At 34.4% G+C, this 139222-nt stretch overlaps 3 protein-coding genes and 1 long non-coding RNA gene across 13 annotated transcripts; 1 reads left to right on the top strand and 3 right to left on the bottom strand.

The window, feature by feature from the left end:
* Positions 1 to 4956: 4956 nt before the first annotated feature.
* LOC141557387 (uncharacterized) lies at positions 4957 to 7840 on the bottom strand. The gene is made up of 3 exons (XR_012486777.1): positions 7706 to 7840; positions 5965 to 6131; positions 4957 to 5080 (listed from the first exon to the last, which is right to left on the bottom strand). It is a non-coding gene; the product is annotated as an uncharacterized LOC141557387 (long non-coding RNA).
* A 20649-nt stretch (positions 7841 to 28489) lies between these two features.
* LOC141552904 (uncharacterized) lies at positions 28490 to 30672 on the bottom strand. Its single transcript, XM_074284820.1, has 2 exons — positions 29615 to 30672; positions 28490 to 29029 (listed from the first exon to the last, which is right to left on the bottom strand). Exon 1 carries the CDS (start codon positions 30670 to 30672, stop codon positions 29959 to 29961), a length of 714 nt encoding a protein of 237 aa, XP_074140921.1. The 3' UTR covers positions 28490 to 29029; positions 29615 to 29958.
* RAB14 (RAB14, member RAS oncogene family) lies at positions 30022 to 55737 on the top strand. 3 transcript variants are annotated; one of them, XM_074292945.1, is made up of 8 exons: positions 30022 to 30305; positions 41979 to 42037; positions 43218 to 43271; positions 45150 to 45327; positions 50459 to 50525; positions 51915 to 52002; positions 52412 to 52442; positions 53412 to 55737. In XM_074292945.1, exons 2-8 carry the CDS (start codon positions 41986 to 41988, stop codon positions 53587 to 53589), a joined length of 648 nt encoding a protein of 215 aa, XP_074149046.1. In that variant the 5' UTR covers positions 30022 to 30305; positions 41979 to 41985; the 3' UTR covers positions 53590 to 55737. The 3 variants fall into 3 exon arrangements, with proteins under 3 accessions (XP_074149046.1, XP_074149047.1, XP_074149048.1); XM_074292946.1 differs by lacking the exon at positions 52412 to 52442 and having other exon boundaries at positions 30057 to 30305; positions 51915 to 52034; XM_074292947.1 differs by lacking the exon at positions 43218 to 43271 and having other exon boundaries at positions 30167 to 30305; positions 41979 to 42066; positions 45112 to 45327.
* A 1996-nt stretch (positions 55738 to 57733) lies between these two features.
* On the bottom strand, positions 57734 to 138747 carry CNTRL (centriolin). Of its 8 annotated transcripts, none has more exons than XM_074292932.1 (43): positions 138586 to 138747; positions 131355 to 131596; positions 128151 to 128278; positions 126994 to 127124; positions 125606 to 125747; positions 123528 to 123714; positions 122228 to 122421; positions 120807 to 120863; positions 117602 to 117721; positions 116806 to 117028; positions 114906 to 115015; positions 113413 to 113607; positions 108667 to 108820; positions 106392 to 106612; positions 104427 to 104603; positions 103705 to 103839; positions 100539 to 100684; positions 99624 to 99834; positions 98675 to 98854; positions 97802 to 97981; positions 95213 to 95329; positions 94082 to 94226; positions 92653 to 92801; positions 91278 to 91458; positions 88740 to 89053; positions 85554 to 85753; positions 82529 to 82721; positions 78826 to 78956; positions 78433 to 78573; positions 78105 to 78228; positions 76939 to 77103; positions 74244 to 74403; positions 73819 to 73934; positions 73511 to 73728; positions 72161 to 72318; positions 68431 to 68504; positions 67239 to 67427; positions 66044 to 66269; positions 64138 to 64343; positions 62169 to 62309; positions 61222 to 61497; positions 60585 to 60647; positions 57734 to 59339 (listed from the first exon to the last, which is right to left on the bottom strand). In XM_074292932.1, exons 2-43 carry the CDS (start codon positions 131563 to 131565, stop codon positions 59085 to 59087), a joined length of 7044 nt encoding a protein of 2347 aa, XP_074149033.1. In that variant the 5' UTR covers positions 131566 to 131596; positions 138586 to 138747; the 3' UTR covers positions 57734 to 59084. The 8 variants fall into 8 exon arrangements, with proteins under 8 accessions (XP_074149033.1, XP_074149034.1, XP_074149037.1 ...); XM_074292933.1 differs by having other exon boundaries at positions 99624 to 99831; XM_074292936.1 differs by lacking the exon at positions 60585 to 60647.
* Positions 138748 to 139222: the final 475 nt, after the last annotated feature.

Here is a 139222-nt window from a genome sequence, read left to right as displayed (position 1 = left end):
AATGAAGTAATGAGGAGAAAGCTCAAGGTAAGAATAGAAGATAGCCTGGGATAAATTCTCTTGAAATTCTTAAGAATTAAAGAAGGAAACCTGTATGGAATACTATTGTTCTGTAAGAAACGACCAGCTGGATGATTTCAGAGAGGCCTGGAGAGACCTACATGAACTGATGGATGCTGAGTGAAATTGGAGAAGGGACCCCAAAACTCTAAAAATCCTTGAAGGAGAAATTCTCCTTGGACTCTGCCTTAATGAGGGACCCTGCCAAAGGGAAACAAGATAAACAGCTTCATTCTGTTATCTAAGTGGGGTTGGTTCAGTCCTGAGCTAAAAGAATTCCAACCCTATTCAATTAAAGAAACTCATTCAATTCTACTCAAATTCCAGCTCAAGCTGAAACCTAGTTTGTAGATAGAGCCAACTTGAAACTCCAACTACTAGCCCCCTGGTAGCCAAAGCTCCTATTATAAAAGAGCTAATCTAAAATCCTCTCTTTGCAGAGGTTCTAAACATGTCATACTGTGCCAAAGAGGCCTCTACCCACTGGAATAATATTCTTTTCCAGTGCTACCCTCTCTTTACCCTCACCCATTTCCCTAATGAGACTTTATGCCTCTCTGTCAGGATTTCTAATCTTATTTCCCAATCCCTATAATAAACCTTTTATCAATCTAGGTTTTCAGGTTTGTAAATTCCCTTACAGAGAATCCCTACACCACTAGAAGGGGGTTCCCCAAACTCCCTACCCTTGCACTGAATCCCAAGGGGTTGCAGGGGAGCCAAACCTCTCCATTTGATTCCCTGAACCGTGAACCTGCTACTAGACCTTATCATTTAACTCCCTGACCACCGGAAACCCTAATCTCATTTTGGTTCCCTAAATCTAGACCTTATCATTTGGTTCCCTACAAAGGGGAACCCCAAAACCTAAACCTCATCAAAATGAGCAGAACCAGGAGATCATTGTATACAACAACAAGAAGATCATACAATGATCAATTCTGATGGACGTGGCTCTTTTCAACAATGAAGACGATTCAGACCAATTTCAATGATCTTGTGATGATGAGAGCCATCTATATCCGGAGAGGACTATAGGAACTTAGTGTGGATCAAAACATAGCATTTTTGCTCTTTTTGTTGTTGTTAACTTGCATTTTGTTTTCTTACTCATTTACTTTCTTTTTTTTTTTTTTAAATCTGATTTCTCTAGTGCAGGAAGAGAATTGTATAAATATGTTTATATATACTGGATTTAACATATATTTTAACATGCTTAACATATATTGAATTGCTTGCTATCTAGGGGAGGGGTGGAGGAAAAGGAGGAGAAAATCTGAAACACAAGGCTATGAAAGGGTCAATGTTGTTAAATTATCCATGCATATGTTTTAAAAATAAAAAGCTTTATTAAAAAAAAACAAAAAGAAACATATATGCATCACTGCAATCCAACAATCCAGTCAAACAAGAAATCACTTTATAGAGACAGAACATCAGATTAAATAGTCCCTAACACAAAAATCCCTCCTACCACTGATTCTTACCCTCGTTGGCTGAAGGTCTTACATTCTAAAAGAGTGAACTACTCCAGGAAATTGAGCTTTGGACAGTAAGAGTAATGATGCCCATATTTGGTTTAGGTTGAGGTAGTAAGCGAATGATATCATGGAAGAATAGCAGGAAAGGGAGGTAGATGTCCTAATAGGTGTTGGTTCAGGCCTACACCAACTTTAGGGTTGGTGAAGCTTTATTCAATTTTTTCAACTGTCTGAGAGATCTCACTCCATTTTGTTCAATAAGAAGTGACAGTGATGAGTGGTTAAACAACTTGATAAGATCCAGCTAGCTAATGTGTGTTAGCTATAGGACTTAAATTTGGGTGTTTTTTTTTTTTTTTTTTTTTAACTCCAAGATAGGCTATTTATGCATTACAAGAAGTTCCTTTCTGTTATGGACCAGAACTCTTGTACTTGAAACTAGGAGTTTTACAAGGTGCTAACTAAGTGGAATTGATGAGACAATGGTTATCTAGTTTAGCATGGTGATTAATAGTTCTCTAGTTCAGTATCTAAATCAGTATGATAATCTTACAACAAATAATAGATCCCTCAAGATATAATGATTGGTTTATACTCAGTATGATGAATGGATTAAACTGTAATAGGGTATATAAACTGGGACAAACTCAGCCAAATTCATTCCATTGTTCACCTTTGTGGTGGCTGGAGGCTGAAGCACAAGCCCTCAGACTCAGAGAGATTCATTCCATCTTCATCAGTTTCATGGTGGCTGACCTGTCCTCCTGCTCCCCCCACTGAGACCAAGGCCTATCTGAAGGGCCTCAAGAAAGCTAACCTGGCCCCAGGCAAGGAAACAATATAGATTTTGGATTTTGGACTTTAACACCTGGCTATTCTTGTGGTGATTATTAAAAAGAAGGCTGCTCCAGAGACCTCCAGAAAACCAACAGGAATACTACATTTTGTCACCCCAAACTTGGACTTGACACGATCCTGAGTTCAGTGCAAAGATATCTGTGACCCAGAAATTAGGGTGAGTACAAAAATAGACAATAAGGAAACTTTGTTAAAGGCTAAAGTAGTGTTTCAGCTGAAATGGGACAAATGTTTAGAAAGGAGCCTTTTTTTCCACCTCAAGGAAAATATGTCAAAGCTTGGTTAAACTGATAAAAAAACCAAGGTGTGATTGTTGTTGCTGCAGATTATTGGACTTCTAGAAATATTACCATACTCATCTCCTTGGTTCTCTAAGGAAAAAGAATTAGATCTAGCCCAGTGAAAATTAATAGGAGAGCAACTATGTAAATATTACAATGATAATGGTACTAATTCAATTCCTAAAGAAACACTATACATATAACATAATACAATTGGCTTTAGGGAATTATATAAGTATTAGAATAAGGAAAAAGAAGACAGTGCAGGAGGGGAGAATACTGACAAACTAGGTGAAAAGAATGAAGAATTAGACAAGAAAGGAGTTAAGTACAATTCTGATGAAATTAAGGAGTGTGGTACTTTACAGCAGGAGCCATTAGGGCATTCCCTATCTCATGACCCTCCCCCCTCAATTAACCCTTCATGGGTGGAGGGAGAAGGAGGGGGGGAGGAACAGTGACACAATCAGCACCACCCATGAAGAAGCCTGTGACAAGATTACAAAAGGCACTAGTTAAAGCTAAAAAAGGACAGGATATATCTGATTTGATAAATGCATATCCTGTCATTTAAGAGTTTGACTCTTCAGGTCAAGAAAAGAGAAGATACACTCCTTTTGATCTGGAAAAAATCAAGGATTTAAAAAAGGGCTACACTCTTTATGGAACTACATTGTCTTACATTAAGATGATATTAGAGAATTTGGCTTATGAAATTTTAACCCCGAGTGATTGGAAATCTATAGCAAGGACATGTTTAGAGCCTGGACAAAACTTGTTGTGGCTTTCAGGATATCATGAATTATGTAGGATTCAAGCCCAATGCAATAAGCAAACTGGAGTTACTATACAAATCACCTTTGACCAACTAACAGGTAAAGGTCAGCATGCAGATACTTCAGTACAGTTTAATTACCCCATTAGCAACATATGAGAAAATTGCTGCTGCTGCTATAAAAGCATGGGTCTCCCTCCCAGGAAAAGATGGAGGGGAAGTCTTCACGAAATAGAGCAAGGTCTAAATGAACTCTTCGCTGATTTTGTGGGACATTTGCAAACAGCTGTCATACAAACCATTGGTGAAAATTCAGCAACAGGAATAATGATCAAACAATTTGCTAGAGAAAATGCTAAAGAAGTTTGTAGGGGGCAGATAGGTGGCACAGTGGATAGAGCACTAGCCCTGAATTCAGGACGACCTGAGTTCAAATCTGGTCTCAGACACTTAACACTTCCTAGCTGTGTGACCCTGGACAAGTCACTTAACCCCAGCCTCAGGGGGAAAAAAATGAAGTTTGTAGAAGAATCATTCTAGGACTTCACTAAAGGACTGCTCCTTTAGAGAAGATCATAAGATGCTATGCCACAGTGGGAACAAATTCCTTTTATAGCAGACTATAATACAGAACATGGAAAGACATGGTCCCTCACGGCAAGGGACTTCTAGAGAGACTTGTTGATACTTTCAGTGTGGTAAAGTAGGGCATCAGAAAGCTCAATGTAGGCATGGAGATAGAGTGAGAAAACAGGATGGGAGAACAAGACCCAAAACCCCATGTCCAAAATGCAACAAGGACTTCCACTGAGCCTCAGAATGTAGATTGATCCAGGGAAATGAGAGGTGAGGCCCAGGTCCAAGACTTCAAACAAAAAACAGTTGCGGCATGATGGCAGCTGAGATTACACCCAGAGAGTCTTTAGAAGTTCAGGACTCTGATATGATCAATCAGCAGAAAAGCAATCAGGGGAGAATAGAGGTTTTTTAACCTGACAGAAGGGCAATGTCCAGTGCAAGCAGCTTCAATGTAATTGCCAGGTGATGAGGAAAGATCCAGAAAGTGGTGAATGGAAGGAACTATATAAGTTAACTGCTTAGAGGAAAGGGTCTGCTTGTTTCTCTACAGATGGAGAAGGAATCAGATGGGTGTCAACAAGCCAAATTTGCCTTGTCTATTGGAGAGAGACAGAAAAAGAGAAAAACCTCAAAACAAAGGAGGAAACCTAAGAAACATCTGACACTGAAAGGGCATGACTGATAACGAGACTGTTGGAGGACTTAAAACCTACAAGAATCATTGATACTCTGAGAGGAAAAACTGTTGATAAGACTGTTGCAGAACTTCAAAATCTACAGGAATCATTGGATTCCCTAACACAAGATGACACTATTGTAGGACTTCACAACTTGCAGGAATTATTGGATTCTCTGACACATGAAGTAATGGACAATAGAATTGCTTTTGGACTCTCTAGGACTTATGGAAACCCACCAATCTGGTTTGATTCCCCATTTCCTTTGGTGTTTTCATCTCCCTTCCTGAGACATCAGAGAGGGCATGATCATCTTTTTTTGGATTCTCACTTCCCTGAGGAATTTGGGAGGGCATGACCACCTATGTTCTAAAACAAAAGAAAGAGGGAGATGTTATAAGCCAGAACTCTTGTACTTGAAACAAGGATTCTTAAACCTTTTATTATTACTATTAAATCTAAATAGAATCGATTGGCAAATTTGTTATGAGAAAAAGATTATTATCTCAGATTGAATGGCTAAACAGAAAAGTTACCATCTTTTAATATATTTACCTGTTTCTGGAACTTTTAAAATGACTTTTGAAAAATGATTCAGGATGTGATTTAGCATCCAACAAATGTGTACTACTCTATAGATATATCAGAAAGTAGTTCTGAAAAATATGAATAATGCCTCTTGGTTTCCCAAATGGAAATAAAATGAATTTAGAACTATGGGAAGACCATTAGATCTCTAAGAAGTGTTGATCTAAATAGAAAGTACATCACCATCTCTTGAAAAAGAATAAAAATATGATAAATCACCATCAACCAATGTGATCTTGGAAAGAGAGATATACTTATAAGCTACAAGGAGAATGGTTCCTCTGGCCCTAGATTTTTTTTTTTTTTGGTATGTGTGTCCTGAGGCACAAAAAGAGTCATTAGGAATTTAGGGACAGAAAATTTTGCTAGGACAAAAATCACTATGCTAAATGAACAATATACAATAGCACCAAAAATTTGCTTATGGAAGTAGATATCAGAAGGATGAAGTGATATAGTTTTCTGAGCTCTCTGATTATTTTTTTCTTTTAGCTTTTACATGAAAATATTTGCTTCCAACAGTATAAACAGAAATATGCAAACTTATTCTTGCCTAACATTGGGAGACATAATCCTTCTCTCCTCACTTCCTCTGCTACTTGTATCATCTCAGTCCTTGGAAGGAAGGGCATTAAATTCACAGCTTCCTATAGAGTACACAGTACCTGTTCCAATGCTAAAACTCCTCTGGGACCCAAGTTCCAGGCATTCTGGTTTCTCAGGGTTTCCTTGCTGGGTTGGTTGCATCATCCCACCTGTAACTCTGGCTTCAAGGTTGTCATGGTTTCAACTCCTAGGTTCTATGCATGAGAATCATCTCTAGAACCTGAAACTTAGGAAGACAATATAGAATAAAAATGCTACCCCCACCCCCAAAACCATTGCTTAGAGCTGGGGAACAAGGAGAGGGAAAAGAGGAGAGAGGGAATAAAGAAGAAAACTCTTCTCCTATTATTGCTTTAGTTTATAGCATCTATGCTGTGGTTGAAATGGGATCTTCATCTTCTGAGGAGCACAGGAAAGACAGCAGCCAAAAGAATCTCTCTTACTGTTTCTTGCAGGAAAAAATCATGCAGAAACAAAATATGCATTATGCTCAAAATGATCCATAATACATTGGATCAAATTTGTGTTTCCAAAACATGTATTATAGCAGAATTGACTATAGTCTGGAATAAACACACTTTAATGAGGTAGAAGCTTGGGATTGTGATCTTCCCTTACTGACTCTAGTAGAATCTGTTCCCCTGGGAATGGGAACATTTGCCATCTGCTAATCCTCTAGTCCATGGAAAACCTCTTGTGAACAAGGACTAGGGCCGGAGACAGAGCAAAAAAGAGATATGAAAGAGACTTGTGAAGTGGAATGACCATCTGCTGGGAACTCAAGAAAGTTGCCTGGAGCTAAAGAAGCAGTATGAAGCAGAATTATTGGAAGGAATTATTTAAGGAAATTGCAACCTGTGATAATCTATGTAGAGCATTTGCAAACAAGAGCAGTAAGCAAAAGTAACATATGTAAGGAAGTATGAAAAGAATCACTGTTGTAGAGAAGCACCTCCAAAATACTCTCCCCCCCCAACCCACACACAGACATACATACACATACACACAAACCTTAGGACACAGTAATATAAATCACTAAGTTTCTGGAAAGAGTCCTGTTTATGATTGAATATTGTTTTATTTTCTATGGGCTCTAATAAGACTTCTACTGATTTCCCATAAGCCTTAAATCATTCTGCTCACACTCTGATCTGTGAACCTCAGTGTTCTTGATAGAAGTTGGTGACTACATCAGGATATAGAGGAAGAGTATCAGATAACAAAATTCCCAGAGCTTTTGAGAGATAGAGGAGCAACTAGTCAGAAAAATAGTTTTCCAAAGTGCCTCAGGCCCTACAGGATCATTCCTTATAGAGGGAAGGGGTGGAAGGGGAAGAGAGCAAGCAAAGCTTTGAATTAGTTGTAGAGATATGCATTCCTCTTTGCCACAATTGAGGTCTGTGACCAGATAAAATCATTTCCCCTCTCTGGATTTTTATTTTTTCATCTAACAAGTGATCACCTCCAGGGCCCTTTGAGCTCTAATTTTGTTCTTGTTAACCTTGAAGAGAAGAACTGGGTTTCATTCATCTCTACATCTCCCACAATTTCCTAGCAAAGTGCTGGACTTAGAATTAGAATCAGGGTTCATATTCAGGCTCTAACTCTGACATTGGATAAGTTACATCCTATGTATGAGCTTCAGTTTCTTTCATTAAAATTTGCAATACCTCCTTTTCAGGGTTGTTATGACAAAATCCCTTTAGAAACATTAAAGTGCCATGGAATTGCTAGTTTTTAATATTACCATTGTTGTCATTGTAACCTGTGGTTTGAAGCTTGTACACATATATGACTTACCTCATTAGAAGAGAAAATGATTATTTCATGCTGTATTCCTCTGCGAGGGGTAGAGTCTGGGAAAGAAGAGACCCACTTTCTTCTAGCTTCAAGAGAGAACACAGTTTTATGTTCTCTAGATGGAGAGACTCTTGGAGATATAAAAAAGACTTTGAATAGCAATAAATATGTAGAAGATCCAGCACCTCAACATTCCTCTGATTCCTAGCTTACCTCCCTAGAGACTTTAAGGAATTCCCCCTTGGGTGAGATCAGAGACTCTTATAGCTGAGCTAAGATTTCTCACTCTCAGGGAGAATTCTTCAGTCTGTGTTTTATCTGTTATTCTGCATCTGTATAACCATTCTGATTTCTGTTTTCTATCTATATATTGTATATAGATTTTTCTATCTATATAATTTTTTTTCTTTTTGGTTAGCTAACATTTGAGATGGTCTTTTGTGTAATTGATATTTGGTAGGAAGGGATTTTATATATAAATTTGAGCTACTCCATTTCCTGTAAGGGATAGCAGCCAGGAAAATGGCTTGAACTTGAGAATGAAATAATTTCTCCTTGATTAGCAGTAATTGGGAATATAGATAGATATAATTCTGATGTGTTCTTTTTCCTGGGAAGAACAGAAAGGCTCAATTGTGTCTTCAGTTTCTTGTTCTTTTTGGACATAAGTAGATAAGATTTCAGTAATATGTCAAAGACTTCCTTTGAATTAGATTTAGACAACCCATGTGCACATATATCTTACCTATACAAGCAATATATACCTTATATTAATCATAACTATTAAATATACCATAAGATCTCCATTTATAAAATTTTATGAAATGTATATATACACATATGTGTATATATACACACATATACACATGATGAGGTTATGGGTCACTAGGTGAGATTGACAAAGAAAGCCTTATGTATTGATAAGATTACTCTTTTGAGGCAAGCAGGGTAGGACACTGATGAAGATTAGTTCAACCTTATAACCCTACCCACTGTGGAAATCTTGGGTAACCCCCCTCCTTTATTGTATCCAATCAGAAAGCCAAGTTATGATAGCAAACCCCTGAGTTTAAATTTCTCCTATAAATCTGTCTATGGCCTATGCCATTGTTACTAAATCACTTTTGGATTAGCTTGCCACAGTTTCTTGGTATCTTTCTACCCAACCTTTCCCCCCTATCTCATGGTGTCTTTCTTCTTCTTTTACATAATTAACTTTTTTAGGATGCTAAACTCCTCTGTGGATTTTCCCTGCCAATCAATGGTATAGTACCATCCGACTGTATATTCTATTTCTCCTGGTTAATTGTGAATTTCACCAGGAAACTTGTTTTTTCCATTGTTAATTGTTAAAAAAAAAAAAAAAATCCCTTTCCTTGCTAACTATATGCCCTCCCCATTTATTTTTTTTACCACTCCTGGTGTTTTGTCTGTAACCTCTTCTCAGAAATAAATGTACCTTCTGACGAGGAGAAATGCCATTGGGAATTTGTCATATGACAGAACCCCAACATTTGGTAGCAATTGCCACCTCAATCTCATTACACACAAATACATATATTGTATGTATATATATGTGTGTGTGTGTGTGTGTGTGTGTGTGTGTGTGTGTGTATGTGTACACAAAATTTTAAAATACAAACGTTACTCCTTTTATCAAGGTGTTAGAAAAATGCCTCCCTCCTTACTTTACTTAAGTTTACTTTAGGAGATACTAAAGAACTTATAATATGCAATCAGATCAGTGGAAATACCTATAAGTTCAATAAGCTTTTTGCTAGAACTCTTCTCAGATATGACCTAATATCTTATATTTCACTTGATCTTAATACCCTAAAATACCATTAGCTGTTTTAATACTCCAGCTGAATCATCAGGGGAAATATAAAATCTGTACCTAGCCTTTAATTAGCCTTTTGATTTGTGGTTTAATAATAAACCTCCCTTTCTTCATCTCCTTTATTGCTTCTCCCTTTTTCTCTTTCTGTTTTCCTTTCTTTCCCTCTCTACTTCTCTATCTCTTCCCCTTTCATCTTCCCTTTCTTTCTCTATTCACTATTTTACTGTAAACTATCTCTTTTATTTGCTCAGTCATTTTTACACACATACACTAGACACACACTAGAAATTTCCCTCCAACCCCTATTATATTCAATTCAACAAACATTTACTGATCATAATTTTTTTAATGTTTAATGGTTTATGTTAATCAATAAACATTTGTTGTAAATGATATTTTTCAGGCATTGTGATAAATTTTAGGAAAACAAAGACAAAATTGAAACAGTTCCCTCTATTAAAGAGCTTTCTTGCTTTCTGCCAGGGGAAAATTCAAATACAGATATACATGAATTGGTATGCTAATAAATGTTCAATAATTGGCTCTCAAAAAAAGTATTGCTGAAAAAAAAAAAGTATTGCTGACATGTTTTAAAGCTTAATCTGCATTATTAATATTTCCCCATCATTTTCTTAAGTCTAGATAATCAACAAATAATTAAAAAAAACCTTGATTTGTATCTTTTGCTGATTTCCAATGCTCACACTAAAAATATAACAATTGACTTTCCTATATGAGATACATCGTAACTACAATAAGTAATATCAAGTATAACAAGATGAATACAAAGTTATATTAGTGGCACTAGTAGCTGGGGAGATTGAAGAAAGATTTCATTACATGAAACATGAAGTTATTTTGAGGGAAACTAGGATTTTAAGGGGCAGAAGTAATAAGGAAGTGTTTTCATATAAAGGACACAGTTTATGCAAAAAACACAGATTGAAGAGATAATGTTATGTACAAGAACTAGTCAGGGGCAGGCTTGGCTGGAATATAGACTGTATGAAGGGGAATAAGTATAGTAAGCCTGTAAAGATAGAATATGAAGGGCTTTAGATATCAATCATAGAATTTATATTTTATTCTAAAAGTAAGAGGGAGTCACTGGAACCTCTTGATTAGAGGAGGTGAAAAGAAGGGAAGGGAATAAACATTTACATAGCACCTACCATATGCCAGGCTTTTATGCAAAGCATTTTACAAATATTATCAAACTTGAGCAGAGGAGTGACACGCTTAGATCTTTGCTTTAGGGATCTTACTTATAGCAGCCATATAGAGAATGAATTGAAAAGGGAAATGACTAGACATAGACCAACTGGGAAGCTACTGCTAGTCTAGGTCAGAGAGGAACCTTACATGTATTCAAATCATCAAAGTTTATTAGGTGCCTATTGGGTATAAGGCTTTATGCTATATGTAGGGCATGTAAATTCAAGAATGAAGCAATTCCTAAACTCTGGGAGTTTACATTCTACTCTGGGATACAACTGATAAACTGATAAGCAAATAGAGGTAAAGGATGGAAAGATTGTTAACAGGTATAACTTGATGGAGGAAGTGGCACCTGAAACAAAATAATACTCTTTGTACAAAATCATTCATACTTTTTGTAAAATATATATACATAAATTGAAGTATTTTTAATAAATGTCAAGATATTAAGGGGCATCTAGGTGGTGCAGTGGATAGAGCACCAGCCTTGAATTCAGGAGGACCTGAGTTCAAATTTGATCTCAGACACTTAACCCTTCCTAGCTGTGTGACCCTGGCCAAGTCACTTAACCCCAGCCTCAGGAAAAAAAATATATATATATATTAAGAGAGTACATTCTGTTTTTCCAGAGCTAAGTCCCAGCAAACAGGTTGTGCCCTGAGCTGAGCATAACAACAATCCTTCTTGCTTACCCTCTGGATGATCTTATCCTTTGGCAAAATGAATTACTTTGACCAGCACCAAGTGTTCTTTGAGGGATTTGTGATTTTCATATTAATGCATAACTATTTAGATTTGTTGGAACATCTCTATCTCCCAGGGCCTAAAAGTCAGAAGCAGCCAATGTGATGCAGCAGAAAACATCAATCAACTCTCCTAACACTGAACAATCTCCATACTTAAAACTGCTAAGTGAATTGAACCAGATACTACATTCCTGCTACCACTATACTAGCTCTAGTTCTACACTCCACTGAAAAATCACAAGAGTCAAGCTTAATCATAAGACTTGAGACGACAAACTAGGGACTGTTCTTGTAGGACCCAAGAATGCCTGTATTGTCCCAAAAATGTTTGCATACATGTTCTTGCTGTGAAAAGTGTTTACTCAAGACTTAAGAAAGACTACGTTGGGTCCTACCTTTTTGTAATTTTCCTATATAAAAACCTACCCCTTCATAAGCCCTCTTCCTCAGGGTTCTTTGGTTTACAAACTTGTTTTCATCAGTCTGGAATTCATTAAACAACTATGCAACTCTTGACTCACCTGCCTTTGTCCTGCTTTGTTCAGTTCTGGCTATTTACAGATTAGAGACAGATTGGAGTCTATAAATAAAATAAACACACAGAAACACATATGAAATTCTTTACCTCTGATCTACCACTCTTTGCCAAGATGTTTATTATATGTAAGATAAAATAAACAGAGGTAAGAGATTTATATTATGTGATACATATGTGCATTATATATACATGTATGATACATTTGCATTCTATATTTATTCTACACATATACTTTTAGATATGGTCAATGGACAAATCTGTTTTGCTTGAGTAAAGTTACTTGTTAGAAGCAGAAGTATAGTATAATGGATAAACCCACCTTCAAATTTTGCCTCTGCCACATGCTGGCTGTGTGATCCAGAGCAAGTCACTTAATTTCTTAGTGCTATAGACAACTGTCTAAGACTATAAATTGTAGAGAAAGTATTGGCCTACATTAGTAGAGGGAACTTCTTCATCAGGGAATTTCTCATCCCAATAAAATCACAGATTTAATCTTTATTTTCTACTTACTTGTTATTGGTCAGAGGAGGGAAAGAAAGAAAGAAAGAGAGAAAGGAAGGAAGGAAGGAAGGAAGGAAGGAAGGAAGGAAGGAAGGAAGGAAGAGAGAGAGAAAGAAAGAAAGAAAGAAAGAAAAGAAAGAAAGAAAGAAAGAAAGAAAGAAAGAAAGAAAGAAAGAAAGAAAGAAAGAAAGAAAGAAAGAAAGAAAGAAAGAAAGAGAAGAAGAAAGGAAGGAAGGAAGGAAGGAAGGAAGGAAGGAAGGAAGGAAGGAAGGAAGGAAGGAAGGAAGGAAGGAAGGAAGGAAGGAAGGAAGGAAGGAAGGAAGGAAGGAAGGAAGGAAGGAAAGAAGGAAAGAAGGAAGGAAGGAAGGAAGTGAATGAGATGAGGTGAGATCTTTCAAGACAGTTGTGAAAATCGAGTAAGGCTTCATCTACTTCAGAGTTCGAGTAGGCCTGAAGGACTCTGAAGTTCGATCAAAGGGCATTGCCTTCCCCTCCTATGATATCATCTCCCTATTTCATCCAAATATGGGCAACTATGTACTTATTGGTCAAGTTCAATTTCATGGGTAGATCTTGCATTTAGAATGTAAGACTCTCAGCCAATGAGGATGAGGGTCATTGGTGGGAAGGGGCGTTTTGCGTTAGGGATTAAAGGTGCTGTCCTGCCCACAGGAGGTGCTTCCTCTCTTCGATGTCTACTCGAAGAGTGGGACGCCCTTCTCACAAGAATGTACAATAAACTTTGCTTTTCTCTAGAGCTCTCTCCATCTTTTTTATTAAATGGTGACCCCTCACCATTTCCGTACCACACAGAAGGAAGGAAGGAAGGAAGGAAGGAAGGAAGGAAGGAAGGAAGGAAGGAAGGAAGGAAGGAAGGAAGGAAGGAAGGAAGGAAGGAAGGAAGGAAGGAAGGAAGGAAGGAAGGAAGGAAGGAAGGAAGAAAGAAAGAAAGGAAGGAAGGAAGGAAAAAATGTATTAATGACAAAAGGAACATTCTTAAAAGCAGAAATGAATGATAGATAAGAGTCCTTTTGAAGCATAATTTTGAGGAATGAAAGTTAAAGTTACATAAGAAGTTCAGAAAGCAAGGAAGTAGTTCAGTTTGGTTGAAATGTTGCATATGTCAAGGGAAGCACTGTGAAGTCCTACTTAAAGGAAAGAGAATTAATGATGAAGCAGCAAGAAAGATGAGGAGGGGAACCAGGAAAGAGTAGATTTGTTTCAGAAGTGAAGGTAGAAGAGAATGTTCAGGAAGAGGGTATTATTGAGAGAGTCAAAAGCTGTAAGAGGTCAAATAGGATGAAACCTGAGAAAGGGTATTAGATTTGGCAATAAAGAGTTACTGTTGGCCTTGGAGAGAGTGGAAAAGGTTGAAAGGGATTGAGGGGTAGGTGGGTATGAGAAAGTGGAGTTAGAAAGTGTGACTAGTTTTTTTCTGGTGTTTTCCAAATTTAGGGAGTAGATGATAGCCTGGGGGAATCAGGAGGGTTCCTTAGCAGAAAGAAGATCTAAGAATGTTCTGAGTCAGTATAGATAAGAAAAGTAGATAAGGAAAGACTAAAAATGGAGACGGAGAGGTAATGATCCATAAGATAAATTCCAGGAAGAAACTAGGAATGGTATCAATGGCCAAGGGAGAGGGACTTATCCACATTTATAAACTTATTTAATCCTTGAAACTATCATATGAAAAAAAGCAGTACAGATGTTATTTTCCCCATTTTACAGATTAGGGAACTGTGGTTCATAGAGATTAAATTGTTCAAAGTCACAACAGGGAGCAAATTCCAGAGCTGGGATTCACACACAGTTCTGCTAAGAGTCTCACCATTCACTTTCCACTACAACTAAGAATAAAGAAGGTCCCATTACTTGCCTGGGCCAGCTAGATGGCACAGTAGAGAGCCAGTCCTGGAGTCAAGAAGACTCATTTTTGTGTGTTCAAATTTAGCTTCATGTGGGCCCCAGCAAGTCATTCTAGTATCTTTGCCAAGAAGACCCCAAATGGCATCACAAAGAGTGGAACATGACTAAAAAGACTGAATAAAACATTATATACCCAAAGACACCTAGGGTGTTAATAACAAAACTGAGACTAGAAAGCAGACTTTCTGATTAACAGGCCAGCTCTCTACACTGCATCAGAGACAATTTTTCACATAGGGTTTTTGGTTTTAGACAGAATTTCTTTAAGACAGTCAATCAGTCAATTAACTAGCATTTAATAAATATTTACTATGTGCAAGGCTGGGATTACACAGAAAGCTTGGTAGTCCCTGCTCTCAAAGACCTCACAGTGTAATGGGAATATCGAAACAATTATGTACATTAAGGCTTTCTTTTTGGTATTATTTGAAATGTAGTCTTGACTACATTTGTAAGTGAGATTATGACAAGATCTTCCTGACTCCAAGAAGAATACAAAACTACCTTTATGTGGCTTTCGTTTGTTTCTTATTACAGCTCAGTAGTGCAATGGATAGAGCATACAATAATAGTTTTCCCATGCATTATATATTAGAATAGAGGAAATTATCTTAACATGAATTATGAGGTTTCCCAACATCTGAATATCTATCATATTAATAAATTAAATGAACTTAGATTCAGTACATGAATACATGAACACATCAATTGTTCAATGGTAATATCATAATGTTTTCAGGTTGGAGGGTAAATAAACCCCACCAAGTTTGCCTTAGGCATTTTAATACCACTGTCATTTCCTATAGTTTCCTAGCCACAATCCCTCTCCCTGGCAATTCTCATCCCACCGGAAACTCGGACTCCACAGCTGGCTTTGCCTGTTTCTGATAGTGACTCTTTTGCTGTCATTGCTGGAAACCACTTCCACTTCCTCCAGGTTTCCCTGCCATGCCCCTTTCATTTCCAGTATCACTTTATATTATCTTCCTGCTTTGGAATGGAAGATGCTTGAGTACAAGAACTGTCATGTTTGCTTTTATTTGTGTCACCAGTACTTAGCAGTGTCTGGCAGATAGCAAACACTTAATAAGTGCTCTCTCCTTATCTTGAGACAGCTAGGTGATGTAATGGATAGAGTGTTGTCTCTAACTCAGGAAGACTCCTCTTCCTGAGTCCAAATCTGATCTTGTAATGCCGGAGAAACTGAGCAAAATAGAGATTAGAGAACAATTCAATAATTTATTAAAAGGGAGAGATTTACTGGGACCAAATGGATCCATGGTTTGGTTCCAGGGCTGAAGGAGACTACAGTCTCAAAGACACTGAATGTCTGATAAGATTCTTTTATAGGGTAACAAGAACAATGACATAATGTGGGAGGTACCTAGATGGGGATGACATAATGGATGCAGGCATAATGGAGGGAGGTACTGGAGAGGCTCCTAATATTCTAATGATGTCTAAAATGGATAAAGACCTTTATCCCATCAAACATTAAGAGGGAATAACTATAGCCTGAGGTCTAAGATATAAGACCTTTATCCTAACATTAAGAGGGAATGGTTATAAGCTGAGGCAGAGTAACTGAATAGGATAGCTAGAGAAACTGGGTCAGGACATTAATAGGGAACTATGGCACAACATTCCACAATCTCTCTCTTCTAAATATTTAAATCATTGAGTGACCTTCCTCTAGAAGGTCTCAGCACCATAATTTTGACCAACCCTATGTGAAGTAAATAAACCAAATAAAAACCAAAATAAAGCTAGAAAAATGCAAGGACTTATGGCAAGGACAAGTCTCTCCCTGATAACCCCAGAATTAATCAGCAATACACAAAGCTCCTCTCATGTCAGGTCCTCTGCAGTTGGGGAACATATGGACAGTTCCCTGTGAGTTATGTCTGTGGTCATTTATGCATTTAACTCAGCCTCTGCTTACAGACCAGCAGGGCTCAAGACACTTGTGCTGCCCATTCAGAGGGGCAACCCACTCCAGGGGAGAAGGGTGAGGTTTAGAGCACTTTCATTTGTTCCTGCCCAGAGGAATAGACAGAGCTACAGAAAGGATCAGATTTCTGAGTAAATTATACAGTTAGACCAAAGCCAGCAAACCCCAAACTTTGAGAGGCCTGATACCAAACTTCAAAGTCCTTTTAAGTATGCTGAAATACTAATTAAGGAACTGGGGTAACAGAAGTGGAGAAACATCAGAGAGACTGCCAGTCCCCGGACAGGTGTCCAATTTCTGGTTGTTTCTAAAAAATAACCCCCCAAAACTGAATCTGCCAGGGCAATTCCAACAGAATAAGGGATTTCAAAGTTAAAGCATAACCAGCAAATCAGTCCAGTAAATTTAAGCAAGGAGTAAAGGACTGTTTAAAAGATTTCCAATTAAATCTGAACTAGCAAAATAGAGGGTAGGGCAGAAGTGCCTAAGAAAATACACCAGTTTCCCCAATTTCTTATGTCTTCCTCCCTTTTTTTTCTTACAGAAATGAATTACCAAATAACCATCCCACATATGAATCATATGCATATACATATACATAACAGACTAAAAATCCCTCAAATATAACAGCAATAGTTACACAAGTTTAACAATTTCCATCCCAAGTCTTAAATACAGTAATAGTTTTAAAAATTCTTCCACTTTCCCACTCCCCCATATCAGTCCAAATTCCATCAGGAGCAGGGGAGATGGTTTTCTCAAAAACTGCTTTCTGCTGAAGATGGGTGGACATGCTCAGTCCAGGAAGGAGGATGGGTGTGGAGTGCAGACAATCAAAGCTGATCAAGGTCCCAGGAGCAAGTCAATATCTGTAATTTGACAAAATCTAGAAACCAAAACAAATCTAACAAAGAAAAGTTAGAATAGTCCGAGATAGAAAGACTGGTCCACAAGGACTGCTACAAGATGTGGCCTCTCATTAGTTATAAACCTTAAAAATACTTGAATATCCAGACACAATATCTAGTAACAAATAGATGACCAAACTAAATACTTATTTGCTCAAGTATTTAGGGTATAATGACTACAGATAACTAGGTATAACATATAACCAGATTGGAAACAGCAAGGTATGACACAATTGAATTGCATTAAGTTTCTAATTGACCATTGCTCCTATTATAGAAATCAGTTACAGGAAGAAACATGCAGGGACATATTAACTACAAGCCCAAGAAATTTTACTTCCAATAACAAATTCCATTAACCAAAGTTTTGGACAAATCCTAAACCAATATTTACCATAACCTTATATTTATACAAATCAGTTTGCTCTTTTTAGCCAAGAACCATGTGGTTACAACTTGTTAGAAAACAGCTGGAACACAGTTTAGAAGGAGGGGGGGAAGGAAAGGATTCCATGTGGCTGCCCTTCCCCCCCATTCCACCTCCAAAGAGGCAGGGGGGAGGGAAGGTGAACTAAACTTCACTCCAGACTAACTAGATGCTCCATACCTGAAGTAGCAGAGAGCAGTGCGCAAGGGGGGGAAGGGGGCAAGATTCCATAAAACCCACATGTCCAGCAGAGCTGGATTTACAGCATAACTTATAATATAGGTAACAAACTCTGAACCAAAATTTAGCTTTAAATTTCCAATATAAAACTGCTTTTCCTATCACATTTCAAATAATGAAACAGCATAGTTTTTCTTTCTCTCTCTCTGGCCCCACGTAGCCATTAATCCCAATGGACTTTCCGTAAGCTCCAACTTGGCCAGAGTTGAAGCCTTCAGAAAGTCAGATCTTTTTTGCTACCTAATTAGAGGCACAACCCCTTTTTAACAAGCTATTGTTCTTTTAAAATCTTAAACTTAAAGATAACTAAATCTAGCCTGCATAGGCAACAGTAAAATTATTTAAAACTGCCCAAAATATTCAGAACAAATCTGGTATTCAAAGGCAATAGTAAAATTATTTCCCTAATTTAGAATCATCTTAAAATTCCTAATTAAATGTTTTCTCCAGATGGAGTACAGTGGTAACATTAATCATTGTTCTTAAACTTAATAGAGCTCTTAAATGAACAAAACAGACAAATCGTACAGAACACACATAGACTTCGAAGTCAAAACATTTAACACAGACTTGGGGCTATCTGGAAAGAATAGCCCATGATCCCCCTCCCATAATCCAAAGGGAGATTTTTTTTTTTATTTTTTTTTTTTTTTAGCCAGATGTCTTTTAAAAAGACACCCAGATTTATACTCTGGAATGCCCAGAGTTGTGCTAACCGGCACACAGATGTGTCTTAGACACCCAGGTAAGGTTCCCTGCATCCAGAAGACCGTACTCCCAGAATTTATGCCCATCAGCATTTCGTAATTCTGGGAATCCAGATGCTAGCATTCAGAACAGAACAGGTCTTATACGGACAAAACAGAACAGGTCTGAAGACTTAACCAGATGGTACCCCAAAAGGTACCCAGACAGACTTACTCTCCTATGGCCAAAATGGGGGTGTCTACCATCAGGCTGTTGTAGCCAGAAACTGCTCTCTTTTCCAGACTTTATATGGGTATAACCTGAGGCAGAGTAACTGAATAGGACATTTAGGGAAACTAAGTCAGGACATTGAAAGAGAACTGTGGTACAACAATCTCAGATACTTCCTAGTTGTGCAACCCTAGGCAAGTCATTTAACCCTGTTTATTTTAATTTCCTCATCTGTAAAATTAGGTGGAAAAGGACATGGCAGGCCACTCCAGTATCTTTGCCAAGAAAACCCCAAGGGAGGTCATGAAGAGTCAGATGTGATTGAAAAACAGCTGAACAGCAATCTTTATCAAATGCTTTCTAGAATCATAAAATTAGAAGGAACTTTAGGCCACATGATGTTAGGGCAAAAAATATAGAGTATTTGAAATGGAAGAGATTTTAGAACATATTATGCCAGATCAGGGAAAAGACTTTAGGACAAGGAAAAAAGTATGATAGCGAGGAGGGGCTTCCAAACATGGAATGCAAAGTTTGGATCAGCATATTCAACTTCCTAATTTTACAGATGAGGAGATGGCTCCCAAAGAATGGTAGTTTAGTAGTTTACTCAAAGGTAAGCATTTTGTAAATGGAAGAATAGGGATCCCAATTGACTTTTCTGTGGACATATCTGTTCTTTTCTTATATTTACTTATATTATTTTTAATGGATATAGTAAGTCTTCCCCCCACCCCACCCCCCTGTTCTGATTTCTGCTCCTTCATTTACAAGTTTAATGAGCTCTCCTTGAAGAGGTGAAGACTTAGAAAATATGAGTTGTCATCTCAGCTGTGCTGGTCACTTGGCCTGTCTTTGCCTCCAATGATACTTGCCCTATCTAATCTCCCGTGGTTATAGGATTAAATGAGATAATGTAAGTAAAAATACTTTTAATATCATAAACAACCAACAAGCATTCATTAATAGCCTATTGGGTATCAGATGTTCTAGGTACTGGGGGACACAAAAGCAAAAATGAAACAGTTCCTTCATTCTGTCCCTAATACTAGATACTTCTCTGAAATACTTATCTAACCAAGACTCTTATGTACAGATAAAATAAACATGGGTCACTAAATATTCTAGTTTCCTTGTTGACACCAGTAGTCATAAGGAGCTAAGAATTTTGGCCAATGCTATCCATTTACCCATTATCTTCTAAAAGCACTCTTAGAATCACAGAATCTCAGTATGGAAAAGAACTTAGAGCTCATAAGATCTAGAACTAGAAAGGACTTACAGATATAATTTAGTCAAGACCCCTCTACAGATAAGGAAATAATGCCTAGTACATAGTAGAAGCTTAATAAATGTTGGTTGACTTTACTGTATTCCAGAGAAACTGAGAAATGTCCAAGTTTACATAGCTATGAGGTAGCAGAGCCAGATTAAATCCCATAATCAATGCTTTTCCCCGCTACATCTAGTCCAATTTCTATTAAATATAATGATCCCCTTTATGGTATCTTTGAGAGCTCCATCCAGTTTTAATCCAATTTTGATTAAATACCTTCATAACAGGGAACTCACCACATTCCAAGGAAGCCTGGGTATCCTTATGCCAATTTCCAAATGTTCTTTTCCACATGGGCTCAAACATCACGAATTAAATAGTCTAACATTTGAAGGATACAGAAGGATTTGTGACTATAGGCTTTGAAGTAAGGAGCTGGTGAGGAGATGCAGAAAGGGAATAGCAGAAAGATAATTAGACCTAGAATCAAAAAAATCTGGGTTGGCATCTTGGCTCTAGAACCTTCTCATATGCAATATGGCTATCCTTGTGGCTTTGGGTTGGTCAATCCCTCAACCTCCCAAAGTCTCAGATTTTTCATCTATAATGGAGATAATACTTGGAAATACCTTTTTCACAAGATATTTTTGAGAATTAAATGAGATAAGCTACATAAAGCACTTTGCAAACAGTAATACATGATGGGAATGCCAATTATTATTAGGGAAATTCATGGGCTAATATAAATGTAAGATATTTATGAATTATATAATATATGCATGTATACATACATTCATAGAGGGAGAGACAAAGTGTGTATTTGTGTATGTGTATATGTGTGTGTGTGTGTGTGTGTGTGTGTGTATGTGTGTGTGTGTGTGTGTGTGTGAGAGAGAGAGAGAGAGAGAGAGAAAGAGACAAAGAGAATTTTTTCCTTTTTTTATTATCCTAGGTAATTGAAAATTATGAGACTACTGATGGAATTACCCACTGGGCTAGCTGAGCCATAACTCTTTAATTCTAATCTATACACAAGTCACTTAGGTTCTTTTTGCCTTAGTTTCCTTATATGATAAAAAGATAATATTTGCAGTGCTCAACTCACAGAGTTGTTGTGAGGAAAGGTTTTTGTAAACTATAATGTTCTAAGTAAATGCAAGTTATTTGTGTTATAGGAAACAGCATGGGATAGTAGATAAAGTTTTAGGATTAACACCAGGAAATTCTGGTTCAAGCCTGACTTTGATGTTTATCAGCTATGTTTAAAAAAAGAAAAGCCATAATTTTATAGTATTACTCTCTTTTTCTGGTATTGCTTTTATTATCATAATTTAAGAGAAAAGAAACATCAGTTTTAGGTTATTTATTTAATTGCAGTGATCCTTATCTGCAAAGTAGGGATGATAACCATATGATATTGTTTGTGTGAATCAACTGATAGAATGTATGAAAAAATATAAATGTCAATGATTATTACTGTTATTTACAGTGGAGTCTAATAGTACATAGAAAAGAATGGAATTCTATCTTTTTTAGGGTAAGAGGAATAAGCAGATGAAGAAATAGCAGTTAGGCAGGAAAAAACCCCAATTTTTGCTATTAAACAACTTCTGAGTCCTGGCTCTGACATTTACAAGCTATTTGATCTTGAGCAAGTTATTTAGCTCTCTGAGCTTCAATTTATTTATCTGTTAAGTAAGGATAATATTTTTATTATGCACTTCACAGAATTATTTTGAGGTAAGTGCTACAAAAACGTGAGATGTTATCTAAGGAGAGAATTTGGTACTACATAGTAAGAATTTCCATAAGAAAAGCATTCAGGAAGTAACAGTCTCCAAAAAAAAGGACTTGTTTTTCTTGAAAGTCATTCATTTAGTGCAGGAAGCTTTGTTAGAAGTTAGTTTCATATGAGAACACATACAATTCTGCATTGAAATATGGATATATTAAAAATATAAGTCCTTGTGATTGGCAGGAAGCTGTAATATTTGACATTTGGGGCAGAGGTTGAATGGTCACTTGTCTGGGATTTGCTACTACTTATGTCCTCTAAATAAGCAGCACATGTGGGTAGCACTTTCCTTTGAACATACCTGGCAGAAGTCTTACATTTCTTTTAAAAATCTACTGCAAATTGAGACCAGGGGAATTTATTCAGAATTCCATGATACTATGCCCAAGAAGCTCACAACGAGGGTGACTTACTCAAACCTCAATAGACATGCTGGGGTTACTGAGCCTCACATGGAAGGCTCCTAGAATGGCTATACAACATTCTCGGTGCAATTCTATAATGCTGCCAGATACAACACAACATGTTTTATTCCATATATGTTGTTCAGAGAGTGCACTATGCTATCTGTGGCTATCTGAAAATTGCTAGGAGTTGCAGGAAGAGAAGCTGGAGGGAAGGTTTTACTGAAAAACCATAGGGCTGTCCAAACAGTGGATAATTACTAAAATAGTATCAGTGGATTGTCAAGGATTGTAAAAGAGGTATGTCTACTTACAAAGAACTTTTGGGATCTTTACTGGTAATATTCCTTAGACACTTACCAGCTAAGTTCTCTGTGCCTCAGCTTCCAAATTTGTAAAAGTTAGGAGACTGAAACTTGGTGTATCCTTGAAGGTCCTCTCATGCTCTGAATATATATTTTCCTTGAACCTGATACAGAGCTTGGAGTTGTATATCTTATTCAATTTTTTAGAAACTCCCCCTTGTGGACAATGATATACAATACTTGACTTAATTATTTTTTAACATTTAATATTAAGGCAGCATCTACCTGGAACTATGTTTCTTAATATATTTCTAGGAAATTATAAGATATAAATATGGAATGGGCCTTAGAAATAATCTAGTCCAATAGTGTCAAACAAGTAGAAATGGATCCCTTCCAGGTATATAGTGCCTTAGAAAATCATAAACATTATCTACACTGTATTATATTTTTATTATCTGGCTCAGGCCTCACTAAGGAGTTTTGCATGTCAGACCTATTTGACATGTCTGATTCTAGTCCAAATCCACTATTTGGGAATAGTGAAAGGGAATAGCTAGGGAAACTGAAGTCCAGAGAGTTTATGTGATTTGTCCAGTCATATAATCAGGAAGTCAAGCCAACATTTGAATCTAGGTCTTCTGACTCCAAATTCAATGCTCCATCTACTATATAGCAAGACTCTTGAATATAGGCCAAAAACGAAGAGAAACAAAATGAGTCGACTGACTAAAGGAAATTTGACCTAAAAATAGATGCACAAATCAGGTATACATAGTGACATCAAGGCACTTATCTGTGAAAAATGGTTTGGGGATGGTCTGAATGGAAGACTATTTGACTGATACCTAAATTCTGTCCTTGAAGTCAGGAAAATGACTGACCAAAAAAAGAGATCATTAAAGAGCTGAAGTGGTTTAAGAGACAATTGTTCAAGCTGAATTTTTTTTTCTCAAAACAAAACAAAACAATTATGCTTTATTTTAACATTCAATTAAAAAAATTTTGAGTTCTAAATTCTCTCCTATTGAGAAAGCAATATGAAATCATGCAAAATAAATTTCCAAATTAGCCATATTGAAAAAAAAAAGCAAAAGAAACAAAGTGAAAAGAGTATATTTCAAACTGTATTCAGAGTTCATCAGTTCTCTGGATACAAATATGTTTTCATTATGAATCATTTGGAATTGTCTTGGAATATTGTATTAATTAGAGTAGCTAAATTTTTCATAGTTGAACATCACTACAATATTGTCATTACTATGTACATATTCTCCTGATTTTGCTCACTTCAGTTTGTATCAGTTCACGTAAATCTTACCAGTTTTTCTGAAATCATTCCTCTCATCGTTTCTCATTGCACAGTAATATTCCATCACAATTATACAACTTTTTCAGCCATTCCCCAATTGATAGACATCTCTTCAACTTTCAATTCTTTGCTACCACAATAAGAGTTGTCATATTTTTGTACAAATGAGTTCTTTTAACTTTTCTTTGATTTCTTTGAGATATAGCCATATAAGTGGTATTATTAGTTCAAAGGGTGTTACGCTAAATTTTAAATAATCAAAATAACCAAATTATAGATTATTAGAGCTAGATGAAACCTTAGAACATAACATCAAGATTTAGAACATAGGATGTGAGAGTTGAAAAAGAAATTAAAGCAAAGAATTACACAACATGGAACATAGGAAATTAAAACTAGAATGGACCTCAGAAATCATTTAGTCTAGCCCCATTATCTTATTAATATGAAAACTGAGAGCCAAAACAGTAAAATGACTAATATATGACCATATAGCTAATGAGTTGGGACTAAAATTCAGATTTCTTAATTTACCAGATTATGTTCTTCTCCCTAGATTTTGAGATCTAACACATATCAATGAATATGTACACTTCAAAAATGAATTTTTCATAACAGTCTTCTTCAAAGTATTTGAGCTCTCTCAGATAGTTAATATTTTGTAAGATGAAGTTTTAGAACAATTATCTGTAAAAGAGTAATTTGTAACCTCAGGATTAAGTTACTGACATTTTACTAAAATTAACAATTATTGACAACAAAATTCTCCATGAGATAAAGTTTGCAAATGAAATGTACCGATTTCAAGTCCCAGACCACTTAAAATTCATCTTCAGTGTAATTCAAGGTCATGTAAAAGAGCCTAAGACTAGCTCTCTTCACAGATAAACCCAAATGGATGAAGACTGAATATTTCCAGATTTATGACAAGTAGGGACCATTTACTGTTCTAAAGCTCATACCATCTATACCACTGCCCTCACTTTCTTTCTCTTGTAGAAAATAAGTTGCTGATACTGAGAAGCGACAAAATCACTTCGGACTAGTTATCTCTACTTCCAAACTGGAATCACTGCATCTAGATAGCTATGGGTGGGAATACACATAACTGGATCCTACCTGCTCTTCATATTTTGAGTTAGTTAATTATAGAGGGAAAGTCCTACCCTAGGACTTCTCTAATCACCAGGATCTCTGCAGGCCACACCCTTCTTATTTCCAGTCATGCTTCCTCACTTGGTGAATGATTAACATTTCAAAAACCCTTCTCTCTCTGTCTCTCTGTCTCTCTGTCTGTCTGTCTGTCTCTCTCTATCTCTCTGTCTCTCTCTCCCACTCTATCTCTCTCTCTCTGTTTCTCCCTCTCTCTCACTGTGTCTGTCTCTGTCTGTCTGTCTGTCTCTCTTTCTCTCTCTCCCCCCCCCTCTCTCCCTCTCTATCTCTCTCTGTTTCTCCCTCTCTCTCACTGTGTCAGTCTCTGTCTGTCTCTGTCTCTGTCTCTCCCTCTCTATCTCTCTCTGTTTCTCCCTCTCTCTCACTGTGTGTCTGTCTCTGTCTGTCTGTCTCTCTCTCCCTCTCTATCTCTCTGTTTCTCCCTCTCTCTCACTGTGTGTCTCTGTCTCTCTGTTTCTCTTTCTCTCTCTTTTTCTCTGTCTGTCTCTCCCCTCCCTTTCTTTCTTCTCCCCCCACTATCTCACTCTGTCTTTGTCTCTGATTCTTCCCACTACCCTCTTTTTAAGCATTTTGTGATTCTGTAAGGTCTCCCTTAGATTTCTAATGAAGGAGACATTTATTTCCATCTTCCTCCTTTCTAGTAACATCAAAATAACACAGAGCAATGAGCACACTGAACAACTATGCTGAATAAGACGGTTCTAGCCTTGAACTCAGGAATTCAGGAATTGGATGCTGGCTATTCAGAAAGAAGAGCTTTCAGCAGCTACACTCAGGGGTGTGCTGGAGTTGAATCATATAAGCTTGAGAGAGCCAATTGTTAAATTTTCAGCAGGAGAATTTAAGCTGTAGAAACCAGCAAAGGCTTCAAAACAGGACTCAATTTATTTTGCTGATTATCTATACTTAAGTGGAGAAAATGTTAATAAGATTAAACTAAAAATATTTTACCAATAGGGTTTTTTTCCTCCTGAAAAACAGATTGTTAAACATTTACCAGTACCTCATTACATCTTCCTGCATCTCTAGGATGTGCCATGTAGTGCTAATTAGCCAGAAGATATTAATTTTGAATGAGTTCCTTTCACATAAAAACAGAAGTTGAAGGTGAAATTTATTTCAAACCTCCCCAAATCTTCTAAATTTGTTTACCATTCAAGAGAATATAATAAAGATGATGGGTTTCTATGAGTCCCTGGAATGCCTCACATGTTTTTTGCATCTGTTTATGACTATCTGTAAGTCTTTGTTTAATTACTGTTAATATTTTATTGTTTTAAGCATTTAAATGTTAACACCGCATTTTTTTGTTTTTGTTTTATCTTTTAAGCATTTCTTTTGCTGTGGAGTAAATAATTATTCCTGATATGCACATACTTTTCTTAAAGGGACTCTTTTAATCCCTTTTAGGATTATTCACCCTTGCATAAGGCATTCCAAAAATTGTTTGGGAGATTATTTCCCTGGTTTTACTCTGATTGGAAATTGTAATGGGACAGAGAAGCCAAGAAAAGCCTGATACTGTCTTTAGTGACAATCTTTCCTCAGAATATGAACCTGGTCTTCATGAGTCCAGAAATGAGGGTCCTTGGTGAGAAGAGGACAATCTCTCCCTGGACTGTGTCTCTGACACTTAAAATGTTATGGAAATGAGGTGTGACAATTGAGATTGGCAGTAGTAAATAGAGAGTTGCACCTGGAGTCAAGAAAGCTTGGATTCAATCCTGGCTTTGACAGGATTAACTAGTTGTGTAATGAAGGGAAAGTCACTTAACCTTTCTTTCTTTCTTTTTCTTTCTTTCTTTCTTTCTTTCTTTCTTTCTTTCTTTCTTTCTTTTTGCAGTAGTAAGAATCATAGGCATATGCCAAGATTCCTGGCCATAGTAGGCTCTTAATAAAAACCTACTGAATTATCAAAGTGATTTCCCAAGATTATTGGCTAGTTATGTCAATCTATATTAAAACTCATTGGCTATTACATTCAGAACTTGCACGGTGTGCTTACAGATTGATTTGAACTTTAGAGGCAGTTTTGACCTGATACTATTTCCAGGACTGCTGGCTCTACTAAAAGTTGTTTCCTAGGCTTATCTTTAGGGATAGAAATTCAGGTTATCTCCATTGGCTAAGGTTTACTTTTTTTTTTTCTTTGCTCTGCTACCTGTCTTGCTCCTGTGGGTCTTGTTCTGGTCCTTGGCTACCTGGATGAAGTACTTTCCTCAAAGTCCTGCTGGGATTTCTCTCCTGGCTTCATACTATTCCTGTACTAATATATATATTTTAAATTATTACAGCTTTTTATTTACCAGATATATGCATGAGTAATTTTACAGTATTGACCATTGCCAAGCCTTTTGTTCCAATTTTTCCCCTCCTTCTGCCCACCCTCCACATGGCAGGTTGAACAATACAGGTTAGATATGTTAAAGTATAAATTAACTACAATATATGTATACATGTCCAAACGGCTATTTTGCTGCCTGTACTAATATTTTGGTCTCTTTCTTCATGTTTCCTAGAGACCTAATGATCTTGAATACTTGGTAGTCTAACAATTTATGTTGCACTTTGAAGTTTATGAAATGCTTTTCTCACAACAATCCTGCGAGGTAACTAATGAAAGTATTTATCGTACCCTTTGAGTTTTGATTTTTGAGTGATTATAGAGCTCACTTAGGAGACTCTGCAACGTCACTAATGTGACATGTGCAAACAGGAGTATCTAAAAGACATCATCTATATTAGGGAATCCTTCCTGCTTTGGGGGCCCATGTTTTTGATTGGTGAATGTTTACTTTTATCAATCCCAAACAAGACCTATCATACCTATAATTGTGGAACAGTAATCAATCAACATTATTCCTAGAAAGGAAATGCTAATTATCCTATGACTCTCCTTGATCTTGTGACTTCCTTGACCAAAACAATCACCTAGGCTACTATCATCCTAAATATGCTATTTCACCCATTATCAACCAATTATACATAAAGCATTTTCTTTCCTTGAAGACAGAGTCTATTTCACTTTTTAATTTGCATTCCATCACTTCATGTATTGCTAATAAGCATATTCATTTTTTTTCATTCAATTGGAAAACTTCACTAGACATCCTCCATGATGATGGCAAACATTTTTGGGAAATGAGTTCCTTTTCTATGCCTGGTCTGAAGTAAATTGTCAGAAAATCGTCAGAGTTATCTCAGTTACATCTTTCAAGGAATTTTATATGGTTTGATATATTTAAAGAGACTTTACTGGAGGGCCTCAAAGAGATCATTTTAAATTACACACACACACACACTCACAGTGACACTATATATATTCTCTTATTCTCATCAAAATTCATTCCCTTCAATTGATATTTTGAAAAAAAAATTTTAACCTTTAATGAATTCTTTTGAATCCTGATTAAAAAAAAAAAGCTTATCTTAGTGAACTAAGCCTCTAGATTTACCCTTTTGAAATCTAGGTTAAACTGACAGAATGTTTTGATGGAAGGACCTCAAGGATCTTATTTTCCTGATGAAGAAACTGAGGCTCATAAAGGGGAAGGGGTTTATGTAAGGATAAAGATTGTAAATGGCAGAATCAGAACTTTAATCCATGTTTTCTTATTTTGGTCTTGTGATTTAGGCTATTATCTACACGGGAAATATCTGAAATTATCTAGTTCAGTCCTTTACAATGGATCATTTTATATTAATTTCTTGAACTTCAGCTGATCACCATTCACTAGCCCAGCGCAGCGAGAGCGTGGTCTGGCCGATCCAGCTGTCCGCTGCAGACATTGAGAATCTTCAGGGCTCTAGCGCGTCCCTTCTCTCTGATCCGTTCTCCTCTTCTGTAAAACAGTATGGGAGCATCAAAATGAGATGTATATACAGTGTTTTGCAAACTTAAAAAATATTTAAATGTAGTACAAATTTTATCTTATTTTAACTGAAACACGAGGCTTTGGGTTGAAGATTTTTTCCTCTAACTCCTGTGAGCCTATGACCCCCTCCTCCTAGACAAGCGGACGAGGGTGGCCAGAGGATTCGGACAATTCTGTCCCGCACCTATGGTCCCTCCCGGTGTCAGGATCATTTGTGTGATATGGCACTTTACATGATATGGTTGTTAAACCCTGCGGCCTGGCTTTGAGGAAAGTGCCCCCGAGGAGAGCTTGGTCCGAGGGGCGCGGGTCCCTCCTCACTCCCAGACCCCGGAGTCTGGCTGCAGCCCGAGTTTGCCCAGCTGGAAGGGATCCCACTAGCCCGCCCCATCCGCCACCTCCGCATTTTAAGGCAACCTCCCTCCTAAGGCCGGCTGGCGGAGGTTCACTCAGGGGCAAATGCCGAGGCGAACTTTGATTAGAACCCGGTCCTTGGACTGAACAGTTTTCCTACGGCGAGGGATATTTCTCCACGGTACTCTTCTAACTCACAAAGGCCATGTCAATTCCCACGGAACACGTTTCGTGTGTTTCCAATTGTTCCAGTCGGGCAGCGCAGCACACCACAAGACCCACCAGAAAGCAACGGCCAAAACCGCCCTAGTTGGAGATAGTAGTAGCGCAGCTGCCCATGCGCAAAAAACTTCCTGGGTGGCAGGAGAGGCGCGTGTACTCGCGGGGCAAGCGCTGGCGGAAGAAAGTGATGGAGTGAACGCGCCCGCCGCACGCGCGCACACGAAGGAACACCAGACCGGCTCGCGCTTCTGGGAGAAGGGCGTGGCGGAGGGAGGCGTGGCGAGAGAGCTGTCGTCATGGCTCCGCCTCTGTTGCTCCCCTCACTGGCAGCCCGGCAGACTGCGCGCGCATCTCCCCCTTCTTTTGTGGTCCGGCCCATTGCGAGGGTGACAGGAAACCCTGTGTAGGGTGCGCCGCCATCTTGGACGAGTCCGAAGAGGATCCTTTCCTGAGGGAAGCCGCAGGAGCTGCCGCCGGAGCCGCCGCCGCCCCGCGCCTCCTCTTCTTCTCCCGGCCTCCTCAGCCTGTCCGAGCTCGCATCCTCCGCCGCCCAGGGCACAGGCCCGTGACTGTCGCTTCACTTCCTTGGTGCTCAGGGGCCTTCTCTTCCCCTCTTGACGCTTCACGCCCCGTTCGGAAAGCTGCCCAGCCACCAGCCACCCCCCAGGTACTTGACCCCGGGCCGGTCCCCTTTGGGGAGCCCCCAGCCCTTTCTTAGCAAGAGCGCGCTTTTGGGGTGGGGAGAGGGAGGCAGGAAGGCCCTCCCTCGTAGCGCAGTCTCCTCGGGCCTGCGCCTGGGCTAGTGCCTCTGGGTCCGCGGGGGCGGGCTGCGTTCGGGAGGGGATTCCAGGGAGAGAGGCGGCTCCTGACAGTAGATGAGGTGAGGTGAGGCGGGGAGGGGGTCTGCGTCTGGCACTCCGCCGACTTCGTACCACCCTCCTCCTGGTCTGTCTTGGTGCGGGAATGTGGTGGGGGGGCGGGGCGGAGGGGAAGGCGGAAGGTGCTTTCCAACCCTTATTTCCCCTTCCCCCCATCCCCAGGGCTACCCCCTCCCGCTATCACTCTTATTCTTCGTTCTTCCCCCAGATCTTTGTTTTTACTCTCGCTGCCCTTAGAGATGCTAAAAGAAAAGGGCGTGTTTTCTTAATAACCTTTCCCACCTCTTCCACCACACACCCTTTCTAGAGGGGAGAAATGGCATCTCCTGATGAATTTTAAGAAACCGGACAAATCGTTTCCTGTGTGTTCTTTTTCTCTCTGCCTTGTAACAGAATTTGTATTTTATGCTTTCGCTTGTGCTCTTGCTCACTCCTCTGCCCCTGGGTTACAAACGTGGCATTTCCCCCGAGACAGCTACAATCTTGCCCTGAACACAAAAAGACTTCTTTTCAAAGTGCTTCCAATTCCCCTTTCTCAAGCAACTTGGTTTTACTGCAAAAACCCTTGTAGATTTTAGTAGAATGCTACTTCTCAAGCTTGGAAACGTGGATGTGTATCTAAGGGGCACTGTGTTTTTGGTGTAGGCTCCCGCGAACTGCAGTAGAACGGTGTCCAGATTCATTCTACTCAAGATGGCATCTAATAATTTAAAAAAAGCAAATCTATCTCAGGGATTCCCTGAAAGGGTTGTAGTTACCACTCAGGGTATTTGGAATGTGATTACTCTGGAACCCCTTACAGTGTTGGTGTGGGAGGCGAATAACCATGTTCCCATCAGGTTTCTGGGGACATGACTTAACCCTTAGCTAAATCTTACCACCTGATTCTCCAACCATGTCAGTTTTTCTAGGCTGGCTCAACACTTTTATAGAGTTTTTTTTCCAACTACTTATTTGAATTGTATGTAGCACTGCAATCGATACACCTTACAGTTTTAGCACCAAGATATGCAAATTGACTTTGTTGTTGTTGGTGGTCGTGTTTGCACTACCTAGTTGAAAATTTTTTGAGGTCCCGGGCCGCCTATGATCACACGTTTTAATTTTTTTCTGTCCACTGGGATTAGTGAATATTTAGCATGATGTGTGTGGGGAGGGTGGAGAGTGTTGAACTTGAAGTCGGGAAGAATTGAATTCATGTCCCGTCTCTCGTTTTATCTTTTTGAGCATGGCAAGACACAGCCTTTTAAAAACTCAAAGTTTCTTCTTTTTCAAAATAGAGAAGATAATAGTTCTTAAAATTAACAATTTAGGAAGTATTCAGAAAAGTGATATGAGCTGCCAGATTATTTGAGAAGTATTGACTTGTTATTTTCTGTTTCTGCTGATTTGAAGAATGGAGAAAGGGAGCTAATTTTTCCCTGTGAGAATTACCAAGTTTGTGAATTAACAAAATCAGAATTGGTAGGCTCTTGTGATTGGCCTTCATAGAACTAAAATACTATATAAATTATTTGTTGACTGAACAGAGTATAACATACAGCAGAGTATGTTAAAGTGAGGTTCTCCTTTAGATGCCCAAAATCCAATACTTTTCTTGTGTAATTTTTGGGCAATTATTAGGGCTTCTGAGGATCTGTAAGATTTGTTAACTAATCTCGTAATTTTACATAAAGACTAATATAATTCTGAATTAACCTAAGTTTTGCCAAGAAATTTTTATAAAATTAAAGGAAATATTGAAATGCACATTCATTATTAAATGTTTCCAAACTACTCTTAGGCATGCAAAACACATAGTTATTCACTAGGTTTTGATTTACATACATTTTAAGTCCAGAATTTAACTTTTTTTTTTTTTTTATAAACTGGCAAAATAGGAAGGGAATAAGACTGAATTTAAGAGAGATAATTTTATGAATATTTAGAATTATGAACTTTGGGGTCTATTTTGAAAGGTCCAAAAGTCAAGTGAGTTAGTGTTTGTAATTCAAAATTACATGTGCACCTGTCTTTATTAATCTTCATTCTTTGAAACAGTTTATATTTTAATAAAGCTAAATTAGTTTTTATTCTTAATGCTTGGCTCATTTAGGTTGCAAACAAGAAGTCATATTAGGCTACTTTGAATATTTCTACAAGTGTTTTTCTCTTTTGTTGAAATACAACCTTTGTGAGACATTGTACATGATAGATAAAATTGATTTGTTTTGAGGGCCAGTTAAACTATCAGACTGTTGAATTTGAATCAGCAAGAACTTGATATTTGATTTACACTTTTAAAAGTTTCTAATTCTTAGAAATTGAAAGCTAGGTATAATTTGGAAACAGTTGTCCTCAAGTCATAATTAGAAATGCACATTACAAGCATCTAAATTTATTTTACTATTAGTATTACTGGTCCTTTTAACTTTAGTCTTAGTAATAAGGATCTCTTTACTAACTTCAAAACAATTATTTCTTCCACTTTTCAATCCAGAGTGTTATCATGGGGAGCAAGTGAGGGAGTTGAACTTGACATTTTGGGGTTTGTGATCCATTTTATCTAATTTCTTTTTAAGTAATTGAAGTTATCCGGATTTTTTTTTTTTTTTTTAAGAAGTATGCCTTTCTCAAGTATGCTGAGGATTTTTATCTGTGGATCTTGGGAGTAAGAACTGTTTATAAATATAGCTTTGCAATTGAATGACCTTCATGAGGAAAGAAGTTTTAACTACTCAGATTGGCTGCTCAATTATTCCTGTCCACCTGATAGATCAAATGGTACTCTGCTTTAGTAGGCCTTTACATACACAAAAAAGCCCAATTCTTGATAACTAGGAACGAAATCCTTTCTTGGCTTAGGTGATATTCTGGTAGAATATTTTCTTGCAGAAAAATATTTTTTATGTTGTTTTCTATATAATTAAAGAAATTTTTATCTTATCTAAATGAACTATATGTTAAACGTAAGGATAATCAGACAGGAAAGATTATTGTTTAATTTAAATCAGTAAATTCAGTTCAGAATATTGCTTTATTAGCTTTTCATACCATAATTAGGATTACTATCTTAAAATATTTGGATTTCTACTTTTAACTTTTTATTAGTAGTGTGTTATGTAGTCTGAATTTGGATTTCTTCTTTTGAATTGTATTATCTATATTTCCAAATTTTGATATTTCAAAAGTTTGTCTCTGATTCAAAAGAGGAAGATCTTTAGATCCAGTGAATTGAAACCATGCTTTTGTTTCTTGCACATCCATTAAGTGCTTAATATTACTATATTCATGTTCTTGCTAATATGGCTTTTCATTCATACAAGTCACTAAGTGACTTGCCTAGCATCACACACTTCCTAGTGTCAAGTGTCTGAGTTTAGATTTGAACTCAGGTTCTCTTGACTTCAGGGCTGGTGCTCTATCCACTACACTAACTAGCTGCCCCTCTATTATAATTTTTGAAAACAAATAATAACTTGATACCAAAAAGTTAAAGGTAGTGAAGGGTCTTTTAAAATGTACTCAAAATTAGTCAAAGTAAGTGGAATGAAAAGGTGAAAGGTACAGATTTATCACTTATAATTATGAAACTATATATTTTTTGATAACTGGTTTTTGTTTCACCCACACTTCCCAATATATCACTTTCTCAGAGAGCCATCTGATTTTTTTGATGATTTTCTTTCCATTTACATGTCTTTCTATGCTTCTCATTTATTAAATATAATTTCAGGCATTATGGTTATTTTCAAATTATAGCATCCCATACTTATAAATTTACAGATAATTCATCTTGAAAATTGAGAAACTAAATCAGCTTTCTAAAACTAAATATTCTTGACCTAAAGTAGGATTTCTCCTCCCTACTTTGAAATTACATGTTTTTTAAAAAAAAACAAACAAAAAAACCCAACCCCTCCACCTCTACTTACTACTTTGAAATGATCAAGAATAGCCTTGAGATAACTCTTAATATTTTTTTTTATAGTATTTGTATTTAAGTTTTTAAAAATACAGTGCTAGTTTTACATGGGGGTTATAGCAGTAAAAATTGTAAGTTTGTAAGGATTATTAGTTGTCTTCCTTAGTTACAAAAGTGTCATGATCTACAATGCTATTGTGAATTCTGTTAATTGCATTCTTATTAGAACCCCAGAAACACACTTCTCTGCTATTTCTCCCCTTCCCTTCCACTACTGACCCTCCCCTTCCCTCACCTTCCCCCTTTCTTGAGTATTATTACTTTACTGTTAAGGTATGGGCTAGTAGTGGCATCACACCTGGAACAACCTTGCTTCTCAGCTAACACTTAAAAAAAAGTAGGAATAGAGATTAAGAAAGGGGGTTCTGATTGATAGATCTTCCCATAGCTATGGTTTCTCTTTGAGCCTTCCTGGCAGTTTCTTTGAAATCCTTCTAAGTTCTATAGACATAGGAGTAGTTGGAACCAATACCCACCAAGCTGTTGAGTGATTTCATTCATGCTGCTGTTTCCCCTTCTGTTTATTTCCTTGAAGGCTGAATAATTTACCTGGCCTCCTAAATTTTGGAACTGGGGTCTAGAAATAAAATAGATCTTCAGTTCAGCAATCTGTTTTTACAATGCACAGTGTATTTTTATTTGTTTATAATGTAGTTTTCTTGGTGTGCTTTTTCTGAATATTCTCCTAAGATAAATTTTACTATGATATTAATGTTGATTCATTGGAATCAAGAGTTAGTTGGAAGGGACCCTTGATCATCTAGTCCAAAGGCACTTATGGTTCTATGGATAGATTTCAAGATGTCTGTGAACTTGAATTGGGGGTGGGACGACGACATTTCCTTCGATTATGAAAAGTCCATAGGCTTCAGCAAATTGCTTTTTTAATCAAAAAAGGTTAAGAATCCCTGATCAACTATTAGAAACACCTTGGGAATGTATAGTGGGTTAAAAAAAAATCCTTGAAACTACTTACTTTAAAAACACCACTCAGAAACTTTTGTTTACAGCTAAAGAAAGTTCAAAGGTAGGTAAAATGGACTGTTCTCCTTAGTACCTATATTGTTTATCAGATAAGGAGAAAAAAGTCCTTCCTTAAAAAAAGATTAAGCACAAGATAGTATTTCTTAAACAAAGTGATCAATATAGATTGATCAGTATATATGTTTAACTTGTCATAAAGTCTGGAATAATACCTTACAGTTAAACTAAACTAACCTGCAGTTTTAATGGAAAGACTCAATGAAAAACAAAACAAAAACAATAAACAAAACTTGAAGAATAGAAATAGTTTGTCTTCAATAACAAAGATTGAATACAATTTTCCTTTAATTATCTACTTTTGAATTTTGAATATACTTTTTAAGGAACTCAGAAAATTTGGGAATAAGGTAGAGTTGGAAAGAAGTATTCTAGTTGAAAACTTTTCTTGACTTTCTAAATAGTCTATATTAATAATTGGAATACTATTTTTTAAACAGTCAATTGTTGGAGACATTTGAAGAAAAAAGGGAAGAGAAAGCTGTTTTCTTTGGGAGATATTAGAAAGCTGGTAAACTACTAAAATTAGAATTTTTGCTTTGTAGTTGTGATTGACTTTCAGTGACTTTTTAAAATATGGATTAAAATCCATAAAAATCCATTAAAATCCAGAGCTAAGTCTGTTAAAGTTGATCAATGCAGTGCTGCTCTTGTCTATCATGCTCTCCTGGTTTTTCTCCCTTCACTCAATATCAGTTCATTTAAATTTTTACAGGCTTTTTAAAAATCTGCTCATCATTTCTTATAGTACAATAATTGTATTCCATTATATTGCTTGTCCACTCTCCAATTATGATGGTTATCTCCTCAATTTTCAGTTCTTTGACACCATAATTTATGATTCTCACAAACACATTGTGATATAGATACTCCAGGTAGTATTCATTTTACATATGAAAAAACTGAAGGATATTACCACAAAATATTTTGTATATATTATGTTCTTTCCCCCTTTTTATGATCTTTTTTGAGATCAGACCTAGTAGTGGTATTGTTGGATCAAAGGGTATGCACAGTAAAACATTTTAAGTGACTAGCCTCATGGATCTTTAAACTAGGAAAAAGGAAGAAAAGAAACTGAAAGGAGAAAAAAAGTTGGGAAGAAGAACCAATTACTAACAATAAAGGTTACTATTTAACATAATAATGTTTTGAAGTTTTGCAAAATGGTCTATTCCCTTTTGATACTCACAATTATCCTGTGAGGCAGTTATCTCCATTTTACTGATAAAGAAATTGAGGCTGAGAGAAATTGTGACCTGAATCATTTGACCTGAAAAGTCACATGAGCTGAGGATTTGAACTCATATGTTAATGACTTCCAAGTTTGGCACAATCTACTTTGTCTCCTACCTTTTAATTTGGTTTTTAAAAGTCATTTATTAACATGTAGAAATCGTAGATCATCCTTCTCTAAAATTCATCTTGTGATGTAGGGTTTAATAACCAACAGGGACAATTTGGTATGTTTATTAATCTTCCATTTGGCAGAGAACATTATATATGATAGAATTAGACTTAAAAATCTGGAAAGACACCACCTCCACCCCCCTGCCTCCCATAAATAATAGCTTTGTAATCATGGGCAAGTTACTTAATCTTGCTCATTCTTTAGTTTTTTCATCTGTAAAAGGAGTATCACCTGGACTACATCAGAGTGAGGATCAAATAGGACAATATATCAAATATTTTACAAACTTTACAGTGTTACATATGTAAAAGGCATTAGTATTTTCTAACACCCTTAGCATTTAAAATTTTTTATATGTGTATGTGTATACACATATATACACCCACACTTTACACTTTATATATATAGCACTTTATAAACATTAAATGCACACTGAAGTCAATTGCTATTATTTATTACCTTTTTCTAAAGTAGAACCAAATAAATTATAGAATAAGTTCAGGTTTGAAGAACTCCTGTTGATTACTTGTAACTTTTGTGATCAAGATAGAAAATGGGGGGTTGGGTTTGGGGGCAGTATGAGAGTATCGATGAATGAGCCTCCTCAATTGGGAGCAGTTGTCTGCAATTCAGGTTTTCAAAATAAGCTATGGTAGTTTATGCAAATGCTTTGGTAGATTCTACTAATCAGTTAAGTATTTACAATGTGCCTGCCAGGCACTGTGATAAGTGGAGATGCAAATATAAAAGAGAAACAGTTCCTGCCTTCATGACGCTTCTAACATAACCAATACAAGATAACTGGGGAATGGAGCAAATGGGAAAAACCCAGTGATTCTAATTACATTTCAAGCATAGAAGGCAGAGCATCATGTCCTTGGAGGTGCATTATAAGAAGACTCTAAAGGTTGATATAGGCCAGGTTGTGAAGAATTTTACCAAAGAGAGGCATTCATATTTGAATCTGGTAGTTATAATAGAGCCTATCTGGTGTTTGGAGGTGAGGGAAAGTGGTGACCTTGACAGGTGCACATTAGGAAAATCACTTAGGCAACTTTTTCCACAAAGGATGGTTTGGAATAGGGAGAGGTTTGAGGGGGGGGAGATTATTGTAATTCTCCAAATAAGTGCTTATGAGAGGCTGAAAGAGAACTTTAGTAAGCTCAAAAAGCTTTTGAATATTCCCTGGAATCAGGTCAGCCTAGCAGAAGCACTAAGGTTAGTCTCAGAGTAATGAATTTGTTGGACCACGCTGAGTGATGTCAGTTTTGTAACATGTTTAAACTATATTGGATTGCTTGCTGCCTTGGGGAGAGGGAGAAAATTTTGGAACGGAAGGTTTTGCAAAGACGAATGTTGAAAACTACCTTTGCATGTATTTGGAAAAATAAAATGCTATTTTAAAAAATCTCCATTAGATGGAGAAAGTACCTCTATTGAGAAATCCTTGATCTAAGATCTAAAGTTTGTATGGTATTACAGGCATTCCCTTTACTTAGAGCTTACTAGACTGATGAAATTACAAGTCTTGATCAAATAAATTAGAGTAACATGTTCAGATATTATCTTCATTTTTGTGAAAAGTTGAGAGTGAATAATTCCCTGATCACACAAGTTGGTGTTATTGTGGTGTTTTGTTATTCAGCTCTGTTACTTTTATATTCAGAATTAATCAAAGATCTCCAAGTTAGAATTCAACATTTAACACCTACTGTGTGCCAGGAGTATAAATACAAAGAAAAAATTCCTTCTTTCAAGATCTTTTGTTTTAATGAAGAAAACAGCAAGTACTTTTACTTTTTTTATTCATTCATAATTTTATTTCCCCTTCTTTTTATTAAAGCATTTTATTTTCAAAACATGCTTAGATAATTTTCAACATTCACCCTTGCAAAACTGTGTGTCAATTTTTCCCCCCTCCATTCTCTTCATCTTCCTGCATGGCAGGCAATCCAATATATAACAATCACATTTAAAAAATACAGAATATAAAGAAAATTAATATAAATTTATATAGATAAAAGACACTTGCAAATGGGAAAGATTTCCTGTAGAGATAATGCTTGAGCTGCATCCTGAAGGAAAATGGTTTTCTGAGATGGTAATACATTCTAGTTAAGGGGAATGAATAGCCAGGGCAAAGGAACAGAGATGGTAGGTAGTGTCAGGTATGAGGGAGAAAGAGAAGACCTGTCTTAATGGATTGCAGAATTTGAGGAAGGGGGAAAGATATACAATTATTCTAGAATGATGAGTTGGGTCTAAGTTATGAAGGACTTTGAAAGCCAAATAAGACAATAGGTAAATTCTCTGATTGATTAAATGCAGAAGTCAAATTTGGGGATTAGGAAAATCATTGTGATAACTGTGGAGGATGATTTGGAGTAGAGAGAGACTTGTAGCAGAGAGACCAGTTAGGAGACTATTGCAGTAATCTGAGGGAGAGGTGATGAACACCTGGACTAAGGCAGTTGTTATGTGAGTAAAGGGGAGGCAGCTGATAAGAGAGATACTGTGTAGAAAGAAACAACAAAATTTGAAAACTGACTAAATTAGATATGTGGGGTAGGGGAGTGACACATTAAGCATGACACTAAAGTTGTAAACTGATTTTGTGTTTGTATGTGTATGTGTGTGACACCCAGACTATATCCTTAGTCGATGGGCACAGCATATGTGATGAATTTGAAGAATTTGAAAAATAGTGGTGAGATAATTGGCAAAAATAGGAGGAAAAGAGAAAGCATTGTCAAAAATATCTAAAAGATGAAAGAATATCCAGAAGGAAAAGGTGATTGGTAGTATTAAATGCTGGAGAGGTCAAGGAGTTAAAGAAGATTGAGAAGATGTAATCAAATTTGGAATTAAGAGATCATTATTAACAGAAAGCTGGTCCTAGAATCAGGAAGACTTCTTTTGTGAGTTCAAATCCAACTTCAGACACTTATTAACTGTGTGAGCAAATTACTTAACCCTGTTTTACTTCAGTGCCCTCATCTTTTAAAAATAAACTGCAGAAGAAAATGCAAAACCACTTCATTATCTTTGCCAAGAAAACTCAGTTAAATATGACCGAAACTACTCAACAACAATAAAGGGGAAAAGTGGAAACCTTCAAGAATAAATGACTTGTTCAGGGAATTTGGGAAAGGGTAATAGATAAAGGATAATAGCAGTTGGGAGTGTTGTAATCTTGTGAGGATTTTTTTTTAATGATGAGGGAAGACATATATTTGTAGGCAACCGGAAAAGAACCAATAGGGAGAATTTAAAGAGGGAAGTTACAATATGTGTTATATACTGGAACATATAAAAAAGGGGTAACAATAGCAGGAATGGTACTTAGAGAAAGTTTGGCTTTCTGAGAAACAAGGTCACCTCTTCAGAGATTTAATAAAGGAAAAGATTTTGGGGAGAAATTCACAAAGGTTTTGTGAAATGAGGGGAAAAGAATCTTAAAATGAATGACTTTTTTTTTTTTTTTTTTTTTTTTTACCTTGATGAAGTATAAGATGAAGTCATCTTGGGCATAATCATCAAAGAAAAAAATTGCATCAACTTTTGTGAAGAATATCAGGGAGGAATAAAAAAGACTGCCTTGCTTTGGATGAGGCTCAGTTGAGATTTGATAACATAAATTTGTAGTATAAATATTCATTATGGTCATGCCATGTGACTCATTCAACAGGAGTTGAGAGGAGGAGGAGGAAGGGAGATGGTGGTAGTAATCCAGAGCTGGGATTTGGTCAGGCATTGAGCATTGACAGAACAAGGGAATGTGTATTTAAGAGTAGAGGCTAGTATACTTAACAGTAAAGAAGAGAAAGAAAGAATGAAAAATGATGGATTTTGAGGTACTAGGAAATAGAAGAAGCAGCTTCTGGTGGAAGACCTGTATTTTTTCAATATATGAGTACCCCATTGAGAATTATAGGTTATATGAGACAGGAGGCCTGAAATAGCCAGTGGGAGAGTGTGATATTTTTCTTGGAAGATTTAAAACTATTGCTGTAGATTAAGTAAGGCACAACTAAAAGTAGATTACAATCATAAAAGCAATTTAAAAAATCAATCATTTTAATATCATTTTCCTCCCAAAATAGGGCGTAGGACAATGCCTTTTACAAACTGTAAAATTAAATATTTATTTTTTTGGTAATGCTTGTTTGGATAGAAATATTCAACAAAGAAATAAAAACAAAACCTGGTCTTATAGGCTCCATCATTTTTCCTTTTTTTTGGGGGGGGGGACATATTTTAAAAATTGATTTAGAGAAGGAGAAATCTTAGAATGTGAAAGGTAGTTTTACATGTCAAAAGAGAATAGAAGGATGAAACATACTTGAGCCACAATGTGAAGGTCTTAGTTTCATCTAAAAAAACCCTTCCTGACAATGAGGGTGGTCAGATACTCTCATGACTGTTTCTATATACTTTTGTAGTCTGTGCTATTATTTGTACTGTCTCCTTTTCTTGAAGTCTTTGAAAATGGGATCAAAAGTGTCCTGGGACCTATTAAGAGAGTGGATGGACAGTTGTAGATTTTACAATCACAGAAATAACTTAAGAAATTGATATTGTTTTAATATAATTTTTCAGTCCCTGAAAAAGATTTATAAAAATGATGGATGTAATTTTACAGTGCACTTTAAAGTTAGAATGTTGTTCTGTACAAATATCCTTTCAAAGTTAGCTATTTGTATGGGGGAAAGAAATATTTCTGAAAGGTTAATTGAAAATTTGTTTCCAAAGCTGATTTTGATTTTTATTATTTTTGTTTAATGCTTAAAGTTTTAAATTGCTGTTCTTGGTAAATAAGATTTCTCAGGTGCATAGTAACTTTAAAGTAAAACTTATTATTAAACCAGTTGACCTCAAGTGGATTTGCATGCATTTTTGATTCTTGATTGATTCTAGAAATCAATTTTACTGTAATCTCATAATTGCAAATGTTTAGTGATCAGTTTTATGTATTTTTATAGAGTATTTCAAATTTAAGTAAATTAACTTGTACGCTGTTAAAATAATAGTCTTTTTTATTTTTAGTGCCACAATGGCAACTGCACCTTACAACTACTCCTACATCTTTAAGTACATTATTATTGGTAAGTTACACATAATCATTTTATTTTGAGTTCAAAAATTGTAATAAACTGGGAAGTTTGCACACTGAAATTTGTGTGTGTGTATACACACACATATATTATAAAACTAACTTTCTTTTATAAGGTTTATTTTTTTATTTTTATGTTAACTGTTTGCATTTTGTTCTGAATATTTTTTAAATACAATACTGCATATGTGGCTTTATTAACCTGTTTTGTTAAATGATGGAAGTATATGAGAGCTCTAATTCTTAGTCAAAAAGCATAACGATGGTAATGATAATATAAATGTATCAGCATTGCTAGGAAGTGATTATAAAATAACCTAGAAGTGATCTTTCACTAAATTCCCAAAATTGGTATAGAATAATGTAGTTTGCTTAAAAGGTAATATTAACAAATCAGAAAAAAATTTATTTTTTCCTGCTGCCTGCCTGCTTTCATGATAATATTAATCCTACGATTTAAGGTTTCACTTTTCTCATTGATAAGAAATTTGGATTAGATGACCATCTCTAAAACCCCTTTCAGCTCTGAAATCTACGATTTTATGATTGTTGATCAGTGTCCTGAATTGGTTGTATTGTTACCATAAAGCATGTGTTAAAAAAAAAAATAATCCTATTCAGGAAATAAATTATTGTAGTCACAAATGTCATCTGTTTAGTTAGGCTTTTTTGTTAATAATGTTTTTCAGTGACAATCCACTTTGGATAGGATAAACTTGAGAAGGGGAAGTATATGACACATGTAAAATGCATAAATTGTAGCTTTCTTTTGGTTGTATACTAACTACTTTTGTCTGATCTTTTTGCTTTCGAACAAAGATCAAAAAAAGAATACAAAATATTTGCAAGTTGAAATAGGTTTTAAAAAACATTAAAACAAAATCAGAGCAAAACAATATCCAGGCTCCAGTTCATGAGTCATTTTAAAGCAGTTTGATACCATATTCCACGCAATTAAGAATTAGAATAGGCCTTTTATCATCTTAGAATATGACCTTAGTAGAACTACTTGATGTACATTCTCAGATTGAAGAATATCACTCTCTTAAATGTCACTGCCATATTAAATAATATTGTGAATCATTAAAACCCATTATGTCAATGATTATGACTAATAGGAATAAAGAAAGAAATTTACCACCTGAAAACACTAACATATTCTTTTTTGACAGGGGACATGGGAGTAGGGAAATCCTGTTTGCTTCATCAATTTACAGAAAAAAAATGTAAGTGTAAATTTTTAGGGTATAATCTTATTTATAGCATTATCTCTGCTATTTGTAAGTAAGAGTGTCTTTTGTACTGTACCAATACACAGTTGCAGCCCACTATTTTAACTGTGCTTATCTTTGTGAGCAGTGTTGCTTTTCTAGTTTTGCATAGGACAGAAGAGTAAGCAGAAAGAACTGAACATTCACTAACATTTTCATAATATTGAATTTTGGAGTCTAAGTTATTTTTTTGTTTGATTCACGCAGTATGGAAATATAAAGCTTTTTAAAACATTAATATTTAACACCTAGTTTTCAAATAAAATATAGGTTCATAGTTCTGAATTGATTGCTGATAGTGATAGAAGCCCTTAATATCTCTACAAAGCAGAAATTATAATTGCTCATTTCATTGTGTATATGACCTGTAAGGTACCTTCCACCTCCAGAGATCTTGGAAAAATGTGGCATGTATTAATCACTAATTATATAGCAATAGACTTGAATAAAATACTAATTTGAGAAAGTTGAATCTCTTTTAGATTAATATATGTCAGATATGATTAAATTAAAAGTTCAAAGGTTTGACTGTTTAATTTTTTTTAATAGTGGGAGAGGCACAAATTTTTTATGAAAATGCTTTTCTAAATATTAGAGATGGTTTTTTGGTATTTCTGTTTATACCATTATAATTAGAAGTAGAGTTACATAATGTGTTAGGTAGTGCCCCAATGCTTTTATCTTTTCTTTTTTTTGGAATATGCTCAAGAATATTGGTTTAGCAATTTCATATCCTGTTTGTGGAAGAAAGGACTAGTAAAACTGTACATTAATCAGGTAGATGGCTAGAAGTTCTCAGCGTGCATATTAAATAACTAAACACAAGTTTGTTTTTTTTCCTAAGACAACTGATGATAGCTTTCTAGAATAAAAAAATTTGACCAGTGACACAGCTTTTTTTTCAAGGGGAGGTAGTACTAGATTATCTCTAAAGATAAATTACAAAAAAAGTCATTAAAAAAAAACTGCAGTTTTCATTAAACTATATACTAAATAATATATCTTATAGCACTGAGTTTAAATAGTACAACCTTATCACTTGATGCATTAAAGTACTTAATTTTTAATTAAAATTCTTATTTTTGCTTGATAATCTGGCCCAAGTCTGATTTCTTTCAGGACCTTGAATTTCTTGGTATGTAATAGTTATAGTGTAATAGTCAATACTAAGGTATTACATTAGCAAATCAGTCATTCAAGTGTACAAAGAATTTTTTTCCTTCTGGTTTTGTTTGAAGGTATAATTTCAGAGGCAGCATAATGTAAGGTTTGGAATGCTAAATTTAGGATTGGGAAGACCAGAGTTAAAAATCATGTCTGACTGGTACAAACTTTGATCATGTGAAAATCACAACTTCATTCAACTTCAGTTTTTTCTGGAAAATATAATAGCTCTTACCTATCCTGAATGGTTGTTGTACAGTTTTGATGATATAATGTATATGAAGCATTTTATAAACTTTAAAGAACTGTATAAAAATTAATGATTTGAAGGCAGAAAATTTGGAGGCAAATCATCTCCAAAGGCACAATCACATAGTCTCAATTTCCTCCTTCATAAAATAGGGAAAACAGTATTTGCCTGCTTTTAAAAAACTTTAGTGGTATAAAAAAGGGTGCTATTACTACTGTTCAAGATCTTGTAATCTTTCACTTAAGACTAAAAGAATTTTACCTCTCAGGGTCTCAATTTCCTCATTTGTAATATAAGGGGGTTGAACTAATTTGTCTCAAAAGTCTCTTCTATACTTCTAACATTTTGTGATTCTGTGACTTGATTTTTAGTAGACACTAGAAGTTCATATATTATTTTTTCCTCTCCTTTGATGGCAGTTATGGCTGATTGTCCTCACACAATTGGTGTTGAATTTGGTACAAGAATAATTGAAGTTAGTGGCCAAAAAATTAAACTGCAGATTTGGGATACAGCAGGACAGGAACGATTTAGGGCTGTTACACGAAGCTACTATAGAGGAGCAGCGGGAGCACTTATGGTCTATGATATTACTAGGTAAGAAATCATATCTCATCTTTTTTATAAAATTATTTTGTGTATATTTGTTGTCTTATTTTATTTTATTTTTTTGCTACTGTTTATTAGATATTTGGGTTTCTTGATTGTTCCTTAATTTAAATAAGGCAAAACTTGAACATGTATTACTGTATTAATTTAAATGTAGGCCACATCCCTAAAACTGACTAATCTTTGAAAGAAAAATAAAAAAAAATTAAAGGCTGAAAAGTAACACTGATCGATAAGCCACATTAGTCTTGGGGCCATACAGAGTGCCACCTTCTTCCCAAAAAGAATATAGATTGGACACAAAGATATATAAAATGTGTGTTGGACTACTCTTTTAGTCCACAACAGTTCTAAATCTATTGCTTTTTGGGAGTACAGAAATCTTGAGTGTATTTAACAAGAACATTTCATTTTGCACGAATTTTTTCTTGACATCAGATAAATACTGAAGAATTACGCTTCTTGGCTTTTAAAATCTTTGTTTCCATTCATTTGATATCAAAATTAAAACTGAAAGAATGTACTTTTAGAAATTTAAAAGTTGTAGTGCAGATTAATAAGAAACAATCTTATATTTGCCTTTGGAAAGTATTTTATTATTTAACTGTGTCTCTTATTTAAAAATTCACAAATAACTATATAAAACAATGAAGTTATACATGATATAATTTGATATCAATAATGAATTATATTTGGGAAATGAAGAAAATTTTAATTCATTTATTCCCTTTTCATAACTAAATGAAGTCCAAAACGTAGATAGGGCCTTCCACAATTTTAGTCCAGTCTTATTTTCCAGAATTTCCTCTTAATGTACTCAAATACAACAGTTGATTGGGGCTATTTGTTGAATAGAATGTTTTCCTGATTTCTTGTGTTTACAAAGTTTGCTCTGTCTATAAAATCCTTTTCACCTCGTCTTTTCATCTTTAATTATGCTTCCTTCAGTGCTCAGTTCACATACTTGCCTCTCTCCCATGAAACTTGTCCTGATAATACTTGCTCTCATAATGCTTTTTTCTATCTCTTCCCTCCAATGAAAACAGGTTTCTCATCCTTTCTATCACATTTTTCCTTTTCTGTATTTTATTACCCATACCATCATGTAAATTTCTTAAGAGTAGGGATGATGTCAACTTCATTTGTTTTATTTCACAGTATATACTGTTTTGCATGGGCACTTAGATTTTTGTCAATTGAATTTTTTGAACTGAATATCAACTCATTTGTTTTGCTTTATATTTGCATTCTTGGAATATAGATTGTATTGTCTCTCAACTTGATAGAAAGAAGTGTAGCATAAAGGTTGTAAGCTTCTTTAAGATTGTTTAAAAATACTATCAGTATTATGTAATTTTTAAAAATTAAGATGGATAGATTCAAGTGTTTGGGCAATCTTTTTGCAGTTAGTAAAATTTATTTTGTTTGACTTCATTTTTTTTCTTCAATTAGTGATGTAAGTTAAAAGCTCTCATATTATTAAAAGCTCCTAATATTAAGAAAAGGTTATCTCCAATAAAACCTATCTTTCCTGAATGACATTACAGTTGAACACCATCACTAAGAAAGTTCAGACATGCAAAACAAGATAAATTTGGTAGTTGTTTACATTATAGCAGTTTGTTTTTAATTAAGCAAACATTTATTCAGTCTCTGCTATGGCCCAGGCGCTGTGGATACATTTTTTTTTTTTAATCAAATATTTTAAATTCTTTGGGGTGGGAGGGGGAAATTATATGTAGAGGTGGTAGTAAGAACAGCAGTTCCAATTGAGGGGATCAGGAAAGAAGTGGCATCTGAACTGTGTCTTTAGGGAAGTCTTAGGAATTCTATATATGAGAATATTCTAGATGAGAGGCAGTTTGTAGTCACAAAAGTGGGAGATTGAATATCTTGGATAACTTACAGCAAATCAGTTTGGCTGAACTAGACTACATGAACTGAAGTAATATGAAATCAGTCTTGAAAGAGATTAATTAGATTGTGAAGAGCTTTAGAATTTTATATATTTTTTCTTAATGCCAATAGGGAGCCATTGAAACTTTTTAAGTATGGGAGATGACATATTTCTTGTTTTCCAAAGTAACCACCTAAGAAACCTAAATGCTTACAAAATTAGGCTTATGAACATCTTTTCAGAAATATGCTCTTGCATATAAAGTAAAACTGTGTGGTAAACGTTTGACATCAATCTAGCTATGGTTTTTATTCTTTTCGTTTGACAGAGAATCTAGTGGTTATATATCAAAAAATGCTAAACTCTAAAGAAGAGATGTGATATTTTGATTGATTTTTGACATATCAATTAGGTTTTCTTTTGGAGTGAGGACTTCCCTGAGAAAAGTATGGTGAAAGCATTAAATCCCACTTACATCCTTATAAAAGGATAATCTATTTGGAACAATTTCTTATTGTAATAGTTCAAAATATAAATTTTGTATTTTGAAGTATTAAGGAGTTAAAGTATAAAAATATTAAACTATTAAAAGTTATAGATCAGTTTGTTGGAAAAAAGCTTGGGTTGGAATACCGAGACTCCCAATGACCTCCTGGTTTTGTCATTAATTAGCTATGTGGTTGTAAGTAACTTTCCCCCCCCCCCCCCCCCTCTCTGGGCCTCAGTTTATCTGTAAAATTAGGAGATTAGATTTGTAGAGTCCCTTCTGATTTTTAAAATTTATGGGTCTATGAAACTAATTTCTTTTAAACTTTGGAAAAATATCACAGCTCAGTTTTAAAAATTATCTTGTGCTACAAGTTGTTTGGATCTGTTTATTTTGTCTTCCCCATTAGATTGGGAGTTAATCAACAATAAGGACTATTTTACCTTTTTTGTATTTTCTAGTACTTAGTATGTTGCCTAGCACATAGGTTGCTTAATAAATGTTTATTGATAGACTGATTGGTACTGTGCAACAAACAGACCCAAAAGGTGGCCACTTATAGATGGAAAAGGTTATGGAATGTCTATATTAAGATGGAGAAAACACAAGAGAGTGATTCAGTATATTCCAAGTAGTTTAGTTACTTGGTAAATAAAAAAAAATACTTGACATTTGAATTGAGAATTCATGAGAAATTTTCCCAGTGCTGGCAAGCTAAGCTGTTTAATATTTAGAATATTATAAAGTAGTAGAGCCAAAAGAGGCTTTTAGAAATTATCTAAATTTATCTAGTTTTTGTCTGTCAGTTTTATAGATGAGGAAACTGAGGTAGAGCAATTTGCCTAAGCATACACAGTAAGTTAGTGGAAGAACTAAAAATAGATTCTTATGTTTCTTGATCTCAATCTAGTGCTCTTTGACCCCTACACAAGAACCTGTTGAGATTTCTCAACATTAAATATATTGCCTTTTTGGCCAGCCAGTTGTATAATGTATGGATTTTTTTTCCATTGATTTAAAAAAGGGCCCTTCCAGCGAAAAATCAATTGGAACTATGCCCATAGAGCTATAGAAGTGTGTGTACTCATTTCGACCCAGCAATACAAGTAGGTCTATTTCCTAATTAGATCAAAGGAAAAGGAAAAAGACCTATTTGTACAAAAATATTTATGGCAATTTTTTTTTTTTAGCTGAGGCAATTGGGGTTACACAGGTTACCCTTGCCAGGTTTACACAGCTAGGAAATGTTAAGTGTCTGAGGCCAAATTTGAACTCAAGTCCTCCTGACTAAAAGGGCTGATGCTGTATCCACTGTGCCACCTAGCTGCCCCGACAATTCTTTTTGTAATGGCAAAAGAAAAGGGATGCTCATCAATTGGAGAATGGCTGAACAAAGTGTAGCATATGATTGTGATGAAATATTTTGCTATTTAAGAAATTACAAGGCAGAATGGTTTCAGAAAAACTTGAATAGATATAATACATTTTAAACTGATAAAAATTGAAATGAGCAGAAACAGGAGAACATTGTATACAATAAAAGCAATATTGTGCAATGATCAACTGTGAATGATTGACTTTTCTTGATCAAGACAGTGATCCAAGACAATTCAGAAGGAATGATGATAAAAAGTGCTAAATACCTCCAGAGAAAGAACTGATAGGAGTCTGAATGCAGACTAAAGTCTATTTTTAAATTTTTTTCTTTTTTTTTTGGGGGGGGGAAGGGGAATGTAGCTTATTTTTTCTTTTGAAGTGTGGCTAGTAAGAAATGTATTGACTGACTGCATATGTATAGTCTGTGTCAAATTGTTTGCCTTCTCAAAGAGCTGTTTAAAAGGGAAGAGAGAATTTGGAGGTACAATTTTTGAAAAAACTAATGTTAATTATATGTAATTGGAAAAATCCAAATTAAAAAAAATCTGGAATTCAAAACATTAGAAATTTAATCAACATATTCAGACATCAGCATAAAATAACTCAATTTAAGGATAATTGTTACAGTTTCCTCTTCATCTGGTATTGGCTAGGTCATTTTTACATTTAATTTGAATATTAATTTTGTGATCAGATTTTTAGTTTTGACTTAACTCTAGTCACAATCTTTTTCTACTGGATGTTTTTAGATTTATTGCTTGTTCATTGATATTGCTAAGGAAATTGTGAATTGCGATTAAAATCACTCCTTAAATAATTTTATTTGGTATTTTAAAAATATTACATTATATTTTTCTGCAAGACTGAAAGAATTTGTTCTTATGTTTTGTTTTTGAATGAAATTTTTAACTATTTTTCAGAGAGATGCTTGAAAGTAGTAAAGTGTTGTTGTTTTTTTTTTTTTTTTAATTGTTTCCTCTTCATCGGGTATTGACTAGCTGTATATTTAATTTGAATATTAGTTTGTGGTTAAATTTTTAAGTTTGACTTTAGTCACAATATTTTTCTGCTAGATATTTTTAGATTTATTGCTTGTTCATTGATATTGCTAAGGAAATGTGTTGAATTGCAATAAAATTAGTCCTTGAAAATAACAGTTTTAGTATTTAAAAAATTATTGTTCTGTTATGAGACAATCTATGTTGTATGCTTTTGAATGAAAATTTGCTTGATTAAAGCAGTAAAACATTTTTTAATCTTGTGGTTTTAGATAGTTCAACTAAATTTTAACTGTAGATTGTTTCTTTGTATGGCACATGTATCTTAGCTGTTAAAATTTTCAACTTCAATTTTTACAGAAGAAGCACATATAACCATTTAAGCAGCTGGTTGACAGATGCAAGGAATCTCACCAATCCAAATACTGTAAGTTGAATGACGTTTTGTTATAATGTTTTAGCTCTAAGTTTAAGGAATTTACAAAAACAAAACTTTTCAGTGATGTGACTGAATTTGTCTTCTGAAATACAAACTGTTATGTAATTTGTCACTAAGATCATTAAGGAAAAATGTATTTTATTCTTTTATTCTCAACTTTTTCATGTTCTTTCCATTGGTTGTATTATTTGTGGAAGTGAAAGATATGAATAGAACTGGCCCATTATAACCCATAAAGTTTCAATTTGAGACGATTAAATCTGACCAAACAAATGCATGCATTTTATTTTATTTATATTACACTTAAGCCACATTTTATGGGAAGATTTCAGGTTATAAAATATTTTGTGTAGGATATTGATTTGGATTTTAGTCGTTGAATTTTGTTCACTGGCCTACAGAAATTCTCACATTCCTTTGTAGCTTAAATTACACTGTTTATATACACATGTATGCACACATAATCCCTTGTATTCAGGATTAGTTATGCTTAATTCCTCTTCTTAGTTATGTGTCCAAAGACTGAAGGTACATCGGTGTGTATATGCCAATATATTATAATGTTGGCAGTCTGGGAAACTGGGTGGTATTATGGGGTGGCAGGAGTTTCCTACTGATATCTCTGTCCCTGGCAACTTTTGTGTTTCTCTTCTCAATTTCCCTCAAATGTGGTATAGTGGAAAATGCACTGAACTTGGAGTCAGAAGACCTGAATTTGAATCCTGGCTCTGCTACTTACTAGCTGTGTGACCTTAGGCAAGTCATTTAAACTCTTAGGGCCTTCACTTTACTCATCCATAATATGTAGGGGATTAACTAGATGATGATATGCTCTAAGATTCCAGATTTTTTTCCAGCTCTTAATAGTCTGGACCTTCTTTCCTCCTCCTCCTCTATGAGCCCACAGCAGACTTGAAACCTTGTTGGTATGCTCCCCAGACTTTGTCAACTCCTCATTTCTCCTGCAGACAAAGAGAATGGTATTCACATCTCCAGAGATTATCCTCAGTCCATTATTGTCCTGGATGGTGTTTGCTTCTCAGCGTTTTTATTTGTAGGGACAGGTCAAAGAAAGGAGGAAAGCTGCCATTCAGGGGATTATGAAGAATTCATGGGGGTATAAGGTAGTACAAGGGATTTTAGAAATATGCACCCTAGGTTGGGATTATATAGACTTAGGAAAGGTTATGTCATTATTCAACTTTTATCTACAGTGTTCCTTTGCAAGTCTTATACTCAGAATCTGACCAAAAAATGGGCTTAGGTCTAAAAGAAAGTCCTATTATCCATCAGCCTTTAAATATTATATAATTTGCATGGTTGATACTTTGTTGGTTACTTGTGTATAAGATATGTTTATTTTTTGTCTCTAATCAGGTAATAATTCTCATAGGAAATAAAGCAGATTTGGAAGCACAGAGAGATGTTACATATGAAGAAGCCAAACAATTTGCAGAGGAAAATGGTGGGTTTCCTTTAAAGTCTTTTTTAAAGAAGGTACAGCCCAGTCATAACTTGAGAAAATTATGCCCAAAGACAGATAGAATTTGAATATTGAAAATTGTTTGACATAGAATAAGTTCATCAAGTTGCAGGAAATCAGGAGTGAAGTAAATAAAAAACTGGACATGGGAATTTACAAAAATAGAATAGATCCTTAGTCTGATGTACAATACAGATGTTATGGTCCCTTACATTTATATTCTTTTAGTTGTTATGTAAGAAAACAAGTTATTGGATGAGTTTAGATGAAAATTGAGTTATATTTTTGTGAAAGCTGTTTTCAGGATTGTAAAATGACTTAATGGTTGAGTATTTTTTTTTTTTTTTTTTGTTTTGTTTTGTTTTGTTTTGTTTTGTTTTTTATGTTTTAGGCTTATTGTTCCTTGAAGCAAGTGCAAAAACGTAAGTCATTATAGCTTTCAATGTTCCACATAACTATTTCAAGATATTTACTTGATGTTGCTAGGTTAGCTTTAAATGAATGTTTTTGTGGCAGGAGAAACAATTAAGATTTTCATGAATAAAAAAGCTAATTTTTTGTGTGTCTTGATTACAGTTTTTTGGTAATTAAAAAAAAACTTTCGTTTATGTTTGATATCGACAACTCAAGCTCAATCAGCACTTTCATATGATACTTCTGATTGAAAATATAAAACATGACTTAAATGTTTAGTTCTTAAAATTCACAGCACAGTTAGTAAACATTAGGTTCCCATTACTTTAGGCTTATCTCTTTCAGAAGAAATAGTGAGGGGATTGTTAGTTTTGATCACCATATAAGTCAATAAAATTTTGTGTAAGGTTCTGGCTACAACCCTGTGCCTTTAAAAGGCCCAACCAAAAATCTTCTTAATGCACGATCATAAGGGTGATGGGTGAAGATACTGAAGGCAGTATCCTAAAATTGATTTGATTCTACATACTTGTATAGTTGAATTTCTTATTGTGTGACCTTTCATGGAAATAGCCAAAGCTAAAATTGTTGAATAGGAAGGAACAAAAATAATTCTTATCTTTTTTTTTTTTTTTTTTAAGACACCATTTAAGTTCTATTGTTTCTGTAAATAGCTATTTCTTGCCCTTGCTCCTTGAGCCTCAAAAGTTTGAGCTGTACGTGAGATTGATCTCTATCTGTCCTAAAATGTAGTTAGCCTATCCATACTTTTTGCTATGAAAATACTTTTTTGGTGTGTTTTTTTTCCTTACACCAACTTGTGTGCTAAGAAAGCCATGGCTGAAGTAGCATTAGGGTAGATGAGTCTTCAAAGAGGGAGTGATTATGGAAAGGGTAAACAAGCATGGAGAATTTTGGGTGGTGAAGAAAGGGTAAAGAATATAGCTCTCCATTGATCTTGTAAAATTGCTTCTTAGGGGAGAGAACGTAGAGGATGCATTCCTGGAGGCTGCCAAGAAAATCTATCAGAATATTCAAGATGGAAGTTTGGATCTGAATGCTGCAGAATCTGGGGTACAACACAAACCTTCAGCTCCGCAGGGTGGACGGCTAACCAGTGAACCCCAACCTCAGAGAGAAGGCTGTGGCTGCTAGTGACCTCAATGCCATAGTCCCATTTCCGACTTCACCTCTGTCTGTTGGAAGCAGCACTTTTTACTGCCTCCTTGTCTTCTGTACATCTTACTGGGTTTGATTTAAAAACTCTGCTGAGAAAACAGGTTAACACAATACTAAACTGCTAAACAACTTTAGATGTAATCAGGTCCTCAAAGGCAAGTAGAGTAATAAACCTCTCCTGCATGGTAAAGCTAGAAGTTTTTTTTCCCCCCCCTTGATTGTCCTTGTGATAGTTATGTCACCAATACATGATTTAAACTGAGCACTGATGCTGGACTCATGATTTTTAAACTTTTTTGCAGGGCTTTGTTTATCTTGGACAGTTTTAATTTAATGGTCTCTTAAGTCTTTATCCCCACTTCTAACTGTTCCAAGTATGTCCATTATAACAGATAAGTTTATTTGCTGTGAAATGACTTCTGACAGTAGGAAAGGGGTTCTATAACTGCATCTTTTTGTTGGAGAAATTCCCTGTTGGGTGGGTTTTTTTTTTTCCCTTCTTCTTGCAGGGGTATGTACGTTTACTTCTGTCTTAGCCTAGCACAGGGAAAATATCCATTTATCTTTTTTCTTGTGCTCAATAGCTTTAGCTCTTCCTCCCAACCCATTTTATCTTTCTCTTTGTTAATGGAACGTAAATATGTATAAAATTTGAAGGAACTGAACTAACAAATACATTCTGTGTATATGATTTTAATGAAGAAAATAAATTGATTACTGGCATTAGAACAGTATATAATAAAATACCAGTTTGTACAGTATGACTTATATGTGACCATGTTCCTCCTATTTTCCCATTTAACACAAGGAAATAGACACAACTGCATTTCACTAAGTGATACTGGCTTAAATTCCTTATCCCTGGCAGTTTTTGGAGCATTCATTTGCTGGCAGGGAACATTGTGCTGGGAAGAGCTCCCAATTGGAAAAAATTAACACTATCAGTACTTAACGATTGCTGCCTTTGTTCCATCTCTGCACTACGGTATATCTGCTGTTCTCTTAACCCTGTTTTTGTGCAATCAACAATGTGCTAACCTGCTTTTCTCTTTTGTAAACATTTTTGCATTATTGGGCTGCATTTCCTGCCTTACTGTATAGGAAAAAAAAAAAAGGCTGGGTTTATTATTGCACATTTTAAGCTTTTATACCTTTATCTTTTTGGAGTGGTCAGTTTCTGAACTGGACAGCCAGAATGGCAGGTCTGCTTTTAGGGGATTTTAAACTGTGCATTTTTTAGCACTACAGTGAAATCATTTCAGTCATATGATCCCTCTTATTTAAAGCTTTGGGGGCCATTTTATGCCATGTTGGCATAAGTAGTTTTGTAAAAGGGAAAGTATTTCTAATGGTGTTTCAGTGCATATACTGACAGGATAAACTTTACACTAGCTAGTTTGGCCAATCAAGTGTTTCCCTTCTGTGGACTAATTTAAAATTTGTTTTATGTAAAGAAAGCTTGGATGCAGTTGTTATTTGAAGACTGCTGGGTAAACTTTGGCCTGTTAGAAATAATGCATTTAGCAAAACTGCAGTGTTTCAAGTACACATTTTAAATCCCTGTTGCAGACTCTTAAGGTGAAATTCTCTATTTGTCAGAGTTGTAAAAACATGGTGGTACTAGAATATTGTATAGTCATTGTTAAAAGCCAAAACTGGAATGTGCAGATGATAGGATTTGGATAATTTTATGCACTGTCCTTTTTTTGTTTGTTTTTGTCTTTTTTAAAAACAAAACAAAACAAAATATTAGATTCCTGATGTAGATTGGTGAATACAATTGAATTTACGGTTGCTCCATTTTGCTGAAACAGTTGCACATAAGGGGTTCACCCAGGGACCATGACCTACTGGCATATATAAATGTGTGTGTGTTTGCGTGTGTATAACACACGCAAACACACACACACAAACCCCAATTGGGACATAAGGTAGAAATCACGATCTAAAGATTACAGCTTGTTTAGGTGCGATACCCTGATTCCCAAGTTAGTTGCAGTGGGTCTTAATTGTTTCTGTGACAGAAGGATTTGTTCAGACTGCTGTACTCTTCATTTGATGTAACAAAATGCTATTAATCTAAATATTTGTAAATAAAGTACCTGTATCTAGATTAAATTATAATTAGTTGCTTTATTTTGTGATCTATAAGATTTAGACATACTACAATCAAGCTTTTGGCTTGACAAAAATTGTTGGTTGCCAGGCCAGACTCCTTATTCATAACAAAATGAAATGGCATTATTTGTTAACACTTAACCAGATTATTTCTAAGTCTTAGAGCTCTGGAGTTTGGATTTCATTATTTGTAGAGAAAATGGCAATTGAAAATGATCTTCCATGTATCTTTATATACAGTGCTGCTGGTAGTCTCAAAAAAAAAATGAAGCTGTTGGGGGCCAAATTCTGTTCTTAGTTGCATGTATAATAGACCCCTCTTAATAAAAGTGGGTGCTTACAAAGTGGGAATAATTGGAATTGTTTTGTTTGCCTTAATTTCTAGGAACTAAATTGAGTTTGGTTGGAGAGAAGAAAATAGCAAATCATGACATGGGTTATACATCAGTAAACTGCTTCACTGGTTTTAATTTTTGTTTGTTGTAGCACCTGCAAGGAAGACCCAATTTGTATCTGGTGCTCAATGTCTATTCTATTAGATTACATTCCAGTACAATGTTTCAGTACAATGTTCAAGTACTTTCATTGTACAATAAATTGATGCAGCAAACTTGATTTTTTTTTTTTAAACACATGGAGATGGTACTCAGTTATTAGTTTGAGATAATTAAGTTTTTCATGGAACATAATCCTACTGAATGGGTACAAGAGAAAAGATCTTGGGTTTGGAGTCTGAGGACTTGGGTTCTGCTCCCTGCTATTGGTGTGAGTCATCTTAAGGAAGTTATTAGCAGAGGAGGCCTCAGGTTGCTCAGTTGTAAAATGAAGATTAGATTACTTTTGGGGCCTTTTCGATATTAAGATAATCTTAAGATCTTTTGAAAACATTAAATCAGTGTCAAGACTTATGGTTTTATAAAGTATTTTTCTTTGAAATGAGCTCATCTCTAGGGAGCAGCTAGGTGGCGCAGTGGATAGAGCACCAGCTTTGAATTCAGGAGGACCGGAGTTCAAATCTGGTCTCAGACACTTACACTTCCTAGCTGTGTGACCCTGGGGGCAAGTCACTTAAGCCTCAGGAGAAAAAAAAAAAAAGACGAAATGAGCCCATCTCTTTCTAATGTGCAGTGTACTATGTTACCTTGTGGTTTAGCGTGTTAGTACCTATAGATAAAATCTGTTAGCTTCTAAATTCCAATCTATTGTGTTCTATTTCAAATTTGATTTGAATATGATTCACCCAATTATTGTATTCCATTTGACTTAGATTCAGGAAGTATTCAAAGAATTAGCCTAAAAGATGATTTGGACAAGTATTTGTAAAACAAGGAAGTAAGACTAGTTTACTGGGTCAGAGATAGAACTGAAATTAAAACTGCCTTTTTTCATACAATTCAGAAGAAATACCTAGTTATATGTCAGTGGCATAGATTTTCTAGCCAATGAGGTAGCTTGTGTTGGATTCCTAAATGTGGAAAAAAAAAAAAAAACACTTATTTTATAAGGTGGGATTCAAAGCTAGGGGGGGGATTAACCTGTGTATGATGCTTAAGATTCAATTTCCTCACATAAGTGTTTCATACATTTGAAAATTATTGTTTATGTGTTTTAGTTTTAGTCTTAAGTCTTCACTAATGCATGTGATACCACAAAATATCTAAGGCTAAGAAATGGGGAAATATGCTGCTATTAAAAAATAGAGTACATCTTTTTGTCCTCTTTGATATGTAAAAACAAGTACTTAGCATTCAGGCTGGACTTTAAGAAACTAAGAAAAACGTCTTGAAGCAGCATGGGTATAGTGGAAATAACAATGCTATTCACTATCTTAAATGTGGGGAAACTGCTTTATTTCTTTACATCTTTGAGTCAGTTTCCTCCTCTGAAATGAGAGAATGGATAATCCCCAAAGGTCTTTTGAGGTTTAAATTTAAGATTATATAATTCATTGGGAATTAGAAGTGGTTTGATATTCCTGTACAAAAATGGCACTTAAGACAAATTTGTTTAATCTTTTTTATATGAAAATATATTTCACACAAAACACAAACTTGATAAGATTAACAAATGTAGAGGAATTTAAATTCAGCAAGGTCTTCTGTTACACATCAGTACAGACCTTTCAGTTGTATTTCAATGTGTATTTCAAAGGAGTGCTTTATCAAAAACCCAAAAATCCAAACTTGTGGTATTAATTTCACACAGTCTGAATTCTATGCACTGATATTTCCACATATACAAATGACTTACAAAAATCTTTACATTGTAGCATGAAACAAGTCCTTAGGAAGATCCTGAATCTGAGTTGGTTTTTAGCAAGGCCAGATAAGAGGGACTCTGACTTGCCACTTAAGCGAGGTAGTAGGCATTTCCTTAGGTGTGGAAGGCAAAACGTTCCAGATAGTCTCTTGTGGTCAAGTCATTGTGACAAGGCCCTTCCCTGCAGACACACAAAATAGCAGAAAGGATGAACTGAACAATGAAAAAAAATTTAAATGGTCAGCTAAAGATCTTTTAAAGAGAGCTCACATTTATAGAGTACTTGGAAGATGGAGAAACAAAGTTACATGAATCTTCCCACTGTTTGAAAAGTACTTGTTGCAAAAGTTAGAATCATTGTGTAATGTAACAAAGTATGGGTTTCAAATTGCTATCAAGAATTGACTGTAGCAATAGAATTTGTGGCATTTTACTAATCTTGGTTACCCACAAAATTTCAGATTAGAAGAAACTACAAGAACATCTACAAGGAATAAGCCTGAAGCATGTATTTCCTAGTATAAAATCCCCGACTGGCCATAAAACTTCCACTTGAAGACTTCTAGTAAAATAGAACCAACAGCCTCTTGATGTGCCCTAATTTATCAAGTAAGATTACAATTTTAAGAGTCTTTACATGGCACATAAATAAATGTTAACTAAATGCTTATATTTCCCTTTTTTGGGGAGAGTTTTAAATTTTTTTTTCCCTTAATAGTGAGAGTCTCTGCAACTCCTCACCTCTAATTGCTGTTAGTTCTGCCTTCTGGGACAAAGGAAAAGACTTAAAATTCTTTTATGACACTCTTTTCAAATCTTCACCTTTCTGAGCTTTCCTTACAGCCCTAATTCCTTCAATCTCCCAAAACATAGTGTCCAGGTTGGTCTTTGCAAAATTTTCATAATTTTCCATGTTTTAGAAAATGAAAGAACAAGTTCATTTCCAAAAGATGCTGGTTTTAAATTGAATATATACCTTCTGCAATTTACATGGATATAAACTACTGTTTTGAACAAATTAATGGATAAAATAAGAGCATCTCTGTTGACAATTTATCTCAGATTTTTTGAAATATTTCCACATTACCCGAGAATCATGAAAAGTTGGATGTTAGTGGTTCCAAAAAAGTGCTTCTTACCTGGTTCCTTGTGAGGTGAGAATCTTCAAGTAGAGAAACTTCCAATTGTGACAAGCTGGGTGTCAGAAATATAGAATCTGTAGTAGTGCTGGTAACCAATTCATCTAAAGCATCAACTTGTCTCTTCAAACTATGTAAAGTGCCTTCTGTTTGTTGTTTGCCTTTCATTAAGGCTTCTGCTTGCTTGGACATAGAGCAACGAAGTTGGGCCTGGAAATTGTTTTGTTGCAATTTAAATGTTTATATGAGCAGTCAAATGCATTATAAACATTACTTTTTAATGCTAAATAGCAAAGGTACACTAAAATCAGTGGCTCCTGGAAGAGATTCTTCAGCTGTAAAATGAATGGTTTGAATTAAATGTTCAATCTAATCTAAGGTCTTTTTCTCCCTGAGTTCCTAATTTTGATAATAAAAAAAATCTTATACCATTTTCCAAAGCTCTAAATCCAAACCTCTTGACTGATTCATTGAAAATACAGTGGATTTGGACTCTGAAGAATCTGTTTCCTTATGTTTAAAATAAAGGAGTTTCAAACTTTTGTTCTCAGTATCTTTATATCAGTAAAAATTATGGAGTATTTATCCAAAGAATTTTTGTTTTATGTTTATAGATATTTGTCATATCAGAAATAATTTTGAATTTATAAATCCTCTGAAAAGGTTTCAGAGATCCCAGGATTCTTTGGACTGTGCACATTTTGAGAATCACTGGACTAGATGATGTTTTAGTTCTCTTTCAACTCTTAAATCTATAATCTTATGACCTGAACTAGAATTAGAACCCTAGTCAGCTTCTTACTATCTAACTGGTCAAGTCACTTCATCTTTTGGGCTTTAGTGTCAATCTATAAACTGATGAGCTCCAAGGTTATTTTACAATCAGATCCCATGACTAAATTCAATATTATTTCCATGTTACATGGTATCTTAATCCAGAATCAATAATGGATACATTTAGTGCTTCAATTTAAAATACTCTCCTGTGGCAGATTGTAGTAGAAATTGTGCTAGTTTTGGAATCAGGAGGCTTGAATAAAAATCTTGGCTCAACTCTCCTTTTTTTGGTTGTTTTTCAGTCATGTCTTACTCTTTCTGACTCCATTTGGGGTTTTGCTGGGAAACACACTCTAGAGGTTTGCCATTTCCTTCTCCAGCTTAATTTACAGATAACATTTTCTTAAATGACTTGCCCAGGGTCATACAGCTAATAAGTGTCCGGCCAGATGTGAACTCAGGAAGGTGAATCTTCCTGACTCCACGCACTTCCTAGTTGTCCTTTGATTCTTCTTACCCCTACTCTGATCTTAGAGGTAAGGCCTTTAACCTCTCTGGACCTCAGTTTCCTCATTGCTAAAATAGGAATGGATGGATTCTTAAGCTACTTTCCACTTTGAAATGATCTAAATACTTCTATACTTTAGTGACTCATACAGTATTTATGCAAAATACAACCTTGAGTCTGTCTTCACGATGACGTAGTTTCTCTCTCATTGCTTCTCCACGCCAGTGCTCCTCCTTTGTAAAGGGGAAAAAGTAGCCATAAATGAACATTCCTATGTGGCTGTTGACAAATTGCTCACTCTTCCCTGTGGGCCTTGGATTTTTTGTTTTTAAAATTATCGTTTGAAGTCTTTTCAGTGACATATACATTGTAGAAAAATATCTCATTTGCATCGTTTCCCAACTAGGAGTTGTCTCTGCTGATGAAATCAAAGTTCTAGTTTTGATGAGAAACTGCTGAATACTATGCTAGGTTCCAGCAGCTACACAATTATGATAAGGCAGATTTATACTCTAAGGTTAAAACAAAGGGTATATACTCTGAGACCATTATGAACAGGATGAAGGGAGAGGGAGTTTTCTTGGAAGTATAAGAGCTGGGCTTAAAAGATTTCAATAGTTATGAGGGGAAGAGAGGGTAAACTTTGGAGGGCCAAAGGAAGAGTACAGGTTTAAAAATACATATAATAATACATATAAGGTGAGAAAGGGTTGTGGGTCATATGGAGAGGAATTTTAAAGAATAGCTTAATAACAAAGTAACTGGAAAGAAATGAACAAGTATATGGAGCAAGAATCAAATACTTACCATGATATGAACTTTAGATAAGTTTAGCTTCTCTTCAAAAGAATGTTGTTGCTCTTCATTGGTAGAAAATGGAAAGTTCTCTTTCAGACTTTCCAATTCATTCTCGAGGGTGTCTGCATTTTCAAAAATGGCTTCCAGATCTTCTAGTGACTCTGGAAGAGACTGGCTGAAATTCTTAAGACCAGTTCTGAGTTCACTTTTTACTTCTAATTTTAGTTGCTTCATTGCTGCATCAATTTCTTTATGTTGTTGATCCAAATCCTTTTGATTTTTTAGCTAAACAGTAATCAAAAGAGTTGCATAATTTTATGAAAGATATGCCTTGATTCAATCAGCTTCCCTGAGGTTTACATTAGGCTTTATGTAGTAAAGAACAGTGGATTTGTTTCATGTCCCAAACTTGCCATTTACTAGTTCAGTGACCTTAGTCAAGTCACTTCACTTGAGTTTCAAGTTCCTTATCTGTAAATTGAGAATGAAAATACTACCTATCTTATAGGATTACTATAAGGAAAACTTTTAAAATCTTATAAATAGAAGTTATTATGACTCCTGTATTCAAATTAAACATTTAGTACATAGCAAGGTGCTAGGTGTTAAGAAGAATGAAAATTAATTGTAATGCTAACAATAACTTATATTTTTTTATAGTGCTTTGAGGTTTACAAAGTATATTCTGCATTTCCTCTGAGGCAGATGATTAAATTATCTCATTTTGCAGATAAAAGAAAGAGAGATAAAAAGATGTATGTCCAGTGGGATGCCAACCTGGTTCTGACTTTCCCCCTTCCTATAAGGAACTTGCAATCTAATGGGGAAATGGGTACATAATAAACTATAATACAAAAGAAAACTGTAAGAAGGTCCACATCTGGCTAAAGTCAGTGAGGAAGAATTCTTAGAAGAAGCACAGAATGGGCCAGAGAGAGAGAGAGGACAACTCCCACCTGCTTTTTGAGCTCCAGATAATCATATTGCATCTGACCAAGTTCCTTCATTAGGCGTTTGGCTCGTTCATGGTTATCATGTGCAACTTGCTCAATTGCTGCCATTTCCTTCTGCATACAACTGTTTTCATGTTTTTGATCCTGTAATTAGAGTTAAGTGACCACAACAATAACATTTCTACAAACATTTTAGGATTTACTCTTGAACTTTCTTCATCTGCTCTGTATGATAGGTAGGTACAAGTATTAATTTCATTCTATAAAAGTTTGAAACTAAGTTTCAACTATGGTGGGAAGGGAAAAAACCCATTATCCAAAGAAACAGTATTTGATAGCATAGAGAAGCTAGCTGAAATCAATATAATTCCAGACACTCCACATATTCTCTTACTCAGACTTCAGATTTATAACCGATAGAGTAGGGATGATATTATATAAAAATAATTACAGCAGCAAATAAAGTGTCTTTAAAAATTAAAAGTTAATTCCTTTAAACAAGTTAAATTTCTTTCCTGATGCTAATTCTGAGGTTCTTCCTAGAATGCCATACTGTGCTCTCTGCATAATGAATGGTGCTATGTAAACAGAAGACTATTTTAGGGCTGAAAATAAAATCACTCCTCTATTTTTTAAGCTACGCTTATTATTCTTAAAATATACCATCTTATTGCAGTGTAGCATGGGAGATTTCAATTCAATTAAAAAATGTATTAAGCACTAACTACATGCTAAAGCAATGTGCTAGGTACAGGGATATATACACACACACACACACACACACACACACACACACACACACACACATATTCAAGAGTATTGGTTTTGGAGTTTGAGGTCCTGGGTTCAAATTTTGCCTCTGTTGACTTTGGGGAAGTTATTAAATCTCTAGGATATAACTGTATAATGTAAATGCTATAGTATCTACCTTTTAAGGATAAATGGGATGTAGGCCTTTAAGTTCATATAAAGCAGAATGTGAAGGGCGCAAATAAGTCTGACAAAAGGGAAGAGGACGGGATCAGATGAAGCTTCTTTGATGAAGCACCTGAGCTCAGTCTTAAAGATGAGGATTCAAGGGAAAGTACATTGGATCTGAATGCAAAGGATCAAGATTTGAATTTTACCCAAACTTGGAAAAGTCTCTTTCTCTTAAATCTCAGTTGCCATAAATGTCAAATGAGGGATAGCACAGGTTTAGCACACTAAGGCAATGGTGTCAAATTCAAATAGAAAGATAACTGCGGGTTTCATATTGACTTAGAAAATCACCAATTAGGGGGCAGCTAGGTGGCACAGTGGCTAGAGCACCAGCCTTGAATTCAGGAGGACCCAAGTTCAAATCTGGTCTCAGATACTTAACACTTCCTAGCTGTGTGACCCTGGGCAAGTCACTTAACCCCAGCCTCAGGAAAAAAAAAAAAAAAAGAAAACCACCAATTGACATTATGTCACATTTATCTGTTTTTGTCAAATACCTGGCTCTGCTCTGGTTGTACCCAGAGTTTTGCAAACCCTTTGTTCAAGTTTAATACCTCTGCTATAGGGGACTTTAGAGATAATTTAGTCTAACTGCTCATTATTTATAATGAGAAGATGAGATAAGAAATCAGAGGCCCAGCCAGGATAAATGACTTTCACAAGGTCACACAGGATGAAAGGCATGATTTTAATCTAGGTTTTCTGACTCCAGAGCTAAGGACTGGACCAGAAAATCTCTAAAGTTCCTATGCAGCACTAAATCTTAAGACCTAAGACAAAATTCTCAACTACAGTTCCTTAGAATAACCCTGAAAATACATGAAACTCATCTGTGGCTAGTGTTGGATCCCAGTGACTATGGGCTAATATTTAACTAGCTCAATATGGTCTTTTCCCTAAAGGGAGAAGGAGAGACACTAACAAAGACACCCCTCAGTCTGATTTGTGTAGATCTGGGATCCAAAGCCAGAAAAGACAATGATGTACATACGAGAAGGGCTTTTTCCAATTGGGCCCGCTGGGTCCTGATTGCTTCCTTCAGGCCTGTAATTTGTTTTTCAGCTTTCTCTTTCTCAAACCGGAGACGGTTCTGCAGGTGGGTCATATCAGCTTTGGAGAGATCCATTTCTTGCTGCAGAGCCAAGAGTTCACTTGTTTTTTTTATTAATTGCTCTTCACGTTCTGAGAGCTGAAGTCCTGGAATAAATATTTTTGAGTAAGTTTAGCCTAGTGCCAGCCATGGGAATCTGGTACAAGTGGAAAGGATTACATAACTCAAGTCTCATCAAATCCCTGCAACATGAAGCCCTAACATGAGTGCTTATATATGGGTAATTTGGTTCTGCAACCAACCAACAAGATTTGGGGCTTGCTCCTGTCTCTCCATGGATCTCAGGCTCCTCCCTCTCTAAAATGAGTTTTAGAAGAGGTGATTTCTGAAGCTCTTCCCTGCCCTAATAGTTTTTATCTTCTTGATAGTCTCTGGTAGGTGTCATCGTGGATAGAGCACAGGGCACAAAGTCAAGAAGATCCAAGTTCAAATCCAACTCACAACTTGTTAGTTATATGACTGGGCAAGTCATTTAACTTCAGTTTCTTCATCTGTAGAATGAGGATAAATATCTTATCTCAGAGTTGTTTTCAGGATCAAATGAGATAATTATAAAGCACTGAGCATAGTACAGAATACTATTTTTTAAAAATGTTAGCTATGTTATTTTGTGGTTTTAAAGTCCTTTCCAGCTCTAACAGGATGAAGGGTGCAAAGGCCCTTACTGCTTATGCCTTATGCTAACTGCTTTTTTTTTTTTTTTTTTTTTGGGGGGGGGCAACGTAGGAGAGTAGGGAGAAAAAGGAATTGGGATTAAATGACCTGCCTAGGGTTACACAGCTGGTGAGTATCTGAGGCCAGATTTGATTCCAAATCCTCCTGATTGCAGGACCACTGCTCTCTCCACTGTGCTACCTATCTACCTCAATGAATGGCTTTTTTGAAAACCTACACAGACTTTGCATAGCATCACCTTTGTCATCATCTTACATCTAAAATGTCTAATCTTACAAAAAGTCATCCTGGAAATCCTGGGAAGATAAGTATAAGACAGCTAAGTATTCAGACAGTATAAGTATATGAAATGAATGAATTAGGTCATTCTCAAAGACCTAATGGAGGTTTATTTCAGCAGAAGAAACTTGATAGGATGATCCTGCTTGGAATTATATGATAAAAGCGGCTTTCTTAAAGATTTTTAGAATTTTTAATAATTTATTGAAAATCCCAGACTGCTCATGAAATCCTAGTCAGTTCTTAGTAAGAAATAAAACCATGTTTTAATAAAGCAGCTGGGAAAGATAAGATAAAGACATATTCTTTTTTTCCCACCTCTAGCCATGAAGGTCTTTGCATGACAGCTATATATGATTCATATCTGAAAAGCCTTTTCAACCATGCAGAAACTGTCAACAGCTTGAACTCCACTGACATAACCTTCAAGAAACCAAGAAGAATGGAGCAGCAAAGAAAGATGTATAATTTTTTCCTCTTATTTAAGAAAAGATCTTAAAAGTGGAATAATGCTTTATTAAGGTAGGAAGATTGGTTCAATGAACCTATTAGGACCTCAGTTTTTTCATTTGTAAAATGAACAGGTTAGACTAAATATTTTCTAAGATCTCAAATCAAAAATTGTGAAAATACAATTCATAGAAAAAACCTTGAGATTATCTTTTCCTCTTAAATGGCTGTTTTTCTTAAAGAAACTGTTTTATGCTCTATTAACATAGCACTAAATTAATCTTAGAATGGGATATTGATCTCCTTTTATGTGTTCAAAACTCACTTTTAATTCCTATTGGTCACTGTGTAGGGCCTGTTTGAATCATGTGGTAAAACTTACTGATCTGGCTTAGTGTTTTCTCCAAGGTTGCACTCCATTTTTCCTCTTCTTCCAGAGTCTTAATTCGCTCTTCTGCCAATGTTACCTTCGAGATCACTTGTTCCAATTTGTTTTTCTGACTCTCCAACTCCCAGTCCAGCAATTGCTGCTGATCTTTCAGCTTTGCTTTACAGGCTTCTAATTTTTCTTCTTCACTTTCTATTTCTTTTTGGATTTGACAAAGATGCTAAACACAGATTGGTAGATGATTAATGAGACTGGTGTAATAAAGAGTTCAGGGAACTTAAGTGTTAGTAGAAACCTCAGATGCCTTTTAGTTCAACCCAAGCAACTCTCACTTATTATTTGTGAAGTTTTTTTGAAACTAAGACTAGAACATATATTTGTCTCCATTAAGTTTTGACTTATCCAATTTAGCATATTAACACTAGCCTGTGGAGACCTTTTTGTATCTGGAATTTGTTACTCAATGTTTTAGTCAGTAATCACTCCCAGATGATTTGATGTACCACCACATACCACCCATCCCTAATCACCCAAGTCACTAATAAAAATGCCAAACAATACAGGGCCAAGGTCGGACTTCTGGCTTTATATAATGAAGTATCCACATAATGGAGTCCATTATAGACCTCTTGATATTCAATAATTCTAAGATTTTATGACATAAAAATATGTTTTTTTAGTTGGTGTTCTTTTAGAAACAAGAGGTAAGGAATGTCAGTTATTAGCAGCCTTTATCCAGATAGAATTTTTTTACATTTTCCTGAAGTACACTTAAGAGACAATGTGGCATATGGGTTGGAAGACTAGATCAAGAAGAGGCGTTCAGGGCAGTGGATAGAGCACCAGCTCTGAAGTTAGGACCACCTGAGTTCAAATCTGGTTTCAGACACCTCCTGGCTGTGTGACCCTGGACAAGTCACTTAACCCCCAAATGCCTCAGGGGAAAAAAAAAAAAAGATGACAAGTTCAAATTTGATCTCTGACACTTAATAGTTCTATGGCCTTCACAATTCATTAAACTTTCTGTGTCCCTAGCAATTCCAAGGACTTGTTTACTAAGTCACAGATAGACTGTGATCTGCTTTGGTAAAGGGAGTTCTAGGCAAAGAAAGTTCCCCAAACTTAGCGAAACAGAGATTCTTTGGGTACTCCTGTGATATGGAATTATACTCCATCAACTCTCATTTACCATTTCTTGTTGTGCAAGTCTCAGTTTCCTTTCTTCAATTTCAGTCTGAAGTACTTGTAGTTGCAACTGTTTCTTTTCTCCTTGTTCCTGGCATTCTTGGAGCTTCTTCTTCTGCTCACTGATGTCATCTTTCAGGCCATCCTGCTCACTCAGCAATGCCGTCTGATGTTGTGAAGTCAATTCCAGATCCTGTATATGAAGAGAAAATTTAGAAGTAATTATAAATAACTGCCAAAAGCAAATTATCTTCACTATGAAGTCACCTATTAAATTCTTAAAAAAAAAAAAAAAAAAAGATCTTTCAAGACAAACTTTGGTACAATGGAGAGAGCAGTGGCCTTAAAGCCGGGAGATATAAGTTCAAATTTCACCTCTAACACTTATTAACTGTGTGATCTTAAGCAAATTACTGAACTGCTGAACCTCAGTTTCCCCATATATAAAACTGAAATTAATATTGTACTACCCTTTTTTATAGGATTGTGGATAAAGTATTCTGTAAACAGAAAATCACTTTAGAAGTATTACAACTATAAAGTTTAGCAACCTTTAATCACCACAGTAAACATTATTAAGGCACACATTTTAATTCAACTGTATATTTATTAAACATTTGCTATTTGCTATACCTGTAACCCTGGGTTAGGCTACAATGGCAGATAACAAAAGTACTGAATGTAATCCCTGCACTAAGGAGCTTATAGCCTAGTAGGGGACAATCAACTTAAGTTTCCTAGTCTTATTTCATGTTATTCCCCATGATGTATTCTATGCCTTATCTATAAACTTGGGATTGTGAGTTCTGGCTCTGCCACAAATTAAATTAGGCAAACTACTTTCCTTTTCTGTCAGTTTCCTTAGCTATAAAATGAGGATAATAACCCTTACTTTGCTCACCTCCTAGGCTAATAGTTTGTTGTGGAATTCATATGTGTAAAAATGTGTATAAAAAGTATTTTGTAAAGTTCAAAATTTGAATGTTAAATTGTTATTATCTTTTCTCTATATATTATATGAGGGATGAGCAGCAGTGAATGATTAATTTAGCTTAATGGCTTAGATTTGATAGACTTAAAAAAAAAGAGCTAAAGTTGCTCATATTTTGGGTTTGTCTTTCAAACACAAAACTGCTTGATTATGAAGATTAAAATCCTACCCTTTCCCTCACCAAGATTATAATCTTAATAATTACCTCTTCTGTCAGCTTCAACTCATCTTGAACACCAGTTAGTTCATCTTTTAGGGTGTCTAATTCTTCTCTTTTTTCTGGAACAAAGAATTTTTCACTTTATCAAAGAGGAAATGCTTAGTGAGGCTTTTAGGAGAGTTGATTGTCACTATTCCAGTAAAAATACCATCTAATAATCTTATGAGAACTTTTCCTTCTTAGATACAATCAACCAAACAAGCATTAATTATATACCTACTATGAGCCAAGCATTGTGCTAAGTGCTGGAGGCACTGTGCTAAATTAAGATACACATTTTGGGGCATGTAAAATATAGGGGTTTGGTTTGTTTGGCTATGCATATTTGATATGAGGATTTTGCTGTTCTGTCTTTTGGGGAGGGGTTTTGGGAAAAAGAAGGGCCAAGGAAAAGATCAGCAAAATTGAAAAACAAGTAAATTTAAAAAAGGAGGTTACTAAAGTATTTAAAAAAACACAGAACAACAAACAAGAAAAAGACAAGCAGGACCATCTTTGAAAATAACATTTGTTTGTTAAACTTGGAAGGAGAAAACAAATTAAACATGGTACAGATTTGCAGCTGTACATGTAATCTTCATTTTTAGTTCTGCCTTAAGTATGGAAGTACTTTAAATATAGATGTGTACATCTTATGTGGTATTTGTTAATTAAGTTCAGAATAAAAACAACACCAAACCAGAATTTGTCCCTGTCATGATTGAAATTTAGATCCATTAAACACTAGAGTAAATAATTCTTTGTTCTTCAGTTCCATTCTTCTCCAATGTCTAGACCATTAATTTATCCCAGTGAATTTTTGGTATTATTACTATGTCCCATGGAATCTGGTTTATTCAGTAGTCCAATTATTGTCAGTTATCTGAGCTATGCAGCTATCTTATTATTTTTAAAAATTCAGTATTATCTTCAGTTTCAAATTATTTCCCTTTCTCTATCCCTTTTCTCACCTACTGAGAAAAGCAAAGCAAAACTTATTACAAAAATATGTATAAATCATGCAAAACAAATTTCTGCATTAGATATGTTCAAAAAAAGGAAAAAGAAAATATGCTTCAATTTGTACTCCATTAGGTCTCATGTTTTATCTTTAAATTCTCTGTAATTCTGATTGATAATTGTATTGATCACACTTTTTCAAAGTTTATCTTTATAATATTATTGTATAAATTGTTCTGATGCTTACTTTGTTTCTTTTGAGGTTTTTCTGAAACCATTCCCTTTATTATTTTAAGAAATTTTTAAAAATTCATCTTAATTTCAAATTTTGTCCTTTTCTTTCCTCTTTCCTCCACCCACTGAGAAGGAAGAACTACAATATCTAGTATACATATAAAGTCACACAAAATATATTTACACATTAACCATGCTGTTGAGGAAAAAAAGTGCTAGAGAAATAAAAAAAGTGAAGGAAAATATGCTTCAATCTGCAGTTCAGAGTGCATCAATGCTCTTTAGAACTGGACAGCATTTTTCATCATGAGTTCTTTGGAGTTACCATGAATCACTATACTGATCAAAGAAGCTAAGTTTTTCAATATTTATTAGCATTACAATATTGTTGATACAATGTTCTCCTGATTCTGCACACTTCACTTTGCATCAATTCATGTAAGTCTTTCCAGATTTTTCTGAAGCTGTTATCCTCATCATGTCTTTTAGCACTATAGTATTCCATCACAATCACCTACCAGGACTTGTTCAGTTAATACCCAACTGATGGGTGTCTGCTCAGTTTCCAATTCTTTGTCAATATAAAAAGAGCTGCTATGAACATTTTTGTACAAATGAGTCATTTTGCTCTTTGATCTGTTTAAGATTTTGATATAATAGTAGTATTGCTGAGTCAAAGGGTATGTAGTTTAACAGTTTTTGGCTGTAGTTTCAAGTTGCTTTACAAAATGGTTTAAATTAGTTCATAGCTTTACCAACAGTGAGTATAATAGTATACCTATTTTCCCACCTTTCTCCTATATTAAATGCCTTTTTAGTGATAACTTTTGACCAGAGTCCATATAGGACATTTTTTTTTTACCATGTATTTTTTTTTTTAAATAGTTTTTATTTACCAGATATATGCATGGGTTAATTTTACAGCATTGACAATTGCCAAACCTTTTGTTCTAATTTTTCCTTTCCTCCCCTCCCCCCCCCAAGATGGCAGGTTGACCAATACATGTTAAATATGTAAAAGTATAAATTAAATACAATATATGTATGCATGTAGGGCATTTTCTAAAGTTGGTCTCATTTACAACATGTTACTATCGAGGTAATTGAGTTAAAAAAACTTCATGATATTGTGGTATATGAATATTACGGAATATTATTATTCTGTAAGAAATGACCAACAGGATGATTTCAGAAAGGCCTGGAGAAACTTACATGAACTGATGCTGAGTGAAATGAGCAGGACCAGGAGATCATTGTATACTTCAACAACAATACTATATGACGATCAATTCTGATGGACGTGGCTCTCTTCAACAATGAGATGAACCAAATCAGTTCCAATAGAGCAGTAATGAACTGAACCAGCTACAGCCAGCGAAAGAACTCTGGGGGATGACTATGAACCACTACATAGAATTCCCAATCCCTCTATTTTTGTCTGCCTGCATTTTGGATTTCCTTCACAGATTAATTGTATACTATTTCAAAGTCCGATTCTTTTTGTACAGCAAAACAACTATTTGGACATGTATACATATATTGTATTTAATTTATACTTTAAAATATTTAACATGTATTAGTCAACCTGCCATGTGGGGGGAAAGGAGGGGAAAAATTAGAACAAAAGGTTTGGCAATTATCAATGTTGTAAAATTACCCATGCATATATCTGTCTGGTAAATAAAAACTATTAAATAAAAAAAAATTCATGATATAAAATATCAATAATTAAATGAACATTTATAGATGGTATAATAACAGCACAGTTTTCTTAGTAACATTTATATAGCATTTTTAGGTTTACAAAGTGTGTTCTTTATAATCCTTTAGGTTGGGTAGTTTCAGTATTACAGAGATAAGATAACATCTTATATATAAGGAACTTGAAATGAAACAACTTGCTCATACTAGTAAGCTTGAAATCTTAAATGTAGTTTTTAATCCTGAAATCTTATAGTCTATACCCTTTTATGCTATTCAAGCATTGTATCACTACAGAATGGGAAAGAGAACCACTTAGACAAAAGACTATTTTGTGTTTGTATTTATCTTATCATTAAGCATGACAAAAAAAAAAAAAAAAAAATTCATAGCCTAGTGGCCAAGCTTCTGATGATAGATGAGACTTCCTACATTTGAAATTAATTTTTTTTGCATATTTTAACATTAGAAAACTTCTTATCACTTGTAGAGATATATCTTATGACGACAATTTCAATCAATCCAATAACCAGTTAAGTACCCATTATATGCAAGGCTCTGTGATAGAAATTCAAAATAAAAATTAATTCCTGCCTTCAAGGAGTTTATATTCCACTTCGAGAATATGACATATAAATTTTAGTGTATACTGGATAATTTGAGAAGGAAGAAAAGAGTACTAAAATTGAGGTGGGTAATCAAAGATTAGTACCCATAGGGGATGGTACATGAGATGAAGGAAGTCAAAGATTCTAAGAAGCTGAGTTGAAAAGAGACCGTATTAATAGTTAGAGGGTACAGTTGAGTGTAGTTAGATATTCCCTTGTCATGTTTTGCCTACCTTGTAAGTGCTGCTGCATGCTGGCAATATCTTTGTGCAAGGAGAGCTTGTCTCTGTTTAGCTGGTCTACTTCCTGTTGCAATTTCCTGACATCCAATTCCACCTTCTCTAAGTTAGACATTGCTATTCTGCTACTATCTTCTGTAGCTGCTAACACTCTACCAAGAACAGAGAGAAACTCAGAAACAGATTAATTCAACACAAAAGGCAGAAAAAAACCATTTTGCATGTATTATGCTTTAACAATGTGCAATTATGAAGGCTACAGAAGATTCTGATCCTTACAGCAGCTACTGTAGTGTGGGAAGAGCATCATATTAACAACAGGAAAGTCTAAGTCTAACTCTGCCATACATTTGTTTTGTTAAGCAAGTCCCCTTCATCTCTGTGGGGCAGGATTGGATTAGATGATATCTTAAATCTTTTTTCTCTGTATTCCATATTCTGTACTTTATGGTCTCCTTACTGAGTTAACATTCTAGGTGCTATATTCTAAATTTTAGCTCTAATAGCCTATGAATATTTATTTTGAAGAGTGATTCCACACTTTCTTTAGATTGGAGAATAACAACAAACAACAACAAAAATAGAAGCTCACATTTATAAACCATTTTGGGTCTACTATTTTTTATTTACTTATTTTAAAATATATTTTTTATATGTTTTTATTTTTTTAAATACATTTTTATTTTATTAATTCCAGAGAGGTAACAAACTTATCAAGAAGGTAGCAAAATAATAATATCCTTTTAACACATGAGAAAACTAAAATTCAGACTGATCAGTGACTTTCTTTCTTAAGAATTTAAGAGTCAATAATGAGCAAAGATATTCTGATTTTAAGTCCAATGGATATGTAGAATGCTGGATCTGGAGCAGGATGAGCTGAGTTCAAATCTGGCCTCAGGCACATTTATTAGCTGTGTGACCTTGGCCAAATTAACTCTGTCAATCACATGACAGATTTTCAGTTTCCACATCTCTAAAAAGGAGATAGTAATAGTATCTACTTTCCCAGAGTTAAGAGGATAAAATGAGATAAGATTCCTTAAGGACTTTCTAAACCTTAAAGTGGTGAAAGGTACTCTATTGTTACTATTATTACTGTTGTCATTGTTGTTATTATGACTATTATTATTGATATTTTTCTAGACTGCTTCAAGAAGATTCACTAAACCATAATCTTATAAAACCACACACAAAATCCTCCAGAAGGAAGTGTGTGTGTGTGTGTGTGTGTGTGTGTGTGTGTGTGTGTGTGTGTGTGAAAGTGTCCTGGAACAATTATCATACTTAGGGTATAACCTAGCATTCCAGAAATGTTCATGATTTCCTAATTCCTTCTCTTACCTTTTGGCTTGTTCCAACTTTTTCTCCAAACTTTCACAATGTTCTTCAAGATCTTCCTTTTCTTCATTCAAAGCTTCCACATTGGCCTGCAAGGTGGATATTTCTGAAGTCAGCTGGAAGATTTCTTGTTTCTCCTTTTCCAGAAGCTGTCTTTGCCACTCGACTTCCTCTCTCTGGCGCTGAGCTGTGCGCTGCAGTTTCTCCAATTCCAGTTTCTCCTAGGGGAGAGGATATGGAACATAGATTGCTCAGAGGAACCGAAGGGCTGTAATTTTCTGAGGCCAGTCATCCAGATTTTTATTTTTTACCTCTAGCAATTCAATTTGTGTTTTCTCTAGTTCAGTCACTTTTTGGTTACGTTGAACTTTTAGGATGTGCAGTTCACTGTTTTCATGTTGCAATTTGTCCACAAAATTTTTTACTTCTAATATTCAGAAACAAGACAAAGAACAATATAGATTAGAGTATGTTAGACCACAGGTTTCAAAATTTAAGAGAATTAGCTAGAAGGAATCTTAGTAGTAGAATAGATCTTAGAATATGGAATGTTAGAATGTAGATATTTAGCACACTGATCACAAAATGTTAGACTTGAATTTTTGTACATAAAAGCCCAATGAAATAAAGTGCACAACAAACAAATGGAGAGTCAACAATTACATCTTCTTCTTCAGATTCCTTGTCCACTGTGCTTTCCACTACACTGTCCGTGATCATAGCAATTTGAATGTACCTGTTTTATGCTTAGATATTTTTCCTAGAAGTTCTTGAAGGATTTCCTCTTCTTTTCTAATTTCCTGTTTAGTGAGTGAGAGTTGTGTTTTCTTTTCACTTATCTGGACATTCAATTCTCCTTTCTGAAAACTCAGTTCTTCCAGGACAGATTTTATTTCCTGCACAAACATAACAACAATGATTATATGGGAAGAGAAGAAAAAGAAGATTGTTTATGATGAGAAGTTCCTTTAAGTAAGGCCTACTAATAAATGCACATTAAAATTTTAACATTTTTTTCAAACTGTAAACTCCTTAAGGACAAGATTACTCCTTACTTGATATTTTTATGATTTTTTATGGACAAGATCATATGACATAGGTCCTTGTTCAAAAGATGAATAAGGAAGTGGATATATGACAAATATTAAAGAACATATTATAGAAAACTAAGATCTGAGGATAAAAAGGGAAAGAATTAAAAGGGAAAAAAATCTTTATATCACATTTCTCTTTAAAGGTTAAGTATTTAAAATATATCATCTATCTATCTATCTATCTATCTATCTATCTATCTATCTATCTATCTATCTATCTATCTAAAAAAGATTTCCCAATAGATAAATGGTCAAAGGATATAAATAGTTCTCAAAAGAAGAATTGCAAAGTATTCATAACCACATGAAAAATGCTCCAAATCACAAATAAATAAAATATAAAATCTATCTATCTATCTATCTATCTAAAACTGGTAAAAAATGACAAAAATGTCAGTCAATGTTATATAGAAAGAGAGACATGGATTTTTAAAATCCAAGAATAAAATTTGGCAAATTCAACTTCTATTTGCAAAGCCACCACTCAGGATCAGAGAACCGAAAGAATCATTTTAAGCCTTACTTATACGTCTTTGCTGATACAAGATTAATATGTCAGGTGTTGGTAAGACTCTAAGTGAAGGTATAAAATGTTACAACCATTTTGAAAAGCAACTTGGAATTATACAAATAAAGTGATTTGCCATTCTCTTTGAATCAGACTATTATTGATTGGGCTTATAATCCAAGGAGGCCTTGAAAATAATCAAAATATTTATAGCAGGACTTTTTCTCAGAAATAACTCAGAACTGAAAACAAAGTAGATGCCTATCAATTGGGAAATGGCTAAATAAACTGTGGTAAATAACTGTAACATAATTTTAATGCATTATATATGCGTGATACATCATACAGAACAGCATGAAAAAATCTTTATGAACTAATGAAACTAAGCAGAGGTAGGAAAATAATATAAACGGTAATTAGATCCATGGTATGTTAATTGTTCATGTAAATAGGACAATCAAAATTTTTTAAAAAATGTAATAAAATTATAAAGACCAAGTGGGACTAAAGACATATGAGAAGACAATCCAATCTACCTTCTTCCATTTGATAAGGATGCAAAAATGTTACACATTGCACATGTTTTTGGACTTTTTCATTATATTGATTAGTTGAATGGATTTTTTTTCTCCCTAAAAGTACTATTTGTTATATAGGAGCAGGATGGAAAGTTATACCTGAGATAACTATGGTAATATAAGAAACAGAAAATAAATATCAATAAAAACATTTTTAAAAAGCATATGGTTCTATATAAACAAACACTTTATATATATATATAAATATATAAAAGCTTATGGTTCTAAAGAAGTGATATGACAAAATATGCCCACCCCACTCCTTTTGTAGAAGTTGGAGGTCCACAGGTATGTAACATTGCATATCTTTTCACATTTTAAAATGTGTTGATTGGCTTAACTATTTTTAAAAAATCTTTTTTTTTTCCTTCAAAAAAATCTGTTATATGTGATATTTATTGGGGAAGAAGAGGAAGAGAAAGATAATGGAAGAAAGTATGATATAAAAAAGAAGTTATGATGTAAAATTGTATTTTAAGAAGAAAAAAAAGAATAAATAAGGCACTGTTTCTACTGCCATAAATTTTATTGTCTAGCATGTATAGGGGTAAGGGAGTAAGAAAGGAGAGGAAGAATGTTTAAGTTAATAAAGAACTGGAATATTGTAATTGCAAAGGAAAGCCCCAAAGGATTTTTGAGATATATGAGGAGGAAGAGCTCAGCTCCCATAGTGGAGGATTGGAGCCAGTGATAAAGGCAGGCTTCATAGTAAATACTGTAGCAATTAATTATTATGGAAATCAAGAAAAGGGTAGAGGTGTGTAATTGATAAGAATGACATAGGTAATTTATTCTTTATATCTGGGCTTGAATAAGCTGGAAGGGACCCTATAAAATACAACTAGAACATAAAATATTACAACTGAAGGACAGAACATGGCACAAAATATTAAAGATGGATTTTACAGATGAGGAAATAGAGGTCCAAAGAACAAAGGTGATATAATATTCTGGCTGGACACGCATCAGATGAGTTAAAATCCTAGGATACCATATAATATTTATTTATTTATTTTTATTTTTGAGGCTGGGGGTTAAGTGACTTGCCCAGGGTCACACAGCTAGGAAGTGTTAAGTGTCTTGAGACCGGATTTGAACTCGGGTCCTCCTGAATTCAAGACTGGTGCTCTATCCACTGCGCCACCTAGCTGCCCCCACTATACAATTTTTAAAAAGTCAAATGAAAATATCTAAAGTAAATTCAGTACATGGTACTGTGATTTTTGGAAGAAAATACATTTAAAGACTTACCCTAAGTTGATTCCGTTTCTCTGTCACTTCTCTTTCCCCTAAGTCAAGGGCTTCTTGGAGATCAGCTTTTGCTTTGGTCACACTTACTTGCAGCAAATGCAGCTCTTCCTTCTTTTGAGTTAAATGCATGTCTAAAATCAACATTTCTTGCTGCTGAGCTGATATCTACAAGGAAAAAAAGGGAGAGTAAAGGTATCTGAAATCCAAGAACGGAGGTTGGCAAATTCAATTTCTATTGATATAGTTATCACTCAGGTAGAGAGAACTGAGATAGAACACTCTTGAATGTATCCCATCGTTGCTTACAACGATGTAAGTATCTTACAGTAAGGCAATGACTTAATTAGATGGAAGAAACCCATAACATAGAAACATACAAATAACACATTAAATCCTTCAAATTGGTGGCATTTAGTCTGGCAGAATGGAAAGAAGGTTGGATTGGGAGTCAGAATACTTGGATTCTAAGCTTTAGTGATACACTAAGGATCTTTGCAGACACAAATAAGATGACTTCATCTTTGGGCTATTTCTATATTGTAAAATAAGGCTGAATTAAATGATCTTTACCCTTCCAATTTGGAACAATCTCTAGTCTAAGGTCTTTTTCAGCTCTAAAGTTTTTGACTGTATTGAGTAGACCCTGTCCTCCCATCTACATATACTGCTTCTGTCACCCTTTATATTTGCTGTAATTGATAATAAAATGTAAGCTGGACTATATTATGATCTGACGTGCAATCTCTTAAAATGGTCTGACAAAAAGATGAATATCCTGAGATCTGTCATACATTAAAAAGGAAAAATAAAAACACATACATGTTAATGGTGTTTTAGCTGCTAACTTTTATGGCACAGTGCCAATGCTGTTATGTTGGCTAAATGCAGATACATTTCAGACAAATAGTAGATATTTCTAATAACAGACATCGTGGTTGATGTTTCTATAGTGCTTGCTAGTCATAAAATCCTTTCATAAAAGACCAATGAGATAAGCAGGACAAGGATTAGTTTCTCCATTTTATGGATGAAGAAAATTGTGACTCAGAAAGGTGGGCTGACTTGGGGGAAACAAGGCTTGACTAGGTGGTGTGCTTTCAAGTCCTATGTTTACAGGTTTCAGAACAATGAAGATGCTATTTATATAGTTTAAAATCAATATATACCTGATTCTTCACTTTTTCTAGCTCAGCTTTTTTAGTGCGAAGATATTCAGGCCTATTGATGACCTGAAGATGATCATCATTATTATCTTCAGCAACTTCTGTGCCTGTCTGCAGCTTCTGAAGCCTGTAAAATTCAATAACTTTGAAACTGCCCCTCAGAAAGTTTGCTCAATATCCTGAAATAGTTAACAGTGATTCACCATCCTAACTTCTAGCTTTATCTTCCACTTTGCCCCAGGTACTATAAGCTATGGGTAAAATAGATCACTTCCCCATCTTCCATATAGGTATGGAAGATACTTAATGTTTGCAATGCTGATTTACTCACCCTTCAATCAATTTTTCTATTTTATGACTTAAAGAGTAGAAGTCAGGGTCTCTTGTAACCATGACTTTGTTGATTTCTTTCAAGATTTCTTGCTGTTCGGGTATGTTCTGCCTGAAGTCCCTTCTATCAACCTGAAGGGATCTAGAATACATTAATATCTATTAATTTGGAGGCAGAACTTTATTGTTTTTAATATCCCTTCAGGGCCTAGCAAATACTAAGAATTTAAAATATATTCAGATGTTAACAAATATTTGTTCAATTTAATTTTCTCATTTTTTTGAAAGTATACCATAGAATTATTTAATCATCCAACTATATGATATTGCCTGGAACCAAATAATTTTCTTTCATTTAACCCCATAAATATTTCCTATACTGATTCAAAAGTACCTTAGCTGCTGATCTGCTTTCACTAGCTTGACAGCTGTCTCCTGGGCTCTGCGCTCTAACTCTTCTGCATCCAACTCTGCCCGTGACAAGTGTTTCTTGACCTCACTGTACCTCTGAATAGTATCTTTGGTCTAGAAAAGAAACTGTCATTAAAACAACCCAGTTAAGTGGCACAGAAATGAATACCCAACTTTCTCCAAGTATAGGTTTGCTGGACTGTGAATGTTACATTAATGACCAGAGATAGACTTAAAGAGTAGAAACAGTAAGGAAAGCAAGAAACTGTGATCTTGCTATGTCATTTGTTAGGTATATGACTTCATTTCACTTTATAAAATGGTGAAAATGATTCAACAATACTACCTACTTTATAATAAAGCTCTCCTCAATTAATGTTTTTTTATAGTAAGGAGATGAACCAGGGTACTTAAAGACAAGCCTGATGGAATGAATATCCTGGCATACCCTATTATCAAGCTGCACGAGCTTTAAGTAAACTTTAAGCTTCAGGATTAGCTCAGCAACTACATGAATTGTTTAGTCAAAGTCATTCCTGAAAGCTGACATTAAGATGTAGAGCAGTTGTGACTTGCATCATGGCAGGAAATGCCTTTTATTTTCCCTTGACAGAGGATTTTAGTAGTTCTTCCAATGAAGAAAAAAAAAATTACACTACCAATAAAGATTGGCACCTGATTTGCAATTTATAATGTTAGAGCAGAGGTTCTCAAACTTTTTGGTCTTAGGATTCTTTCACACACTTAAAAATTACTAAGGATCTTCCAAAAAAACTTTTGTTACATGGATTTTTATATATACATATATATATACATATATATATACATATATATATCAATGTTTACCATGTTAAAAATGAAAATGTCTTATTAGTATAAAAATGTTTTTGACTTCAAGGGACCCCTTGAAGGGATTTTGAAGATACCCTTGGGGGTCCGTGGACCACATTCTGAGAGTTACAGCAAATTGCCTGGGAATACTGAAAGCTAAGTGACATGTGGTTACAGAACCAATGATGTCAAAGGAAGGACTTGACCCCAGGTTTTCTGCCTTTCAGGAAGTGTATGATAATAGAGCTTTCAAATTAAATTAAGATAATTTTCTTACCGAATTCTTAACAAAGTGTACTATTAACTATAGAGTATTATATAAATGTGAACTATTGTTAAGCAAAGTAAATAAGAAAATTCTTTCTTCCTTGCCTACTAAAGAAAGAGAAAGAGAGCAAGAGCACAAGAGAGTGTGTGTATGTATTATGTATTGGCCCTCTTTTTCTTCAGTTGTTTTTAGACATGTCTGACTTCATGACCCCCCCTTTTTTTTTCTTTGCAAATATACTAGAGTATATTTTTCTGTGGCTCATTTTACAGGTGAGATAACTGAGGCAAATAAGTACAAGTAAAAAGTCCACGTTCACAAGCAGTAAGTGTCTGAGGTCATATTTAAACTCAGGAAGATGAATCTTCTTGATTGCAGGTTTGATACCCTATCCATAGTTTTTATTGTTAAAAAATGCTTTCTCGTATATTATCTTATTTCAGCCTCCCCAACAGGGGAGGGTACTACTATTTCTAATCCCATTTTATAGAGGGAAAAAATGGAGGCTCAGCTATGTGAATGATTTGCTTATATTAGTAGGTAGTAGAATTAAGACTTAAGACTCAGATTTAGAGCTGAACAGGATCAGTTCATTCAATCTTTTCATTTGACAGAGACCTCGATGAGTCTGAATATGACTTGACCAAGATCATACAGGTAGTAACTACTAGCAAAATTGGAATTACAGCCTAAGCTCTCAGATTCTAGATCCAACACACTTTCCATACTGCATCCCTTCAAAATCTGTTGCTTAAACAACAATTTAATTAATACTCAGTGTATGGCAAGACAACGAAGCTTCAGGAGTCTCTGTTTCTCTATTAAATGAGAAGGTTGGACTAGATGAACTCTAAGGTCTGTTTTAGTTTTAGATCAATTATTTTATTAAATTATTTAAAGGACATTTAATGTCAGAATAGGATCTTTTGACTTTAAATCTTATGGTTTTTTCCATTACACTACAGCTATTTATTCCTAATGCATAAACATATGAAAGAGTAGTTCCATCAGTTAGAACAGTTGGGTTTGATATGAAGCACCAATATATGAAAGATGTTTATAGCCAGAAAAGTAAGAATCTTTAAAGATGACAACTAAAATTACCTACCTTTGAAATCTGTAACTTTTAACATAAGGCTATTAGTAGCAATAAAACTTAATAGTCCTGAAAGTACAGACGAGAAAAGCTAAGGCTTTTACTGAATAAGCTCAAGTAAAACTGGGTTTTACCAACAGAAATCAATCTCTTGCGTTTTTCATTCACAAGACACTTCCTTCTCTATGCTTTTGAACTGGCTTTCTCCCCATGCTTGGAATTTGTCTTATCACCTTTAACTTTTAGTTTCTCTGATTTCCTTCAAAACTCATCTCAAGTCCCTTTCATCTAAGATTATTTTTTATTTATACTGCATATATCTTGAATGCACATAGTTATTTTTATGTCATGTCCCCTCTTAAGTTCCCTGGGAGCAGAGACTATGTTTCTGCCTTTCTTTGTATCCATCCAACATTCAGCATAGTGCTAACTACAGACTAAGTGCTTAATAAATGCTGAGTGATGCATTGACTGAATTAGATTAAAACTTACGAGAATTACCACTGCAAAGGCCCTTCAGGATCTCTTAGTCCAAATCCTCACTTTACACTCAAAATCAGACAGGGAGCAGCCAACAGAACATTTGAACTCAAGCCCCTTACTCTGAGTGTGGAATCTTTCTATTATGCTCTACTGCTCATTGGCTATATGGGGAATAAACAGGAAGCTGAATGGTCATATTTCTCTTTATCCTGAGGCTAGCCCTTTGTATGAAAGCCTTTCAATACATTTTTGGTCCTTATGCCTTTCCAGCTTAGGCAAGATTTGTTAGAACTTTATGCTATGTTGGCATATCCTTTAATATATACATTGACATTATCTAAGTAGAAAATTTTTAAATAAATGCATATATTTTTAATGCTAGAAAGTCCTGGTCTCCATCACAAAAAAAGATTTATTTCGTGATATGTCAAATCAAATTTGGTGATGGCTCAAAGCTTCTGAAAGATACATAGGTAACATATCAGGATTCCATTTTCACACCCTGACAGAAGTGAACAAATTCTTTGCCCCCATTTTTTTCTTATAGGCTTTTGCTAATTGCAACAGCAGAAACATACTGATCGCTTCATTAAGAATGTGAGCCAGAATAAGTCACTTCCTCCTTTAAATCTAAGTTTCATCATATATAAAAATGAGGAGTTTGGTTTGGGTTAGACAGAATCAAAGGTCCCTTCTAGATCAAAGTTCATAATTCTACTATGAAGAGTCAGAATTTTTGAAAGTTAAATTATTGACAACATCTGACAAACTGATTGCACTATATGCCTTACATAAAAATGAGAATGATGATAATGAACATAAACATTCAGTAAGTTATGGACCAAAATGTCTTCAGTTCTGTTATTATTCATTATGTAACCTAACCAAAAGGCAGTAAAAGAAATGAAGCAAATACAACCACCTTTGGAATTATTAAAATGCCTAGTCAATGGCTATAAATTTTTTGGTTTAAGCTGTCCCAGCACAAGTAGCAAAGCAAGGACATACTTTCTCTTTTGTGCTTGAAAGTTCTGTTTCAGCCTCAGCTAGGAGTCGATCTGCTTCTCTGAGCTCTGCCCGACGTTTTAGAAGAGTTGACTCAATGCATCCAATTTCATCTATCATTTGGTTGTGATGTTTGGATGATGTATGTATTTCTGTTTCATTAATCAGACTGTCACCATGTCCTTCCATGAAATCCCTCAAAAGAAAGAAATAAATGAAGACAAATAATTGGAAGGATAGTCACTGTTCACAGTTGGGCTTCTCTTAATATGCTATAAAAGACAATAATAGTTAAATCAAGGTACAAACAGCATCATAATTATTACTTTAAAAAGTATACAAAATAAAGCAAAATTTATTAAACAGAAAAAAATTTAGCATCTCAAGAAAAAAATTTTAAAAAGTAGGAATTAAGAGAGAATACTTCAAGAAATTATAGAGCAGTAACCATTAAAAGTAAATAGTACAGATTAAAAAAATAAAATCAGCCCATTAGAACAGATGAAAAAAAGCAGGAATCAGAAACAATTAAATCTAGTAGTTTGGTGTTCAATATACCTAAGCACAAAATATACTTAGGAAAGGGCCTTCTTATTTAATAAGAATTGCTGGAAGAATTAAAAGTTTGGTAAAAATAGGTTTAGACCACTATCTTATATTATATGCCATACGTGACACCTAAATGTAGAAGGTGATATCATAAAAAATAAATGCGGTGAACAGAAAAACACTCTTTCACAACTGCAGCTAAGAGGAGAATTCTTAATCAAACAGAGTAGAGAAGATCACAAAAAATAAAGTAGATAATTTGGATTACATGAATTTGAAAAGCTTTTGTACATAAAGAATAAATGCATTTGAAATAAGAAAACTATCAATGAAAAATATACCTAAAATATTTTATTTTATTTATTTATTTTTTTAAACAGAAATTTGGAGATGGAGGGGAGTTGAGGAATGAGGCAATCAGGGTTAAGTTATTTGCCCAGGGTCAAACAGCTAGTACATGTCAAATGTCTGAGGCTAGATTTGAACTCAGGCACTCAACTCCACAGCCATTACTATCCATTATGTACCTTGCTGCTCCTAAATATTTCTTTTAAAGGTCTAATATCCCAGAGATAAAGGGAATGACACAAAGACCAAGTTCCATTTTTTAAAGATAGTCAAAGGACATGAACAGCTTTCAAAAGAATTTTAAAAGACTGCTCCAATTCATGAACAAAAGAAATTATGAATACACCTCTGAGGTTTTGTCTCTATTTCATAAATTGACAAAGATGTTAAAAAAGAATTGAAATAGTTAACATTGAAGAGAATGTGGGAAGATAGATCCACTAATATATTCTTGGTCAAGCTGTGAATTCATGCAAACATTCTGGAAAACCATTTGGAACTGTATGAAAGAAGTTATAAAATGCTCATATCTTTTAATCCACAGAAAGTCCTAATCCCATAAATTTTACAGAGAAGTACTTTTTTATGTTTTTTTGTTTGTTTGTTTGTTTTTTAGCAAAGAACTGAAAACAAAATGGGTATCAATTAGGGAAGCACTTAACAAATTGTAGTACATGAATAAAATGGAATTTGTTGCACTGTAGGAAAGAATAAATATGTAGAATATAAGAAACAGGAATATAAGCTGATGCAGAGTATAAGTAAATAGAATTAGGAAAATATATATAATCACAAGAGCAATTTAAAAGGAAACAATGTTAAATTATTAATTATAATTTCAATTTTGGTCCTCATATAAATTGAATAACTAAGCCTTTAACTTCACTGGAGAGGTGGGGGATTATGAATATAGTATATTGTATACTGTCAGATGCAGTCAATCTGTCAGTTAATTTGCTCAACTGTTTATTGTTTGTCATAGGGGAAGATTTTGTTAAAACGATGATACATCTGATACATCCAGGAATTAATGATATTAAGAAAAAAGTTATCAGTTAAACTTCTTTTGAACTTATTATGAATGTTAGACACAGAGGCAAATTAAGTTATATCTGAGTTAGTTCTCATCTTGAAAACAAGGGGGGTTTCATAGACAAAAAATGGCTCTCATAGAATTGGTGGGGCTTGGGAAGTTAGGGAATTGACAAAAACAGTAATGTTTTATTTTGAGTTCTAGACATTCACTGAAACTTAAGCATATACATTTACTTTTTTTTTTTTTTCTGGGCCTCATTTTCATCACATATAAAATTGGGGGATTAGACTGGATGATTTCAAAGGTCTTCTCCACAGCAATAAATCATTGTTTCCTATGATCTCATGACTTCTAGATAACTACCAAAAAAGGTTTCTATCCCAACAGATTATTGGCCAATAGAATACACACCATTTTAATAAACAAAACCAATAACAACTTGACTTTAAAATGACATTGCAAAAATGCATCTTTGTTTAACTAGCTAAAATAGTTTCTACTCATCATACCAACTATTAGTAAATAGTTGCAAAGTTATATATTCAACAAATATCCTGTATGGTGCCATACTGTACCATGGAGGCTACTCAGTGGAGTAGAAGTTCTGGCAGAAGATTCTACTAAGCAGAAAAAGCTTTGAGTGCGAGTCTGGCAATGGTTGTCTGAAGACCAGTCTAACAAATTAGGAAAAGGATTTATTTCAGAAGGTTAGTTACCAGGTAATAATTTTTTTTTTTTTTTTTTTTAGCCACAGTGACTCAGGAAAAGCCATCTACTGAGGTACTGGAGAACTGTGATTTAAAATCAATGAAGTACCTATATACTGATGAAATTATGAACCCTTGAAGCATGAGTATGATACACATTATCTCCTTTGAATCTCATAACCATCCTGTAAAGTAAATAGAGCAGGGACTATTATTATTATTATTATTATTATTATATTTTATAGATGAGGAATCTAAACCTCAAAAAAGGGAAGAATTTGCTCACTGTTACAATTTGTATGTGGCTGATCTAGGATTTAGACCAAAGTCATCTGGGAAGATCAGTGCTCTTCCAACTCACATTGACTCTTTAATTGTATGTTCTTACTTTCGTTTGCTATGTTTTTGAAGATTCCTATGTATTTCTGCCATTTCTTCTTCTAAATCTTTTCTCTCATGCAAAAGCTCTTCAATATTTCGATGAAGTTCTTCCATTTCTCTCTTGGCCTGCTGCCTTGCTGCTTTGTCTTCCTGTCTCTTAATTTTGACATGGTGTACAATGTCTTCCAGCCTAGAAATCTCATTCTCCTAAACAAAGAAAAACCCAACAATTAAATGGGAAAAAAAGGTAAGAGTTTTTTCTCCCAGTGCCCATAACTAATTTTATTAGTTTGAACATAAGTCTATGTGGCAGAAAATCTATGTTCTTTGTCAATATAAGCCTGCTTTTCTTCTGGTAAAGATTTAAAATGGTAGATTATTTGAATTTTTTACTTTTTAATCAAAATGTTAGTGAGGCATAACAATGGCTAAAGGGCCAGCCTTAGAGTACTAAGTACTGTGACCCTGGACAAGTCATTTAACTTTTCAGTGCCCCTGGCTTCTCTCTATACTATTAAGTAGCAATGTAGTTGCTGATCTACATTTGCAGAGGGAGTGATAAATAAATCATAGGTTGAGATGAAAAAAAAAAATCACCAGCAAAAGGCATAAACCATATGATATAAAGAAAATTATTTGAATTTATTTGAAATTGTGCTAGAAACATGTGGAACACATCTGCACAAAATACTTAAAAATATCTTTGTGTTATTAAAAAAAAGTGTAAACAAATGTATTATGTTCAATAATTGGGAAAGTTTAGTAAACTCTTGTATATGAATACAATAGAATTGTTACTGTGCCATGAAAATGCAAATATAAAAAATACAAAGAAAACTAGAAGTTATATGAAGTTATATAGAGCACAATAGGAAATCAACATATAAACAGTATTTTAAAACATCAACAAAAGTATATAGAAGAAAATGAACAAAAAAGGACATGACTACAAAGTTTTTTGTTATTATTTTGTAAGAGTTAACATACACTAAATATTAATTTAAAATTTGTGGATTTATATGATTGCTTATTTGAATGTTTTTCTTCATAATTACTAAGTTTAGATTTTTAATCACTCATTTGTCAAAAGGAAAAAAAAATGAAATAGAATACTGGAAAATTGCAGAATAATATTAATGGGATATAGTCTTGTATTTTGTCACCAATGACATTCTTTTTAAAAATATAAGCAAATATAGGTATATTATCAGATTTATAATTTCGTTTACCTTGGTTTGGTGGCCACAAGGGAAGGGAATTCTCTGTCTGTTGCAATGTCGTGAGGAACTCCCTCCTTGCTGTGTCCTGTTGGGGTGCTCCTGCTTTCCTTTGGCCTGGCAGATGACTTTTCCCTTTCTCCTCATGGCTCCTTAGCCAGAGACTTCCTTGCCACAGTACCTCAGATAGGGACCCCAGACTCACTCTTCATTACAGGGTGAAAAAATGACACTGTACTCCTTTGTTGCTGTGGGGGGGCCGGGATTATACTGTGATGTTGGGGGAGGGGCCTTTTTCAGATGGTGGCACAGCAAGCAATGAAGGGGAAAGGTGTTTCTGGCACCCCAAGTTCTAAGGTGGAACTTGGAACCCATGTTTCCATAGAAACCATGTTATAAATGGTAGCTAGAATTACCAAAGCAAAACTATAGGTCAAACTGACAAGAATGGGCTACTTTGAGCACTTGGCTACCACATATAACATTGTTTCCAGGGAAACACTTTTTGAGTTTCAAATAACTGATTTCTAAACAAGCTTTCAGAACACAGTCCACTCCAAAATTGGGTAAAGTGTAATACCTTGGTCATATCTTAAGGTAAATCATTTAACCTCCTTGGATTTTAGTAAAATGAGGACTTATATAAAATGGTTTCTAAATTCCTTTTCTATTCTAAATCCTGATTCCTGTAATGCCTAAATTTAATTGTGGGGAACCAGAAAAATATTGAACATATGTCCTTTTAACTCTTTGGCCTTAATAAGGATAAGGCAAAGAATCCTGAAACTTTATACTCTGGTTGAACTGTTTACTTTGAATAAAATGCTAATAGAAATAACCCTTGAAAGAATCTACTTTTTAGAAGGGACTTTAGAAATTATTTAGTTCTTCAGCCCCACATTTTATGGAGGAAGAAAGTTGAAGTGTACAGAGAAATTTATTGCCTAAAGTCAAATAGAGCCAAGATTTCAATTCATGTCTTGCTTATTAGTGCAGTATTTGTATTCTAATGTACTTCAATTCTTTAAAAATTATTTTTAAAAATACCTATAACCAATAGTACCAGATAACAAGGCTGCTGAAATAACCATGCTACTTAAAAAGAGATAGCTTCAGATCAATTTTATTCTGGCTCCTTTAATATTATAATGTTTTAAGTAAAGAATATATACACATATGCATATAAATATATAATTAGGTTGTTTTTTTGTTTTGTTTTGTTTTTGCTATTATTAAGTATTAAGAACAATGTTGTTTTTGGAGGTAATAACAAGAATTTAAAAAACCAATTTAACCCAATAATCCCATTATTGGAAATATATCTAAAAGTATCACCAGTTTAAAAAAAAATAAAAGATTTCTGCTACACACATGTAACTATTATTTGAAACATGCTACAGTAGGTGAAGAGCTGAATAAACTACTGTATTTCTACATAATAGAATACTATAATAGTACCATGTAAGAAATATGAGAAGACAAAGAAATGCTTAGTGAAAGAAGTAAAATCACAAGGTTATACACTACTATTACACAGAAATACAGAGAAGAATGAACAAAGAGAAGAAGGTTAAGAGGGAGTAATAAATTGTTATGGACATATGTAGGAATTTAAAAGTGTTAAGAGTTGCAAATATATGTAATTTTCTATTTGGTTCTTTTGTTCAAAGTTAAATGCATACTAGTTACTTAATAAAATATTTATATAAAATACAAACTACAAATGGAAAGTGACTATGCTTTATATTTTCTCTACCAAAATTGACAACCAGTTGTGAATTACTGCGTATTACTGAGTACATCGAATTATTGATTGTTTTCTACATCAATTGAACATGTATATTTTGTAAGAGGTGATGTATTTGCTGTGTGTGCCAGTTTTGAATAATCTTTTTTTTCTTCTTGGAAGCTTTGTAGAATTGCAAAGTTTCAAAGAACACAGATTAGGAAAAGTTGTATCAATCCTTTTGACTTACCAAGTTATGGTGTTCAGGTACGTTGCAGTGAAGGACTCCCATTGGAATGAGTGGGACAGAAAAGTGAGGGGGAGGCGGCCCATAAATGATGTGTGTTCCAGCAGGAGGGGGACCATAAATAACTGTTCCAGGTTCAAATGGTCTGCCATTGATTGGTACAGGAGGAGGAGGAGCATATAACACAGTTCCCTGAGGGACAGGTGTGCCATCTGGAAACACAGTATATATAACAGATCCAGGAGGAGGTACAAATGGAGGGTCCACTTCATTATCCAGTTCATTTTCTTCCTTGCTATCTCCTCTATTTCCTTCACCTTTACAAAAAGAAAAAGAATGAAATAACCAACATCATTGATTTGTGCTCTCTAGTTTAAAAAAAGTTAAGACATAGAATCTTGAAGTGGGAAGAACCTTTAAAGTCAATTTGGTACAATTTCAAGTTGAGGCATAAATTCTTTTCCCAGAATTTCTCATAGGTGATGACATAGCCTCTAACTGAAGATCTAAAGGAAACATCACATATTACAAGGTCGTCATCATAATTGTACATTATTTGGGAGTTCTTTTTCATATTGCACTAAAATTTGACTCCTTGTAATTTCTATTCATTGGTATGAGTTCTTGTGCTCTAAGGTCATATAAATCTAGTCCCTTTTTCTCAAGAATGCTCACTCTTAAAACTACAATAATGTATCATCTAAGTTTTCCATTTTTCAGATTAAATAATTAGAGCTCTTTGATATGGTTTCTCATGAGATGGTTTTAATTCCCCTCACTATCTTGGTTATACTTCTTTGAATAAGCTCTCACTTTTTTAATGATGCTTCTAAGTATTGAAGATACAGGTGAACACAATAGTTCATACATGGACTGAACAAGTACAACTATCATCTTCCTTATTATGGGTGCCATATATTTGTTAAGGTAATTAAATATACATTTTCAGAACCAAGATTAATATGATTACAAAAAGAATGCACATTTATATCATGCTTTCAGGTTAATGTGTTATGCATTTTATATACATTAATGCAGATGATCTTCAAAATAATCCTGTAAGCAATAAAGTCATTGTGGTATAGTCAGTGCATAGAATGGTGGGCTTGGAGTTGGGCAGATCTGAGTTTGAAACTCTTGTCTTGGATACTTATATGACCATGGTCACTTAGCCCTTTTCAATCTTAGTTATGTTCTCTGTAAAAAATAACAGTGCTTGTCTCACAGGATTGTTTTAAGGATTGCGTGAGAGAATATAAAGCACTTTTCTAACTTTAAACATTTCAATTTATTTAAATGTAATTATTTAAATTATTTGTTTAAAAATTATTTAGTATTAATTATTCTCTTCATTTTATCGATGAGGAAATTGAGGCTTGACAAAAGTTAAGTGATTTTCTGGGGTTACGATATCTGACTTAGGATTTGAACCTAGTTCCTCTTAACTTCAAATTCAACATTTACTATGAACACAGAAGAAATAATTCTATTTTTAAATTTTTTTTGAAATAATTCTATTAAATAGATACTGAGATGAAAAAATCACATACAACAGAATGGCAACCAGTTAGTTCAATATTCTTTTTGTTCTTTTTTTAATGGCGTTTTATTTTTCCAAATACCTATAAAGTTAGTTTTGAACATTTATCTTTGTAAAACCTTGTATTTCAAATTATTCTTTTCCCCCACTTTTCTCCCTCTCTAAGGCAGCAAGCAATCCAATATAGGTTAAACATGTACAATTCTTCATTTTCACATTAATCATGCTAAGTAAGAAAAATCAAATCAAAAGGGGAAAAAACACAAGGAAAAAAAAAAAAACCAAGCAAACAACAAGAAGAAAAAGTACAGGTGAATAGTCTTTTTCCTGACATTCTTCCACTATACCAGATGAGTTGCTATATACCTTCCTTCATATGTTTACATATGAAACTCTCACAGTTTTACTGCAATATTAATCTGGCTATAACGTTGACATTTCTATAGCACTTCAATATCCTTTTATGAGAAACTTGGGAGGGTGATAATGAACATTATTATCCCCATTTCACAAATAAGGATGAATAATTTGCCTAATCATATCACTAGGAAATGTCAGAGCCAGGCCCTGAATACCTTACTCCAGAATCCCAGAATGTGAAAACTTCCTACAAGCCATTTTCTTCAGCCTACACCTAAAATGGGAAATTCCTCTAATATAATCCTGATGTGGTCATGCAGCCTCATATTGATTTCTAATCTAGGAACTTTACAATACATCCCACTATCTCTGAGATACTTTGGCTTATATTTTTAAAACTAATAATTTAGTTTCAACTATAAAATGGGGATGATAATAGAACCTACCTATCTCACAAAATTGTGAAGATAAAATGAGATAGTATTTGTAAAGTACTTAGCACAGTGCTTGACACATAGAAGGCACTTTCCTTTTTTAAAATTTACCTTAGCTGTTACTTCACTTATACATTTTTGTTAAAGGGAGGTAATTCTTTTTCTCAATGGTTAGAAATTGAATATCCTTTATGTGATCCAACTGACCTTTATTTGAATAAATTTTATGCAGTCCACTTCTAATTGGAGAATAAATCCAACATCCTGATGCAACATCTTTTCTCTCAATTTGCTTCCCATGGCCATGTTCCTTTTGGAGTGGGATGAAAGATGTGCATTTTAAGCCAATACCAGAATCTTTTGTACTCTGAGATCTGGGACTAGAAACCTAAAACAGTTGACAACATAACATTTTAATAAACAAAACCTTCATTTCTCTAACTCACTAATTCTAGAAATTTAGGTAGAAAGTCGTGCTTTTGTATCATTAAAATATAATTCCAATGGTCACCAAAGGGTCCTTCCCTTTGGTGAATATAAAATATGAATATAAAATATTAGTATCTGACTAATAGTTCTAATAAGAACTAAAAATAAAATATAGGACCTTCAGGAATACTGCAGTTAGTCTCAGTACTTCCTAATTTGAATGACCTAAAAATAATAGAATGTTATAGTTTGAAGAAACCTTAAAAAGTGAATGTTAAAGAGGTGAAATCTTAGAACATGGAACATTAGAATACAGGTTTTTCAACTTGAAGGGATCTCGGAGATCACATAATTTCATTTAGTCTTAAAAGCATTTAGTAATTCCGAGGCACTGGGGGAAAAAGGCAAAATAAAAAACAGTTCTTGCTCTCAAGGAACTTATATTCTAAAATAAAGAGGTACAAGGCTCATTGAAGGGAAGTGACTTACACAAGGTCACACAGCTGGCTTGCAGCTAATATTGTATCACTACTCAAAAACACAGATTGAGATTGAATGCAACATATTAAAAAAATTTAGTGGTCTAGTTTTATTAGGAATATTTTATGAAAATGAATTGGGCAATAATATTTGAATTAAAAAAATCCTCCCCCAAAAAGCATCATATTTCTTAAATCAGTATGGTACAAAAGAGGGGAAAAATACAAATCCCAAAACAAAAACAAATTAGATATGAAATCAAAATAACAGGGTCCAAGTCTTCCTAGCTTTGTGATTAAGGATAAGTCATTTTATTTCTCTGCTCCCCAGTGAAATACAAGTTATAAAACTGACATTTATGAAAGTGGAGAACCATGATACTACTTTAAAGGGCTATGAGAAAAACACTTAAAACATACTGTACACTTTTCAATTGTAATAATATTAAACTTCCTTGGGAAGTTTCCATTTCTTTTCCATAGACATTTAAAATATCAAGGTCCCATATTTGTATTTTTGAATAGAAATTTTTGGTCTTTTATCTGAGAGGGGAAGGGTCATTCTCTGATTTACCATCACACTTAGGAAAAAGACATATACTCTATCATTCTTTCCCATAGAAGAGTCATGGTTTACCCCCTCATTGTGCCCCATTACCCAAGAGATTTCATACTTTTGATGATGATGATGATGGCATAAAGTACCAATACCCTCGTCTCTTGAAAGGATCTGCTATGCTGCTAATGTAATCATTTTGATGAGAAAGGGTACGTCGGAGCTCTGTGATTTCTTCCAATAGACTTTCTATTTCTCCTTTGCTGTCTGTAAAGGAATTGTAACACTCTCAAGAAGTGGGAGTAAAACCATAGTACTTATTTCTTCAAAATATCTGCAAAGTACTAATCCATCAGAAAGAATGAAGCTTAGTAAAATATGTTTGTGTGTGTGTATTTATGTGTATACATACACACACACACACACACACACACACATATATATATAAATGCTATTTTAATGACTCCTCTGAATTCTCATTCTCTTCCCAATTTCTTTTCTTTCTTGTTAAAAGTGAATATTATTTTGTTTTTTCCAAATATACATACAGTTTTCAGCATTCATCCTTATAAGGACCCACATGTACAAAAATTTTTGTAGTAGCTTAGTAATATTTTAAAGCTGATTTTAGAATTGGACTTTTTAAAAACTGGTGACATTTAGATCTTACAGATCTAATAGATTCAAGTACTTGTAATGGTACTTTATGTCAGGGCCAATGTGTTATTATTTTACTAAATGTTCTCATCACTGAATTACTATTCAATACATTTATAGCTGGGCACAACGAGATGGCACAGAATAGTGTCAGGCCTCGAGTCAGGAAGACCTGAATTCAAATCTATCCTCAGACATTTCCTAACTATGTGACCCTGGGTAAATTACTTAATCTCGTTTGCCTCAGTTTCATCATCTATAAAATGATCTGGAAGAGGAAATGGCACACTTCTCCAGGACTTTTGCCAAGAAAACTACAAACAGGTCACAAAATATTGGATCTGATTGAAAATGACTAAACAACAACAAAACAATTTTATAGCTATACTTTAAGGATCTATGATATAATTAGTATAAGTATCCAATTCTACCAAAAGAGATTTCAACCCTTCCATATCTTAGTTGAGTATATATTGCTATAGTTGAATAAATTAATCTTTTCTTTGGTGGCTAACTCCTAGAGATGACTTTGTCCTTCCCAAGGTATCACTTAGATAAGACACACATAATCCATCAGCAGGTCCACGTTAGAAACCTTTCCAACATGATAGGATCTGTCAGAGTTTATATCCTGAAAGTAAAGCCTTTAAGAAACTAAGGATCACCTTCATGGTAGTAGGAGGCATCAGAAAAGGATTTAGCAGAAAACGCTCCATTGAAGGATAATATTAATGAAATTTATGTTTAATACCCATTAAATAATTTTCTAAAGAAGGTAAAAGTAGTAAAAACAATTTAATTTTATAAAAGGAAGATCTGAATGAAAAGGAGTAACAGAAATAAATTACTTGTATGTAAATTAGAGGAGAAATCAAACTAAAATACTTTACCAGCCCCAGTCTGATCAAGTAAACTCCATAGCCTTTCAATTTCTGCTCTTTGTCTTTTCATTATATCATTCAATTGATCAATTTCTAGCATTTGGGAATTTGATCCAAAGGTACCTGTATCTGCTTTCTCCATTTCAATTTGAAACTGTTAAAACAAAAATAACCAAAGTTCTAATTAAATTTCTCTTCAAAGTATTTACCTTTACCAAGTACACCTTATTCCAAAAATCTTTACCATAGTATAATATGATAGGGAGGATCAGAACTAGGCTACGACTCCTAGGTTTATTACTACTTAGTTGTGTGACTAGGGACAAATCACATAAGCTTCTGAGTCTGGTTTTTATGCATCACAAAATAAGAGCACTTTGGAAATCTTAATACCTATAGAAATGTGAGCTATCATTTTTTAGAGTAGACAGCTATTTGTGCTCATAGCTCATATTGTTTTATATGAGGTTGCATAACAAAATTTGAGTTGTCTCTTATAATAATTTAGTTTCAGAATTTCATACAGCATATTAATAAAAACCCTGCCAAAAAAAGGTTAAAGGAAGCATATCCTTTCCCACTTTGGTGTTTTTGTTTATATATCTCCCTAACCTGGAAAGTTACTTCTCTTCCCCATTTCTTTTTTTTTTTTCCCCTGAGCCTGGGGTTAAGTGACTTGCCCAGGGTCACACAGCTAGGAAGTGTTAAGTGTTTGAGACCAGTGTGGCAGGGTCCTCCTGAATTCAAGGCTGGTTCTCTATCCACTGTGCCACCTAGCTGCCCCCCCCCTCCATTTCTTTTTAATGAATTTTCTTACCCATTCTTCAAGTATTAGCTCAAGGAAGCTTTTCCTGAGTCTTTATTCCCACCTCACCCCAAAAGTAGGTTTCTAGTTCCTTTTTTCCTTAAAATGTCAAATAAACCTCTGTCCCTCTATTATACATTATTATATTCTATTTGGCACATATTGATGTTTATGTCCTATATTCTCCCCTTGGACTGAGTCTTTAAGGGCAGAAATCATGTTTAATCAACTTCTATCAGTCAGTGACTACCAATGTCTTGTGTATTGTAGACATTTAATAAATACTGCATAGAGCAGGTGCTGAATAAATCAATGAACAAATGAGATGTACGTACTTGCTTTTCTTTTTGTGTCAGAAGGTTCTGCAGTAGCTCAATCTCTGCCTCGGCTCGAGTGAGATCCCGGGCTGCCTGGGCTGCCTGCTTGCTGAAGTGCTCGGCTTCCTGGAGCCTCTAAAGTGACAAAGAAGGTTCAGAAACAATAAGGGCAAATTCTTCTTTCCATTCTTTAGTCCTACTGGCCTTCACATGCCTACCCTTCCATGGGCCTCCTTTGTGTGATTTCCAATACCAGAAGCCTTTTCAATATTTTCAGATCTCACTTGCCTTGCAAGTCCTTGTTCAGGTCTTGCCTGTTTTATGAAGTCTCTGCTTTTTTGTGCTTACTGAGCTCTCTCTCTCTTTGGTGAGCTGCTTATAGATATAGATATAGTCGATAACAGATGATCTAGCACATAATATAGGAGCTCTTAAAAGAACGGGAAGAGCTAGATGGGGTCTTGGAAATAAAGCTCATTCCACTATGGGTAGTGGCATAAATCAGTCTTCCTCTAAGGTCTTCTTCAGGTGCTACTGCCTGCTCCCCCAGAAGAAAGCAACCTCTACTTTTTCACTTTACATTCTACCTTGAATTATTTGTATACATTGCACTGGCCTACCTTTCCCTTTAGAAGCAGGGGCTATGTCACTTTTCATCTTTGTCTCCCTTGTATCTGGGACTTTGCCTTATACAGCTTAATAAAATTTTTTTTTTTTGACTTGAAACATGTCTTTGTTCCCCAATAACAGTAGTTTGCAAATTCCAAAAGAGTTTGTCTCACATTTCTTGTCTCCATATATTCGAGGTTCTACTCAAATTGTACTACTAAATGTAAAATCCCACACATAACCTACCACATTCTTCTCTCCTTGTTTTTGTTCATATTATTCCTTCCTCCTCCATCTCTACTTGTTAAAATTTTATCCATTTAAAAAAAAACATCAATAATAACAAGCACTAGCATTAATATAGGTTTCCAAATTACTTTTCTCATAACTCTAATGAGGTGGGTAGTGAAAACATTAGTAACCTTGTTTACAAATGAGAAAACTGAGATTGACAATGGTTAGGTGACTTGCTTACAGTCACCCAGACAGTAAGTGACAGAGTCAGAATGCCTTGTCTTCTGAGTCTACCATCCTTTCCACTTGAATGTATTTTCCTCCAAGAACTCTTCTTTGATATCTTATTAACCATAAATGATTTTTCCTCCCTCAGAATTTACCTAGCACTTTGTACACATCTTATACAATAATATATAAATGACTACAGCACAAAGTAAAACATCAGAATTTTTGATGCATATGTCTTTCCACCCTATTGCTAGGATAGAAATAGAAATCAGGCTGGTTCTTCTTGGTGTCTCCAGCAGTGCTCTCAGCACAGGGGCCACAAGGTGTGAGACTTACATAATTTATCAGGTTAAGATTACAACAAGTGCTTAACTAATCTTTATTAAACTCAACTGAGAGATATGACTAATAGTATGATGTTCCCACTAAGGGTCTTGAACAGTGATTAATTTAACAAATCTTTTTAAAATTCCCACTGTGTATAAGGCATTTGAGGCACATAGATAATTGAGCATAGATAACTGTCCTGATGGAATTTTTATTTTACTGAAGGAGACACAACATGTGCACAGTTGAACAGATATAAAATACAAGCAACACAAAATACTTTTTAGAAGCAGAGAATGCTCACAACTGCTAGGGATAGTTAGGTGAGGAAAGGCCTTGTGTAAGATGTGGCCCCTGAGTGGGAGGGGGGTCTAAAGATAAAATTTCTGAGTAAGGCTGGAACATTATTTATGGAAAAGCCAATATATCAATTTGACTGGAACAGGAAGAATATGAAATAAAATTTAAAAAATATGTTGGGCAGGATTGTGAAGGTCCTTAAATATCAGACTGAGAATTCTATATTTTATCTTAGTGGCAACAGGGAACCCCTAAAATTTTCTGACTAGAAAAGCGAGATGAGCACTGTTTCTGGAATACTAATTTAATAGTTATGTATGAAAAGAGGATTAAAGAAGGAAAAAATTGGAAGAAAGACCAATAAGGAGGTACTTCTATAGAGTAGAAGAGAAAGATGGATGACAAACCAAGCTAAGAAGTAATTGTTACTGAAGAGAAGGGAATGGATAGAAGAGATATTGTGAAGGTAGAATAAACAGCAAGTGCTTGTTTGTTGAACCGAATTGAAGGTAAGGATTGTATCTTACTGAGCACCTAATCTGGCACACCGTAAGTATTTAATATTCATTGAGTTCAAAAGAAGTGAGAATGGACTGGATTTTATACTTTAGTATTCTCTATTGTGTCTACCATTGGGGTGGAAGACATATGTAGTAGAGTTCATAGTATTTTTGTAGGAAAAGTATTGAATTGTTACCTTTATCAATTAATCTATCCTGTCTTGTTGATTTCAGAATGTTGGAAAGGAAAAAAAGGCTCCTATTTACAGTTAGGAATATGTTGAGATTAGTTTGCGAATAATCTAAGAAGATTCTTGAGAAATAAGGAATGCAAGATCACACATGCTCAAAAGATATCAGCATCATTAGAAATATTCTCAGTGAAATTTATCTAAACCAGAATCACCTCAACACGATCTTGGTTAATCCTGAGGACAGTCCCATGGAGTGACTTCAGCTGGTCCTTGGCAATGCAGAGCTCTGCAGTTGCTTGTTTATCAGATGCAGCCACAGCCGCCTTTAGCTCCTTCAGTTCTCTATCTAAACCAAGGAACTGCTTCTGGGACTTGGCCTCTTCTAGCTTTTTCTAGGGAAAACAAAAACAAAACAACCTATCACAAAAGAGACGGTTCAAGATACAGGAAATGATCACCAGATCTGAGGTGAGAGGGTTTGGGCTGTGATTCTTATATGTTCTGCTACATACTATATGTATGTCTGTGATAAAACATACAGATCTCTGGAACCCAATTTCTTCAACTCTACAAAGAAGAACTAAGATAACTGCAAAAGTATTACAATCCCAAATAGTTAGACTGCTCATTTCTCTTACATTTCAAATTATATTATACCCTATAAATGAGACACCTGGAATCAAACTGGTGATCATCATCAGTTTTAACATCAATATTCTGGAAATCATAATTTTTATCAACAACAGCTGTTAACATTTTTATAAGAATTTAAATGTTTTCCAAAGCATTTCTCTTACAACAATCCTACAATGGAAATAGTATGAGTGTTAACATCTCTGGGGCACATAGAAATTAAGTGACTTTACACATGCCCAGATAGTGCTTTGTAAAATGACATGACCAGAAATGGAAAGCAATCACTCCTAATAGTCACACAAAAAGTAACAGAAATAAAAGAGTGTGAATTTAGGCCCAAAGTTTTTTCCCTCCCATTTTATTATACTTCCTGCCTCTCAATTATAAGAATTTAGAAAAAGAATTAAGACAATATTTTAAGAGATTGATACTGTTTTCTTCTCCCCAACCTTATTCTTTAAATCTTCTAATTGTGTAAGAATCCTCTCCTTTTCCTCATCAGCTTCCTGAAGTTGAAGATCTGTGAAGCCTTGAATTTCCTCCATACTCTTTAGATTTTCTTGCAAATAATGAATTTCATTCTCCAGTTGTCGAATTTTGGCTTCATGCTGCCTTTTATCAGACTGAATCTGTAAAAGAAATAAGATCCAATTATGGTTTTCAAGCAAAGTTATTAAAGAACATTGTCAACAAACTTTCAGGGAAGTTACAATTCTATTATAAAAGGGTAAAATTTCTTATAAAAGAACTGTGTAGGAAGACAAATGATAGCTTAAGTTTGAAATTTGAGAGACATGATATGTAAATGTAAAAGAGATAAGAAGGCACTTCCCTGGATCCCAAAGCAAACACTACAACATGAAAAAAGAAAATGAGTTTCTTTTCTTTTTTTTGAACTGAAAAGGATCATAGAAAATAGCAAAGCACAGAATATTAGAACCAGAAGGAAATAAGTTAAAGAAACCTAAGAGACACTGTCAGAATATATAACAGAAGCCCCAATACATAGAATGTCAGCACATAGGACAGAGACTATTTGAATTACAAGGGATTCCTGTCCACAGTTATACAGCTAATAGGAAGCAGAATAAGGAATAGAACCCAGTTTACTAAGTACCCATTTTTCTCTTTTTTTTTTTTTTTTTTTTCCTGAGGCAATTGGGTGCTCAGGGTCGCACAGCTAGGAAGTGTTAAGTGTCTGAAACCACTGTGCCACCTAGTTGCCCCTAAGTATTCATTTTTCAAAGGCCATATTTCACAGAGGATTTCAGTTACACCCAGTCTTTGTAACAAAGACATTGTTTCTATCAGAAGGGAAACACTGTAATCTGCCAGGTGAAAAGAACTACTCTTCCCCTATAGCTGAATTAGTGTCATTTAATTCAGCCTCTTTCTTACTCTCGCATCTGCAGCTTTTTCACAGGACTTCCTGTACTCCTCTTGTTCTTCTTCCAATTGCTCCTTTTGAAATGCCATTTCTTCTTGCAGTCTTCTCTCTCTACTTAGTGCCTCCTCCTTTTCCTGCTGGACATGTGAAAGAATTTCATTGAACTTCTTCTGCAAATCAGCAAGAGTTTTCCCTAGAACATCTGAAGGATTGAGGCACCTGCTAGAGAAAAAAAAAACACATGTACAATATAAACAGAAAATGTCAGTTTAATAATACAGCAATAGGAAAAAAAGGATACTGCTAAATAATCAATGCAAAATTATGAAGTTTGATATAAGAAAAGGTATTTAATAATCAATATTTACTGAATTTCAATTATTTGCAAGACAAGACATTGGGCTCTCTTCACAATAACAAAATAGAAAGAACAGAGTACTTTGCCATTAATACACTGTGTAACCCTGGACAAGTCAGTTTTCTCACTTACAGAGAGGAGAAACAAGAAAGGACTCAAAGGTTCTTTTCTAACACTATTGATTCAAGTGGGTTTGATAATTGATAACTAGTTAATAATAATAGTAATTGAAATTTTTAAGGTTTACAAAATACTTTTTTCACATACATATATATATCTCAAATTCAATGTATTCAATATTCTTCCCTCTTAAAACCATACCTCTTGCTAACTTCCTTGTTTGTTAAGGAAACCCCATCCTTTAGAAATAAGTTATTGTTCACCAAGGACATGAGACTTGTAAAGGAAATGTAGACAAGTGGCAGAGAGTTGAATTTTCTTGTCATTAAAAATACCTTATAAAAAGTTTTATGAAAAACTTTTCATTCACTTAATCTAATGTCTCTATATTTCCAGCCTTAATAAATAATTGAGCATCTTATTGATATCTTATTGAAATACAATTTACCTAATATCCCCAAGTCCTGTTTCCAACTTTTGTTTCAATTCTTCCACACGAGCTGCTACTTCTTCTGGATGAAGCAACCCATCAGCCATTTGATCAAGTTCATTTTGAAAATCTTTAAGCTGTTGTTTTAAGAGACCATTGTCATCCTAGAAAAATAAAGGAGGTTTCATGTTCTTGAAAATTACAGTTTGTATTTCTTCTCACAGAATAATTTTCCTATTTTAAATTTGAAAACAATCTTTTCCACAATACCTAGATCCACATACCAATTAAAATGAAAACTTAGCTATTACCAGCTTTTAAAAGAATTTATACAACTATTTCTGTATGATGAATTTCCTTTGCGTTTGCATACTCAAACTCTAGTTATTTCACAGGCAAAATAGATTTATGATCTCCTAAAACAAAGCGATATTTCTTGTATCTTTCATCTAATTGCCAAAATACTCATTACTTTAATGCTTAGTATTTCCAAAGTATAGTAAAAATCCAAAGCTGAGAAAGCTACTAAGATTCTTTTTCAATGTCTCATCAAGCATTTTCAAAATGTGCTGCTGGGGATTTTGAAGTGCTGGCAGGTCTTAGCCCACCAAGTTTAAAGTAGAGGAATGGCACCTAAAGATTAGCCTGGCTAGATACAGTTAGGATCATTATCAGAAGGCTTGCAGTCAGATGATTTATTTTGGCCTTGGAAACTCATGAAGATTTCAGGGATTTTTGACCTTTTTTATATTATGATCTCTCTTGGCAGTCTAATAATATGAGTAGGGACCCCTTCTCAGAATAATATTTTTAAATGCATAAAATATGGATAATCACAAAGAAAATTTGTAACTGTATACTAAAATGTAATTGTAATATTTTTTAAAACAGGTTCACAGAATTCAAGTAAAGATTGCTTAGTGTAAGGTATAGAGGAATTTTGATCTGCTTTAATAGAATGAATACTCACACCAATAAAATAAGAGATTCTCAAAGTATGGAAGTAAAAAGGCCAATAAAGTCAAGCTCTTTTACTTGCCTTCATTCCCTCTCCAAGAACTGAATTAGTATATGGGAAATCCAGTATCACTCTCTACCCAAAAAACACATCTCATTTATAAACTACTATATAACATACAAAATATCATATATGAGGTAGTAAGGTAAATTTTCTTCTTCTTTAAATAAGGCTGAGAGAGACTTACCTCTAAGATTAGTTAATAACAAGTGGTAGAGCTGGGACAAGAACCCAGGTCTTCTGGCACTATTTAATTTTTTTTTTTGCATATCTTTTCTATAGTTTATAAAGCAGAAGTTTCCCATAGGATATGTACAGCTTGGGTACTATTCAAAAAGTTTTAGCAAAAAGATTTCATTAAAGTCTACTTAACCCATCTTGTAATCCCATAGCAAAGATCTTGAAAATAGGTTTTATAGCAAGACTCTGGAGAATGTAAAAGAAGACTGGCTTAAATTTATATCAGTGGAATTCATATTCCTTTGTCATTCATTAAAAAACAAAAGCAAATAAAACAGTGGTTCTTATGTTTGCTCCAAAGGTTAAATTAAAAATAGCTAAAATTAAACCCCACATTTAACTCTACATTATTTTTTTACTCACAGAATCACCAAATCTCATTATTCAATCAACAAGCAACTATTAAGTAGTGTGCCAGGATGAGAGAAGAAATGCAAAGTTTAGATAAGATGTATCTTACCTCATGAAGCTTATAGACTAGGATGGGGATAAGACACCAATATAGATAACTAAAAGACACACTACTAAATGAGAACTATAATTTAGAAGTGTAAAATGCAATATTATGTGAGGTCTGAGGGAGAGGACCATATATCAAGTGGAGTTAATATTTAGAGTTATAAGTAGTTTTATAAATTATGAAGCCCTATAAAAATTCAGAATACTATTAATGCCATTTTACATTTATTATATTACTACTACCACCAATTTGTTTCATTGTTGCCTTCTACTGATTAAGTTAAAGAATATACCCCAGTTGCTACAGAAAAGACCTTTAACTTTTTATATTACTATAACAACCACAATATACAATTTCTTCACTTTAACCTCAAAATGGCTGTCATTTGAGAAAATGAAGGCAGAATATTTTTTATGGTAGTCTTCTACTTCTTCAAAGCACTTATTGGAGCAGCTAGGTAATGCAGTGGATAGAGCACCAGCCCTGAAGTCAGGAGGACCTAAGTTCAAATCTGATCTCAGACACTTAATATGTCCTAGCTGTGTGACCCTGAGCAAGTCACTTAACCCAATTGCCTCAGCAAAAAAATAAAATAAAATAAAGCACTTGTTAAGTCACTCAGGAATCTATAGATATACTATTTCAAATCTGGTCCTTTTAAACTAATGGAAAATGTAAGACATCTTTAAGCTTTATGATCGTCTCTTGTCTGGACATCCATAAAGTCCTTTTGCTTCAAGTCTCTACCTTTCCAATCCATCTTTTAGACAGTGTAGCTCCTTAGGGTCAAAAATAAACTATTGTATTTGGTCTTTAAAGTCTTCACAATCTGGCTCCAAGTTACCTTCATAGCCTTTTTACACATTATTCCCTTCATTCATTCAACAATTAAACTAAACTGAATTCCTTGCTGACTCATCACTGTGACTTTGTAGAAGTTGCTTCCATGCCTAGAAGGGACTCCTTTATCACCTTTATCCAGAATCTTTCATTTTTTCAAAACTCAGTTTAAATCTTACATGAGATGTTTCTTGATCACTCCAGTTCTTTTCTCCCTGTTTCTATTATTTTATATGAGAGTAAGGGCTATTCTTTTTTTTGTCTTTAAATCTCCAGAGTCTAGTATATAGTTATTACTTAATAGATACTTGTTGATGAATTGATCCACAATAAAAATAACTTAAATTTATTAATCTTATTGTTATAAAGCAATATATATACACAACACACACATACATATATATATATGTGTATATATTAGATCATTTGATTTATATCCCTGTGAGATCCATAAAACAAATTTTATCTCGTTTTGCAGATGAGAAAACTGAGGTCGAGACTTAACTTGAAGTTATATGGTTAATACAACATAATTCACAAAGAAAACACTAGAACCCAAGTTTCTTGATTACAAATAGTGTCTTTTCTACACCCATCATTTACTTCTTGGTGTGATTAAAAATTACCTCCAATTGTTTGACTTTTGAGCAAAGTTCATTGTTTTCCTGTTCCTTCTTTTCAGAGAACTGGGCCTTGTTGAGAGCATCTTCCAGGGCCTGTCTTTGATTTTCAAGTTCGGCTTGTAGAGTTAAGTGTTCTAACTGTCTCCAGAGAAAAGTCACATTAAAATGGATATAGTTCTTGCAAACTAATGTAAAATACAAAAAGATAAGCAAAAGCACTAAACTTCAGTTATTGTAATAATTCAGAATAACATTGTTTTCCAATGGAAGGGGAAGATTTTTGTGCATAGAAAAAAATAAAATTTAATTTAAAAGCATTTATATAGCATGTCTCAAAGCTCTTGTAGAAACTTCCCATAGTCAAGGCAAAAAATTCTCAAAGCACCTTAAAATAATAATAGTAGCTTGCATCTATATATAGTATTTTCAAGTGTATAAGTTCTGTATTTATGTTATCTCATTAGATCCTCACACAAGGAAGGCAGGGAAAATATTATTAAAGTTACTCATCAAGAAACTGAAATTTAGAGGCTTCTGCATGGCCACAGAAAAAGTGTAATATGTAAGATTTAAGTACATGTTCTTTAATTCTGAGGTAGTGCTTGCTCTCTCTACTGTTCCACCTCCCTTCATAGTTCTGCACATCATTTCTTCAGAGATAATGAAAGGGAAGCTATTCCCTTGAGGATATGCATGGTTCATGCTGCCTTTACTCCAGCCCTCACCTGTTTGAGTCGCTTTAGCCTCTCTAGTTCCTCTTTGTGTTGGTTACTTTCAGCTTCCTTAGCTCTGAGCTGAACCTCAAGCTCTGCTTCATAGGCACTTAAATCTCTTTGGGTCTGTTGAAGAGACATGTTTGCTTCTTGATGCTCCTGAAGTAACAATTCCATTTCAGCAAGTTCCTGAAAGTACATAAATTTTAATAATACTCTTCCTAAAATGGCTATCATAATAATATTATGATTTGCAAAGCACTTTATAAATGTTATCTCATTTAGTCCTCACAACCACCTTGGGAGGTTTCCTATTTTTTTCAAATTGGGAAACTGAGGTTGACAGGTTATGTCATACAGTAAATATCTGAGGCAAACTTTGAACTCAGGTCTTCCTGATTCTAAGCCCATTATTCTGTCCACTACATCACCTAAATCACTCATAATAACATGTATCTTCATTAAATCCACAGCCCTTTTCTAAAGGTAACATATTTTAATATGTATAACCAAGAATCTCAAAGATGAAAAGGCTTTTAGAGGGTGTCTAGGTACACATGATATGTGAAACATGTAACACTTTCTATGACATCTTTAACAAGTGGTCATTCAGTTTCTGGTTGAAATATTTCTAGAGATGAGAGAAATTTATAGACAGAGTAATCTATTCCAAATTTGAACACTTCTGACTGTTTTATCTCATATTGAACCAAAATCTGCATCTCTATAATCATTTTTCTTCAAACCTCATTGGTCCTAGTTCTGCCCTCTGGAGCCACATAAATATTTATGCCATCTTGCAAATGACAGCTCTTTAAATATTTGGAGCTGTCATTTGCAAGATGACAATATTCATATACCTCTTCTAAGACTTCTCCTTTTCCAGATTAACTATCATTATTTCTTTAAAATGATCTTTTTTTATGACCTGGTTTTAAGTCCCCTAAACAACCTGGGCATTTTTGTCAAATTTGACTCAACATTCCAGAGAAGAATGCAATAAAACTATTATCCCCTTTTCCTGGACACTATATTTGTATCACTATAACCTAAGATTAATCACATGGATTTTCTAACTGCCATATCACAATGTCACCTCCTGAAGATCCCAAGGAAAATCAATATTAATATTGTAATAACAGCTATATAAAATAAAAATCAATTTGAAAAAAAATTGGCTGACAATGACAAAACAATTAGTAAGTTACTAAGAAACTGTTCTGTAAAACAACAACAGTACCAACTGGTTGAATCAATTCCAAATGAATTCAGGTAGTTCATAGATTAAAGTTTATAGACATGTAGTTCATATACCAAAAGGAGTAATTTTAGTGATACCAACAGCAACATAAATATATGTAACCCGAAATATAATTTGTATTCATTTAAATTTATTCTTTTATTGGTGTTTGTCTAGCAAATTAGGTTTTTGATTATTAAGCTGGGATTTGGTCACATTATTATGGTTACATTCTTATAATGCAGAATGATAAATTATAACAAAAATAATTCCTAAACAAATGAATTTCAGGTCCTAGTTTTAGTGTAGGAAGAAATAGGGACCAAATGGGGGCAAAGAATTGTACATGATGACATACCAATTAGACTGGATACCAAACTGTATGACATTAAAGGTAGAAGGGACCCCTAGAACACAAAATGCTCTAATATATATTGTTACATTTAACGAGGATTTTAGAGCTTCAAATTACAATCACCTTTATAACTTTCCACACAGATTAGCAATTCAAAAAGCCCTTTAAAAGAGTCTTAATTTCATTAGGGAAGGGAATTAAGAGTTTGGAGTCTCACAATTTAAATGAAAAAAAAAAAATTCCAGGAAATTATTATTTTGTAAATTTAGTCACATGTCTTATACCTCTTTAAAATTTTTTCTAATTATGCTAATCAATTTACACATTACAGTTAAGTCTTTTAAGTTTAAAAGAAGAGAAAGAGGCAAATGTGAAGTCATACTTTTCTCATATTTTCTGTATCCATAGCAGCAACTTCTAGTTCAATTTTTTCTTCTTCAAGTTTAGCCACTTTTTGCAATAAAATTTCTTTATCATTTTGTAGTGTTTGGCATTCCTCCTGGGCCTTTGTTACCTGTCCTTTAACATTTTCAAGGTAATCTTGCAAGCCATTGATGATGCTTTCCAAATCCTTCTTCAAGGCTTCATTGACTGCTATTTGACCTAAACAAAAGGAAAGAGATATTAATATGCAAGTTTATCAAAAAAATGACTTCAAGGTATAATAATTACAGTATTGCTTCATATTATAATAAATTATGCTCCTTTATTATTAATAGCATAGTTATACAAATAACAAATTACATATTATTTTTATCTCTGTTAACATATAGGAAGAGAAAAAAGTCATAAATGTTCTTGCTACTCAAAAAAGGGGACTGAAAAAAATATCAGTATGAATTACTGTTAACCCATGCTTATTTCTAATATACACATGTACTGAAGGAATATTGGATGAAAAAATAAGAAAGGAATAGGCAGGCTTTCACAAATAATATTCCATAACTGGCTACTTTACATCAACTAACCAAAGTTATAGAGTATACAACTTCAATTGTGTTGTCTGTTGATTATAAAAAAGCATTTGATCTGCTTGAACAAAATGAGGTTTTAAAGCTTAAAACAACATGTCTTTCACGAATATATTACAATCATACAGAATCAATGTAAGATGTAACAAGCAACAACAAATTTGTTCACCATCTCTCAGATTATTAACAAGAAAGCATAAAACAGGGCTATATTGCTAGTGTCAGCATTAGAATGAATGCAAAATTATTTATTAAGCACTTACTATGAAGAACATGAAGGAATTCTAACACAGAATTCAACTGAAAGAGTGATTCCCTATAAATGGTGAGGTCTTTCAGGTGATTCTATTTACAGATGATATTGTGTTAAATGCATCAAGGCTGCAACCCTGCAGAGCTTCCTAAACAATAATTATCATCATTCACAAGTATTTGGCTTGTCTATACATAGAGGAAAAACACCAAAAGGATGAAGGATGCTTACTGTCCAGATGTTGCTATATATAATTGGTTGGACAGCTCATAGAAATGATCTAGTAATACATATGTTTTGTACACTGTAACTGAATGATGATTTGGGCCCAGAGCCAAAAAGCAAGAAAAGAATGGGTTGTAATACATGTAGGAAACTGTACAATGCTTTTAATGACCCTCAAGCTTCTATCTGAAACAAAACTTTTTAACATCAATATTTTTCTGTTGATGATATATGTTATAAATCATAAAATATCACAATTTCTGAGGAATTTAAATTATGGACCACCAAAAGAGTAATGGAGAGATACATAAGAGGGTATTTTCATATTACCAATGAAGCAAGAAGATTGAAGAAATGTATGACTAGAAAAAAGGTGGACTGATCATCTACCAAGGGGAAGGGCTAATCAATGGACCACCTGTATACTCTATCCTATTTACTATTAAGACACCTAGAGGAAGGTCTGAATCACATGTGACCTCTATGAAATATTTATGGAACTATGTAGATAAAAAATGTACAAGGAGAGAAAATAAATACTTATCTGAAGTGTTGGAGAGTATGCCAACATTGATAAGACCATGGATCCATTGAAATATTTGTATAATGATAATTGTATAAATATGCAAAATAAAGCCATATTATGATAATAATTATAACATCAAAACAACTGACTAATGCAGTACTTTGGCTATAAAGTAATAAATATAAGTAATTAACAATACCTCTTTGGAAGCATCATTATTATCATTTTATAGATGAGAAAATTGAAGTTAAGAGAAGATGAGTTGATTTTCTTAGTGTCCCACAGTTAAATCAGTAGCCATGTTGGGACTTAGAAGTGAACTGATTTTAAATCCAGTGCTAGTATACGCAGATTGCTAGAATCAGTGTGGAATCACAGATTTTTTTTTTTTTTTTTTTTAAAGAGCTTTTGGGGAAGGGAAGGGAAGAGAATATATAATTATATAGTATCTGCTAGAGTCCAGGCACTGTGCTAAATGTTATCTCACCTAAGGGATTTTAAGGAAAGAATGAGACCCAAGAATATACAATGATACAGCAAAGCTAATTGGATTAGTTCTATTTCAGGTGCTTCTAGAACATGATATCTTTAACTGAAACTGATTTAGTTTCTAGACCACAATACAGTATCCCTGTTGAAATCGATTCAGGGAAATGTCCATGATTAATAATAAAATCTTCACCTTCTGTTAGTTGTTGTTCCAGGTCCTGAATATCATCAGTTTCCTTAGCAATTCGGGTAAGTATCTCATCTAATCGACATTCGAGCTGTTGATATTGTTTGTTCATAATGTCAAGCTGTTGTTCTTTGTTTTTCTTCTGAGCCTCCACATGAATCTATGAAGTACAAAGATTTTTTTAAAAATTCTGAAAATTCTTCTATCTTAAGAGTCAAACTACAAAATTCCATATAAATAAAGAGTTATTATTAAAAACCGTAACACTGGTGATGAAGTTTTTGAAGAAAGAAAGAAAGAAAGAAAGAAAACCCGAGAAATGATTGCACTTTTGAAATTTAGATTTATTCTTACCATTTAATAAAATAAAGTAATATTTCACTAACTTTAAAAGACTTCATAAATTCAATAATGCATTTCAACTAAAAAATCCTTAAAGGCTACCAGCTTATTTTGGCATATAAGACAACAACTATAACAGTAGGTGTCACATTTCTACACCACTTTTCAGTTTACAAATTATTTTTTTCATAAGAACCCATGAAGTATGAAGTATAAAGATGATTATTTCTACTTTACAAAGGACCTCAATCTCAGAAAGATGAATTTAATTGCAAATATGATCACAACAGAGCAAGTGAGCAAAGGAGTCAAAGTCTCCAGATTTTAAGGCTACTGTTCTTTCCATTGTACCAAATTGCCCCTTAAGGTATTAAGAAACACATGGGACTCCTTTACATAATGGTTCATATGGCTACAAAATCCCCAGGGAAAATTTGTTCTTAAGTTCATGCCATATTCCCTTGGTTATACGTATCTTCCCCATATTATCAGAAGCACAGAAAAATAAATTACCACACAACAATCAGAAAGGAAGTTATATTACAGCCCAAATAAAGATAAAGCTCAAAGGCTAGGATCCATTTAAATACAATGAAGAAACAAAACATTTCCCAATTTTTAAGCCTCTGCTACCAAAAAAATTGCTTAAATTTAAAAATATGCAAGATATTGTACTAGATGCTAAGAACATAAAAATAGATGAACAATATGACCTGTTCTCCCCTTATACTCTAAAGGGGAAGATGGACAAACATATAAATAAATGCAATAAAAAAGAACAGCAAAGAAGAGGTCCCAGGAAAAATTCAATCATAAACTTATAAAAGGAGAGTTAATTTTTATCAGACAGAAGTAGGGATAAGGGTAGATTCCTTTTTAAAGAATGGGGGATATGATGGGACAAGTAAGGCACAGGAAGACAACAGAATGATGGGGGAAGATATATACCTGTTTCATCTACTATTTAGGTTCTAAAGAACCATATTCTAAAAAGATTATAATAATCTAATAATAATTAATATCAATTGCTATAATTATTAAACCAATCATTTAAAAAGTAAACTAATTAAAATTAATTAAAGCAATAACAATTATTATAATAAATAATAAAACAAAATTATTTTCCAATTTTTTTCTCTTTTCCACAGTATTATATTTCTATTTATTAGCACCTCTCAAAGACCACTAGCTTAGTTTGAAAGGAATTATGATCAGTAGAAGGAATATCCACACCAAAAAAATTAAAGATCTTTTATAAACAGTTATCATTTATTTTTCTGTAGTGGAGTGTGTACTAGCAGACTAAATCATTGAAGTGTGTGTGTGTATATGTGTGTGTGTGTGTGTGTGTGTGTGTGTGTGTGTGCGTGCATGCATGCTCTGTGGGTACCTACTCAGACTAAAAATCAAAATTATATTGAAACCTACAATATATCAGTATGTTGTTTACTAAATCCTCTATTAGATCCTTTTTTCATGAAACACAAAAAGACAGTTCAATGTACAAATCAATTCTATTTTTAAAACAGTAGAGAACAGTTTAAGCAACAGTACTAGCCACTAACATTTTTGTTGCTTTGGAGGCCACAAAAGGACTGTTAAAAAAAAAAAAAAAAAAAAGGAACTCAATATTCTCTTTGTTTTTCAGTGAGAGAGATAGGGAAGAATCCCCTCCATTTAGTCCTAGAATCCCTCATGTTAAAAACAAACAGTGATGATACCTGGAAGCGTAGATTTACTTCTTAATTCCTTCTTCTATTTCATCTGTACTTCCCTCTCTGACAGTTGAATTTCTGCAAGAAACCTGAGGCTCAGCAACTTCCTAGAGCTTCAGACCACATTCTTAGAGGAGCAGCCAATGACGTTAGTCCAATCACTAACTGCCTCTGTGGGCTGGTCTCTACTCTCCGAGCTTTAAATCACAACACAGGAAGCTGGGGAAGGGCCAATGAAGCTTTGGGTTTACAACAGAGCTCAGCTTACCAAGAAACTAGTCTGGGAGCTGACTTCTTTTTGTTTAGATGAGAAGCAACACTTTCAACACAAAAATGAATAAAAATCATGTTTTATATCTGCTTGTGGGAAGTTTATGCCTCTTGTAAAACTTTACGAGCTAAAATAGATTTTACTTTCCAACTGTAGCTTTTTTCTTTTTTTTTTTTTTTTATAGTACTGATGCCTGTTGAAAACCTGAACAAATTAATAATTATCTTCTCAGGCCTTATTAAGAAACCATTCATATTCACATAGTGCTTTAATTATGATACCAGTGATAGACTAAGCCTGATACCCAAAGATCAGCTTAATTAAATATGAAAATTGTTATTATTAGGTTGGATCCAAGGTGACCAAATTTTTTTCTAACCACAATTCTCCTCCCTTTTTGTTCTGAACTTAACCACGAAAATAAGCAAGCATTTCTATATACATAGCAGAACACAAAAAAGGGATTGTGTGTGGAATTGTAAATTTCTATTACATAATGTTTGCCTTAAATATATATATATATATGTATATTCCACTCTTTATTTTTAAACTTGCCTGCTTGTTTGTATTTCATTCTGAATTTCCTTTTGTATTTTTCTGTGTATTTAAAAAAGTTTCAGTAGCCCTCTTTTTTTTTTTTTTAAACTGGGGAGGGAGCAATACTATTTCTAATTTCTCTCTTTCTCTAAGTTCCCATTTCTGTCCCAATCAAAAAATAAGACAAATAAGCATGGTTAAACAAAACAAATTCACACTATAATCTTGTTTTGGGACTTCAGATTCTTTGGAGATATAGTTGGTTAATAAGTTCATAAGAGAATCAGGACATAAAATCAGGTCTTCTGGACTCTAAATATATTGCTCATTGTGAATGGTATTGTTTAACTGAATTTTAGACTTTGGAACTAATCTGTACTTATTTGAACAAAAGCAAAGAGGCCACAAGGGCTAATTTGTTTTGTATATACTATTCCCACTAACACAGACTTGCTTATAGTTGCAGTGAAACTTAAATATACAATTCTTATAAAGGCTATTTGCCTTACTTTCCCCACACAGACATTTTGTACTCTATAAAATCTAACATTTATTCATATCCCTGAAAATGATTATCTTTGTCATTTAGTTCACATTTATTAAGTAACTACTTTGTACACAACATTGCAGCAGATAATGTTAGAGATTCGACATTTAGGGTGTGTGTGTATTTAAACAGACATATTATACATATATCTATATAACACATATAGATATATATTCTATATTTATATTTAAGAATGATATTAGTGATAAGATTAAACCTGACACCCAAAGACTAGCTTAGTTTATGTATATAAATGCTCATCATCAGGGTGGATCCAGGGTAACAAAATTTTTTCCTAACTCCAACTCTCCTCCCTTTTTATTTTGCTGTTTTATTCTGAACTTAATCATGAAAATAAATAAATGAGCATTTCCCTATACACAGAAAAACACAGAGGACTATATATGAAACTGTGAATTTCTATTGCTTTAAAAACAAATATATATGCACATACATACATGTATATAATATATATACACATGTATAAATATATACACACACAGACATAAATTCATACTTTTAAAACTTTCTTTCCTGTTTGTGCTTCCTTCTGAACTTCCTTTTGTTCTTTTCTGTGCATTAAGAAAAATACTTCAGTAGCCCTCTTTTTTTCTGGGGGGCATCAACTATTGCTAACTTCTCTTCCTCCTCATTGTATATAGATAATTCCCCCCTATTTACAGATGTATCTATAGTCTTATATATATTTATTTTATATGGCTATATATAGACCAAACACAGATAATTTTAAGTATTTATACTTACAATTTTATTATACGAATATTATGTAAAATATGTGAAAAACATGACAGAAAAGTACTATGAGAGATATGAAGAGAAGGCTGGGATTCACACTAAGAGATCAGGAAAGGCTTCATGGAGAAGGTGGTATTTGAATTAAGTTTTTAAAAGATTGCTACATCTCTTCCTCTGCCACTTCATCTCTACCATCCTACCTCATAAGTATTAGGCTGCATTACAAAAGCATAACATTTAGAGCAGAAGAGACCTTGGAACATAGAATGCCAAAACAGGAATATTAGAATGCAGAATGTTAGAACAAAGAACACAGAATGTTGAACCAGAAGGTCCTTAGAAATCATCTGATCCAACCCTTTAAGCTAAGGAAATTAAGATGCAGAATGGTTACTGTTGTGGAGTGTAATGAGTAAATCTATAATGCACTAAATTCGCTCCTTGCTATACCCTGAACACCCATATCCATGGATGGTGAAAAGTTAAACTCTAAGTAAACTTAAGTTTATTCTAAAACTAAAATAGGTATATTTGAGTTTCTGTCAAATAATATTAATTAATAATAATAATAATAATAAACTTACATGTCGTGGATCGGTAGAATCTAGATTATCTATGGCACTTTCTGCATCCTTTACTTCCGTCTCTTTTTTAGTTATTTCTGAACTCTGCTTCTCCATCTGCATTTCTAGATTCATTGATTCTTTACGTAACTGATTCAGGAGTTGCATCTTACCACTTAATTGTTTGAGAAGAATTCCTTTTTCTGTGTCAGAAATCTAAAAAACAAATGTGCACAAAAGCAAGTTAAAAAAAACCTCATATGTCCAACTAAGCATGGAGAGAAAACAATGAGATGTGATTTAAACCAATGAATTTTGTAATGTAATAAGAACATTGGGATTTCCACCAAAGAGCAGGGGTAGTGAATTTTTAGCCATAAAGCCACAATTAGTCTTGTGTGGCTCTCAATGCAACCTCTACCTCATCCGCTTACACAAATACAAAATGTACTGGGATTGTGATAATATTTCAAAAAGAGACCACACCAAAGCTCAGAAAAGTTAAATGTGCCATTTAAAGCAGGCTTCATGAAGCAAAATAGCATCTATACACTCATGGAGAGCACTTGCTGCCATTTGATCTAAAATACAAATTTACTCCAGCAATCTTCTACTATTGGAAACTCTTATTTTCTATAGAGCTCTAAAGTTTACAAAGGATTTCCTTCACAACAAGCCTGTGAAGTAGAATAACAAATATCATCTGTCATTTTGTAAACAATAGCTAGTAAATGTTAGAGTCAAGTTTGAAACTCAAAGTTTCTTGTATCACTATGTCTAGTAGTCTTTAATGAGAAGAGAATGGCTTAAAAAAAAAAAAAAGAGAGAGAGAGAGGTGTGAACAATTGAAGAACTGAAAAGAGTGCTACAAAAAAAAAAGAAAAAGAGAACACTGCAACACTTTTTGTTCATTTCCAAACCTTCAGTATTTAGGTTTTTATATTATGCATCTAATTTCCATTATTTACAACAGAGCAAAGAAAGCCAAGAAATTGAGAGAGTGTAACAAGGAATGGTTATAAAAACACATTTTTCATATCAGAAAATTCTATTCTTCCTGTTCTATAGGTATTTATTTAGTGACAAACCAATAGTGTTGAGAAGAAACTCAAAATAACGCACATGGTTGGCTATCACATGTATGGTATCATCTTCCAGATACACAAATATCTGTGTGAGGGGTGACTTTTCATTTTCTAATGAAAACAACTTCCTTTTGTCCTATCGTTTTATATCAGATACTATCTGAAACACTATCATAGATCCTTTATATGAACCTTCAGAATACCATTTATGTTATTAGGTTATAGAGACATTATACAGGAAATAATTCCTCTGTTCCATTGTCCTTAAGATCTTAAAGCTAATCATCCTCCACACATAAATCTCATCATCCAAAGAACTATACTTGGAGAAATCTGGAAGCTAAGATGTATTTTTAAAGAGGCTACCTACAAAAATAAAATTCTCTTTAGGTTGATGCCTTTTCTTGCATTGTTGTTTGGCTTACATACTTTTTTCAGTTTTATGGCTTCTTCCAGTTGTTTAAATTCTTCTGTTGCTTTTAAAATGTTCTGTTCAGCCTGTGTCATTTCATTACACAGTTGTTTCAATTGTGCTTGGGCTACAAAGGAAGCAAAGAAAAAAACAGAACATGTGTGTCATCAAATACTGTCCCCTTTGTAACTTAACTCCCCCTTTCTAGTAACTAAACTCTCCTGTTCAGGTGGAAAAGATTTATTAGAAACAAAAGCAACTTTTTATATTATTCTATCCACAAATATCAACTGTTAGGTTCTTACTAAGTGCTAATGAGATAATGAGATACTAAGTATCGACTTAGCACTTAGTAAAAACCTAATATCTCATTATCTCATTAGCACTTAGTAAGAACCTAACATCTCCCCCTTTCTTTTGATTTATATGTAAATATGTAAATATGTAAAGATATGTTGTCTCCAGAAACAGCTGATCACTCTCAGGGAGGAGATCTACTGTCTCAATCCAATCTCTCCGCCAGATTCTTCTTCCTGTAGAGAGAGGCGCCAACTCTGACCTAGATAGACTCTCCTCCTCTTCCTCCTCCAGAGTGCCGCCCTCTTTTATCCTCCCAGAGAATGAGCGTGGAATAACTCAGGGACTTCTGGGAAAAAATACTTCAACCAATGAACTTGCTCCTCCCCAGGAGTTCAAAGGGGTAAAACTTCCCTTAAAGGCCAGAACTAGAGAATTGTTAAGTACCAACTTAGCACTTAGTAAGAACCTAATATTTCATTATCTCATTAACACTTAGTAAGAACCTAACAATCAACAAAATAAAAAATATAATAGAGACAAAAACTAAGAGATTTGTAATATATTGAGGTTTTAGAAAGTAGTGGTCATAACTTATTAGGATGAGAATGGTCATTTCTTAACTAGTATTGTAGGAGAAACTATGGAAAATTTCTTGAAGGAGTGAAAGATTGATTAGGGCCTAAAAGAATGTATAAGATTTCGAAGTACTCTAACTATGGGGAATGATATAAGCCAGATATGTCAAATACCCAGCCCACAATACTCCCAATAAAAATGTAATAGGAAACATTTAACAAAATAAATTAAAATTAAACAGATAAATGTTAATATATGATTTTCTAAGTCAGTCCACAGTGCTTTAGAGATCCTTATATTTGATACCCCACATAGGCCACCAGTTAAATTTCCTTAAAGCACAGTTCCAAATAGGCTACATCTCTGATCAAAAGTCTTTACTGGCTACAAGATAAAATAAATCTCTTTATCCTGGTATCAAAAGCCCCAATTGAGCTTCTAGTTATCTAACAATATTTGCCTCCTATATTCTCTTACTGCAATTTTTCAAATATATCCCTCTCTTTCCTCTTATGTCATTTGTTTATATCATTCCATATGGATGAATATGTCCCCATATCTACTGAAATTATGCTTATTCTTCAACCTCAGTCAAATTCCACCTCTTCCAAGGTTTATTTTTTTAATTTCTCTAGCTACAGCTAATTTTGCCTTCCTCTGATCCTTTATAATAGTATTCTTCTAATATGACATTTGCATTTATATGAATGCTATATGCTAGAAGGGAAACTGTGATCTATGCAAATGAAAGAAAGAGCCCACTGATGAGAACAAAGATCCTTAGAGGATGTAGAATACTATTTATGAATATCTCATGTTTCCTTTGCATTGATGGCAAAGATAGCATTTTATTTATCTTGTGTCACCATCACTGCCTATCACATTTTCATGCATGTAGCAATTACTTAATTTGTTGTACTTGTTTGTTGAACAAGTAAATGAAAGAAATCAATGTTTAAATGACTAAAGAATTCACAAATAAAATTAGATTGAATTAACTTTTTATATTATAAAAGGGCAGAAATTAAAAAACATATTTACCTGCTTTTATTTTGTTTTCTTTGTCTTTTAGGTGTAAATCCAGTGTTTCAGCACGTTTCATTAAAGCTTGTTCATTTCCAAGTTTTTTATAAAGTTCCATTTTTTGAATCTGTATTGGTTGAGGATTATCACCAATATAACCTTCAGTGGTGTACATATTTCTTTTATATCTGGATTTACCAATATAAGGGCTTTCACCTGGGACATCATAATTTTCAGCATACTGAAAAAGTAAATTTATCATATTATTATGTAATATGTGATTTCACAAAGAAATTTAAACCAGTTAAACATCTTTTTGTTACTGAGTTAAAGAGAATTGGAGCATTCTGTGAATTTGTAAAATTTATAAACTGAATTTTAAAAATTTATAAAATAACAAATAGCACTGATAGGAACTGGTAAGATATCACATCACTAATATTGAAAATGGAAGAGCTCTCAGAACATGAAATTTAAAAACAGAATAGAATTTTAAAGCTGAAAGGGACTTTAGACAATAGAATATCAGAGTAAAAACATAATGTTAAATTAATTAATAATTAAATTAATTAATATTAAATTAATTAAAATAATTAAAAATATAATGTTAAAGCTGGGAGAGATGTTAGAGATTTAATTCAACTTCTATTTAAGACCTGTTTAATTTATCATTTTATAGGTGAAGGCCTAAAGAAATTTAATGATTTATTCAAGGTGAGAAACTAGAATAATGCTAAATAAAAATGTGTGTATCCTGGTTTAATACACATCTGATTGTGTCTATAATACACCAAAAAATGGTTAAAAGACTTACCTCTGGTGGATAATAATTTAATGGCTCAAACTTGGCATCAATTTTATAAAAAGCCAATTCTTGTTCAAGCTCATACTGTTTTTGGCAAGCACGAGTGAGTTCCATCGTCTTCTGTTTTAACTATTATCCCATTTCGGGTATAAAGCAAAATAAGAGAATCAATAAATTAGCAATCAGTTCCAATGGTAAGTGGTTTTTCATAAAAGCTAGCAATGGGAATAAAAACACACACAAGCACACACATACAAATGCTAAACAACCAAGACAATTAATAATAAGTTGTCAACTAATACTATACCAAATCTACCATTTATAAGAGATAACATATAAGAGATCTTGGGAATGGTTATATACATATTTTAATCATAAATTGAAAAGTCTATTAATATGCTGTACTGAGTTTTACAATTATAACATTTCACTAAGCCAAAAACTAAAAAACTATCCATTATTTCTTAAAAAGTGGCTAACCACTTATATTGATGCTTATTTTTCTCTGATAATAAAATCTGTAATAGAATGATTTTTATCTTCTTTAATTTTCCTTAAAGATAGTGATATAATAAGAAAGAAAAGGAATTGATCCTATTTCTGTTGGATTAAGACTAGTAAAAGCTTAGATAGTAAACATTTAGGATTTAGTCTCAGCAAAAAAATTGATCATGTTAGCTCACAACTTTCTGATTCAAATCTACTAGTCTTCCCACTAGACCATGTTTCCTAATATGAGCTCACTGAACAGAAAGTAATATTACATTGATTAATAATAGTTTTGTAGAATATTTCCACTGTATTTTGAGATATTTTGGCTATTTAAATGGATTCCAAAGATCTATTATGTGCTTTGGGGGCTCATTTCTGAAGAAAGTTGAATATCAAAAAGTGAACCAACATGCTTGGAAAATCTAAAAAGTATTTTTAAAAAATAATAAAGCATGCATATTCACATACAAGTCCCCCAAAACAGCATTACAGGAAACACTGAAAATCAATAAATGATAATGTGATATGCAAAATGACATTCATATGTAATGTAGAATACAGTCAACTCTTGATTACCTATAGCAGTGAGGCTTTAAATGAATTATCATATTTGATCCTTACAATTCCAACCTTCTGTGAAGAGTATATAGAGAAGAAAAATGACTTACCAAAAATTATACAAGTATTCTTAATAATAGCCACAGATAAACCCAATACCTCCTTTGAGATTTGTGACACTCTTTTTTACCAGATAATTTAATGATGTATCTGCTGTACAACAGTAAAATGGTCATGGAATAACAGGAGAGCTAATGCTCAGAATAAGCCTGAGGCTAGGGAGAAAAACTAAGGACAGAAAAAAGGTTTTTTTTAAAGCTAACTTGAAGAAAATAAAAGAGTTCAAAGGAGGTATGGGAGAACAATGCATAATGGAGGAATGTGGAACAGCTCAACTTCTATTTTCTGATTGCTTTCTCAAGGATGATCTTGACAGAATGCAAAGAACAGAGCAAAAATGCTAACAGAGAGTTAATACCAGAGACAAGGAGATAGCAAGAAAGCACCTGGCTGCCTTGGAAGAGTTCAAGCTTTCAAGTCCAAATAAAATAGGGTGCTGGAAAAACTAGCAGATGTCTTCATAAAACTGTCATTAGTGATCTTTGAAAGATGATGAAGAATGGGAAAGGTGAACAGAACTTGAGAAGGGCAAATATTACTGCAATGAAATCTGCAAACTATTAAATCAGTGAATCTGAATTTAATTCCTAGTAAAGTTCTAGAATATAGGATCTGAGCTCACTTTCAGTTTACCATATATGTGTATCTCACATGTACCTAGTCATTTACATGTTGTTTCACTCATTGGAATATGATCTTGAAGGCAGAGACTAAGTCCTTACTTAACCCCTGAGCCCAGTTTCTGGCACACAGTAAACAACTAGTGAATTCCCTGACCTCCTTTAATACCCATCTTCCACAGAAGCCTTTCCTGATCATTTCCCTCTGTTAATTATTTCTTATTTATCCTAACTATGGATTATTTTTATATATTTATTTGTTGTCTTCCCATTATATTGTGAACTCAAGGGCAGGAATTGTCATTTGTCACTTTGTATCCCTAGAACTTAGCACAAAGCCTGGCACATATTAAATGTCTAATAAGTATTTACTGATTGCTTGAAGTGCTTAAGCTTATCACAGTTGACTCAACCTAAAGAAACCTAAAGCTGGTGAACCTCTAGAAAAAGAAGCATTTATTATAAAAGCCAGAATGGATTCATCAATGACAGTTTTAGACTGCCTTTATTTCTTTTTGGATAAAGGGCTACCAGATGGGAGATCAGGGTAGGTATAAATAATTTGCTTAGATTTGACAAAGTATTCTTGTGGAAAAAGTAGAAATATGTGGATAAGATTTGTTGATTAGGAATAGTTAGTTGGTTTAGGAAGTAACTGAAAGACCAACTCCAAACACAATCATTTATGGTTCAATGTAAAGTCAGAAGGACTTATTTATAGGAGGCCCAGTGATTGGTGCTCATACCTGTGGTGTTTAATATTTTTATATCTGTGGCATAGATGATGTGTTTATCACATTTATAGATGACACCAAACTGACTTGAAAAGCTCCTCTTTTGAAGATTATGAAGGACATGGCTATGCCCTTTCCTCCCAGAGAATAGAAGGGACATGTTAAATGCTAATAAGCATTATAAAATTCTTTTGTGTGTGCTTTTTTTCACTGTACCATACTGACAAGCATAAACAGACAAAGAGAACTATGTAACTTAAAAATCAGATGAAATGAATTATCAACTCCTAGTATAATCATGAGTTGACTGTATTTAATATATTAAAATAGGTCATCACCTCATCTCTTTAACCTAGTATCAGAAGAAGCAGAGGTAAAGGGAATCTTAAGTATCATTAAGTCCAGTCCTCTCATTTTACAGATGAGACTGTAGAGAAGAGTTAATTGATTTATCTAAAGTCACGTAGAGAGTAAACAGCAGAGTGAGAATCTGAACCTGGATGGTCTGGTTATAAGACCAGAGCTCCTCCTCCCATGCCATGTTACTTTTATAAAAGCACACATTCATTTCAAAACATACAATCCCACAGAAAGCAAGCAAGTGGGATTTGATATGTAAGCAAGTGATTTAATATCAATTATCATGCAAACAAATTCCATGTGATAAGCATTTCAACCGAGAGAGACTACCTGTAATGAGGAAGATAGATTCAGTAGAAAATGATCTGCCATAAACCAAGATACCAGCTAAAGGAACAAAGAAGCAAACAAGAGTTATGCCATCAAAGTTCATGAGTTAAAAAGGCTCTGAGAGATCAACTATAACTCCATTTTACAGATGAGAAAACTGAGACCCAGAATGGCAAGTGACTTGTCCAAGATTCCAGAAGCTGCAATAAAGGTAATAAAGCTGCAACAAGGACACACACATCTTAACTCTCACACTAGCTCCCTTGTCACTATGTTCTATCAACTCTATTTCCAAACAAAATTCTTATGAGGGTACCTGACAAATCATGCAATAATCTGACAAATAAGCTGGGAAAATGATGGGCTTCTTCATTGTGCTTTACTCATTACCTCAGAGTCACCTGTCCCCAACAGCTCAGTCCAAACCCACAAAAAAAGACCATTTCTCAAGTGCATTAATATGGCAAAGGCAGAGGAAACCAAAAGTATGTCAATGTTTCAAATGACCTTCCTATTCCTCTGTAGGATGAATGGAAAGGAAGAATAATAATCACGATGACAATAAATATGATCATAATAGCTTACATTTCTATGTGCTAGGCAATATGCTGAGGACGTTATAATTACCTCATTTGAATCTCACAACTACTATGAAGGTGGTTGTTATGGTTATTAACCAGACTTTATAGATAAGGAAATTCCCTGAAATGAAGGTTAAATGACTTGTCAGGGTTACAGAGCTAGTATGCGTCTGAAGCCAGTCTAATATTCCTAACTCCAGGTCTAGTGTTTTATCCAAGCACATTGATTTCTAGCTGCTAAAATTGAACTGGTAAGGCAGAACAGTTAATGCTATGTGAAGCTTATTCCATCCTTTAAGACTTAGCACAAATGCCAGCACCTACGATAAGTCTGCCCTGTTCCTCAAGTTAGAAGTGAGCTTTGTTAACTCTAGTTTCATAGTATTCTGTGCTTCTTTTATTCTCCTACATAATCTGTTTTACCTTATGGTCACTGAAGGTTGTTGCATGTTTTCATATGTATTACAACCTTCCAGTTAGACTATAAGTTAACATAGCAGGATATCTGTCTTCATTGTTTTCATTTTCATTTATTCACATCCTAGCTGTGGCTCACTTAGTACAGTGTGAGTAGACACTTCATCACTGTCTGGTCTGTGAATGAATGCAGCATTTTTATTACAGCTTCATTCATGGTACATATTAAAATTCTATGACTTTGCGAGAAATGATACAAAAGCTAAACATCTGCACTGAGCAGAATACCATGCAACATGAGGAGTCTTAAGAATAAGACACATCTGAAAAATGGCCAAAGGGCTAAAACCCAGACCCTATTACAGAAGCCCAAGACCCATAAAGAGAATGCACTGGACATGACAAGGATCAGAAGCCACATACCAACTCATTCTTAGTGTTGAAGTTGCTCTGAAGTTCCCTATAGCTGTGCTTGTGCTGGGCAGCTTCCTCTTTCAGAGATCGGTTTATTTCATGCTGATTTTTCATTTCTTCCAAGAATTGGGCCTGTTTGTTTTTTAGTTCTTCTGCTTCTTTTGTCTTTTTTTCCAGGTCTCCTTCTAGGCGTTCTATCTCCTCTGTCAATAAAAATAAAGCTGTCATTTAAATATCTCCCTGATCTTCTTGAAGGGATGTGTGATGCAATGGGAAAAGCCCTCGATTTAAAAGTCTGAAGATCAGGGTTCTATGTAATGTGATTTTGGCACTTATTATTAGCAAGACCTTGAGCAGATCTCCTCCCCTCTCAGAGATCACATTTATCTAATAGGTAGTGTAACTGTGCCATCTGTCTTAACAAAGGATTTAGAAGGAGGTATTGGAGAAATTTTAAAGTCCTTCTGAAATATGAGCTATTTCTACTATTACTACTACTACTACTACTACTACTACCACCTTTGTCTCAAAGACTGTTAGTCATATTTCTCCAATATGTAAAAGGATTTTTAAAAATGTGATAACAGAAGTCCGATTGTTTTTGTACAGCAAAGTAACTGTTTGGACATGTATACATATATTGTATGTAATTTATACTTTAACATATTTTAACATGTATTGGTCAACCTGCCGTCTGGGGAAAGGGTTGGGGAGGAGGGGAAAAGTTGGAACAAAAGGTTTCGCAATTGTCAATGGTGAAAAATTACCTGTGCATATATCTTGTAAATATAAAGCTATAATAAAAAAAATTTATATAGGGAAAAAATGTGATAATAACTTTATTAAAAATTTGTCCTGTGGTCTTTTAAAAGGCTAGCTTTACAGCACAAAAGTAATAAACTAAATTTCATGCATTTTTAGAGCTTTACAGTTACAAAGAACTTTATTCATACTCATCATCTCATTTGATCCTAACAAAGTCATTGTAAAGTGAGTAGCAAAAGGATTTTAATTCCATGACAGACCACTAAAGAGAAAACGGATTCAGAAGCTTAGAGTGATTTATTTGTCCACGATCATACATACAACTGAGTAAATGGCAGAGTCAGGCATTGAACTCAGATCTTGTGATTGCAAATCGAGTGCCCATTTTTCTTTTAATGCACCACACATTAGCTTCCAAACATACTATTTTCTTTGCAAATTACTTATTATTATGAAACTATTAATAAAATGGATTTTTTTGAAAAATGCTTTCTGAATTTCTTTCTCAGAAGCTTAGACTGATTTAGAAATTCTGTCACTTTACCTAAATCAAATCTATCAAAAGATTCCTGCCTATCCCGACTTGTCACTGGTTGATCCTCCAAACTTTCCAGGCATCTGAGGTGAAAAATGGTATACAGGTGGTAATGAGGAAGCTGTACTACTGGATTGCCTTCCAGAACCAGAGAAGTTAAATCACTGAGTGACTTCAATTTGCTTACTTCTTGGAGCTGGAAAAAAAAAAAAAAAGACATAATTATCATTAAAGTTCTATTAAAATATGTAGACAAAATGCAACAAAGAAGCAAAAATTAAAAGGTCTTCACACAGTTGAGACATATCAAATGCTTTACCTCTAGGAAAGCAAATCTAAGAGAAATTAAGTAACTTTGTAAGATCATAAAATCAATTAATCACAAGACCAATATATCTGAATCACAGGTTCCTGATTCTCAAGCCAACATTTTTCTAAATTCCTTGGTTTGGGCCTTCATTTCCACATTTGTCAGACAAAGAGATTGAACTAAATGATAACAAAAACCCCTTTCAATTATACTTTATATTCTCTCCACTCTAAATTTTGATATTGTTATGAAAGGAAAGCTTTGTAAATATCTAGAAAGGGAAGATGTGATTTCAATGAATCCAAGATTCTGTTTACTGAACAGATTATGACAGAATAAACTTTTTAAAAAAAATAGAAAAAGCAAAAGAATCATATACTTAGATTTTAACAAAGCCTTTGACAAATGGTTATCTCTTATGCTGTCCTTCTGAATAAGATGGAGAGATGCGTGCTACACAATTGTAAGATAATATCTGAACCTGGTGGCACAGTTAAGACCCGAAGGTACCTAAACTCATGAAACTTTATCAGAAAAGATACATAAGGAACCAATTTAAATTTAGTTATAAGAGCCATTCCCACTAGATGAACGGTGAAAAGTTATGAATAGGTTTTCTAATGAAGAAATTCAAGCTATCAAAATTCTCTAAGTAATGTTAGAAAAATGCTGACTAAAACAACTTTGAGGTTCTATGTCACACTTACTAGACTAACAAAAATCAAAAAAAGAGAAGAAAATGACAGATGTTGAAAGGGTCATGAGAAAATAGGCATATGAGTGCACTGCTGGTAGAGCTGTCAACTGGTTTAGTCTTTCTGGAAAATATTTTGGAATTATGCCCAGAAAGTGATTGTACATGCCCTCTGACTCAGATGTACCATTTGGATTTCCCAAAGAAATCCAGGAAAGAAGAAAAGATTCTATACACAAAAAGTATTTTCATAGTAGCCCCAAACTGGAAACTAAGGGAGTGTCATATGGGGAATGGATAAACAAACCACAATATATGAATGTAATGGGAAATAATTGTGCCATAAAAAATGCTGAAATGGACAATTTCAGAAGAAAGTAGACGACTTTTATGAACTGAAACATAATGACTTGAGAACTTGTAGAATAATTTATATATTACATAATTAGTCAAATGTGTCCTCACATATAGCCAATAAATACTACTTCTGCCATTTGTTGGCTTGTTGATTCCTGATGGTAAAGCTTATGCTGAAGATAGGAGGACAATGATTGATTTCTCTTATAGAATACCAATATATTTAAAGCTTAACATTCGATTCTAGTTAGTACCTGCTACTGAGACACTTCTATAAGTTTGCTAAATTAAGCATAGTTATAATTTCATCTTCTTCATTCTGAATAGGACTTCCTGATTTATCTGTAGAGATCTCTTCCTTCTGCTATCCTTCTATGTTCTTTGACCCCCATCAAACTACTGATGATGTGAGATAAGGGCAAAGAGGTCAGATGCAATGCTATTCCTAATTGAAATGCTGTTCATCTCTCATTACCTTATTATGCTATGCTTGGCTCTATCAATAAACCATTTTGACCCATCCTGGTGTGGCTGCATGCCATGTACCTAAATTCAATCCTAAATTTTAATGACAGTAAAAACAATGTTTCAAATTTCAATGACAAAATATTTACATTTTAATTTAAGACAATGTAGCATATTGCTGGGAAAAACAAAGGAATAAACAAAACCCACCACCACCACCATCACCAAATGCAACAATAATGGCTGCTTCAAGTCACTTACAGAAGATATTTTGTTGCCTTTCAAATTGAGGACCCTCAAGGATCTTAATTTCTTTCCAAACCAAGATGGAATATGATCAATTTCATTTCCTGCAAGATTCAGCTTTTGAAGATTCTGCATATGCTCTAGGCCTTCAATTTTCCTGGAAATGAAGGTTAAATTAGACTTGATAAGAATTAGTATTATTAAGCAATCACTTTACATTCACATATGAGTAAAATTCCTTGCTCTCCATTTGGGTGATTTTTATGTAGAATCATAGAAGCATGGAATGTTGGAAATAAAAGGGATCTTAGAAATCTTGTCTAACTCCTTCATTTTATAGATGAGAAAACTGCGGCTCAAGAGAGATAGATTGATTTGTTCAGAATTCTGCAACTACTTAATGACAGAGGTAAGACCTGAATCCATGTCACTTGTCATTCCATTTTAAATGAGATGAAATGAGAAACAAAGAATATTCAATATATTAATTGAAGCCAAGGTGCAGACACTTATCTGTCAGGTTTTGTTTACCAGTTAAATCATCATTCTGTTTATCATATTTAAGCGGGACACTGATAATCTAGCTCACATTCCAAAGGGGCAGACAACATATAAATAACAAGTGTTATTATGCAAGTTGGAAGGACTCCAAAAGAGGCAATCAAGTTGAGGAAATGAAAAAAAAATGTCAAAGAAGTAATGATAGAAGAAGTGGAAAGATTTAATTTGATATCCAAGGGGAGGGGAGGAGAGAGGAGGGAAGAGGAAGAATTAAGCATTTTTAAAACATTTACGACATGCCATGCACTGTGCTAAGTACTTTACAAATAGTATGTGATTTAGAGGGTGGTGAAGTGGAGAGAGTATTGAATTTGAAGTTGACAAGACAATCTAATTGCTGGCTCTTCTACTTAGCAGCTGAGTGACCTCGGACAAGACACTCCATCTCTCATCAATAACTTATCTTATAAAATGGTCATAGTGTCTAGGGTCCCTTGAATCTCTAAATCTATAATCCTAATAGCTAGGAGTCTGAGAGAGTCATTTTCAGTCAATAATAAAAGAAAAACTCCCTAAGAATTAGAGTTGTCTAGCAATAAAATGGACAGTCTTTGAGAAATCAAGTACTCCACCTAGGGAAGTATTCAAATATATATTAAATGATCACTTGTCAGGGTGATCTCTAATTCAATTCTATTTCAATTCTAAAATTCTATGATCTTCTTAGGGACAGATTCTATTATTGATCTGGATACAAATTTTTTTTCCCCTTAAGGTCAATGAGCCCTTTCAGATAGCTTGAATCTCTCTAGTATAAATATTGTACCACTGTAAACAAAACTGAATTGTTTTAATAAGTACTAATAATTACTGGTTGAAATGATTTTTTAAAATTGGCTTACCTGATTTTGTTATATGATAAATTCAGTTCACGTAATTTTAAATGCTTATCTAATTTCTCAATCTTCCCAATTAGATTGTAGCTGAGATTCAGTACTTCAAGTTTATTACACTTTTCCAGGTTTTCTATGTACTAGATGAGAACAAATGAATTACTACTTTATATAAACATACATTCTGGTAGACAAAGCCTATCTTAAATAATTTTTGGCAAAACATGATATATTTGTATGTATACATATATATTCTAAATGAAGAATACAATGAAAAATTACAAAAAAAAATTATGGCCTGCAATCTGTAAGTAACATTCTGGAAAAAGCATTAGATCCCTGATTTCTAACATTAGTCCTTGCTTTGGGTATTTGACCCTGAAGAGTCAGTTTAAATCTCTCTAGAGTTTGAGTGTCTTCATGATAAATAACTAAGATGCCTTCCATTCTAATGATCTATGTACTTATAAGAGATTCTAAGACACAATAATATTTATACTTTTCCACAGAGCTTTGCAGGCAGGAGGTAATAAAAAAAAATCAATGAAATTTACATTTCAAATGTCATAATTTTCATAGGATCACTTTGAAATTTTTATAATGTATCACTGTATATAATTTTTAAAAATTTCCTTCTCTAATTTATTCAAATTTTAGTGAATCTAGACAGTACTAGTAATGTTTGGAACAATCAGTTAATAAAAAGTAAAATCTCAATTGACCAGATGTGCAGAAACAATCAAGGAGCTCTCATATCAGAAATCATTTATTGACTTCTCATAGAACTCCCACAAGCAACAATGACTACTTTTTGAATTTCTGTAGAAATATAAAATAACTGCTAGGCAGAGTTAAAGAAGCAATGAACAAGGAGTAAGAGCCACTTGGTGTGAGCTTCCTCATATACTGTGTGATCTTAGGCAAGTCATTTTTCTAAGTCTCATGTAAGATACTAATTCTTGAACTACTTTTTTAAATCAAAGGAGTTTTGTGAGGACAGCACTTTGTAAACTTAGGGTGTTATATAGTTATAAACTACTATTATATATCTGTTTGACTGTTTGAGAAGGTAAGGAAGATTCTCCACCTCTCCACCCCCAAAATACAAAACTATATTTCAAACCTAATGATTGAATATCTAAAAATAGCAATTACTAGTAACATACCTTAAATTTCTTGCCACCATACTTTGAAAGGGAAAGATTCAAAGATTTTACTATGGTTAAATTTTCTTGTTTGCTAAGCTTTTTAATAAGGTCCTCTGTAATATACCTTACTCCAGTAGTTGGATCATCTGAAAGGAAATTAAGAAAATCATTTGCAACAGAGGATGAGATGATGGAACATCAGAAGACAAAACATTCTCAAATGATGCTATTAAACTTAGATAACCAGAAAAATGATGATATACACTAAATGAAATATTTCAGAAACATGTAAATGAGTTTCTTTTATAAATTATAGAAATGCTTTTACAAACATTCTAATGATACACTCTAGATGTATTGAAGGGAAAACACAGAGTAAATTACCACTTCTTTCTCTAACATTTGTTTCAGTTACAATGTGTGAATTTTGTTCAAATGTACTCTATTAAACAAAATAACAATAAAAAATACTTTAGCTTCATATTCTAGTCAGAATTGGGGAAGAAAATATGCAAACTATCTACAATTATCTTATTTGATCTAATAAATATTTTAAAAGCTATGAGAACAGCTGATAGCTTAAATTTTCATGGTTGTTATAGTATGCAAACTATCTATAATTATCTTATTTGATCCAGTAAATGCTGTGCTTTAAAAAATAATTTTATATTTTAAAAAATGGGTAATTATTGACAGAAAATACACACATACATATACACTCTACCTTTTCTAGAATACAGCAATGAGCAATCCAATATGGGAGATGTCTAATATATATTTGTTGCATTAATCAATAAAGAAAGACAAAAGATATGTATTTTCCTCCATTTCATTAGAGATAGAATTCTAAATTCCTACTCTGGTTGGCAGGGAATATTACATTTCACTTTATATCTAAAGAAATATTTTATATCTTAGGATAATTTTGTCATTTCATTTTACATGGCACATTTTGCATTTTATGAAAAAAGCTATACTTTTCTCAACTAATATACACCATCTTGTATCATTTTAGTATAGTGCTGCAATACTATTAAAGTCTTGTTATATTTCACAATGACAAACACAAAAGGGCACATTACTTCTTGACTTGTCCTGTGGAGCAGAAATATAGCAATGAGTTAATTCCATTCTGTGGCTGCAGAATTTCTTACTTCTATATTACCAAATGTAAGCATATTACTTTTGTTTTAGGTAAAATGTATTTTTTTTCCTAGATGGAGAAGGATGGATTTCAATTCTTAAATTCTAATAATATCAAAGAATTTTTAATGTGTCAATGGGACTCTGATTCTAAAAAAAAAAAAAAAAAATTTGTTAAGGAATTTCCTCAGTTTTTTAGGCCATGATAGGATTTTTTGGTGAATAATGACTGAGAATTATGATTTTATATAAAGAGAAATCATGATAAAATTTCTCAAACATATTTTCAAACAATATAAATATACTTAACTAAAAGTACTTATTAAATTAAAATTGTAGTTTTTTTAAATTAAATGTACTTTTCAAATACATTATGTTTAAGAAAATGTATCATTAAATTATCATTAAAATTAATTACTAGGTAGAATCTATGTCACATTTTTAGAAGGCCCAGCTTAAAACACTATAAAAAGCTTTACTCTGAACATGAACCAGTCTGTATTCTGAAAAGGCAAACATACTCTGTTCCACAGAGATGGAAGGTTTGGAGTAAAGAGATAACTAGGCAATCTCTTGCCATAAGAAATAAAAGCTATATCCTAGTAGCAAGTCCCTCACTGTTATTATTTGAGAAGTAGCTTCACCATGATCAGACACTGCTTCCTGTCAAATGTCACAACTAAATTGCTAAGAGTAAGATTAAACTTAGAGGAGACTAGAAGTAAAACGGATTCACAGATATAGAATATCAGAGCAGGAAAGGAACCTGGAGATTTAGCTTTACAGATCTATACTGTATATCTAGCTCTAGTCTCTGCTTTGAACCTTTAAGCACATATCTACTGGACATCCTAGAGACATCTCAAACTCAAAACATCCTAAACTGAATTTAGTACTTCCCCTATTCTATACTTCCCTATTTGTGTTGAAGGTTTCACATATTTTCAATCTTCTACATTTATAAGCCTAATTTCTTATTCTCCTTTGTATCCAATTAGTTGCCAAATCTCACGCTTTCTATCTTCACATCTTTTGCATCCAAATCTATCTCTCTTTTCACACAGCTAATACCTTAGTCCAGGCCCTCAACACTTCTTGCCAAGATTACAATAACAATCTTTCATTTCTACTCCCTTTCTCAAATTTCTCATCACTCTAATCCATCTTACACCATTGTGTCAAAGTAATTTCCGTTAAGCACAGATCTGACCACATCACTCCCCTACTCAACTCCAGTGGTTTCCTATTTATGGCCTCTAGACTTGTACAGAATTCTCTGGTAAGCTTTGATAGCCCTTCCCAACCTGCACTCTGGGATTTGATCAAATTGGCTTCCTCTCTCTTTCTCATTTATAACATTCCACCTCCAGGCTCTGTCATTGTACTAGATATCCTCCATCCCCAGAATGTACTCCCTCTTAACCTCCTTGAAGGAAGAAAGGATTCTATGAGATGGAGATGAAATCACAAAAAGAGTCAATGGTCAGGCCAGGAGCAGAACCTAGATCTTTTCAACCATTACCACCACTATTATCATTTAAAAAATATCTACCATGTACATATTAAATACATATATTAAGTGGTGGGTATATAAAGAAAAAAACTTTTTCCTTCTCCTTAAAAAGTTCACATTTTGTTGGCAGAGGAAATTGAGGACAGAAATTGAGATACCAACCTAGGAATATCAGGGAATTGTTCATAGTGAACATAGTGAATAGTTCATAGCTTTGAAGGGAGATAAAGATTCTGTGAAATACAAATGAGTAAAGGGTGCATTCCAGGCACTGAGAACAGTTCATATGAATATAGTACATGGAGATAGGTCTCCCAATTCAGTGGTACTTTTTACCACAACACTAGTTTGTACAAGACATATTTCTCTCTTAGATCATAACACATATTATTCAACAAACATTTCTTAAGAACTTATAAATAAAGTCCTATAAGAGACTGATACATGGTAAATATATAAGATGGGTACATAGTGCTATGAAATTTGGAGGAAGGAAAGAAAAATACACAGAAATAATTAATGTTATCATTACTTAAAATATCAGTCTGAATGTTAATAAAAAGTACCTTTATCATCTTGGTCATCAATAGACAAATCACTTTCTCCCATGATGTCATTTTGCTTCAGCCACTGTCCCTGGGTATGAAAAGTACCAAGTCTGCTATAAGGTGAAAGAGACCTGGATCTCATACTGGACAACTCAGAAGCTGAACTAGGTGAGCGAGATGGTGTCATTCTTGTTCTTGGTGGTGATCCTGGAGAGGAACTTTTCTTCATTGCAAAAGTATAGCCAATTGTCCATCCAAAACTGAAAGAAATTTCAGAATTTAATGAAGTATAAATGTGCAGAACAAAAAAAAAAAAATTGGACAGTTCTCATTTTACATAAATTCACATTTCATAATTTCACATTTTAAAAAAACCTGCATCCCAAAAAAACCCACCTATGTTAACTTTACCATATAGTACTGTGTTCTTTCTCAATCTCTCTCAACTCCTGTCCCTCAGATAGATGTCCAGCAGTCTCCCATCCCCCCATGAAAAACACAGAAAAGCCTAAAAAGTGAAAGCAGAAAAACAGAAACTCAAAGACACCACCATAGCGTTGCTGGATAGATGGGGGACTTGACCTGAGACCTCTAGATGATGAGAGAGGAGTTCTTTGTTCCACTTGCCCCCCTGCTTGTATGTGTTCCAACTTGGTAGACCCTGTCTGTCCCTGGCTTCCATGTGTTACTACTCTTGCTCTTACTTTTCTGTCCCAGTTTCCCACAGGTCTTTGGACTGTGCCAATCCTGTCCCTCCACTAGCACTCGCTCCCCTTCCTGTGATGACTGTGTTAGTACCCTGGATACTTTAGAATCAGCCGGAGTCAGGATGAGCAAAAGTCTTTATTCTTGGTCTTTAGCAGTAGAAATCAAGGGAATGGACATGTAGGATCTCTGTGACCTCACCTCTTCTTCTCCCGCCCAGAAGTGACCCCCGCTAGTCTCACTGCACCTCCTAGTCCCTCCCACAATTCTCTGTATACACCAAACGATTGGGTCAGCTCAGGAATAGTGGGAAGGGTCATTTTCCAAGCATATTCTTATAGAGTATTGTCCAATCAGTAATTATCCTCAAGGGTTTGATTGTCTGACCTCAGTGCATTAACTCAAGAGTTTCAGCCCTTTACACCTTCCTTCCTTCATTACATTTCTGCTTTATTTTAAAAATGCTTTAAGGTGTGTAGAAAAAGGTGTGTAGGTAAAATGAGAACTGTCTGTACTTATTAGATGTTCTATTAAAAAAAAATTAAGTTTGAACTTTCCAAACGATATAAAGAATGGCTATGCCTGCATTCTAAAATATGCTACCTTTTACAAACTATAGTTTCTGGCACACTTAAAATTTAAATACTTCCGGGGGGGGGCAAATTTACTATGCCTTTAACCTTGCATACAAGCTCATATCAATATTTTGAAGAAATATAGATTTTATACAAAGGTAAGATATTTAGAACTATGAAATGTTAAAACTAGAAGGGACCAAAGAACATGACTGCTGAGTCTGGAAGAGATTCTAGAAATTACCTAATCTGATATCATTTTACAAATGATAAAAATAAGTGTCAGAGAAGATGGCCTGAGTCACACAGCTTGTAGGTGACTAATAAAAATATAGAATCATAAAATTTTAGTGTTAGAAAGTACCTTGGAAATCACCTATTTCAATCTCCATTAAAAGATGAAGAAACCAAGATCCAGAAAATTAAAAAATAACTTTTCTGAGTTACAAAGCATCAGAAGATAGAATCACAAAATATGTAAGGGACCTCGGGGACCATCTTGCTCCATCTATACCTGAGAAATAGTCATGTAATCTTACATTTAAAATTTCTGTTACAAGGGAAACCACTACCTAAAAAGCTCAAAGGTTAGGAAGATTTTCCTGATGTTAAGCCTAGATCTGCCTTTCTGAAATTTGTAATAATTGTTCCTAATTTTACCTTCTAGGGCCAAGCAATTCAAATTAAATCTTTCTTCCAAATAATGAGAGGTCTTTAAAATATTTGAACATAGTACTTCCCACTCCCACATGCGTCTTCTCTTTTTCAAGTTCAACATTCCCAATTCCTTTCATTGATCTCTTTATGATATGAATTGAAAGGCTTTCACTTTTGTGGTTGCCTTCAAGGAAATTCTCCTTAGCATGAACCCCATCTGATATAACACTTCGTTATACACATATAATCCTTAAAATCAGACATAACTTATTGCATTTTTAGAATGGTAGAATCTGTGCTGTTGCCAGTCTTCAAGAACCTTAGATCAAAGGGCAGCTAGGTAGTGCAGTGGATAGAGCAGTAGCCTTGAAGTCGGGAGAATCTGAGTTCAAATCTGATCTCAGACACTAAACACTTCCTAGCTATGTGATTCAGGGCAAGTCACTTAACTCTAACTGCTCAGCAAAATTAAATAAATAAATAAGTAAATAAACAAACAAACAAACAAATAAAAGAATCTTAGATCATTCTCTAATCCTCAAGGCATTAAAAACAGAACTCTGTAGGCAAAATGGGTTTTATACTATCAAAAAAAGAAAATATGAATTTAGTATGCTGTTATACATATTAGTTTTTTGTGATAACAGGTTTTGTTTCAAGATTTTTATTAGCATCCTTTTTAATAATATGTTCTGAAAATTTTCTAGGAATCAAAATAATAGTGCAGACTTTGTCCATTTTTTTTTTCTTTTTAAAGACTGGTAGGTACACTGGCTTTTAAAAATTTTTTATTTTTTGTTATGCAGTACTAATATGTTATTCACAAACTCTTAGGGATCAATAACAATGATCAAATCTTCCAGTTCTAACCTATGTTTTGGTTCTAGTTAGATGTGACTGAAACAACCAAAAATACTATATCATTTGTTCTCAGACTTAGCCTCTTTAAAGAAATCAGTTATATTTTCTCTAACTCACTTAATTAACCAAGTATAAAGAAATAGTACTCTGTAGGTCTTCAACAGCTTATTTACCCAACAAATGTGGTAAAAGAGCCAATTTCAAATAAGCTATACCTCTTCAACATTGCACCTTCAATCAATGCCTTCTTAAGTACAATTTAGAAGATTATTCTGAGCAGATTTTTATGACAGCCAATAATTCTTATAAACTGAGTAACTGAAGGTGTGCAATTCTGCCTAAATCAAATACAAAATTTTGAGGATGTATTACACACATTTTCAGTCAAACACTAGCTGCACCAATTTTGGGCAAGGCTATGGTGTCAATTTACACTCTGCTTGCTCAAGATTTGTAAGTACCTATAAAATCTACTGCCACTATTAAAAACTTTTTAGCACTGCAAGTCAAAATTATTTTTAATATATTAATTTTAGGTAAGCATAGATGCTTTTAAAATTAAAAGTCACTGAATTTGAGATGGTAATTATCTCAGAGAGATATCTATATCTGAAAAGGTATCATCTAGCTGCCACTTTAAAGACATACAGTAAAAATAGTGCATGACTTCCAAAAAATTTGGGTCTATCTAAATGAAAGTTAAATAGTATGATATGCTTTGACAGATTATGTTCACTGACTTTAAAGAACTGAATTTTTCTTTCCTTTCTCTTTTTTCTTTTCTTTTCTTTTTTTTAAAAATAAGAGAACGGGTAGAACTTGAGTGGAAGGAGGTAGATAGAGATTATTAAAAAAAAGTAGATTATTAATTAAAAAAGAAAAGAAAAGAAAAATAAGAGGGACACTGGAGCATTTTTTAAAATTCAAAGAAGAGAATAGGAAAAAAGACAAAGAAGATGGCTTTGAAGTAACATTGAAATTTTTTAAAAAGTTACATACAACAGCTCTAAATAATTTCACATATAGTTTTTTTCTGCTTTACTTTGGTTAAGGAATGTTCTCTTTTATAAGGGTTTATTAAATCAGAATTTAAAAAAATTAAATGTGAAGACAATACATAGAAAGGTAATACATCTTTTAACAAATGGTAGGTGCTAGAAGGCCTGGTCCATGTACCACAGTGTATTAGTTATGTGACACTAGATATAAATTTCTTTGTTATGCCACAGTTCTCTTTTATTATCCTGACTCAGTTTCCCTAAATTGTCCTGCCTCGGTTTCTAATTATTCTGCTCAATCCGGCAAAACCGCCCCTCCCTCTTAATCATCATATTTGATAAAGATCTTATATTTTAGAATAACAGAATGCCTCTCCTCATCCCAATCTATCAGAATATCAGATACTATCTTATCAAGATGCTTCTCCCCATCTCCAGGGTGCCTCCTTCCATTATGTCTTCTCTGGTGCCTTCCCCCCACTCTATCAAAGTCCTTTTCCTGTTCTTAACACTCTGACTCCACCCCTGCCTCAGTCTACCCCCTGTGTCTGAGCCATGTGTATATATATATATATATTATTGAGAACTCACATTGTTTGCTGGATTCTTGGAGATGATAGTCTCATTCAGCCCTGGGACCAAACCATGGATCCACTTGGTCCCAGTAAATCTCTTCCTTTTAAATAAATTATTAAATATTCTCTAATCTCTATCTTGCCTCAGTTTCTCCAGCATTACACTTAACATCTCAAACCCTACATTTTATAATTTATAAAATGAGTGATACTCCTATTTGCTTATCTCATAAAGATGTTGGGAAGATCAAGAGAAAATACATACATAAGCATTCCATAAGTAATTACTGAGCACTATTATCATTATATATATTTGTAAACAGAGTATAAAAGATATTCAGGGTCCATGTGTATAAATGATATGAGAATAAAATAGCAAGTAAAGAAATGAACATTTTAAACAAATAAATATATTCCTCAATATATTAATCTTTGCAAACTACTTACAGAAGTTATTCCAATGATGCTACAATTGCTGGAAACTTATTTTAAGTTTTCTGTTGTAATTATTTCATGTGTAATATGAATAATCAATCTCAAAACTTCAGTCATGCTTGACGCCTACTATTTTAGGAATGGTTCTCTAAAAGCAAGTCCTGCTAACTTGTATGCCTTTACATTTTTGGCTTTCATTTTTCTTTTGTTAAAACAACCCTCCAGAACCACTAAAGTCTTTTTCTCCAAATTATCTGTTGTTTGACACCACAGCAAATGTCTTCATCATTTTTTTTTTTTCTAATCCATTTCACAGTATGCATCAACCATACTACAGAAAAGTTAATTTTGCCATGGAATAAGGGGGGGGGGGTGTCTCATTTATGAGTATCAGAAGCTTAGTCTGCTGAATTTAACTGCTTTCTTCTAAAACCATGATTAATATTTATAAAGTACACACATAGAACGTATCTCTCTTTAATCTAGTCTAGTCCTAACCAAAGCAAAGTGGCAAAATACCATACAGCCACAGCCAACCAAAAGACATGTCTATTATGAACAGAAACAGCAGGGAATGTGCTATAAAACCAGGAGAATAAACCTGGATTCCCTATTATGTATGTCTATTTTAACTTTCTCAGTTTTAAAAAATGCAAACAAAAACCTGTTTTACTTTTTATCACACTTGCATCTCACATAGAATCAGACTATCAGAACTAGAAAAGGCCTTGCAATACAGAATGTTAGAAGAAAGAATCAATAAACAGAGTTCTATGAGATATTAGAACTTGAACTGTTACCACTATAAGTTAGAATTCGTGGCTAAGAATGTTGAAGTTGAAAAGGCAAAACTGAAAGACACCATAAGCTCACCTAGCCCAATGCTTTTCACTTAAATAGATGAGAAAACTGAGGCCGACTGTGACTTGCCCAAGTTGGGTCAGTAGTAAAGCTCAAAAAAGATCTTAGGTTTGGTACTAAATTCAGACATTATTTCCACTATACCAGGCTACTCCCTTATATTGATCCTCTCTCCACATCACTACCATATTCCTTAAGATCTTCATGTCCAAATACCCTTAAAAATTAGGTAAATCAGAATGGGTAGAAACCTTAATGGAAGAGTAGAAGTTTAAAGACATCGCCTAAACTGGATGACTTGTTGGAAAAATGTCCAGGTAAGAAAAAATGTAAAATAACAAAGGCCTGTACACTGTTTAACGGCCCTTTGCAGAATTTGGTCCAGAAAGGAATGGACAATGACGACATTATATTACAGAGCTAAATGACAACGACTAGGACAGAACTGAGTTTTCCTTAATGAATCACGGGGGACATGAAATAATTCTTAAATTTCCCCATCCCTTTCTTTTTCATTAGATGCCCAAAGTATTAAATCTAATCCTATCTCCTTCAGTCAGGGGACTCCTCACTCTTTTAAGTTCCTCCCTAGTTAAAACTCTCCAGCTTAACCACGACCAGTCCTGGTCCTCATCTCTTAGTTGCGGGTATCACAATAGAGTGAATCCACTGCCACGCTCTTATCTGACAGCAAGATTTTCTCTTCTCCTTCTAGGTCATTCAAGCTTTCCATATGCGTCACGAGAAAGGACTCTTAGCGGTCTTTTTTTTTTTTTTTTTTTTACAGAGGAGAAAACTGAGACCTAATAAGATTAAGTGACTGGTTGACAAGATTCCACAGATCAAGTGGGATTTGAATCCGGGGCCTTAACTCTACTCCATAGAGCTAAGTTGTCCCTTTCCCATAGCATTCCTTTTTCTGAACTCATCCCCCTCCAAGAATAGTCATTTATACACAGAAGGATTTCTCTCCAACTCCTTAGATCCTCTCTGGACAGTAAGCAGCACTGCCGGTACTGTTAACCGTGTTACACAAGGAACCCAGGTCCCCAAGGTCATACAAAACGTTCACGCCGGTTCCAGGTCCCGGCACGGTCCCAAACTTCCCATGCTCCCTTCTATCGCTCCTTTCTATTCCATCAGAATACTCAAGCGCGGCTCAACTTCTCTGTCCTTTGGCTGTAAAATTTCAGCGATTCCGTATTACCTCCCCGCGCAATTGTGTTCTCCGGCTGTTCCCCACTTGTCTTTATCCCCACATGAGGTGCTTTTCCTTCTACATCCCCATCTTCTGTGTCCCAGTGTTTTAGGTTCCCTAATTCTCTTTTTCTCATTCCCAAACCCGACGCAGATTTCTCCCAAACTTCAGGCCCTCGCGCTTCAGCGCATCCCCGGCTCTTCATCCCACGCCGGAGCAGGAGCCAAATTTCCCGCACCTGGATACCCCGCCCGGCCCGGGGCAGGCGCTGATTGGCCCAGAAGGAGCCACCTGAACCTCCCGCCCCCACCCTCCTCGTTACGTCCCCCGCTTCCCGGCTCCCCAGCCCAAGTGCAGACGAGACAGCGAGGCCGCGGCACTCACCACTCCTGGATCTGGCTACAGCAGGACAAACGGACGGGAACCCCTTGCCTGGGGACTCTCGTCTCCCGAGCACTCAGGCACAGGGAGCCAGAGACGCCATTTTGTTTTGTTGTGTTGGTTGCCGAGAGGCACACAGGGCGAGGCGGGACCAGCGAGGGGTAAGGGGCGGGGCCGGGCAGAGTCACGCCCCACCAACCGTCGGTCTGGTGCGAGCCCATTGGACAGAGGCGGGGCGGGACCTGAGGCTTCCGGCCGCTTTGGCGCCCCCGTGGGGATCTGTAGCGGGAGGTTGACTGCGAGAACTGGCGGGAACTTTCGCGCTTGCGTTTAGATAAAGTCTTCGGGTTCTCAGTGGAGGGGGGCTGCCGAAGTCAGACTTCAAACAAGCGGCCGGAGACCTCACCTGGATACGGGACCCAACGCCTGCGTCCGCTCCCTATTCTCCCTAGACCTCATGCACTGGATCCGGGGAGGGACCCGAGGCCTGACGGCGAGCGGCCCTTGGAGACGGCCCTCATCTGCTCAGTGAAAAAAAATCAAAAGGGGAAACGTTCTCTCCCGGCGACTTAGCGAGTCAAGATTTAAAACTCGCATCTCCGACTCAAGAGTCAAGCACTTGTCATTACAAAAAACTCCG

The sequence above is a fragment of the Sminthopsis crassicaudata genome, chromosome 2, assembly GCF_048593235.1.
Source record: "Sminthopsis crassicaudata isolate SCR6 chromosome 2, ASM4859323v1, whole genome shotgun sequence".
In the NCBI taxonomy this organism is placed as follows: Eukaryota; Metazoa; Chordata; class Mammalia; order Dasyuromorphia; family Dasyuridae; genus Sminthopsis; species Sminthopsis crassicaudata.
Note: the sequence above shows the minus strand (reverse complement) of the source record. Positions and strands in the feature narration are given on the sequence as shown.

Bases quoted from the DNA above. Each gene is read 5' to 3' on its own strand.
- CNTRL (XM_074292932.1), bottom strand. From the start codon at position 131,565: ATGAAGAAAAGTTCCTCTCCAGGATCACCACCAAGAACAAGAATGACA. The intron at 98,855-99,623 runs GTAAGAAAGAGG...TTTCTTTTACAG, and splicing joins AAAAAGCTGCAGATGCGAGA to ATTCAGTCTGATAAAAGGCA. The intron at 82,722-85,553 runs GTAAGAACATAC...CTTTCTTTTGAG, and splicing joins CAAAAACATAGCAAACGAAA to GGATTTCATGGAAGGACATG.
- RAB14 (XM_074292945.1), top strand. From the start codon at position 41,986: ATGGCAACTGCACCTTACAACTACTCCTACATCTTTAAGTACATTATT. The intron at 43,272-45,149 runs GTAAGTGTAAAT...CTTTGATGGCAG, and splicing joins TCAATTTACAGAAAAAAAAT to TTATGGCTGATTGTCCTCAC. The intron at 52,003-52,411 runs GTGGGTTTCCTT...TTTATGTTTTAG, and splicing joins ACAATTTGCAGAGGAAAATG to GCTTATTGTTCCTTGAAGCA.
- LOC141552904 (XM_074284820.1), bottom strand. From the start codon at position 30,672: ATGGGGGGAAGGGGAAATAAGGGTTGGAAAGCACCTTCCGCCTTCCCC.